At 38.4% G+C, this 141,883-nt stretch overlaps 14 protein-coding genes and 3 non-coding genes across 20 annotated transcripts; 12 read left to right on the top strand and 5 right to left on the bottom strand.

The window, feature by feature from the left end:
- The first annotated feature begins 1,535 nt into the window (after positions 1-1,535).
- On the top strand, positions 1,536-4,676 carry LOC147868863 (Got1/Sft2-like vescicle transport protein family). Of its 3 annotated transcripts, none has more exons than XM_087324143.1 (6): positions 1,550-1,776; positions 2,825-2,878; positions 3,266-3,339; positions 3,497-3,614; positions 4,129-4,187; positions 4,354-4,676. In XM_087324143.1, the coding sequence occupies exons 1-6, from the start codon at positions 1,633-1,635 to the stop codon at positions 4,430-4,432; spliced, it is 528 nt and encodes a 175-aa protein (XP_087180269.1). In that variant the 5' UTR covers positions 1,550-1,632; the 3' UTR covers positions 4,433-4,676. The 3 variants fall into 3 exon arrangements, with proteins under 3 accessions (XP_087180277.1, XP_087180269.1, XP_087180285.1); XM_087324159.1 differs by having other exon boundaries at positions 1,635-1,776; positions 3,266-3,426; positions 3,525-3,614; XM_087324151.1 differs by lacking the exon at positions 2,825-2,878 and having other exon boundaries at positions 1,536-1,776.
- A 6,784-nt stretch (positions 4,677-11,460) lies between these two features.
- LOC147868864 (uncharacterized) lies at positions 11,461-20,509 on the top strand. The gene is made up of 10 exons (XM_087324167.1): positions 11,461-11,710; positions 13,785-13,885; positions 13,981-14,082; positions 14,286-14,393; positions 14,510-15,706; positions 18,231-18,677; positions 18,772-18,876; positions 18,967-19,284; positions 19,364-19,489; positions 19,594-20,509. Exons 1-10 carry the CDS (start codon positions 11,542-11,544, stop codon positions 19,741-19,743), a joined length of 2,823 nt encoding a protein of 940 aa, XP_087180293.1. The 5' UTR covers positions 11,461-11,541; the 3' UTR covers positions 19,744-20,509.
- Positions 20,510-25,431: 4,922 nt separating this feature from the next.
- LOC147868865 (ARM repeat superfamily protein) lies at positions 25,432-31,306 on the bottom strand. The gene is made up of 8 exons (XM_087324177.1): positions 31,050-31,306; positions 30,221-30,490; positions 28,274-28,563; positions 27,697-27,825; positions 27,466-27,588; positions 27,180-27,287; positions 26,516-26,694; positions 25,432-25,953 (listed from the first exon to the last, which is right to left on the bottom strand). Exons 1-8 carry the CDS (start codon positions 31,192-31,194, stop codon positions 25,830-25,832), a joined length of 1,368 nt encoding a protein of 455 aa, XP_087180303.1. The 5' UTR covers positions 31,195-31,306; the 3' UTR covers positions 25,432-25,829.
- Positions 31,307-35,943: 4,637 nt separating this feature from the next.
- DGS1 (dgd1 suppressor 1) lies at positions 35,944-43,504 on the top strand. The gene is made up of 14 exons (XM_087324189.1): positions 35,944-36,267; positions 39,187-39,304; positions 39,807-40,010; positions 40,245-40,373; positions 40,580-40,747; positions 41,297-41,491; positions 41,591-41,691; positions 41,844-41,933; positions 42,019-42,091; positions 42,172-42,200; positions 42,288-42,411; positions 42,492-42,602; positions 42,709-42,809; positions 42,932-43,504. Exons 1-14 carry the CDS (start codon positions 36,035-36,037, stop codon positions 43,059-43,061), a joined length of 1,806 nt encoding a protein of 601 aa, XP_087180315.1. The 5' UTR covers positions 35,944-36,034; the 3' UTR covers positions 43,062-43,504.
- Positions 43,505-49,764: 6,260 nt separating this feature from the next.
- On the top strand, positions 49,765-55,725 carry LOC147868867 (glutamate decarboxylase-like). 2 transcript variants are annotated; one of them, XM_087324201.1, is made up of 8 exons: positions 49,765-49,876; positions 51,112-51,205; positions 51,534-51,738; positions 52,649-52,849; positions 53,199-53,413; positions 54,069-54,322; positions 54,511-54,563; positions 54,876-55,725. In XM_087324201.1, exons 2-8 carry the CDS (start codon positions 51,114-51,116, stop codon positions 55,476-55,478), a joined length of 1,623 nt encoding a protein of 540 aa, XP_087180327.1. In that variant the 5' UTR covers positions 49,765-49,876; positions 51,112-51,113; the 3' UTR covers positions 55,479-55,725. The 2 variants fall into 2 exon arrangements, with proteins under 2 accessions (XP_087180327.1, XP_087180335.1); XM_087324209.1 differs by lacking the exon at positions 49,765-49,876 and adding an exon at positions 50,822-50,997.
- A 1,298-nt stretch (positions 55,726-57,023) lies between these two features.
- On the top strand, positions 57,024-58,823 carry LOC147868868 (uncharacterized). The gene is made up of 2 exons (XM_087324215.1): positions 57,024-57,590; positions 58,288-58,823. Exons 1-2 carry the CDS (start codon positions 57,032-57,034, stop codon positions 58,428-58,430), a joined length of 702 nt encoding a protein of 233 aa, XP_087180341.1. The 5' UTR covers positions 57,024-57,031; the 3' UTR covers positions 58,431-58,823.
- A 2,331-nt stretch (positions 58,824-61,154) lies between these two features.
- On the bottom strand, positions 61,155-63,598 carry LOC147868869 (uncharacterized). Its single transcript, XM_087324226.1, has 3 exons — positions 63,374-63,598; positions 62,680-62,847; positions 61,155-61,733 (listed from the first exon to the last, which is right to left on the bottom strand). The coding sequence occupies exons 1-3, from the start codon at positions 63,554-63,556 to the stop codon at positions 61,641-61,643; spliced, it is 444 nt and encodes a 147-aa protein (XP_087180352.1). The 5' UTR covers positions 63,557-63,598; the 3' UTR covers positions 61,155-61,640.
- Positions 63,599-64,981: 1,383 nt separating this feature from the next.
- On the bottom strand, positions 64,982-68,791 carry LOC147868870 (uncharacterized). Its single transcript, XM_087324238.1, has 6 exons — positions 67,479-68,791; positions 66,290-66,735; positions 65,477-65,679; positions 65,285-65,351; positions 65,156-65,198; positions 64,982-65,054 (listed from the first exon to the last, which is right to left on the bottom strand). Exons 1-6 carry the CDS (start codon positions 68,755-68,757, stop codon positions 65,050-65,052), a joined length of 2,043 nt encoding a protein of 680 aa, XP_087180364.1. The 5' UTR covers positions 68,758-68,791; the 3' UTR covers positions 64,982-65,049.
- Positions 68,792-70,063: 1,272 nt separating this feature from the next.
- On the top strand, positions 70,064-73,380 carry LOC147868871 (uncharacterized). The gene is made up of 5 exons (XM_087324249.1): positions 70,064-70,653; positions 71,228-71,404; positions 72,007-72,249; positions 72,504-72,701; positions 72,783-73,380. Exons 1-5 carry the CDS (start codon positions 70,225-70,227, stop codon positions 73,020-73,022), a joined length of 1,287 nt encoding a protein of 428 aa, XP_087180375.1. The 5' UTR covers positions 70,064-70,224; the 3' UTR covers positions 73,023-73,380.
- A 5,163-nt stretch (positions 73,381-78,543) lies between these two features.
- TRNAA-AGC (transfer RNA alanine (anticodon AGC)) lies at positions 78,544-78,616 on the bottom strand. Its single transcript has one exon. It is a non-coding gene; the product is annotated as a tRNA-Ala (tRNA).
- A 1,300-nt stretch (positions 78,617-79,916) lies between these two features.
- On the top strand, positions 79,917-84,597 carry LOC147868873 (uncharacterized). The gene is made up of 7 exons (XM_087324272.1): positions 79,917-80,160; positions 82,183-82,219; positions 82,322-82,463; positions 83,087-83,269; positions 83,636-83,737; positions 84,096-84,251; positions 84,402-84,597. The coding sequence occupies exons 1-7, from the start codon at positions 80,019-80,021 to the stop codon at positions 84,561-84,563; spliced, it is 924 nt and encodes a 307-aa protein (XP_087180398.1). The 5' UTR covers positions 79,917-80,018; the 3' UTR covers positions 84,564-84,597.
- A 294-nt stretch (positions 84,598-84,891) lies between these two features.
- On the bottom strand, positions 84,892-85,843 carry LOC147868874 (histone H2A-like). The gene is made up of 2 exons (XM_087324261.1): positions 85,587-85,843; positions 84,892-85,273 (listed from the first exon to the last, which is right to left on the bottom strand). Exons 1-2 carry the CDS (start codon positions 85,779-85,781, stop codon positions 85,034-85,036), a joined length of 435 nt encoding a protein of 144 aa, XP_087180387.1. The 5' UTR covers positions 85,782-85,843; the 3' UTR covers positions 84,892-85,033.
- A 4,456-nt stretch (positions 85,844-90,299) lies between these two features.
- On the top strand, positions 90,300-92,195 carry LOC147868875 (NADH-ubiquinone oxidoreductase-like protein). Its single transcript, XM_087324285.1, has 3 exons — positions 90,300-90,504; positions 91,690-91,774; positions 91,860-92,195. The coding sequence occupies exons 1-3, from the start codon at positions 90,373-90,375 to the stop codon at positions 91,973-91,975; spliced, it is 333 nt and encodes a 110-aa protein (XP_087180411.1). The 5' UTR covers positions 90,300-90,372; the 3' UTR covers positions 91,976-92,195.
- A 1,622-nt stretch (positions 92,196-93,817) lies between these two features.
- LOC147868876 (pentatricopeptide repeat-containing protein At1g11290, chloroplastic-like) lies at positions 93,818-97,587 on the top strand. Its single transcript, XM_087324296.1, has one exon. The coding sequence runs from the start codon at positions 93,926-93,928 to the stop codon at positions 97,259-97,261; it is 3,336 nt and encodes a 1,111-aa protein (XP_087180422.1). The 5' UTR covers positions 93,818-93,925; the 3' UTR covers positions 97,262-97,587.
- Positions 97,588-98,537: 950 nt separating this feature from the next.
- On the top strand, positions 98,538-98,611 carry TRNAE-UUC (transfer RNA glutamic acid (anticodon UUC)). The gene has a single exon. It is a non-coding gene; the product is annotated as a tRNA-Glu (tRNA).
- Positions 98,612-130,220: 31,609 nt separating this feature from the next.
- Positions 130,221-133,694, top strand: LOC147868878 (uncharacterized). The gene is made up of 3 exons (XM_087324309.1): positions 130,221-130,567; positions 132,162-132,267; positions 133,224-133,694. Exons 1-3 carry the CDS (start codon positions 130,456-130,458, stop codon positions 133,300-133,302), a joined length of 297 nt encoding a protein of 98 aa, XP_087180435.1. The 5' UTR covers positions 130,221-130,455; the 3' UTR covers positions 133,303-133,694.
- Positions 133,695-135,723: 2,029 nt separating this feature from the next.
- Positions 135,724-135,796, top strand: TRNAA-AGC (transfer RNA alanine (anticodon AGC)). Its single transcript has one exon. It is a non-coding gene; the product is annotated as a tRNA-Ala (tRNA).
- The last annotated feature ends 6,087 nt before the right edge of the window (positions 135,797-141,883 follow it).

Below are 141,883 nucleotides of genomic sequence, written 5' to 3' on the forward strand. Positions count from 1 at the left end.
GAGGGAGAGAAACATGATTAAAAACATGTAATTAACATTATAAATGAAAAATTACATGGGGTTTGAGGTATGGTCTTATGGCATTTCTTTGTATTACTTTTTAAGTTTCTTAATATGAATTAGTCTTTAGTCTATTTCTCTCTCTCTAAACTTTGTACATATCTCTCTCTCTCTCTCTCTCTCTCTCTCTATAATTCTCACTCTTAATCTCACATTCACCCACCAATTGTATACCGTTCGCACTCCTTGTATTGACCTCACGGTCTAGAACTCACAATTCTTTGTGCATCTCTCTCTCTCTCTCTCTCTCTCTCTCTCTCTCTCTCTCTCTCTCTCTCTATAATTCTCACTCTTAATCTCACATTCACCCACCGATTGTATACCGTTCGCACTCCTTGTATTGACCTCACGGTCTAGAACTCACAATTCGTAGTAATGTTTACCATCACGAGTTTCCAAAGCCAAGGAAGAGCATACATAGTTGGGTATGATAGAGAGTTGGTTGTATTAAACCCAAAGTCCTTCAATTACCTTATGTTATATACCACCAAATATTACCTTAACAACAAATAGAAAACACTGTTAGTGTCCCATACCACTAAATATTACCGTATGTTATATATTGGTAGTTGAATAACATGCCTTAATAAAAGAGCGTAACCTCACCAAAACATAGTCTCAAGAGCATCTTGAGATGTGATAATGAATGGGGGTAGCTAGTCTCCTTTATTATAACCCGACACCTAAGACTCCTAGACCATCACATGTCATAGGCCTTTAGGATTTGTCCCAAGTCCTAGGATAACATATTTCTGACTTATTCTACCCTCAAACCACTACATTTAGCATTTAGAATTGGTCCTTAAAGTTATGCATATACTAGAGTGGCACACAATCGCATTTACTATTAGTGTCATGAGAACCATCCCCACTCGTGCTTTCTTTATAATCTTAAATCAACATGGGGCCAAACACCTTCACACCCTTGTATACGATATACAGTGGCTCTTGCATTTGAGGGATCAAAGTCCCTAGTGCCGAAACATCGTTCACCCAAGCCTTCTTCTACATATTTATATACATACTTTGGATATAACAAAACGCATGTGGTTTAATTGATTACGTTGTGAATGCATTATCAATACATGTGAATGTATTATGTATGGAGGGTGTGATGATCGATCCGATTGTTTCATCGCGTCGGAAGAGCATCATCTGCCGCCCATTTCCGATGCGTCCAAAGGAATGCAAATAAAAAAACCCATTGCTAAGTAAGCTACATATACATACATATAGCTAGCTATAACTAACTGAACATAAGAAATGCAAATAAAAAAACCCATTGCTAACTAAGTAAGCTACATATACATACATATAGCTAGCTATAACTAACTGAACATAAGAAATGCAAATAAAAAAGACCATTGCTAAGTAAGCTACATATACATACATATAGCTAGTTATAACTAACTAAATATTTCTTAACTAAACCAGCCCCTGAGCTTCCCCTGTTCCTACCTCTGCCCCTGCCCCTGCCTTTCCCCTGTTCCGGCTGCTTCCCTGTGGAGCTGTTGCTTCTTCTTCTTCTCCTTCTTCCTTTCTTTTTTGGCTTTGCTGTGGAGAGATCAGACAATGGATCGGATCAATGGAGCTCTCGGACAGTTTCGATCCTTGGTGGGCATGGAGAGCGTTGATGATGACACGGCCCTCGAACAGGAGCAGGATCTGAGCTTCATGGATGACCTCAATCGATCCTGCACGCTCTCTCGGACTCAGGTATTCTCTGTCCGCCTCCCCCTCCTTTCTCCGGCTGTGTTTTATCTCAGTATGTCCTCGTAGATAATTTCAATGAAATCTTAGATCTTTTTCCCACAAAGTCCCCCCCCCCCGCCCCCCCTCTCTCTCTCTCTCTCTGTCTTTCATTATCTCTTTCTTCATTCTCTTCATTCTAATATATCTTTAGTATGTCCCTCGCCAGCGAATTCCGGAATATTGTATTGCTATTAAGAGACAAATTTTATTAAGATCTACGTTTCATGAAAAATCAGAAACAGATCGGGATGGTAGTACTAGCATTATGCAAGGTCAGAAGAAAAGAATTTGCAGCTAAAAGGTTTTAACATTTCACTGAAATGATCTTATAGGTATCACCTGGAACTAAATAAATGCATCAAAGATCCAAGGTTCAATAGAAAACCCAATTAAATCAAATCTTAACTCTAGCTTATATCTTCTGGAGTTTGGTTTCTCCTTCAATGTCAATATCAAGGAATTGTTAGTAAAACATAATCAAATATTAACAGTAGCTTTCCATCATTTAGACTTTTCTCTCTCATACAAACAGAATGTTCACGGTTTTTTAGTGAAATCTAATGAAATCATCTTCTAGAGTTAGTTTTCTCATGTGATGCAAATCTTAAGGAATTCTTAGTGTGAAAGCTAATCAAATCTTAAGGCTGGTTTTCAACCTTCCTAGAGTTTTTTTTTTCATACAATGAAGATCTTAAGAAGTTCTTACTGAAATATAATCTATCCTTAAATCTAGCTTCCAATCTCCTAGAATCTATTCTCTCATACAATAGGAATCGTTTTAAGTGTTGATCCACATCAAACAAAGATTTTTCAAATCATATCCGTTATATGATGGAGAAGATTTGTTTTTGGTGTAATCCAAGTCTTAAGAAATCTGGCATTCTCTCTGTTTTTTTCTCATTATGTGTTCATCATCAGAATCTCACTGAAGTTCTCACTGGCTCCTTAACCTTACCTTATGATACGGAATTTTCTCTGTTTAGTCTCTAACATAATCTATCATTATGTGCAGAGATTACATGGCTTTGCAGCATGTCTCGTCCTTGGCTTCTTTTGCTCAATATTGGTAATTCGTTTTTCTCTTCTCATCTAAACTTGGTGTCTCTGCTATGATATTTTTCAAACAACAACCTGCATATATGAAATTTAATAATAAGGTATCCCTTCATATTGTTGACAGATTAGAGGTTCTAGTACACTTTCCATGCTATAACATTCTCCATTTGGTAATCAAACCCATGAAATTCCTTCCACCAATGATAACTGTAGGCTGATTCTCGATCCGGTTTCCTCCCATTATGATTGCTGTAGGTCAAACTAGTGAGAGCATATCTATCTTTCTCAAATATCATAATTTCATATCTCTGTTAAAGTGTAAATTATATACTGTATATGATTGCTAAATTCTACGTTTAAAGTGTTTGTGCTTACTTAAGTTTTTATGTTCTTGCAGTCGGTGCTTGTTTTTCTCCATCCGGTGAAGTTTGCGATCACATTCACAATCGGAAATCTCCTTTCTTTAGGCAGGTGTGTCAGAAACTCACATCATGTGCTCGTGGAGTGATACAAAGGATGATTGTTTTATACTTGATGTTCGAGCTTTTTGTGTGGAAGGTAATGTTATGGGCTAGCATAGATTGCAATAATTCACACAGCTTCTTTAATTTCTTGCTGTTGTGAACAGCACTTGTTTCCTGATTGGACCAATGCAGCAGTTGAAGATGATGTTTGATCCAGTGCGAGTGGTTGCAACAGTCATTTATCTCTGCAGCCTTATCTTTGCACTTTTATCTGCACTTTATGTAAGTGAAGCTCTATTGATATGTGCTTGCTGATTTAAAACGTATATCCACTTAGAAATCATTATGAGATAAGAGATGCTTGTTAAATTGTGATTTGTCATATGGTCTGATCATATGGTATGGTACATCCAACTGTTTCTCATAAAAAATGACAAAGCTAGCTTCCGCTGATCCACACTTGGACATGCATGATTTAAATGTGGTCATTACATTTACTAAAGTGGCATTCAGTCTGCATGAGATCCAAGCTCACATCATGAAGATTGATGTCTCTTTCATTATAAAACTTGCAGGGTATATTTATATTATATTAAACATTGAAATCATGTTATATTTATTAGAATTGCATGGTCAATTATAAAATTTATATCTTAGAATCTGGGAAAAAGAAAGGTCACTGAGCCAAGAACTCACTATGCAACCCATATATGTATATGACCTTTCTCCTCCTTGTTTATGTATTCAAAGCACAGATAAACTTCACATAATTTATGATTTTTGGAATATTTTGCAGTTCCGTGTATTTATTCTTACATTGTTGGCTGTCATTGTGGAGGTTCTTGCACTCATTTGGTATGCTCTTTTGGCCCTTGTATATCATATAATATATATATATATATATATATATATATATATGTTTATATATATAAACACACACAAATGCACATATATGTTTATTATGGTGTGTGCATATGTGCATGTATTCATGTTTCTGAGCCTGGACTTACATTTTCACCAGGTATTCTTTAAGCTACATTCCTTTTGCTAGAACTGCTGCAAGGAGGTGCTTTACACGTTGTATGGAAGTAGAGATTTAGCTACTCAAGAGAGATCAAAGTCTAGCTGAATTGCTAAAGCGGATTTTACTAACATTTTCATGGAAGTGCTGATTTAGAGGGTTGAATTTGTTTGTGTTTAAACTCTGATGTAGATCTAGATATATCTATTTTTTTATCCTTGAACATCTAGGTCTCTTGTAAATTTTGGATGGAAGCTAGTCAGTTTTTTAAATTGATGAAAAAGAAATGCAAAAGATTTGCGAATATGACATTTCTATCATGATGTGCATGAGAATTATTAGTCCATTGTTTAAACAAGAAACATAAACAATCAAAGGAAGTTGTCTTGTTAGACCAGCATCTGAATCCAAAACGTCCCAAAACAGTAGATCAAGTGGAAAATTCCAGAAGGTTCTCAAGTTTTTCTTTATTTCCTCAAATGCAGCCCTAAGTTTTTTTTTGTTATCTCCCGAAATGCTTTGGTCAACGCTTGAAAGAGTGCATTAAATTATACTGTTTAAGCAGTTATGTGGATGATTCATCTTTTTTTTCTTTTGTGGGGTTGATATAAGTTGTATAAGAAAATAATGAGATCTTAGGATCATTTAGGGAAATTAAAGCAATGCAACATTGTAGCCTTTTAAATGTTTAATATGGAACAAATGTGGCTATTTGTTATTTGTGTCATGATTTTTGGCCTTGAATTATCAACAAAATTAATAGTGTCTAAAGGATTGATTTTCTCTTGCTTATGATTTTTTTCTTGGTTAAAGGTTGGACCTTATTATGAAGTCATTTGAAGGCTTGGAGTTAAAAGAATGTGTTTAGTCTTGCCACAACTTGATCACATGCACTTGTACATGTGAAAGTGTGACAATGTTTCATGATGGTATGTTTTTTTATAGTTAGCAAGATTAATCACCTCGAAAAAATAGGTATTCAATTAGAATAATTGATCGATAATCTAGAGAGACTAAAATTAACAATTAGACACACTTTACACTTTTGAAAGTCTAGAGAATGGGCAAAGAATGGGCATTCAATTAGAATATTTGATTAGTAATGAAGGGAACGATATTTTTAATTACACAAATTACAATTCTGAAAGATGAATTAAGAGAGGGATAATAACAAGATTACTACGTTAGAAAAAGTTGAGCACATATAAAAGTTGGTAATTGTGTACTTAACAAAGAGTTAAAGGCAATTATGAACTCAACATCTCGCTTGCTGGGAGGACGATCACTCGCCCATCCCGGAGGAGATATAAGTACTTTTCCGCACGAGCCACGATCGGGGCCCATGCTACTACATCCTAAGTATCTAGGCAGAAAAAAGGCTTTTTCTTCATCAATACTACTATTCCGAAGAAAAGATTTACTCGCGAGAGAGGCGTTGGCTTGCTTGTTAGATCGTGAGGCGCATTTTGATATGTAGAAAACTCTAAATAGTTAAAATTTCAAATCAATCAACCGTATCAATTGGCTCCTAAAATATTGCTTTTATAAGATTGATACTCACACATATCCCCGCACATTGTCTCCAAAACCTACATCATGATCACTCGTTTCAAATCATGCACAAAATTCATTCGACTATCTTATGTTTACGTCTATCTTACATTGCATTGATTGTTAAAAATCTGTCGATGTTGGCATTGGTATGAGACCCTTGATTTTTGCACTTTCCAAACCCAATGCTTACATGCACATTGAATGGCCAATGGTGTAGGTTTAAGAAAAATATATTTGAACAATAATACCCTTCTAGGAGACTTGTGTCCTTTACATTTTTTCATTAATGATGTATGGAAGTCATTAAATAAGGGGTGGGGGAAGAGATAGGAAGATAGATGTACACATTGATATATTTTTATACATCCATGGAAGACCAATTGCGATCTATGCAATGGGGGTTAGCCCATGTTGAGGAGTGAAGGGGTGATCTATGATCATGCCCTCATGACGTTGGATAAAACAATTGACCACGTGGAATTTAACCTCCGCTTGCACCATATTGGGGCTACCCAAATATGTCAACGATTATAACCTACATTTTTTTTTTCCCATAAAAATATGCTCCATTAGTATTAATAAAAAGCCAAATGCAATATACAAATAGTACATAATATTGTTTCCTCTGCACAAATACATATTATCAAAAAAACTACATTGTTGCTAATAACACCTTTGCTAGCAGACCACATATAAACCTTGAGAAAATTCCATTGCTACGTCGAGCTATAAGACCACATATAAACCTTGAGAAGGCCTCCATTAGTATTAATAAAAAGCCAAATGCAATATACAAATAGTACATAATATTGTTTCCTCTGCACAAATACATATTATCAAAAAAACTACATTGTTGCCAATAACACCTTTGCTAGCAAAGCACATATAAACCTTGAGAAAATTCCATTGCTACGTCGAGCTATAAGACCACATATAAACCTTGAGAAGGCCTCCACTTTAGCACGAATAAGCCTCTTTATCACCTCTTTTCCATTCACCTTTGCTTGAACATGTGGGACATTGTCTAACCAGAACCATTCTCTGCCATTTAACTTCTTTGCCACTACCATTGATTTATATTCCATGGGATCATATGCTGAAAATGTACGATGTTTTGGAGACATCTCGATGAGGCAGACATAGAACACACCAAAACCCATAATGAAAGCCCATAATACCACCACCTCCTTCTTTCCCTTGAAAACAATTGGGTATTTATCACAGACTCAACTAGTTTCTCTTTGGCCTCCCATCTGCTTTTCTTCAATCTCCTACAGAAACTGGCTCAATCTCATACAGAATAAGACAGATTAAAATGGCTCAACGTCATACAAAATAACACTCAGTTTTGTGCCCATTCCTTGACCTTTGACTTTCCCATGTGATGTGTCCTTTTCTACCTGTTTGGCAGTCAAAATCCCCTCTCTCCAATCAAGTTGTTGAGGTAATATGCTGCTTCTTGGTCGTAGTCTTCTTCTAGCTCTGTAAACATCGGCTTAAACATTGCCAAAAAACCTGGTTTCTCTTCAGCATGCCGATCTTCTCAGTATTTATATATCTTTCTCTGCCTTTTTCCAATGCAAGATTCATAACCTGTCCAAACTCTTGGACCTGTAAACATCGGCTTAAACATTGCCAAAAAACTTGGTTTCTCTTCAGCCTGCCCATCTTCTCAGTCTTTATATACCTTTCTCTGCCTTTTCCAATGCAAGATTGAACCTGGTTTTGAATTGGGATTATATCTTGTTGGTAATCCTGTGTTAAGAACAAAATCAGTCCAAAAGTTTCCTCACCCACTCCTGATAATTGGCTTCAACCCTCCCCACCATCTTCACTCATCCTTAACACAACAAATATTTCTTCATTTAGTCGACATCAACCATCTCACCGATTAACATGGTTCCAATGTCCACGCATATCCTATATTAATCAACAAAAATTAGTCTAAACGTTTCCTCACCCACATTACTTGTTGCCACTCTTGTATCGAGTATTGCAATATTAATGCCACCTTTTACCATCATAGGAAGTTTGAAGTTGGTATCATTATATGTGGGATTACCATTGTAGATTCCTTGTGTTGGCTAGCTTTGTAGGCCCCATTTTGGCAAACGTTAACGTATATCACACAAATGCCAAGGATCTATTCTAAACATTTCCTCAATGGTGAGCTTGACCGATCCAACTAAGACTTGTTGAACAATTGTGCATGACCCTTGACCACAAACTAGTACTAAGTGATAGTATATGTTATACTTATCGATACGTAAATTGATTAGGAAAAGAATTAATCACTACGTGCAGTTAAACTACAGGAGAAAAAAACAAAGTAGAAAATTAATGCTCAACAATGTGAACAATAGGTCTCTGCAACACTTGTGATTTGCCTATGAAATTCGCAATGACAAACAAAAATAAAACAAATAACAATAACTCTTTCTTCCTACCATCCTTATCCTATATGTAGCTCACCAATAGTTTTGAATAGTGATTCTAAATTACAACAATGTTTCTTTTAGAATCCTTACTGGAAGTTGCTTCTTACTTTGGAGTTCTACTTAATGACCCTCTCAAGGTTGATGTGTGGGACTATATAATTGTGTGTGTTTTCTTGCCAAGATGGGTGAGACGGAGTGTCAATCACTTTGGACCTACTTATGCATAGACTAACCACTAAAGAAAACTCTAAATCTCACTCTATAACATAATCACTTATACAATACACAAGTCGGTATTGAAGTAATTCGGACACCAATCGGTATATTAATCTCTCAACGACACTACATTCTCAACTTACTGTACAAGTTCGAAATGATTGAGTGCAAACCTGTGTCTACCCCTCTCGATCGAAATCTCAAACTCGATGTCGATTCGGGAACAAAAGATTGCAAGCCAACTCAATATCGTCAACTAATCGATAGCTTAATCTACCTAACCATTACCTGACGCGACCTCAACTATTCGGTCGATCTACTTAGCCAATTTATGCAGAAACCTCGGGACATCCATCTCGATTGTGCTAAGAGGGTACTCAAGTATGTTCGTGGGACAATGGATTATGGCATCATGTATAAGTTCGACATGATCATTCAGCTCGAAGGGTACACAAATTTAGACTAGGATGACTATAAGGTTGATTGACGATCAACTTCAAGATTTGTCTTCTCTCTCGGTAGTTGCGCGATCTCTCCTGGAGCAGTAAGAAAGCAGCCGACAATCACATTGTCGAGCATAGAGGCTAAATACAGGGGTGCGGTAGTCGCCGCATGCGAGGCCGTTTGGCGGAAGCGCATATTGAAGGATATGGGTGTTCCCATCAAGGATCTGATTCTCCTATATTGCGACAACATGAGCAATATCTACCTGCTTGGAACCCCGTGTTCCACGCGCGAACTAAGCATATCGAAGTGCACTATCACTTCATTCGAGAGCGCGTTCAAGCTGGAGATGTTGATTTACAACACATCAACACAAATCTTTAGGTGGCTGACATCTTCACAAAAGCCTTGGGTATTGACAAGCTGCGGCAGTTTGCGTCGAACCTTGGTCTCTCGGTCACCGACCATCCGCGCTTGAGGGGGAACACCGAAAAACAACAGTAGTTGCCGATGCCGAACAACAATTGATCAGTCGATTGAAGTTGACCAGAGGAGTCGAAGTACGATGATAATCGAGCCGAACAAGGAGCATGCCACACCTGAACAATAAGTCATGTCGAACATGCCTTCCAAAAGCTGATTAAGCCAAATCGAACCAACTTTTCGACATTAGGAAGTTGTGTTTGAAGGGGCGTGTTGAGAATCGAACTCAACTTCCGCGATGAAATGGTTTCACACTAGCCAGAGGACATACTAGGCTAGTTTTGTAATTAGTAGAAAGCGTAGTTGCCCTAGACTAGTTGGTATTTAAACCAACCTTTTGTAACTTAGTTACTGTTGGATGTAATTCTATTTTTACTAATATAACTTTTTGTTCAAAGCTCTCTCTCTCTCTGCTTGTCTTATGCACACACACACGCGCGCACACACGCACACATAGAGTTTACTTCTACTGCACAACATCACCTACATCACTTACGATTCTTTACAGGTCTCAAGGCCCTCACTTAGACAAAGTTGAGTGTAGGATTCCTTGAAATCTCAACTAATTGTCTAAAAAGTTCACATAATAGGAACGGAAAAGTAAATGTTTATATTTGTAGTGTGTAATAAAACCATCTTCTAACCCATAAAAGTCACACGCCAAGCTATTGATGAAGTATACAAAGTTCAATCTTATTAGTGCCCTATTGGTCTACAATGAGGGTTGAGAGCTTCCATGTGCCCCAATGTATTATTTCTTCGCCATTAGAGATGGAGTTTCTTTGAGGATATATTGATGAAAAATTGGCCAATGACATTCTAGATCCCTTTATTTTTGCATCCATCTTATTTGTTAAGAAAAGAGATGATTCTCTACATTTGGTCGGGGATTGTCAAGGATTGAACAAGATTACCGTGTGAAATAGGTAGGTCTTACCATTTTACTCTTTCACCCTAGTTACACTGAACTCTCCGTACATCTCGTACGGTAACAGTGTCAGCTCATTTGGTGCAATATGCCGGAGCCAAAATATTGCACAAAGCTAGATCCTTGAGGTGGACACAACCTTTTTGTTCTCGCAAATGCATCAACTTTATTTCGATGATTATAGAGCGATAACTTATGAGATATATATGGGATGTATCCACCACAATCGATCTAGATAACATCTCCAATCAATTCAAGGGCTATGACAGCCCGAACACCGATATATGTGGTGTCTATTGAGCATCCTCGATCGAATTGTTACTGATCGATCGCCTTTTGCTAGATGCGGACACAACATATGTACTCACGAATGCATCGACATTATTTCGACGATTACGGAGCGATAGTGTCTAGGATATCCACCGTAGTCGATCTAGATGACATCATCTCCAATCAATTCAAGGGCTCTGACAGATAGCAGGAACACTGATATCCGTGGTGTCAACTAGTTGAGCATCCTCAATCGGGTTGTTACAGATCGATCGTGTTTTTCAGATGTCTACGTTTCCATACTAGGCATCGTTGGGGGGGGGGGGGGGGGGGGGAGAGGATATAGGTCACGTATTCGACACATAAGTCTTTTCATCGATCGATCAATGATGGATACGAGAGCTTGGTGTCACCATGGCAATGAGAGGCAGAGGATGGAACCGTGGTCATGTAAAATGCTACCCACCAAAAAGAAAATGAAACCCTAAAAGAGTTTGAAAGGGGCCGGTAGAGAGAGGATGCTTCCTTCCCTCGCATCTTCTCTCTAGATCATCGCCATCGCCATCGCCATCGCCATCGCCATCCATCTCCTGCTTGTTGTGGTGGTGCATCGTTTCCGTCCTGTTCTCTTCTTCACGCTCACGCCATAGACTCCTCCTCTTCCTCTTCAGAGTCGCATCTTCCTCCATGTCCTTGTGACCCTACCCGCAATTTCGTTACCCTAACATCTGTTTCGTTACACTAAAACCCTAACCCTAACATCTGCCTTTGCTTTACCCTAAGCCTGTAACTTCCGTTTCGTTACCTTAAATCCTAGCCCTAGCCCTAGCCCTAGCCCTAGCCCTAACTCGAACAATGGTGGCCTTGAAGAACCAGTACATTAGGCCAAATCGCGCAGATTCTGACTGGCGTGCCATGAAAGCTTCTCCATCGAAGTCTGCGACGAGGAATATTAATAGCTTTGCAGGATTTATCTTTGTCTGCACGGATTCAACCATCAAAGATCTGAGTCGCATGATATTCGGTTCGTATTTCGTCTTCTTCTTTCATACATTGATATTTAACGACATCTCCGAGAATCAGATCACACAGAAATAGTTTCTTTCTCTCAGAGAGAGAGAGAGAGAATATTCAGTTAGTCTTCTATTTTCTTCTCGCACATTAATTTAAAAAATAATAATCCGAGAATCAGATCAGACATTTATGGCATCTCTATCTAAGAGAGATGATATTCGGTAGGTTTTTCTCCTTCTGCTTCTTTTTCTCGCAGATGATTCTTAAAATTCATCTGTGACAATCAGATCAGACAGTTATGACGAATAGCTATGTGATATTTCATTCGCGCTTCATTCATCTCACATACCCATTCTCGAAAACTTTCTCTGAAAATTTAATCAGGCGGTTATCGGGTCACTATCTTCCTTCCATCTCCTCATTTCACACATCTACATTGGAGCTTATCATATTAGACAGCTATGACGTTTCTCTCGCAGGGTTTTTGCTAGTTCGATCAATATTTCTTAGTTAAGAATTCAAACTTTTTTTCTCATCTAGTAGATTGATGTTTAAACAAGCTCAGGAAATCAGAAAGTTACGGGTCTTTCGTTGAACAGCCCAAGCTTAAAAGGTCATTGTAAACGTTATCAGCATCACATACAGAGCTTACATCTATGTTGGATTATCCAAATTTTTGTCATGGAAACCACACATTTCTACATGACAAAAATATGATTGTTTGCAGGGAATACACGTGGAATATTTGCTGAATGCTCATCTGAGGATGACTATTTACTATGTAGTCGGGCCATCATCTAAAAGACTAATCACAGGGTAACAAGACAGGGTTCTATGTTACCTGCCAATATGAACCATCTAACCAAACATAGGCTACAATTATTGTCAAATTTCCAACGGTTTCCATGTATAGAGAAAACCTGTGTAGTAACCCCGAGGTATAGCCAATTTGATCAGATTCTAAAATGGCTAAGGTTGGGTTCCTGCTCAAGAAAGGTTTAAAATGCCTGTATGCATGAGTGCAATTGTCAACATGCCTAATTGCTTAGGGTTGAGACCCAGTGACTCAAGATACAGGGTTTGAATAATGAAACAACTACAATGGGTATTGGAAAGGATAAAGATAAGTAGTGTTAGCATCAATTTAGCCTTTATTGTGGTGTACCATGTTAACATAGGTCATGTTCAAAAGGGATGATCGAGTTGATAGACTACATTGAAATAAACATTGCAACCTTAAGCACAAGATTCATGTAGATCTAGCATGTTGGCATTTTCGCTGTTCAAAGATATTAATACATCGTTTCTGGCTTGTGTCTTCACATTTCTGTCCTTTTTCTATTTTCTGTAATAGTATATATAGTGCAAAAACTCTTTGCCGTCCCTACTACAATATTGAGGATCTTATATGGCAAGAAAAACTCTCTTAGGTGCTATAAGACTAGTTGGCATAATGGTAACTCCTCTAAGGACAGGTGCTGATATGGCTCTTTTCTTAAAATTGCCAAAACAATTTTCCTTTCAATGTACTCCATAGGGATCATGAAACAATAACATATTTCAAATATTCTAATTGGATCAAAAACCTCAATACCTAAGATGGTCAAATAGTACTTTATAATATTGTGATGATTAAAGCTCTGGCATCCTTGGCATAAACCCACTGAAAGGGTGATAATTTTCCTAGTTAACAATGTCCAAAGTTGTGACATGTATGGAATCTGTGACTGGAACTATTCTCAATAGTGTATAGAAAAACTGTGTCCAATCTGAAATGTGTCAGCATTTTAACATGTCCAAAAAAGCAACCTGCCCACCATTTTCTGGCAAAGAAGAACTTACTCACAGAACAAAAATCGAGATTGCTGCATCCATCAGTTGACACCACCAGTGTATACATCATATCTCAAACATGACTCATTTCTATCTCTCTTCCCCACATCCATTGAATCTTAATTTTTGGGATATTTTTATGCTTAAATTTAGTGTTTAGATTCTGTTTTTTCACCGCAGTTATCGTATATTGCATTATTCTGTGAGATTGATTTGATCTTTCTTCAAATTTACTTTTATCGTGTTTTCAGGTTTGCCTGCTGCCTATGCAGATGTGGTGCAAGCAATACGAAGAGGAATGCCATTGTTTCTGTTCAACCACTCTGAGCGACTGTTGTATGGTGTTTTTGAGGTTTGATCATTCTTCATCATTTCCTTAGCTTGGTTGTTGTGGCTAATTGCTAGTAGAATTTGAGCTCATTTGCAAACCAATGGTGCTTCAATCAGGCTACTAGTGATGGGGGATTTAACTTGGATCCTTATGCATGGGAGAACACAGATTCAAAGTTGGGAAGGCATTCAAAACCAGTCTCAAAATATCCTGCTCAGGTGAGTGTTAACAAGTTAAGTTCAGAAGTTAGCGTTGATGTACCATCATTGTCATAAAATTTCAATATGGTTTTATCATCATGATGCCATGCTCTTGTGTGAAATTGGTGACTTCATAATGTCATGGAAAATATGGTGCTTAAGAATTTGCATATTTGAATGAATTTTGTATATTGTATGCTGAAGATCAGTTTCTTATATAGGTGAGGATACGTGTTCGAGATGAGAGACCAGCACTCGATGAAGATTCTTTCCGGTCTATCCTTGATTACGACCATCAAAGATTTAAATTTGAATTGAATACACACCAGGTGCTGTAATGTTTCATTCAAGCTGATGATGTCTGTTTTTCAAACAGCTGGCTTTCATATTTGGAAAAGTTCGACACATGTTTCCAAACTTATCACACATGATTCTAATAATGTAGGTGCAACAATTGCTTCAGTTATTTGACGCTTCTGATATGTCAGAAAGGGAGTTAGAGAGAAACATTGGCTGTGGGAACTGCACAGCTGTTCGGTCTAGGAATCAAGATTTACCAAGATCAGCATATAAGTCAGATTCAGACTGCTACAGTGATTGTTCAAGCAAGGATGTAAATTCTGGCGAAGATGAATGGAATGATGAACCTGTAAATGATCAAACGTGCTACGAACGGAAAGATGATGGAGGTGTACTTAGTAAACGACTAAATCAGATAATTATAGATGAAGCTGAACTTAATGGTGGCAGCCTCCAAGTAACCAATTCATCAGATGAAAATCAAGAAATGTGCTATCATAAGGGACAATGGAAAGGACCTTCACATCCTTCTCAGAATATGGTTTATGACAATCCTATGTTGCGGCTTCATGAAAGTGATCCTGCTGTTAACAGCAACAGTTACTTGCAAACTAGCATAGACACAATAAATGAGCGGACGGTACCATCTCAACTTCAGTTTTCTACAGAGAATATTTTTCTCGTACCTCAACAAACAGCTCAAGGTCAAAATCATGATACTGCAACATTTTTGGCACAGACCCATAAAGTGAAATGGAACGACCAAAAGTATTCGAGGGATTCATCCGCACATTTTAGAAAACAAGGATTTGGTCCATACATGATCCCAAGGTCGAAAAATCATGATGCAATGACACAACATATGGTGACTGGTAATGAACAAGCTCGACATATGCAGTCACAAATTCTCCCAATGCAGATGACTTCTATCTGTACACAAAGGCTTCCTCACATGCAGGACCCTAATAACATTCAGATTCCATTGCCACATGGTTTTATGCCTCAAAGTGCTGAAGGTTTAATCCTCATGCAACCTCAATCAAGTTCCACATTGGATGAATCTGTCCAGGGATTCAGAGTACCAAATGATGTACAAATTCCTCCAGAAGAATTTCAACATCTTTTGCAGACTGGTCGCATTGTGTACATGCCTTCTGTCATACCTAGACCACCCCCTTGTCCACCTCCTGAAACTCGTGGTTTCGTTGAGGATTTACACTATGAGATTCTGAACTTTGCAAGATGGACAAGGCCTTCTTCAGAAATTCAAAGTCATGTTGAGGCGGCTATTGATTGTGTTAGGGCAGGGGTCAGAGCTTTGTGGCCTAAAGCAGATGTAGAGGTCAGTATTAATAGTATGCATTCTTGTAGATGTTTACTGGTTTCTTGATAGAGATGTTGATGTATGAATAGTGATGGATGAAGTTAGAGGAATGACATGTTATTGAATCCGTCATATGGATGAACTACTTGATGCAAATACATGCTCTTTGTCTGATTTAGTGTAGACTATAAGTTTAAACATCCTGCTCTTATTAAAAAAATTACTTAAACTGTCAGCTCATACTATTCTCTAAGGTGCAGTCTCCTCTTTATTTATCAATTTAAACTCTTTTCTTTTTTCTTTTTTAGGTATTTGTGGTTAATAATGAAATTCTTTTTATATTCCCGATACATTATTTTGAAAATTTACTTTATCAACTGACAATTTCACCTTTTTCTTCTCATCCAATCAATCTGTTATACAGACAACCTGTTTTTTTCTTGCATTCTTAATTTGCAAGCCTAGAATATTGTAATCTAATAATGGCGCCATGTGCTGGGCACAGTGGCAGAATGTGAGGAAAACCAAGGAAAAAGCTAGAGCATGGATACATATGATTTTGGCCCTGAAATTAGAGTTTTTTGCAGCAGGGCAGTAACCATGGAAATCATGACCGAAATATATAAACTAAGTAGTAGTCAGAGATGCAGCAAAGTGTGCAAATTTAAGAAGGGAAATATGTGACAAGGCAGCAAGAGCATCATAGATAAAGAAGATCATAGTGTAATTTGTATAGTGGGCTCTACAAAAGTTATAATATTGTGGGAAGATTAGCATTGATGTAGAAAGAAGCATGGTGCTGGAAAGGAAATAGTAAGCCATGTTTTTTCTTTGGTAGAGAAACAAAAAACTGTAAATTGTTATTGACTTCTGTCCTTAGGAATTTGGATTAGCTATTTTTGGTTATAAAAGAAGTTTGGAGGCTGACTGTAATATAAGAGTTGATGTAAGATACGACAAACTGTTAGAGAGCCATCTAAATAAGAGAACAAGAGTATCTCAATCATTGGTATGTAGATCTATGAGCAAGGTATTTCTGTGTATGTCAACCAAAGTTCATAGCATGGATCTGTTGGGTTCGGTGACTGTAGGTAGTTTTCTATCTTGATGGTTCTCTATAAGTTTTATATTCAGATGTTCTTGTTTGAAATAAAAAGCAAGTTTTGTAAACACGTGTGTCTTCTATCCTTTGAACGACAGAGTTGTGTTGTTTCTTCTTTGTGTAGTGCATTGTAGTATTTGAGAACAGCAATGAGGTTCATGCATCAAGTTGAGGTTGCCATTCATTAAAGAATTCACTGGAGACCAGGTTTGTAGTTAGTTTTAAGGTTCATAGTTGCACCGAAATTGAAACTGGAAGCAGAAATACAAATTTGGAATTTTATGACTGTTAATGATGACTTTTCAAACTCCCCTGGGGTTTCTTTGATTTGTTACTGAGCTCGTGAGAACATAACCTCGTACTCAAGCTCTTCTTGCTCACAACTCAATCTTTCTTGTCACCACAATGCTATAAATGCAGGCTTACGGACGAGGTTATTATTATGTTCAACATTTTTGTTAATGACATTTTCTATAGCTTTGAATGTAGTTCTGGTAGTCAAAGTCAATGCCACAGAGTGATTTCATTAGAAGGAAACGCTGGAAGCAGCCGCTGCTACTGCACTAACTAATATGGCATGTAATAAGTCCTGAGTGTGACAAACAAGTGAGTAAGATCCAGGAGGTTCCTGCTATTTGCTAGCGCTGGATGTATCCTATGGGGAACAGGTTTCCAACACAAATAACTTCTCTGAGAACTATGGTTGATGAATGTCCACCTGGAGGATACTAGCATCTTATTGTATTGTGTTGTGTCATGGTTCAGCAATTAATGGATAGTATAAAGAGATTATATGTTGTGGAGATCAAGAAAATATTTCAATGTAAGTTGTTGCATAGTCCTTACAAAGGACTTTGAAGAAGGAGACCGAAAAGTACTTATTAAATTCTGCAGAGGTTATTAAGGAAGAATGTGGCCATTAATGCCTGTCAAAATGGAAAATCATGGTTGCTGAAAAGAAACCCATTTTTGACAGATTAAAAGTAATTAAGTTATGATTATATTAGGTTAGCGTTGTTCTAAGCTATAAATGAAGTCTTAGCACTCACTGTTGAGAATTTCACTAAAGTGGATTGGCTTCTAAAGCACTCAACTCTGTTCTGTTGGACCTCTACATTTTCACTTGGGGGGTAAAGTATTAAAATTCTATTTTTATTATTTTAGGTTAATTTTGTTCTAACTTGCAAATGAGGACTTAGTGCTGATTGTTGAGAAGCTCACCAGAGTGCATTGGCGTCTAAAGCACTGAACTTTGTTATGTTGGACACCTAAGTTTATATTCAATGTTTTTTCAGTAATAAAGTTTGAGTTTTTTATTCTTTGAGCTACATAAATATTTCATGTGTTCCGTTTGAGGGTATTTCTGGTTTTTGAGGCAACCACCCCAGAGTTATTCAACTGTATATATCTTGTCCTAACAAAAGGTTATCATCCTCACAGGTATTTGGTTCATTTGCAACAGGCGTATGCCTACAGCATAGTGATGTTGATTTAGCAGTTATCAATGCTCCTAGAGTACAATCTTCAGAAAAGCAGACTATTATGCAAGCATCTGCATCGCTAATTCGTCAACTTGCAACAGCTTTAAGGGCATATGAATGGTGTGAAAGCATCAATCCCTTGGATACAGCATCAATGCCTGTTCTGAAATGTCTGTGTAGACCTTTTGCACCCACAGAAAATGCACAGCGTGTGGCACCCATTGCTGTGGATATAACAATTGGAGGTATGATAAATAGTTATTACAGTTGGAGTTCTGTGCCTCAAATTCCAAATACTACAGATCAAGCACCACGGCCAGGGAAGTTCAGCAGTCGACATACAGGAGGTGCAGCTCGTGAATATGTGCTTCACAAAATAAGAGAACTTCCTGCACTGGCTCCACTTGTATGTCATCATTTGCATCCCCTTTTGCATTAGAAACTCGTTGGTGATGCCAATTCTTTTAGTGTCTAAACGTTTTGGCTGATATTTTGAATAGGTTCTGCTGTTGAAGTCTTATTTACACCACAAAGGTCTGAGCAATGTCTACTCTGGTGGCTTGGGATCTTTTTCTTTGACTCTTCTTGTGGCCTTCTATTTGGAGGTAATTCTGAGGGTTCTCTTATGAACCTGTGCTATTTTGCTTTGTTTTGTTTTGCATTTGTCACTGATTGCTCTATTTCTATAATGACAGCGAATCCCAGTGCCTAGGGATTGTCTATCAGATGCAGGAAGCAGTGATTTGGGCACATCACTATTTACATCATCTCCTTTATCATCGTCATCAGAATTTTCTGATGACTCTGATACACCAAGTACGAGTCGGAGTTCTGGTTCAAGTGGGTCGAGTAATAGTTTAGGTAAGCAACATGTTAGAAGAGCAGCCGATGCCATCGAGCGAGTATTGTTGCTTTGGGGTGGGGGTGGTTCTCCATGTCTAGGGAACTTACTTCTTGGTTTCCTGCACACTTTTGGCTTTCGTGATCTCTCACGTGAGAAAATCATTCTCAAGGTGAGTAAACACTATCTACTATTGGATTGCTCATGATATTTAATTTTGTCCTGATGTTTTCTTTGGTTTCTTATTGAAGGGCATTGATGGAAGCCCAGGTGGCATATTCGAACGCGAGGATCGGCATATTGCTCTCTGGATTGATGATCCTCTGCGGCCAGGAGTAAATATTGGAGCTGGGTCCTATGGTATGGTACATGTGCAGGTACATTTAATTCCATTTTATGAGTGCTTAGGCATATATTGGGTGCGGATGATAATGTAAAATACCTACCTTTCTCATCATGCTCACTTGGATTATTTTCACAGAATGCATTCAAAGAGATGATACATGCCTTAACTAAACGCCCTGCGTATGTACCACCTCTTCAATGTGTAGACAAGCATTGCCAGGATTTGGCTTCAATTGCACAACTACCTTGCCTAAGACGATTGACAATTGAAGTTGATAAGTATTAAAAATGTCATCCCAGAGGTTATGTCCATGGATTCAACTCGTATATCTTCTATCAAGGAGGATATTTGCTATATATGACTCCATGTGGAAGATTGTCCGAATGCCTATGACAATTATTTAGTGCAAAGAAGCAACTTTCGTATTCGTACTTACTGCATAAATAATCACAGATAATTCAGCGGGTACGTTGCAGATAGCATCAACAGCTATCTTTACATACTAGGCCTTTTCTCAAGAGTACAGAAATGAAATATATCATTTCAAACCAAGAGCTTCGGCAAGGTTTGTTTGAGTGCTGATATGAAGGAATGGTCATAGCATGAATAGCAACCAACATGATGCAGAAAGATAGGTATATCTGGAGCATTTGCTTTGAGAGTGCTGCTTATTCTGAATGAATTCTATTCTGAGAAGAAAGTTGAAATAGCAACAAAAATAGAAGTTTGACATTATGAGCTTTATGAGGAGACATTCTATAATGTCCTTAAGGTTTGGGCATTTTGTTAGCTGGATGATGATGAAAAAAGAAGACAATGAAGAAAATAAAAAGATGGTATGAAGAAAAGAAATTAATGAAAAAAAAGACTACAGTAAGTGGATGTACTTTTTGTGGTTGTCATGATTTTTATTACCTTTGGTGGTTTATATCTTCAGACTCAAGCAGATTCATGTTTGTCCACCTATATGTAAGGTGATGGATTTTTATTTTTTTCTTGTAGAATTCTCTATGAGACTATTTTTTAATATAATTGTTAAATAGTTGTAGGAGTTTGTTGTAATTGTTTTACTTGATATTGACAGAAATACTATGAAACTTTCTCCCTTAATTGTTATTTCAAACTTTAATTTGCTTTTCATTAATGTTTCATATGTGCATTAGGTGCATCCACGACTAGTATCATATGGAATGTTATTTGATATTTTGTCCCAATTATGTATATGCTTTCAAGATGAAATTTGTGTGTATACTTATTCTGGAAGTGCTTTTTTTCTTCTCTATTTGAAACTTTGCAACAATTAAAAACCTTGCAAGAATTGTTAAGTCATTTCCAAGGTTTTGATCTCAGCTTAGTGTGAATTAACAAGTTCCCTTGAAACAGAGTATTAAACACGATTTAATGTGCCTTATTAAACAGGACACACGCTATTGCTTAGGAATCTTACCCAAAGTAATCAAATATCCTAAAGTACGAAGTGTTTTCAAATCTAGTAACAAATCAGCCCAAAGAAAGAAAGATAGAGTTTGTTTTTGCCCTAGAAGTGGTTGAAATTGTGATATCTATGATCCTCAGACAAGAGATAAAAAATATGTTTAGGGTTTAGGGTTTCTCACCTTAGTACTTGTATTCTCTTCTCTCTTCATCTCTTTTCCTCACACCATCTGCATTGTTGTGTTAAGTTGCTCGCAATCCTTATATTCATTTACAATATTCCTACAAGATTGTACACATTTTTTTTCTTCCAAAATGAAGCTACTTTCCCATTAGTTAGGAAGGATTATTACAAAGAGACTGTACACAGAGGCTTAAACATAGATCGGGTAATCTCCCTCTGATCAAGTTCAAGAAAATGAGACTAGTTACATCGCCTTTCGAACCGACTACTTAATGTAAGTAAGTACCTACAACTAAAACAGTGCCCTACAGTGATGGCTAGTACGAGACAACTCTTGGGGTCGACAGCGAAGGGAGGCTGGTAAGTGAGACGGAAACAACCAGCGTGGGGGTTGGTAGTTCCACCTCGGGCCACTTCCTCCTTGTGTCACCATAGGCGTGTTCCGCCATTTTTGCCAAAAGCACAAACGGGCAGTACCCACGTCTGAGGAATGGCTGCAAACCTAGTCCAATTGCCCTCATAGGCAGCTAATAAACGCAAACCATGTCCATGATCACTTCCTCCGGGGGCCGCACCAGATCCTGGAAGACCTTTAGGCAACACGCTTTCCATACATACCACAGGGTGAAGCTTGCAATCAACGTCCAAATGTCCAGGAACCTAGGGGATGCGGACTACAAGCCTCTCTCAAATCGAATCTTGGCGATTTTGCCTCTCATGCATACGTAACACCAACTATCCGCATTGAAGGCCTCCGTCCACCCATCAACAGAGTGATCAAGCCATGCCGCAACATTCCACGATGTTGTTCCTTCCACTTCACATGCCGCAAGGAGGCGAGTCACTCTATCCCATACCTTTTGAGCGTGAAGGCAATCCCACAGACAATGCCTCAGAGTCTCAATAGGTGAATGGCAAAGTGGGCAGCCTAACGAGCCGTCACGTTTACATAGCCATTCGCCAACGGGAACCACATTATGACCGATTTGCCACCAAAAAAACTTTATCTTTTCCAGCAAGTGGAAACACTAGAGACCCTTCCAAAAGGTAATGAGCACCTCATCAGGGATGCCCAATGTACGCCAGCCATTGCATAAGGGGCCGTCTAGCTACAGTTGAAAAGTCCGACCCAGTTTAGTGTTGTACTCGAAGAAATGGCGAAATCTGCCATCATGTTTCCACCTGAAATCCCATGGGTCCCATTCTAGTTCAACAAGGGGATGACAACCATATACCCATAACTTCCAATGGGGTTCCACCTTAGAAACATCCGGGTCTGTCTTCCAGATGTTACCAACCTGTGCCACCACGCGGATTGGGTGCCAAGAGCCCCTACTCTGACTCTCCCCAAAAATCCTATCTCTTCCCGATCCGCTCACGCCCTTCAATGCCTTAACGCTTCCAGCCTCATCAAAGAGACCGAACCAAGCATCTTCTCTCACCTCCCCCCATCAAAACCCTATCAACTGCCTCAGCTATCAATCTCCGCATTTTCATGGCTCCCTTGAGGAGAGGGAATGGGACCTCCTGGGCTCCTCCTAAAGCCACCGTGCGTCTCCAATCATCTAAAGAGTGAAGCCTTGTTTGCGCCAGCTTTCCCCATGCTAGGCCCTTAAGCTGGCCTAACATCATGTCATCACTTGTTCGCACCTGAGGGTTCCAAAATAATGGTTGTCTAGACCACTCGATTAGTGTCTCTGGCGTGTGCTTGACCAAATAATGTCGTACGTGACACCATGCCGGAAGTTCGTGATCGTCTCCTCCGGAAGACAAGCCATCTTGGGTGGGACTTTGCTCGTGCAACACCAATTCCAAGAGTCAGGCCAAGGCCTACCATACTTGGGAGTCCCTGCCTGCAACCTATTGCGAAGTAGAACCTTCCAATACCCCTTACCTGGCAGGAGGCATCAAACCACCATTTTGGCTAGCAATGCTCGGCTTTGCATTAAGGCTATGAGGCCAAGCCCCCCTTTGGCCCGCGGTTGTGTTAACCAATGCCATGACACTATGGTGGTAGCCATCGGGTTGTCCTTACCTGACCATATAAAGCCCCTGATGGCAGCCTTAATCGCGCGCAAGCCTGAAGGGTCCATAATCCAGCACGAGACTGAGTGCCACATGGTGGCGAGCATCACTTGGTTCGCAATAGGAACCCTACCAACGAAGGATGGTTTAGACCTGCTCCATTGTTTCAACTTCTTGCTTAGTTTGGCTTGCACAAGTGACAATTGCGCTCCCTTGGGGATTTCCCTGCCCATTGTAAATCCGAGGTACTTGAATGTCGTCCCATCATGGACCCATGCAAAATCAGCATGGGGATGCTACCTTGGCTTCTCTTGTTCGTTGAACCAGAGGCCTTGGGTTTTATCCCAATTGATCTTTACACCGGTAGCCTGACAAAAGTCTTCAACAAGATCTTCAGGTCGCTGCAAATTTGCATCATCGCCCTGCAAGAAAAGGACCGTATCGTCGGCATATTTAGATAACAGAAGATCCTCAGTCACATTGGGGATGGGCAATCCCCTCAGTCTGCTTCTTGGTGCTTGTAAGTAGGACGAGAAAGCCTCGGTTACAAATAGATAGAGATATGGGGCTAGGGGACAACCTTGCCTCACTGAGCGATGTAGTTGGAAGGCGGGGCCCCTTGCACTAGATACCAACACGCTATTGGTAGCAGTCCAATAGAGTGCAGAAGTGCAATTCCTCTATTGCGGGGGAAGGCCCATAGCTCTCATCACTCTTTCCAAAAGGGCCATAACACACTGTCGTAGGCCTTCTCAAAGTCTCACATCAGAATAGCCGAGCTCGATGCAGTGCGATCTGCCAATGCCATAACTTCCCAAAGAAGCAGCACATTATCAAAGATACACCTACCCCTGATAAACCCTGTTTGATTCTCATGTATGATGTCCGGTAGGAAGCTTGTTATCCGCCTAGCCAAGACTTTTGCGACTATCTTGTATATCGTGTTAAGGATCGTGATTGGACGCCATTAGCGCAGCTCGAGGCTTCGCCCTGCCGCTTTAGGGATGAGATAGATCATCCCCTCCGCCAAGCCAGTTGGCATCGCTCCTGAGGACCAAATCTCCTGAATCCCGGCTTCCATTGACGGGATAACTGTTTCCCAATGAATCTCAAAAAAAACTTGTGAGAGACCATCAAGGCCAGGGCATGCTCCTCTCCGCAAATCCCTAAGTGACTCCGAGAGTTCTAATTGAGAGATGGGGCTATCGAGCACAACTTCCATGTCATGGGTGACCTTCGGGTGAATGCAAGCCATCACTCTCTCAGCCAGCTCTGTGTTTTGCCACATATGCATAGGTGCGAGCAGGTTGCGATAGCATTGTGTTGCCATATGCAGAATCTCATCCTTGTCCTCCGTTATTGAGCCGTCTGGTTTGCACAGCCCTTGTATATGTCCACCACCACCCATGGGTGCCCTGGAGTGAAAGAAATGACGGTTGACCTTGTCATCTGTTCTAGCCCATCATGTTGCAGCCCTTCAAAATAGCATCCGGGACTAGTTAACCACTTCATCGTGGCATCTTGAGACATTTTAAGACTCTCTTAATGAGGATTTTCTTCAGATCCACTAACTACCAAGGCATAATATAAAACAATATTCAATTATATGGAACACCCATGGTATTTTACCATGTTCTTTGCTTGAGCATTACTCTATCTTTTTACTTAATCTATTGTATTGTGGTGTCCCTTTGGTGCATGTGCATGCCTTCATGTTGTGTGTGCATGTGTTCCTTTGTGCCCCCTTTTAGCACACCCTTTTTAGCATGCATGCCTTCATGTTGTGGTATACATGTGTTCCTTTGAGCCACCCTTTTTAGGACACATGTAGCTAGCTGCTAAGCTAAGCCAACCCAAATGGGTACCTTTGTATCTACTATTGACTATAAATTGAACAAGACGTAAGAACCTAAGCAAGCTAGTTTTGATTCCCTTTATGTGCATTTCACAATATTACTTATCGTTAGTTTGACTTGTAATAGTTGCAATTTGATTTGGTGCGCTAAATTTGTACATGACAAAATAGAGATGCACAATGTTGATGCAACACATCCAAATTCATACCTTTGTATTGCATTGCATGGTAACTTAGCATGTACTTTATGGCCTATTATTACTTGTTCAAGTGGGAAAATGACCTACCCCATTTTGCATGACATTATTTTCAATGTGAATATAATCCTTGAGCCTGATCAGTAATTGGGCTTGATAGATTTTAAACATTTCCCTCGAGGCTAAATAAAAAAACTGCAAAACAAGTCCTGATTGAAAGTATAGAGTGAAACAAGTTTGAACACCCACTCCTTGTGGTCAACTTGATTAAAAGATAGAAAGAAAATGAAAAAAATGTTGGATTGCCACCTTGTTAAACTTTAGACAAAAAGGATAGAGACTACTCTATCCACCTTGTGGCCACGTTGGTGAAGTCAGCTTGGTTATGTTCTTAAAAAGTAGAGGATGAAATAATTTGTATAGCCATCTTCCTTGTGGTCAGGTTGGTTATATACTTAAAAAGTAGAAGATAGAAACGAAGTGTATAACCATCTTCCTTGGTTATACTAAAACCTAAAGTAGCAGATGAAACAAGTAGTACCATATGAATGGCCAGCCATCTTTGGTTAAATTTGAAAAGTTGGAATTGAAACAGGTAATATAACTAACCTTTGTTAGAGATGAATAAGAAGAAGAAAATAAAATGAACCAAAAGATGTAAATATGGATGTTTAGGCTAACTGTTATAATCATCAAAGCCTAGATCTCTCAAAGCTGCAGCAGCTGCCTCACTGCAGCCAGAATGATTAGCTTTTGCACGCCTAATAAGGGGTACCAATCCCTTCTCTAAAATCGCAGACCTGCAAACAGAAAATTCCATCTTTCATCACTACTTATACTTTCATTTCATTGTATTTCTAAGAGGAAGAAAAAGTATTCACTGAAGGATGCTTCTAATTCCTCACATATTGGAGAAGTATATCTACTGAAATGTTTCTAGAAAGAATTCCTGGAAGTTAGATGTGTTAACAATTTTCCATAAAGGTAAAAGGAATACTATACAAGTGCTAAAAGTGAAGCATATTTTATCAATTTTACACTAAAAAGAATACTGTTTAACTGTCGCTCAGAAATAGAAGCATATTTTTAGAATCTTTCAAGAAAGATTACTAACGTAGCCTAATAGAAATCATGTTGTAATTTTCCCTAGAAAGAATACAAGAAGCCTTGTTCAAATTAAACGAAATTATTTATCATTTTCTCTTCGATCTATTTATTTATTTTGATTTATTGTTCTCAAAGACGACACGACACATAAGATGTAATATCTTGTTTGGACTTATAGGCCATTTTGTTAATAATTCTTTCTTTCTTTCTCTCTGTTTCTTCAACCCATCTAGTAATAGTTGTGTTGATTCTCACCTGCAATCTTGGCTTCTAACAGCCAGATTTCTCAGCATTTTACAAGCTTGTCTCTGCATATTTACAGCTGATGGATGAGTCTCCATTGCCTCTGCGACCACATCAAGGACACCTGATTTCACTGCCTTAAATGCATTAACGGGAGAACGTAGTGATAGCACTGTGATTACTGAGAAGCACTGCAAAATAAAATTAAAGTTTCTTGTGGTCAAGTAACATCTTTGGATTGGAAAACAATGACTTGTTTAAGTAAATCATAGCCTTTTCTAGTGGAAGATATAGACTGCTTAGTTCAACAATAACTTTCTATATGGTTAAGAATCATTTTCTTTAGTTAGATCATAGTTTCCCATGGTTAGGCATCACCTTTGGATTGCACAACATTGCTTATTTAACTAAAACAGGCATCCACCAGTGTTTGGAACAAAAAGGTGGATCAATTCATGGAAATGAAAGTAGAATTATTGAAACATGCCAACGGCAACAAAATCCTGATCCCTATGAAACTGCTGATATTTCCCTCTGACAAGTTTTTGATACAGCTTACAGTGTTTTCCTCACTGAATTCCAATACCTTTGTGGTATTTAATTTCCTACTATTCCATGAATAGAGGGGAAATCTTCGTCTATAATAAAGAAAATTTTATCAAATACAGGCACGCACCTCCTGTAACACAGGTGGATCCTCCGAGAAGACAAACATGACATTGATCAACTTTTCTAAACCACCTTCATTTACTATTGTGTCTTTATTATCATCACTCCCTGCCAACTGAAGCAGACAAATATCACTTGGTTGTAACTTATAAGCAGTGCAAAGGCAGGCACTGGAAATATTTATAAAGGGAAAACAATTAAACTGAAATATAAAATAAATCTACTTAATTCCTGTTACTTTTGAGGTAAGAAAGAGGGCATGCACTTACACATTTTCCAATAAATTGTTGTACCTGTGATAAAAAAGAACACGCGCTCCTAGCCAGAGATTTGTTCTCTGTATTTGCAGATTCAACCAAAGCTCCCAGAACAAATTCAATACCATGTTGTTCAGCTATTGTTTTGCAAATGGCATCCTATATCTCACATCCAAGAACATTTGAATTAATTGACCAAGCCTGATTCTATGATGTAGACTCATGTTTAAAAAACAAAAACCAAAGTTCTGCATATTTTACACATACATTGACTGCAAGGCTCTTGAGAGCTATACAAATAGATGCAACTGCTGAAGATGATGTTTGATACTGGCTGCTTAAAAGAAATGCTTCCACCATACCATTCTCGGAAAATGTTCTAGCATTTGGAAAAGCCTAAAAGAACAATATATACTTCATTTTAGTATACAGTAGATCCAAACACATACACTCACCTCAAAATGTACTACTGGAAGTGAAAATTTCGACTTTTTTTAGTGAAAAATACATTTCTAGAGTTTATGAACATCTGAGATCCCATTCAATTAGTAAAGATTCTAAAAAAATCCAAAATGCCTGAAGTTTTCTTTATTTTCGCAAATGCCATTAATTAACCCCCAAAAGTGACTTAGATGTGTTATTTGAGCACTTATATGGTCAATGGATCCTCTTTTTTGAATTGTAAGTGCTATTTTAGTGATTATATTGTCAATTCAATCCCTTCTCCTCTCTTTCCAGGGGAGACCTAGTGCATTACTGGAAAATAAACGAAAAGCCAGAGACATTTTGAGGAACTAAAGAATAACTCAGGAGTATTACAGAGCTTGTAATGTCATCTGAAAACCTTTGAGACAACAAGTCGATTATCATCTGCTGTTACCAACGATCGAAATGCATTACAGATAGCGACAACCATGCTCTCAATTTTGGCATTCTCTTTCAAAAGTTTTGGAAGTTCTGCTGCTACATTGCAATCCATAAACTGCTCTTTAGCAAGTTCATCTTCAGTAGAGGCAGTTGTTAGCACATCACATGCGTGCGTTTTGACCTCGACAGAATTCTCCTTATCTGTTAGTATCAGCATCAGCATCTCGCAACCACCATGTCTTCTGAATTTGTCCCTGTTTTCAGGGTCTAAAATCAAAAAATTCATACTCAACATAAATAAAGCATATTCATTACGAGATTGTTTAAATGGCTTTGAATATATATAATAAATAATATATAATAGAAATATGAACAAGCCAATTGAAGTATAATCTTTAATTTAATTACAAGAAATCACCAAAATACCATGATGCCAAAAAATTTCAAGAACCAATATCTAGTCAACAGTCAAGAAATCAAACCCACTTATCACCACCATAGTCTCATCATGAACAACAAGAATAAAAAAGTATGATCCTAAACAGAGCATTCTAAAATAAGATAATATTTATGAATTTTACATTGCAGATTTTTCATTGGTAAGACTTTTCTATCGGCATTCTTACCTAGGCTTTTATTATTTATTTATTGTATTCTTTAGATTAGCTGCCATCATGATATTTTGGTATATGGTACATATTTTGATGAATCTATTCTTTCCCTACAAATCTACACATATCATGCATAGTGACCATGCGGTGAGATAGCTTTTTATCCTAATTCAAGTAATTCTTGAGTAATGAGTGCAACGGCAAGAGTCCAATTGTATTTTATTCGTATTTATATATGGGCTACACAGTAGTTGCCATTCATTCTGTATTTCTGATGTACAATAATGATATATGATTAGAGAGAAAAACTTTGAATACAACAAGTAATACACAATCCTCGTAAATGAGTTTATCCATCACTTTCTAGCATCTTCTGTTGAGCAACTAAGAAGCCACAATATATTGCTTCAGGTAACATACACAAGTAAATACTTAGGAATCAGAACCCTAAACCTATCACTCATACAATCCTCATGAATGCGTTTATCCATCACTTTCTAACATTCTCTCTTAGGGGACTTACAAGCTACAACATATTGCTTCAGGTAACATACATAAATAAATACTTAGGAATCAGAAAGTTAAATCCTATCATTCATACAGTCCTCGTGAATGAGTTTATCCATAACTTTCTAGCACCGTCTCTTAGGTGACTAACACACTACAACATATTGCTTAAGGTAACATACACAAATAAATACTTACTTAGGAATCAGGATGCTAAACCTATCACACATACAATCCTCGTCGATGAATTTATCCATCACTCTATAGCACCCTCTCTTAGGTGACTAACAAGAGACAATATATTGCTTCAAGGTACCATACACAAATAAATACTTACTTAGGAATCAGAATGCTAAACCTGTTACTCATACAATCCTCGTTAATAAATTTATCCATCACTTTCTAGTATCCTCTCTTCAGTGACTTATATCACAAGTAAATACTTAGGAATCAGAATGCTAAACATATTACTCATACGCTCTCAGAAAGAGAGCCTCTTTTAGCCACGTACAACATGACAACAAAGCAATTTTTTTTGAAAATCTCTATCTTTTTCCTAGCTGGAAGCTTTCAGGGTGCTTTCACTTTATTTGGATTTTGTCAATGCATATGTTTATAAAAGTGGGAGAAGGTAAATGCGCAAACCTTCATTGTGAAAGTTCTCCTATAACAATTTGATTCTATGTTGATAAATAAAATCCTTCTGTGTTGCGCGTATGTATGGAAGTTCTATAAAGAGTTATTGAAGATCAAATAATCCCTTGTTTCAGCATGACCATAAACAAAAATAGTTCCATGAAACTGACCTTTGAGGAGAATTTTTAACGTCTTCAAGCCCACAGTGATGCCATGAATACAATGGTTGAGAAAAGTAACAGAAGTGATAGTTACTTCTACCCCTCCATATCTCCCTGCCAAACCTGGTGCTTCAGAGCCCTCCTCTTGGCATAACCCATATAGCTTTTCTAAAGATGCAGTGGACTGATCTTTCGTCATAGCACATTCCAACTCCTTGATTGCCTTGACAATGGGATGGCTACCAATATCCTCACTTCTGGTTCCATTTGTAATGATGCCTGAAGTCACAAGAAAAATTTTGGTAAGAAGCGAAAATTTTGGTAAGAAGCGAAAGAATGATCACAAAAGCTAACAAAAAAACATGGAGAGGAACAAATGAGCAGAGAAATATAAAAATGAGGTTTGAATATTTCTGATGTTTGAGAACTTCATGAAATTTTCAAGATATTTGATTTGTAGAATAAGAGCTTACATGGAACCTGCTAATATAAAGACAGACGTATAATGCGATGCAATAGGAAGAAAGAAGAAAGAAAACGTGGATATGAACAAATCCTACAGAGTTAACGTTATTTTATCCCAGAACGAAGTGTTTGCAGGGATCCTATTAGAAGAAAAAGAAGAATTTTGACAATGCCAAAGAAAAGAAAGAGGTTCAAAAGACAATAAAGAAACATGGATATATTATACACAGAACAAAAGACAAGGATATAAACAATTCGGCGACGCGATGTATTAGATGACGCTAACATGCCCGATTGGTCAAAATCACTTCCTCAAATGATGATGATAGGGTTCAGTACTCCATCCCAACCAATATCGAGAAGGAACGGTTACCTCTCAGATCTACTCCTTGGAGCTTGAATGTGTTGATGGCGTCGTCAAGAGCTTCTTCGAGGGGCATGTCGAAATCATCCATGTTCTCCTTCACCAAGCTGTCGAAGGCCTCCTGAGAGATTTGAACCTTCGTTCTGCTGGCCATGGCGGATCTCCCACAGACACTCTAGAGACAGACAGACAGAGAAAGACAGAGATTCTACACGCTGGCATGCGCAGAGATGCCGCCGTACGTAGAGAATGTATTCGAATACGAATACGAATACGAATATATGTAATGGGAGGTACACGAGAGAGAGAGAGAGAGAAGAAAGAAAGAAAGAAAGGTGTATTAACGTCTTCTAAGGCCAAATTTGGCCCATGAGACAATTGGTTTACAACAATAGAGTATTTATCCAGTCATCATAACTAAAAATAAACTTAAGTAAAAAAAAATAGAACTTAAACTAAAAGAGTTCTAGTAGTGTACAATATGTAGTATACTCGAAAGTGACTATACACTAAGCCTAATTTTATTTCCACCCAAGCCTCTCGAAAAGAAGTGGGGGGTCAAAGGGTCTTGATGTGGGTTCCAATGTAGAGAGTGCCCTAGCCATGGCTTCTAGGCGGTGTAGCTCACGTTCCCTTATTTTCAATATTGTGTCCACATCACGTTGAGTTGTTTTGAAACCCGGCACCCGAGGACGTCTGGTTCTTCTCTGGTTTTCTGCCTCATCAATGGAAAGGCCGAGTGGTGCAAGTGTGTCGTCATTCGTTGTCTCCTCAGGTTCCTGAAAAACTGCATTTGTTACATGTTCGTGATCATTAGCAGCATTATTGTCAACATTTTGTAATTTATTCTCTCTGTGTTGTTTTAGTTCTAGAATGTATTTGCCTAATTTCTTTATATCTAGAGTATCTAATAGTTTGGGGAGGGTGGGAGACGGACCAAGTATGTCTTGGTATTTTGCCCTTATCTCGGCATAGGTTGGACACTTGCAAGTAAAGTGGTACTCATCCTCTATCTCTATGTGACATAACCTACATATCCTTTCCTCCCTAGGGACTCCACTAGTACGGCCATTTTCAATCTCAAGTTGGTGAGATGATATTCTAAGTTGTCCAATGGCAACCCTTAGTGTATGTGGTAAGAATACATCTAGATATTTTGGCCGTGTGATAAAACCTAACTCAGAGAAGTGCATGAAGTGTTTCTTATAGTACGACATTTTAGATGGGAGTGGCTCTAGTGGGGTGATCCATTTACACCGAGTGTAAATTTGGAAAGATTTTGCAAAAATATAAACACATATGGCAATTTGATTGAGGGAATGCAAGGCAATAATTTTAGAGGGTACGGACCAATGTCATCTTTCATGGATTCTGTAAAAGAAAATGAATACTTTTGCGACTTTCATTACTACACAAAATGTTGGTAATAGGGTGACAAGTATTAGGAAGATGATATCATGACATCCTCTCAAATAAAATGATAATGTGTTTGGCACTCGATTCGTAATTACATGCCATGCTCCAATGAAGAAAAAGGAGAAGAAGAGCTTGGATCTTGTCAATTGTTTGATTCGAATAAAATGATAATGTGTTTGGCACTCGATTTGTAATTACATGCCATGCTGCAATGAAGAAAAAGGAGAAGAAGAGCTTGGATCTTGTTGATTGTTTGATTCGATTCACTAGTAAAAAAGAGAGGAAAAAGAAAGGTTTGTGAACAAATCGGAGAACAAGGTCATGTGTCTACATAACAAGTGCCATTCTATTAAGTGTGTTTTATAGAGGTCAATATCCCCCCAAAAAAATACATAGTCTCACGACAAAATTACATCAAGCCAAATTGAAACAATGTTCCAAATATTCAAAAAACAACAAAATCTTCAACAAAAATCATATTTCTAAGTCTCTTTCTATTTCGTACAAAAACCATGTAAGGTCATTTGTCCACTTTTAGCTATACGCTTAGAAACTATGGCAAAATTTGCCTCTTGAATAATTCTACGAGCACCCAATAAAGCTGATTTTAGTTGCTTTGTTTATTCAGAACTCAAATAATTTGTTTTCATGATCGAATTGAGCACGAGTTCACTATCAACAATATGTTGCAATAGTTCATGAATAATCACATATTCTTCCTTGAAGCATCCGTGCATCTCAACAAACTCATAATCTGAATTGTTTTCATCATATGCAAGTGGTTCATTGGTGTTGGAAGCTTGTGCTATAGCTTCATCAATCTCTTCAAGGATATTTTGATTAAGTTATTTTTATTTATCTAGATTGAAACATTCCTTGATTTCATCTCAAATTTCTTCTACATTATGTGCATTTCCAAGCAAATTGCAATTACATAACATAAGCAACAAGATCATCAATGCATTGATCTTCCATTTCAACAACTTCAACATCATTAATACAAAATGATGGAATAATATATGCCTTTTATATAATAATTAAAAAGTTTCTCCTGCTTGATTTCATTCCAAGCAATAACATATAAGCTTGGCAACATCTAACAAATGTGTCAACTTTCCCAAAGTTGAACCAATAGAACCTCTTTGCGTATGTTTAGCTACGTCCTCCAAATGAATCTTAGCATAATCAAGACTACCATGATATGACAAAATTTCTCTTATCAAATGATATGTGTACCGTTTTTTCAAAGTTGCAATGATTCTTGTATCCATTGATTGCTTCCATGATGTGACATTTGCCGAGAAAAAAAAACACTTTGCTAGCATCACATTCAATTGCTTTGGCATGGCAGGAGCATTATCAAGAATTCGAAGCACTTTGCAATTAGTTCAAGAACGAATAAGAGGTACAAACACTTGATCAAACCACTTATTAAAGCTAGGGATACAAACACTTGTTTCATTCATATCGTACACACAACTAGGATCATACTCATTGGCTATAACATAGCCTCTCCAAAGAAGCCAACAACTCAGGGGTCATTTCAATCAATTGCACCACATTCACCATACAAACTAACAATATTCAAACATTGGCGATGACAAAATTTCCTAAACCAACCCCAAGCTGCGTTGAAGTAATCATAAAAAAATATTAATTTGTGAAGCCAATCGTCGAGCCTCTCCATAATAATTGATGGCGGCAATGTAATCGATAGTTGACGAGATGCATCAATCCAAGCATACAAAGTGTTCTTATAAATCAGGGTATTTTCCCTTTGATCCTCTAAAAGTTGTTTTTCTTGTATTTAGATCTTTTTGTTGGACACACACTCATACCTCATCCTTCTTCTTGATCAAACTTCTTATTGCATATTCACTTAACATCATCATAATTGTCTACTTATGTTGTGAAGAGAAGGAGCTGATGATGGTTGTTCCACTAACTCCAAAAATTGTAACCTTTGTTCATCATTCAAACGAGGTCCAACACGTCACTTATGGGTTGAATTCATCTCTATACTAATGCTAATAACTAAAGGAAGCTTTTTGACATGATCAAAACTTCAAACTCCATTAAAAAATAATAATCGTAAAAGTGTATTAAATCTTCTCTAATTTTAGATTTTAGATTATAAAAGTGAATTAATGTATGGTATTTGCCTCTTGATCTTCTCCAATATACTAGGAAAGAAATCCCTCACAAATAAGTGCAATCCAATTAGATACACGTGCAAAATGCACAATATGTAGTTATTGTATATACACGTCAAATCGGCCATGATCATAGTTCCTTAATATGTATGTCAAGTGCACGATACATTTGTGCATCTAATCAACATATTAACATTTATATAAACTGAATTTAGTATACGTACTCCGATTCAACCATAAAAAACTCATTGGTGTCATATTTAAGATCTAGTTGTTTCTCCATGCATGGTTTAGTAATAAAAAACATAGCACAATGTTAGAGGCCATTCTTTCAAGGTTCCTTATATATGTCAAGTGCACAACACATTTGTGCATTTAATCGACATATCAACATTTACATAAACTGAATTAAACATATGGATTCAATCTCAGCCATAAAAAACCCATTGGCATAACCTTTAAGATTTTTCTCTATGCATGGTTTAGTGATAAAAAACATAGCACAATGTTAGAGATCATTCTTTCATAGTTCCTTAATGTGTCAAGTGCACAACACATATGTGCATCTAATTGAGATATTAACATTTACCTAAACATAATTCAACATATGAACCGGAAGAATGCATGGTTTAGCAATCAAAACCTGCTTTTGGGCATGTACACAAAACATCAGCATACCCAGAGAAGAATGTAGGAGCAATGTACATGTAGCATGGTGAACGACAATGTGAGAGTGATTATAGTAGCAATGAGGGTTTGATCATCTGCTCTTGGTGCCATGCTTTCTCAAAATGTGCAAAGAAAGGAAACTTGGAATGATTTTTTTTGTTGTCGTTGTAAAAAAACCCTAAGTGTGCAACTACTTACTTAAGTGCGCACTTTTTCCTCGAGATCAAAGTGTGCATTGAACTGAATGATTACTATAGTTGCCTTGGGCAGAGGTTCTTACGAATGCACGTGCGAGTGAGATTGATCGATCGGTCATCCGTCCAATAGCGAAGGAAACCCTAGTAGCTAAATCATTGCCACAACCGAGCTTATTAAGAATGCGTGAATGCATGAGATCAATCAGTGTGCACCGATAGGGTTGGGCGGGTCCCATAGCCGAGAAACCCTAGTAGCGACTAAATCATTACCGTATGCGAGCTAAAGAATGGGTGATAATCGTGTGTGAACCGCTAGGGTTGGGCGAGTCGTGTGGCCGAGGAAACCCTAGAGTAGTAATCTAGAATCATTTCCACATTTGAGCCAGACTGGTGAGGAACATTGAGTATGTGTATATAGATAGTACAGTATTTAATTAGGTAAGGCAGCAGATTGCAAAAAGCTTCCATTGCTCACGAAGGGGATTTCTTCTTCTTCTTCTTCTTCTTCTTCTTCTTTCATACCTCTTTTGAGAGAAGAGTCAGAGATTAATACATAGGCATGGACTCTCTTCTTCGCAGGGCGGAGGAGACGGCCAAACAGTGGAGCCATGAAGTTTGGATATCTGTCTCCCACGGGACCAGAAGAATCTATGGCCTCGCAGGATCTCTACACCAGGGCTTCATCCTCTCTCTCACGCACAGTGGCTCAAGGAAGAGGATTCGATCTCGGAAACTCCACGTGCTTCCGTTTCCCTTCCCAACACAATTGCCGCCGCCGTCGCCTTCGTCAGTGTATGTGATTCAAAACTTTACTAGAGAGGGAGACGAACTGATATATATGAATGGCTTCGAAAATGCCATGATGACCTATGAGACCGAAATAAATTACATTAAGGGGAGATTCTAACGAAATAGAAGGAGAAAAGAAACTCTTTTGTATGTAAATAGAAAGAGCTTGGATATTTTTAGCTCAGCTGGTAAGTTTTATCCAACAGGAACAAGAAGAACATGCATTCGACCCCTATATTCTGCAGCGGCATCTAGTAAAGTAGTGCATATAGTGTGATTTGAACATGGGTGGATGGCTTATAACTAGTCCTAGATAGATAGACCTATGAGACCAAAAATATTACATTTCCCGTAATACATGAGGAAGTGAATGGCAACTCTCAATATTCAAGAAAGTTACTAGTGAGTGTTGCAATCAAGAGTGCACATTGTGGTTGTGAGAGGAATTCGTGCAAGGATTGGGTTTGGTTAGAGAGAGAGAGATAGAGAGAGAGAGATAGAGAGAGATAGAGATTTTATTATCATCTTCGGAGGTCAAATATGGCCTATGAGACCCAAAATATAACATTTTTATGTAATACATGTAAAAACGAGTAGCAACTCCCGATGTTCAAGAAATCTACTAATGAATGTCGCAATTGAGACTGCTCATTGTAATTGTGAGAGAAATTTGTGTAAGGATCAGGTTTGGTCAAAGATGTGTGGAAAGCATAGTCAAATGTGATAAAAGGTACAACATTGTATCAAACTATGATTTTGAGTCGTTTGAACTTGTTTCGTACAAAGTGTGCTAGTCAACTACTCTCATTACTTCTGCTCCAAATGTTCAAGAAATCTACTAATGAATGTTGCAATTGAGAGTGCTCATTGTAATTGTGAGAGAAATTCGTGTAAGGATCGGGTTTGGTCAAAGATGTGTGGAAAGCATAGTCAAATGTGATAAAAGGTACAACATTGTATCAAACTATGATTTTGAGTCGCTTGAACTTGTTTCGTACAAAGTGTGCTAGTCAACTACTCTCATTACTTCTGCTCCAACACCTTTCCTCACATGCAATGAGTGTAAGCTAAGTTGTATGGAAGCAATGGTATGAATGGAATATGATGTGATAAGCTCATGTATTGACGTGTGTGGTTTCCCAATTTAATGAATAATATGGTTTTATTGTTAGATGCAATATATACAATATAATCTATGAAATGCCACACTTTTCTATTCAATTGGAAACACAAAATTTAGCTTTAATATGTCTTTTGTATCTTTTTTGCTTGGTTTCCATGTGATTCAGGAGAGAGAATAGAAATCTCATCTAAATTGGAAGAGGGATAATAAGTTAGCTCCTAGAAGAACTAATTTTGTTTTTCTTATTGTGGCATTTATGTAATGATTGGTGGGATGCGATGATTTTACTTTTTGCTTATTTCTTTTAGAGTGCCATATGCAAAGGGGAAAATGATGCGTAGGTATTTCATTTGCTTTACATAATGTAGTTTCAGATCATGATGTCTTCAATTTTAATGAGTCACACCTGTTTCTCGGAGCAACAATAAGAAGGGGTGGTCATGATGATCCCCATCTGCTGTAGAAACATCATTCATACTTTCTGTCATCCCATTTAGATTTAGATATGTTGCATTCCCAAACATCTAGTCTTTATAGATTTTCAAAGGAATTGGATTAGTAAAGTGCAAACATTTGTCTGCCATGCTGTAAGTTGCTTCACATTGTATTCAGATTTGAAACATCTTATAGCTGTTGGTACATTCATTCCTATTTATCCACTTTCATGGGTTCTCCTTGTAGGTGAAGGAAGGGCTACTACCTGGCTGTTTGGTTTTAATTGTAATTATTTTGGTTTGCATACATCCATTGAAAGTCTTGTTGTTTAAAAGATTTCGTCAATGGCATAGAGGAGACATTGGGGGTGGAAACTTCCTAAAGTAAGAGAATTGAATTGTTGGTATCCTGATTAGATGTGCCCTGCATTTTGTTCATCATCTTCTGCTACTTGTATGATGATCTCCACTAGTTAATCGATACATAGTCTGAACATATTGGTGAGAAGGGGGATCTTGGTTCCATTCTGAGTTTTCTAGGAAATTGACATGAGAAACTCCACTTGTTTTCTAGTATGCAGGATACACGCTCATCCACTGCTTTAATACCATATGTTCAATTGTTTTTTTTGGTTTGTTGTTCTCAATGACAAGAAAACATTGTAAGATGTAACCTCTTGTTTGGTCTTATAAGCCATTTTAGCCTCTTAAAAGATGTTAAATAGCTTCCTTTCTTCCTTTCTGAGTATTCCATTTTTAAGCCTATCCAAGTTCATTTTATAATGTAAACCTTGTAGAATTATGTTACGATTCCTAAGTGTATTTCTTTGGAAGTCCTAGCCAAGAATCAAACGATTAATTCCAGATAAAAATGAAACGAGGCAAATGCTTCATAAGATTTACAAGGCTTGCCCATGAGGAGCACATAAAATTGTAGTGAAATTCTATGAATAAAAAGAAGAAGAAAAGATTATCTTTTTGCATTAAATCTACAATAAGCACATTGTTTACACACTTTTAAAGATATTACTCTTATTTCTATATATTTTTTTCATTGTTACAGTATTTTAATTTTAAAAAATGGGAAGAAAAGAAATGCTTCATATTTCACTCTTTGGAAAGGCCAAAAATAGAGTAAAAGAAGTGCACGGAGTAGAATGTTGTATTTATGTTTGGTCCTTGTTGAACTATGTCCCTTCAAGTAGGAAACATTCTTTCATTTTTGTTTGTAGTTTTTCACTGGCATGAGATGGAATCCTATATCCGTACTTATATAGGGTGCCCTTTGTACTATGTCATGAACTTTATATAAGGTGGAATATTAAATGATTTCAATACACTTACGGTCATTTCAAATAAATGCAGAGATACCAATGGATCTGTCAATATGGTTGTAGATGTCTTTGAAGAAGTCTCAAACAGGTTGATTTGCAGAGTTCATGATGCTCATAAAAACCTAAAGTTTTGGAAGGCTCGTGGTGAGGTTAGGTTCTTTTATTTGTGTCCTTTCCTAAAATGACATTCTCATCAGAAAAACAAATGTCATAATGTAACACGCCACACAGGTCTAATTTGTAGTTTTAATTCCACCTAATTCTCTATATCTTGTAGTTATCAATACTATTATTATTATTATTATTATTATTATTATTATTGTGATGGAAATAAAGCTTGTATTCTCATAAGGGAAGATGAATGCCCTCCTAACATTATCAGTGATATGTGGGAAAGCTCACTTGTAGTATTCCCTGTGGATGCCAAGTTGCTACCTGTCATTTTGAGGTCATTTTTCTTGTAATCGCTAGTAGTTACTATACGTGGGTAGTCAGCATTGGTTATTTTGGTAGGAAATCTATTTGTTGCCTTCTGGGTTTCTTTTGTATTCTGTATATGTTTATATAGGTGCCTTGATAGGATACAATGACATGCATTAAACATGTTGACAGCATTTTCTTGTTTACAAGCTTTTCTTACATGGATCACAGGGAACTAAAATGCACAAAGTCCGATTCATGATTTTGGAGAGAGGCCCTTTGGCCTTTATCCAAGGGGTTTCTAAGCTAGTGCGAGATAGCATATGGGAAAGCTCTACAACACATGGATCAGTGATTACTGCTGTGTCTGAAATTTCCAAGAGAATGATGTTATTATCTGATTTGCAACATCGTCTTGCTGTGGCTCTTGGAGAGGTGAGTCAGGAATGCCTGATTCAATGAGTGAATTAATATTGTCTGGATTTTGTCAGCATGAGGCTTTTAAATGAACTTAATGATGGAAGTTAAGAATTTTAGAATGCGCTTCAATTTTCCTGGGTTTTGAAAGTTGCCATCCCCCAAATTTATTTTTCTTAACTTTTGGTGAAGATCAATTGAAGCATTTCTTGTAATATTTAAGTTATAAACGTGTAGATGATTATCTTGCAGGTCTACAGAGAAGCAGATAGATTTGGTGATAGATTAGTTAAAGGTATATCGCTGGAAATGGTTTCTGAGGCATTGATATCTATACATAATGCAATTGTAACCCTTCAAGGGACATATGATCTTAATCAGGTAAATGACCTGACTTAGATAGTATCCAATTTGCAGCCTGAAGGAACTCGTGGCATTTTGTGTTAGGAATAGTATGGCCACACTTTTTTTAGGATTATTTTCATATGCGCATTTGAGTAAAATATTATAAAAACAATATATTTCAGGAAAATGCATTCTGTTTTGAGGAATTGTTGAATCTTGATTATCATGATGCTATTTGACAGAGTAATCACAGTCTGGAAATGGATATTGCGGCGAACATTACTTTACAGTTTAAAGATCTACCTGAGGAAATTTTAGAGAAGAAAGTCTGGACTGACACAGACGTTTATGCCTGTGTTGTTCTGATACGAGAAAACCTGGAGCGGCTAGATGATTGTTTAACTATACTTGTGAGAACTTTTTATGTCTATCCTTTTCAGTAGAGATTGTCTTTATTAATAAATCACAATACACCAATCCATGTCATGCTAGTGCACTGCCAATTCCTAAGAATATAATGTGTATGTATATTGGCATGGCATATGTAATTCATGAACTTGCATGCAAATGAATTCTATTTGTTATATGATAAATATCCGGATTGGAATTGATAAGATCTCCATGTCATTGTGATAGTTTGTTAGACTTGGTCTCACAGAATTTCCAGTATCCTTTCTTCACAGTATGTATCCTAGTTCAGGCTTGTCCTCATCTTGACGTAGGCTGCACAAGAGGAAGACTTTGTAGAGTCTCAAAAGAAACTTCAGGCATCTTCTTTGATAAAGGTTCTATGAAAGGGCACTAAAAACCATCTCAGTGGTTGGACTTATTGAACTGGAGAACTCACATTGTCTGCAATATTTAGTTTCTCTTAAAATTCTGATGTAATGTATTGTATGCAGAACCCATGATGGAAAATTTGCATCCTTTTTAATATTGTAATATCTGGTTTCTTTTAGTTGCAAAATTACTGCAAACCGAGAAAAGCAGTACGGCGTTGGTTGCAGTACACTGGAGGAGCTGTAGGTCTTGCATTGGCATCAGGATGGGTTATACGGCATAGTCGTTTGATGGGTAGCCATGATATTGACAATTGGTTGAAACAGGGAAGTGAAGCAATCATGGCTTTTTCTATAGAGCACATTGAAAAGCCGGTATGTTGAACATTTGAAGGATTAATGGATACCTTTATGGTTTAGGAAATAATGACATTGATTTACATGTGTTGATATTGTTTTTCTTTTGAAAGTCAGTTAATGTCTATAAGGGATGATCTATTTGAGACATTCAGAAGAAGACATCATGGAGCTGCAGAGCTGGAAGATGTGCAACTAACAGCTGAGTCTCTTCAAAGGTTCAATTCAACACCAGTCTTAAAATAACTGACAGGCAGTATTTTTAAACGTTAAGCTGGCATTACAAGCCTTTTGCTTGTAGATACCTGAATTAGTGATGATATTCTTTGGACCTGCTGAACACGATATATGTAATGATGTGTTATAATAGGATGTTGAGAGCACTTACAGAACAACTGAAAGGAAGGGAAATTGCTAATATTTCATCAGAACAAGAAATGATGGAAATAGTTATGACCAGGTGTGGATTTGCCCAATTCTTATAACAAACTCATTGATATTTATACAATTTATGTCATGTTTACATGCTATGATGTTTGCTCCAGGTATGAGCAAGAGATAACACATCCATTGCAGAATTTGCTTGGTGGCGAGCTTTTTCGGGCGATTCTTATACAGGTTTATGCTCTACATAAATATTTTGGAAGGATAATGTCAGCAATAATGAAGCATAAATAAATTCATATTTCTGGTTTCAGGTTCAGAAGCTAAAGCTTGATATTGAGACGTAAGTCCATTTACTGGTTGCTTTCTGTGAAAAAATATGCTTTGTTTTCTTCTGCAAAATTATAACATTTTGATTTTTTAAAATCAGAGCTATGCTGGAGTTGAACCAAATTCTTCGTGCAAATGAGATTAACTTTGCAATATTGGCAGCACTACCAGCCTTTTTATTTGCTGTGATACTAATTTGGCTTTTGCGAATCTCACTGCGACAGGTATAAATATGTTGTGAAAACTCTAAAGAAAGCTAGCTTGGATCATCTTTCCTATTTAATGGAAGGACAATTGGAAACAGAGCAAAGGAGCTGAAGGTAGAGGTAGAGCTTCTCGTGTACGTAGGAGAATGCTGCTTGCTGAAGTTGAAAGAATGATAATCTCATACCAAATATTAAAAGATGAGGGTCAGGTATTGGATTTTTATGATTCTGAAGGATCCTTAGTTTAGTATCTTTCTTATGCCAAAAATTTTCAATTATATTGGACTTCAATGTTTTCTTTAATATGACATAAAGGAGCAAAAGATGCAATGGCAATACGGCATGAGTGTATATTTCCTGAATCAGTTCTACAGGGCAGTGGAAAAACTTGCAATTTCTTCTGGTGAATGGTCAAGGTATAATTTAAGACCCAGTTAGTTACACACACATGAACATTATGAACAAGGCATTTGTTTGTGATCTTTGTTAAGTCGCTCATCGAGACATGGATATATATTTCTTTCTTCTGTTATGGCAGTTTGCAGAGGGACATCCTTGATCTTGCAAAACCTGAGGTTTCTCTTCCACATAAACTTACAATTACTGCTCGCATGGAGAGAATCTATGAATGCATTATCCCAGTCCAACCATCATCCCGATTGCTCTAAATACAGCTTATCTAATGTATAGACTTGGTTAAAAAGTCATGGAAATAGCAAACGATTGCTCTGAATATACTTCAGAACCTTTTTAATCGGTTCCCCATGAGGAGGAAATCCTCAGTTTTGACTACATATATACAGCAGCTATATCATCCAAAAGCACTTGCAAATCACCTCAAGGGGCATCAAAAAGCAGAGTAAGAAAATGCAACGCCTTGATTGCCTACACGGATAAATCTCTCCTATTTCCAGTTTTGATTAAACAAATGGGGATTAAATAAATAGATTCACTTGGCTTTCATAAACAAGATGGCATTATATTCTTCTTGCCTTCTCCTTCAGAAAGGTTGCCATTATGTTTGAGCAGAATTCTAACTTCCTGTCCTCGGGCACTCAAACATCTATGTAATTGTGGAGCCAAATAAATTTGTTTCCCCTGATTTTTGCTTCTTGAGGCTCCAACTAGTTATAGTATGATTTTTTTTCTGGTTTTGACTTCTGAAGTATTTCTATATTTGTTGGATTATTTTAATTTCATGTTTCTGTTGGTTCTCTGCAATAGCTCTTATGTTTGGTCATATTCTTTGAAAAGCTAAATGAGATCAGTGTCCCTCTCCACTACAATTGTTTTCTGGAATGTTTAAAATATCTGATTCAATGGTGTCTAGATAGAGCATTTCATTTGCACAAATTATTCGCATGTTGGGCCGTGTCCATGTTATCAGAAATCTATTGCATGTGTGCCTAAGAAACTAATCGTTAAATTCTATTTTGTATCCATTAATCAACTTTCACATCACAATGGATGTTATTATATTTTTCCGGCTGGCAATTCTTTGCCACATAATTGATCACTTTCTGAAATGTTTTTTTCTTTCTTAAGTTGCTGCTACCCAAAATAACAAGTGGAACTTCTAATTTGTATTTTATTTGTACTTTATTTCCTTCCAAGATATGAACTGTGCTTTAATTAATGACAAGGCAAAGTAAATGTCTCTTTATAAAAGAAAGAATTGAGAAATAAATGCATGGGATCATTGCATGGATGCTTGAAAACATGAAAATGAAATTAATCCAAGGTTTATATGAGCAATATAAATCATCATGCTCTCACGTTTGCATCAAATGTATGTTTTCTCTGCCTTTGGCAAAATCCTTCATTGTGGCTCCAATTACTGTAGCTTGTTGACAAATTTTTATTGTGGAAATTTGGGCACTTATTCATGGTTGCCTTCAAGACAAATACTAAGGCACATGATTACACCATATGTAGATCTTGCAACATGGTTTGAGCTTCAATTGATATGATATACTTTGACATGTTGTTTTGTTTTTTTGGTAACACTTCTATTACCAGTGGGAAGCCTAAAAGTGAGAGGAACAACCGCAAAGAATAAAGAGAAATATACAAGTGTCGATTAGACATGAAAGAGCTTAAAAGGACTCAAAGTAAAGAGCAAATTTGCAGTGTTATGTCTCTAAGTTGCAGACAATCAAATAGAGATTGTTTGAGGGATTGCTTAAAGAAGTTAACTTCATGTAGTTGGTTGTGATCAAAGACCTTAGTATTGTGGGATGTCCAAATGGTCCAGAGTGCCCAAAATCTTGTCCATTGGAGAAAAAAGGCATTGCTTGATAGGTCACACAGAATTTATCCAAATAACCAAAAGTGTTTCCCAAACCTTCAGCCAAGAAATTTGTGACAAAGAGATGCACTTAATCTTTGTACAAATGTTGTAGTGAATGAACAAGTCCATAATAAGTGTGGGATTGTTTCCAATTGTCCACCACATCTTGCACAATGCGGCGAGGCTATTGATCTCTTTTGAAGATTTGACCTAGTTGGGAGCACACCCAATAGGCATCTCCATAGGAATACTCGTTGCTTAAGTGGAAGCCCAGAGCTCTATAAGCTTAGAAGCCGAGTTTTCCACCAGGACTATGTTTTGTGTATGTGCCACAATGCATTTGCATATTCGTGAAACCACGGGTTAGGTTGCAACAACATATACACTAAATGTGTTGTAAACTTATTCATTGTAATAACAATGTTTTCTTTTTGTAACATCCAGTCTTGAATCCTGTGATCTCCATCTAGAGGTGGCACAAGTACTAAAGAAAGTACCAACTCTATGACTTGATTCCAGATAACGCGATGATGTGACCCAAGACTATAACAACATGTCATGTCATGTCATTGAAGCCTAATAGGCCTTGGTCATTTACCCCATTTACAATTGATTTCAGCCCCTTCTTTGCTAAAAAATAAGCTTTCCTTTGAAGCTACATGTTACATTTACCAAGAGGCGATACTCCAAGAAATTGCACATCCCTCCTTCATTGCAATCTAATGATAATCACAAGATGTCAATCACTCAGATATGGTCTAGTTACAACTTCTCAAATGACTGTCTACTTAACAATATGGTTCATGCCATACTCGATACAAAGACTCTATTCACAAAAATAATTGCAACATCAGTTAATCGTTGCAACTCAAAAATTGCCAACCTACGTTATGCTTTTGTAGCAGTACAACAACTGTTGGAAAGGTATCTAACTTCATCTATGCTACGCTGTGACTTGCAATAAGTGAAAAGCGATTTAAAAGATAAACAGGAGGAATGCTCAATGTTCTTCTACTACCGTAATGTTGCTCGTCGGTCACAAAGGTAGGATCGGGTCAACAAAGAATTTTTTAACCAGTTTAAACGGAAAAATAAACCTCTTTTTATTACCTCTTTGAAGCGGCTTAATTGGATCCTATACATAAGATGAATCTGAGATGCGAGATATAGTCTCGGATTATTACCATAAGTTGTTGTCTGCGGAATCTTTTTCGACAGATAGTCTTTACAAGAGACAAGTTGTTCTTACAACTGTTCAACAAAAGGTTACAGATGTAATGGCATCTCATTTATTGCAACCATTCACACCACATGAGGTTTTTTCTACAGCTAAATCCTTAGGAAAGGATGACTGTCCGGGAAAAGATGGAATAGGAATTGGCTTCTATTTGCATTATTGGGATTTTCTGGGTCCCCTACTTACTAGAGCGGTTAATTTAATATTTTGGACGGAAGGAATCATATATATGATCCCTAAGTCGGATGCCCAGTGTGATGAAGTCGCCAAGTGGAGGCCAATAACATTGCTTAATGATGTGTACAAGATTGTGGCAAAAACCATTGCTCTCAGACTGAGATCGGTGTTGCCGTCTATTATTCATGACACACAATCTAGTTTTTTGCAAGATAGAAGCATTTTTTATAACATCTTTCTGTTTTGGGAAATGGTTGCTTTAGCTCAACAAAATAAACAACAACTTGTAGTATTTTTGCTTGACTTTGAGAAGGCTTATGATAAAGTGGATTGGGACTTTCTTGAGGTAGTGCTGTCAAGATTAGGCTTTCTTGCTGCATGGATAAAAGGTGTCTCTACCCTATATAGGCATGCTTCTAGTTCCGTCTTGTTTGCTGGAGGATATGGGCCATTATTTCCTATCTCTAGGCCAGTTCGGCAAGGATGCCCTCTCGCCCCGTTTCTTTTCATCTTGTTTGGGGAAGCCCTGTCCTCCTACTTAAGATCGTCTTCGGTATGTATAAGAGGTATATCATGTAACCTTTTACACAACCTATTGTATTGGATGCTGAATTTGCAGATGACACGACCTAGTGCTACAAGTGCATCACTTAATTGGAACAAGTCAGCTGGACTTTGGGTAGGCGAAGAAACTCGCCCTGCATGGTATCCCGGTCCTTTCCGATGGCTTCATCATGGTGAACCCGTTCGTTATTTGGATGTATGGTTGGAATAGATTTGCGGCTAGAAGCAATGTTATTGTCACTACTATTATCAATAAAACGTAAACTAATACATTGGGATGCCCAACAATTGTCCTTTGCAGGTCGGCTTGTAGTAGCCAACTCTGTATTGCTGGCTTCAATGTGGTTTATAGCATCCGTTTGGCTATTTTCTAGATATGCAATAACGAAAGTGCAAAGTTTGATCCGGAATTTCCATGAGGGGGGGAAAACAAGGATCTCCAACAGTAGCCAAAGTTGCTTGGAAGGTGTTAATCCAACCTAAAAGCAATGGAGGTTTGGGTTTGATAGACCCAGTCAAGAGCCCTATTGCTGCCAGGATCATAATCTTGGAAAGGGATATTTCTAAATCAGTTATCAACTTCCTTGGACCCTTTCTTGATTAGTAGTGATGCAAGGTAGAATGCAACAATTTTTTTATTTTTTTTACCTTTTACAAAGTTCTCGCTTTGGTCTTAGGATTATCGTATATCATTGTACATGAAAATTGTAAGCTTTTGGGCACATAAGCTTAAGTTGTAGCATTCACATGTTTTTCTTAATACTAACGAAGAAAATCTTTGAAGGAAAAAAGAAGAAGCTTTCCTAGGCTCTTGTTGACCTAGTGACCGTGGGAATATAGCACTCCAATGTAAGCTTTCCTAGGAATTTTATGTCGTGCAATACTTCCTTCTAGTGATTTAGAAGCTTTGAGCTAAATGGACATCTTTTGATGTGCCCGTCAAGCTTTCCAAACACTACATCCCAATGGTTAGTATCCCATGGCCCAAATGACTTGGTTTTAAAATTAACAAATGTATATGATATCATTCTAGCCCAAGGCAATGTTTGTTCAACAAATTTTGGCAGTAAAGTAGGTTTTCTAGCCAACATATGCAATTGCAAATTATGAATATGTCGCCCTCCACATAATTGTGGAGTGCATATATTCTTTAGTGATAAGAGTCGTACACCTCTACGTGACTGGTTAGAGCACCAAAAGTTGCTTATGATTTTTGAGTTAATCTTTTATATCATGTGTTTCTTTGCCAATCAATCATAATGAAGTAAATATTGCATGTAAGGCATGAATATAGATTGCACTATCCTCAATCTGACATGGAGCGACCATGTTGCAATCTTCCAATAGCTTAGCTTTTGACATGGTTTGCAACATGAATGTAGAATGTTATGAGCTTCAATTGATATGATATACTTTGACGTTTAGTACATTCCAATCGAGGAGTTTGAATACAAAATTTGGTTTATGAACATGTACATGGATGTGCCATGCCCTCACATAGTTCCACAAAAAGTGAACCATATTAGAGATCCTAATATCCCGCCAATAATAAGTTAAGATGACACAAATCATCAAGGACCATTCAAACGAAGTTTTGAGCATTTGCTTGAATATTATGCTCCCCATGGACATTTAGATTTAAGTTATTCCAAAGCATTCCCTTGGGTTTTACTTCACCCAATGAAAGTTTTCAAGAACGTGTGTTGTATGTGGAACCATATAGAGTTATAACAAATTTAGAGGTATCTTGAATATATACTGAGGGAAGTTTCTATAGAAACATTATTGCAATGCTTGATACAATGGGCACATTGTGTGATAAGCATTTTTAAAAAGTGTCAAGTAAGAATAATACTATAGTGACATGGGAAAGGTGGGTGAAGTTAAAGAGAGTTACTTATATTTTAACTAGACTCTTCTTATTTTTAAGTGCAACACATTCATCCTAAAGAATATAAAAATGACCAGAGTTTTGTATTTGTATCAACCTTTTCCATTTCTCTCTACTATTGTTCTCTATTAACAACGAGAATAGTTGAAATGCAATGAAACTTAATCCAAGGCAAAATTGGAATAGAAGGCAATTTATAGATTTAAAGGGCCAAAATGATATGTTTTAATTTTTTGTCACTCCAACAATGCGGGGGTAGAATTAAGGCGAAAATCGATATTAGTTGTAACTTGTATTAATACTCTTGTGTCATGAAAGTTCTACATTTGGATATCTTTACCGGAGTATAGTAAGATGTAGATGTAAGTTGGTCAGTAGAACTTTGCAATTTGAAGTGATTGGTCAATGAAATGTCTCCTTAGTTTGTTTTAATTATTTAATAACACATTGGTATTTGAAACATTCGCTTGATACAACAATTTTGTTAGTAAATATTTTTTGTGATGTTGTCTGCCAATCTTTACGAATTCTGCAAAATCATTTCATTCCATGGTATGAAATTACAAAACCAAGTTTTACCTAAAGAATCGCATAAGTATGTGATTATTTGTGCAATACCAAAACGTAATGTGTACATTCAATATTTATTAAGGTGCATATGCTATTAGGAAAACAACTTCATGGTTTTTTACCAATGCCAGGTTGGAGCATTCAGAAGTCCACATAATTTAACTAAAGAATGTTGAAAGAATAAATGTAGAGATATCTCTTGTTATGAAATCCTTAGATGTATTATATTGGTTGATTCTTGATAATAATAAAAACAAGCCATGTAAAACTGCAAGGCAAACCATATAAAACTAAGAGAACAATTGTATGCACAAGTGTTAAGAAAACGAAATCTTCAAACAAAACACATATAAGTGAATAAACCAACATTTTAGCAAATATACACAAAATATTTATGAACAATTTGTGAGCAAATATCACTTGGTTGATGTATATGCGAATAACTATTTCAAAAAATTTAGTTGTACAATGAGGATATCAATTGAACTTTGTATTTTGAATGGGAAGATGAGGTAAGGGGAGTTGTTGCTTGTTCTCATTATTGAAATTCAACCAAGAATAATCTTGAATTTTATCCCAAGCAACCCAAAAGATGCCAAGAGTTGCTTATAAAGGCCAATGTAAGGCGTAGTTCTTTTGCCAACTCCTATATATGTACTTTGAAATATAGTAGTACCACTTGACAAACTCCTAACATTCGAGTGACCACAAAGACTAACAACTTGTTGATCTTAGTTTTATTCAACCAAAGCAGGTAATTTTGATTGATTTTAATTCAATTTGAAATAACATACATACACACACAAACATGTATATTAATATCCATTAGTGTTATAAAAGTTTTGTGAATGATTGTATAAGGATGCAACGAACAATGGGCTAAAATGTGCATTCATTTTAATTCATATTTAGCCATAGGCTTTCACGGTTTCTAATCTCATATATTCTTATTAGACACCAATATAACCTTTAATAATAATAACAAGCATGAACACGTACTCACTAAGTATCCCATAGGACCATGGAAAGACTTGCACAAGTTTTCTTAATGATTGTGTACGCATACGAACTATTGGGTTAGGAGCTCTTTGTCTTGTATCCTTTGGATGTTATTAATTAAAGAAGCAAGTATGCACATGTCTACGTGCTTCTTTGAACACACAGACTCAGACACACTAATTTTCCTTTATTGTAATTAGCTTACCCTAGTGATAAGTTATGAGACTACTAGGCCTACACCTTGGGTTTGAGAATCCTCAAATTCCTCACCTCTATATTACTAAAGATACATATCCTCTTAATTTACTAAATGCCACCTTGGGCCAAATTTGGCCTTAGAAGACGTTAATATATCTTTCTTTCTTTCTCTCTCTCTCTCATTGCAATGGTATCTTCCATGGACATTATCCCATACATTTTCATGATCGCCTCCAACCCCAAGGGGTTGTCTAGTAATCACTCCGGAGTTCGCGGCTAAAATGCATGAAGAAGTGCACGCGTACATTTGTAGATGGTAACGAACAAGTTTCGAAGCAAACTATATATATACATACATACATATATATATATAGATACATATATATACATACATATATGATATATATATATATGTGTGTGTGTGTGTGTATGTATATGTATACATATGTATATATGTATTAGGTGCTAAAGTGAAGAACTCAGGGCTAGATTTAGGTACAAATACCAATGTTAGAGAGACAAATACCAATGTTAGAGACAATAATTCAAAGGCTTCTCAAGATTCCTGTGAACCTTCAAAGAAAAAAATGCACATTTGGGTGGAACATACGTGTTATATATATAGCTTACAAACTTATGTGCATTCTTGAGCCTTCTTGACCCATTAGTAATGAAGAGGTGCTCTGATCTCTCTCTCTCTCTCTCTCTCTCTACCGCCTCCTAATAGATAGATGTATTAGTATATGTTTATATGAATGGCTTTGATTTGGTGTTTGGGTCATTTCTATATAGCTATGGTGTTGAGCCAACTTGTGGATCCCCTCCCAACAACAAATGCTGTGGAGCCCATGTTCGCCTCCAGATATCTTCAGAAATCCGTGCCCAAGTAAGTAAATGAATGATTTCCTTAAAATTTAATTGACTTTACTTAAGTACAACATAAAAAATCTCTGATTCATTTCCAGATGTTTTTTTTTTTTTTTTTTTTTTTTTTTTTTTCTATTTGAATGAGGCTAACAAATAAGAAAAACAAAAACCATTTAAAACCGAAAGCATGATAATGAATTTAAGTAAGCAAAATGTTAATATTGAAATGGATGGGCAACTACACATATATACGTAAAAATAATAAATCAACCAATCAATATGTGTGACGATTATGGGTTTCTTGTTTTTTTGAGTTTAAATTTCTTGTTGTGTTGGTGTTTCTAAAGGTTTTCTTTGCCTGAGAGGGAGATGTCAAGGGAGGCTGCTTATCAGGTTGTACATGATGAGCTCTTGTTCGATGGCAACCCCAGGCTCAACCTTGCCTCCTTCGTCACCACATGGATGGAGCCAGAGTGTGAGAAGCTCATCACTGAATCTTTAAACAAGAACTACATTGACTTTGATGAATACCCAGCAACCGTAGCTATACAGGTATGTAATCTATATTGCTATATCTCATACTTATGTGGAGTAATAGATGCGTGTATATGTAAAATGTATGATATGTAATCGATATTGATTGATCTCACACATTATGCAGATTAATGGATGCGTATATGTGTATAAATGTATGGTATGTATGTAGTGTGAGAAATGTGATACAATTTTTTTCTTTCCATCATGAACTCTTGTTGGTGATGCATAACATAGCTAGCTAGTAGGTTTATGTTGCTCATATACATGCAATGATACATTTAGAGAGACAGGAATCGACCTATAATTGGCTGTAGTAGGTCTATTTCCAGACCATTGCTATATAGACTGTGATTGACCAAATCTCAATTCCACTGTTAACAGGCACCCTATCTCTGGGCTAATTGACTGCTTAATGTATGATAACATCCATGCTCACGAAATTTTAGTTGGGGCTTCCGGTTTTTGGAGAAGATAGAAAAACTGGGTCTGTAGTTTCAGATGACTCCAGTTGAATAGAATTTAATTTTGTCAAAACTCTATTTCATTGATCCTATCACGTAAAATGTGGTGGAAGATAGTCAGAACCATAATGCATGATGCCTCACATGTAAAAAGTTCATGTTTGTGTATAATACTCCTAATGCGTTACCTCATCGACAAAGCTCAATAATGTTAGGTCATAATCCACCAGTCTTAGGAATAATCACAGCATGAAAAAGTCTACAACGTTTTGTGAAGTGTGAGCACTATAACCTTAAAATCTTTTCACCTGATGTTACGATGATGACCATCTGATTACTGATGTGATGAGTGACCATCTGATTACTGATGTGATGAGTGACCATATGGTCACTCTTATGATGAAATGGTCATATGATAGATGAGCTTTGGAAGATATGTCCCAACTCTTTTAATGCATATGCAGGATAGATGTGTAAACATGATTGCTCGTCTTTTTCACGCGCCGTTGAAGGATAATGAACCAGCTATTGGCACATCTACCATTGGTTCATCTGAAGCCATCATGTTGGCTGGGCTTGCAATGAAGAGGAAATGGCAAGAGAGAAGAAAGCAAGAAGGAAAAACATATGACAAACCCAACATGATTGCTGGAGCTAATGTTCAGGTATGTTCTTTATATATACATATATCCATCATGAACTTTGAACTTTCCAAATATCTTGAAAGTTTACTGGGCTTCATTCAAAATGTTTATGCAATGCATTATTTGGGTATGTAAGATCTAATGCTACGAGCAGATAGTGTTCTTTCTATCCTAATTTAAGCTAATACATATATGTGTGTGTGTGTGTGTGTATCTGTCATAAGTAAATTGATACATAAATTGGTTATATAAGGCAGAAGCGCTATGCATGGATAGTGTTCTCCTCTAGATTGAGTTTTCAATGCATGTATATAGGTAGACGAATAACACATGTATGTGGTTATTTGTATAAACTCTTTTTATTTTTAAGGTATGCTGGGAAAAGTTTGCAAGATACTTTGAAGTTGAGCTGAAGGAAGTGAAACTACGAGAAGGACAGTTTGTGATGGACCCTTTCAAGGCAGTGGAACTTGTAGATGAGAACACGATACTGGTGTGTGCGATTCTTGGATCAACTTATAATGGGGAATTTGAAGATGTGAAGCTATTGAATGACTTGCTACTCAAAAAGAACAAAAAGACTGGGTAAGTTTGAAACACAAATGGATCATGTACTGGTAAGCTAATTTAAATGGCAATATATGTGCAATGCACAAGTGAGACATTGTCGCTTATTCCAATATCTTGTATTAACATTATCCATTGAAAGAGAGAAGGTGAGAAAATTTAGAAATAAGCTGCCTTAGAAAACAGATGTAGGTTAATTGTTAAGGCTGTTCGGTGGAGATCAGAATGTCACTTCTTAACTCCCTCCATAGGGACATCTAATAAATTAGTCAAAATTAGCAAAATTTGATCCTGGGTGTATGGGTTTTGAAAAACATGGCTAACCCGCGAGGGTACCACCCTAGTACAAGAAGAACGAAGTAGCCAAGATCTATAAATATCATATAATCTCTATAAAAGAGAGTTTGATAGGAGAAGAAATGTTAATTACCTTATTGTTTTCTCTAGCTTGAAAGCTTTACATCTTATTTTTAAACTAGGCTTATAAATTGCCTTTCAAGTTACATTGTCATTCAAAGACAGAAAGGAAATGTGATTGAAGTATTAAGATATGCAAGAAAAGGCCCAAAGTGACCTATGAGACCCAAAAAGTTACAACTATCATGCGATACATGATATAAATGTGAAATGATAATAAAAGGAAGCTAAAGAAACTGGTGGTTTTTGGTAACAGATGGAATACACCTATACATGTCGATGCAGCTAGTGGTGGATTTATTGCTCCTTTCATATATCCATCTTTGGAGTGGGACTTCCGACTACCTCTTGTGAGGAGTATAAATGTGAGTGGTCACAAGTATGGGCTCGTGTATGCGGGGGTTGGTTGGGCTATTTGGCGTTCGAAAGATGATCTTCCAGAGGATCTGGTCTTCCATATCAACTATCTTGGCTCAGATCAACCCTCCTTCACACTCAATTTTACGAAGGGTATGATTGTTTCACTCAATCTCCGTGTAACCTGATGAATTTTTATCTATTGATATGAGAACTCCTAATGTACTAGTTTTATCACAATGTGCAAGGATTCTCATCAGACCACATGTAAATATTAAAGTATGTAACCTTTTCTTTTACAAGCGTGTGTGGCTTAATGAGAAATTTGACTTTTGTTTTAGGTGCAAGCAATGTGATTGCTCAATATTATCAATTTCTTCGCCTTGGATTTGAGGTTTGTTGTTTTATGGGTTTTGCAAGATTGGGTCATAGGATTGTATCAAAGTGTTTGGATCGAGGAAAACAATGTGGGTAATTTATCGGAAAATGACTGTTTCTCAAGAATTTTAGAAACTCTGTATACTTCTATTACCAATGGTCTTGAGAGATACATTAAACACATAATAAAATAAGGAATTAATTAATATTTGCCAAAAAAATTGGAAATTTGAAAGATTAACCCAAATTTCTTTTCTTCTAGGGTTTCAGGTCCTAAACATTTGCCTAAATGTTTTTAATTAGTAACCATGTTTGGATATACATGTAGGGATACAAGGCCATTATAAAGAGTTGCCAAGAGAATGCACTTTATTTAGCCGAGAGGCTTAGGCAAACATGGAAATTCCGGATCTTATCCAAGCCAATTGGAGCACCAGTGGTGACGTTCTCCTTGGTGAAGAAACCAGGGTTATTGATGATGACTGAACATGAGTTGGCCAATAAACTAAGGCAATTTGGATGGATTGTGCCGGCATACACGATGGCCCCTGATTTAGAACATGTCAGTGTTCTAAGGGTGGTGGTGAGAGAGGACTTTACCAGGGCGCAAGCTGAGAAGTTAGTCAATGACATAGAGTTAGTAATGGAACAAATTAATATAGCCAACAATGTGCCCAAAATGACAAATTCTATGAGTCTAGGGGATGATCAATTGCCTCAAATGTCATCAGTTGAACAAGAAGGTTATGCCAGTGAAGGACAAACCCTTAGAACAATGGATAATCGTGGGAAAAGGGCACGTGTGATTGAGCAACTCCAAAAGTTGAGGCCCCGGGGTCTGGTTGTGAAGGAACCATCTACTTCTACCCCACAAGCAAAGCATTATATCCATAAACATGCGCGCCTTCGGAAGACTAGAAGTATATGTTAATACCCTTACATCCCTCAAACGTTTGGCTCACTCAAACACTCTGTCACTCACAGAACAAAAAACAATTCATTCACTTTGTTTTACATCTCCTTCTCCTCAATTGATTCATTCCCAACTGCTATGTTTAATAACACCATGTTTACCACCCAAGTGTGTTCCCCCCTCTTAACTCCATATATTTGTGCTCTCTATACCAAGGTTGTATTCATACTCCACCATGGAGAAAACATCACATTTTACATTTTCCGAGGGAAGTTCATCTTTTGTCACCATAGCCTTTCATGACAAATTAACAATAAAAAGAGTGCTTAATCAATACACTTTTGTCACAATAGCCATTCACAGCAAATTAACAATAAAAAGAGTGCTTAATCAAGACACTTTTGTCACCATAGCCTTTCACAACAAATTAACAATAAAAAGAGTGCTTAATCAATACATGTCATTCAATTGTGTAATGTTTTCACAATACCCATGGGAGATGTTATTAGTTTATTTGAACCATTATTGCATCTTTGGATTGTTATTGTATATTAGGCTTCATGAGTTCAAATATGACATTCACATATTTCCCTAATTTCTCTCTATGTTATTATGTACACTCTCAATTGCAACAACATGCACTACATATAAGTGAAAATGTTTCACTACGATCCTTTAGGTTATATTTGATCTTCAATGAGTTCTCTCTCGCAAAAGATTGAAGTACCGAAAGTACAAAGGCACATAACCTTCAAGTTGGATCATTGGGTATAACACGAGAAACGTTTTATGCTGGAGAGTTGGGTGTATCAATGATCATGCATGATTGCCTATTGAGAGGGTTTATTGCAAAGTAAGACAAAGAATGGGTTACTATTTCATGTATAGAGTGCAATGTGAGAGATACGGCCTTTATATAATCATCTACTTTGTGATCAATCATCGACAAAATATGAAAGTGAAGGTTGTTGACACACAGACAAGGCAAACGAAAGAAAGAATCAATGTTTTCATTGCTCCGGATAAAAAAGAAGTTCCTAAAACTACTACATACAGAGTTTCTATTTATTATGCTAGAAGAGAGCTCTCTTGGAAACGAAAGCTCCATAAGACCCTCAAGTTTTTTTTCTCTATTTTACCTGAATGCCCTTTGATCGACCCCTTGCCAGAAAGACCCAGATGATTGTTCTTGGCATATTACGTTAAAGTCATGTTCGTCTAGTATAACATTCGTTTTCCTACGTTGAAAAACGAATGCGAATGTTATTCAAACATTCGTGTGTTTATTTTTTCCCATTTTTAAAATGTTTTTTTTCCCATTTTTTAGGCTTATTTACCTCATAATAAATAGTTAATCCAAAAGTATGGTATTTACCATTCTTCTAGGGTGTTTACCATACTCGAAAATGAGAATGCACGTATGGTACGTATGGTTTATACTATGGTTCTTGGTCTTCCTTGCTGGGGAAAAGAGTAGGGGCATGTCTGTTGAAATAAAGGAAAGCATTGGGGGGGTATTTGCAGGAATTTTAGTAAACTCTGTGTGTGTGTCTGTGAGACTCTGTGGATGGATGCCACAGAGAAAGAGAGAGAGAGAGAGAGAGAGAGAGAGAGATGCTAATCAAGAAATCAAAGAGACAATGAGCATCATTTACTCCCCTTCCTCCTGCTATGGATTCAGCCATGGATTTCTTCACAGCACTCTCCTCTCTACTATAAAACCTCTCAAGCTCTGCAGAAGAGCTCTACCACAAATTTCTTCTTTTTCTTCTTCTTCTTCTAGTAGCAAGAAGGAAGAAGATCCAGAAGAAAAAGAGAAGGAAACGAGCAGGAAGAATTCGAGCTCTTCTTCTCTCGAACTAGAGAGAGGTGGGATCGTCAAAGGCTTTGGAACTAATCTCTCTACACCCAAATCATCGTCTTCCAAAGACAAAGGAAAACAGGTAGGCTCTACTTTAAAGGAGAAACAGTTTAGCACTAACACTACCTCACGAAGACCATCCCCTGTGAAACCTCTTGTGGCCCCGAGTCTTAACCCTGAAGCTCAGCAAATTGAGAATGCGTCTGTCCTCGCCCTTGCCTCCATTGGCCTTCTAATCTTCATTGAAGGCCTTGCGTTGGCAGCCTCAGGTATCCATGGAACCTTAGCTCAAATTCATTTTAGTTAATTGGAAGATCGATAAGTACATTAACATGCTTGGTTGGGTATGGTGTGGAGCTGAATCTCTGACCAAGTGTGGTATATAAAAGGTTATCTACCCTATTTGTGGTATATAAAAGGTTGGACTCTGGATGCCAATAATGGCCATCTAATTTGGATGGATATTCTCTGGACATAAATTTGATGGTTAATTCACATTTGAAGGCCTGCTTACCCTATATCTATCTATCTATATATACCCATGGTTGATTGGTTTATGAAAGGCTAACTACCCAATTATGCACTCCAGTTGAACAGTCCTTGGAGCACTCTGCATGATTGGTCAATTCTGATGGCCATAATTACGAAAGGATAATCTAGATTCTATGCATTCTGGACGGATGTAGTCTTTACAAAGACTGAGGTTTGATTGGTATATAAAGAACTACCCACTCTATTGTGCACAGTCCATGGTCATCCACGATCATGGATGGTGTTTATGCTCTCATACAGATAGACCTAAGATCAATGAGTATATAAAAGTGCTACCTGCCCTATTATACATTTTTGGCAGTCGTCCATAGCATGATCTAAGCATAAATTTTCAGTACTTGTTGAAAGCATTAATATATGTATATGATTATATTTTTGCTTATAACATATTTGCATATAAAATTGGATTTCTAGGTCTTTTGCCTGAAGAATGGGATGCAGTAATTACCAAGTTTGTGTATCCATCCTTTACACCCACTGTTGGGCTATTTCTCGCTGGGGCTGTATTCTATGGTGTGTACAAAATTCTACAAGGTAATGATTCAGAAAACAACTAAAGTTTTCGTTCACTCTTTATTGATGTTTCGACTTCCTCTCATTGCTGTGTTCGAGATTGAGATGGAGACCTTGTAAAATGAAGTGTTTGCCATATAGGTTTTGTAAATTTATAAAGACTCAGAAATTTTCAATGGTGGTTTTCTAAACTACTTTCCAATGAAGCTGCATGTGATCCCCCATGTCGATATGTCTCTTTTCTGCTCAAATGAGTTTTGAATTTGTAGATCAAAGCTGCATCACTGTGATGACTCTGAATAGGCCTGAAAAACTTGAAAAAGAAGTTGATGGCAATGATTGTTGTATATGTAGCAACAATCTACCATAACTGTCATGTAAAAATCAAAACTGCTCCTCCATATTAATCAAAGTGATCAAAGGCTGATCTTGTTTCAGTGTTATTGACATTAAATTGTTGTATCTAATCTTGATTAAATATCTGATCATATTAATTTGCATCATACATTGAGGTATTGATATTATAAATTGTGAACATATGAAAAATGCTAGGAACCATCATCCTTTTCATAGTTGAGTTTGGCACTTACAAGTCTAGTTGGATGTAACTTCATGGACAAGACGCTCAATTCTAGAATCTAACCCATGGAATCAAAGTGAAATATTTTCTCGCGGTGTTTTTTTTCTTGTTTACCTTGACAAGTGACTCTCAATGTTGAAAGATTTTATTCATAAATGTTTGCAAATTGAGTTTTCTTGTTTACCTTGACAAGTGACTCTCAATGTTGAAAGATTTTATTCATCAATGTTTGCAAATTGAGAGTGCATAATGCGGCAATGTGACAATCTGAGTAAAGCAATTTGAATGTGAATGAAGGAAGGTCTCATACTATCTTTTGCTTGTAAGGGTATCTTGTTGTAATAAGATGAGAGCATGGCTGTGGAAGCCTTAATGTTTTTATATTTGCGAAACACCTTGAACTGTGGGCATTGTTATAATTGACACATAAATTGCTATCACAGCATGCATATTCAGGCCTGATGAATTTGGAAAGTAGGCGGATTGATATATATAGTGGCACATCAAATCAGTCGAAATCTATATGTTTATAAATAAACATATACGCTGGGACATTTTATATGTTTATTTAAATAACCATTAACTTCAAATATACATTCCATTGTCGTCTAGTCCGGTTAGGATACCTGGCTTTCACCCAGGCGACCCGGGTTCAAATCCCGGCAATGGAATTTTTTGTTTTTCTTAAAAGTGTTTTCGTTCTTTTATTTTTTTAGTGTTGATTGCTTCTTTGTAGATGTGTCATTTACTCCCAATGATGTTGTGTTACACAACATTTTTGAGTTATATTATTACGGTGGGAAAGTCACTCATGAACATGCTCACTAACAAGACGTACTAGTGTTGCCAAGTGGTGACCTAATCTTGACATCCTAGTAGTGACAAGCGTGAAGGTACGTTCGTCTTTAGGAGTTTTAAGTAACAATGGTCCATGTATTTTAACTACCCTCACAGACAAAACCTATCTCCTGATAAAGAATATCTTTGCTATTTATGACAAAGAAAGAGAGAAGAAAATGATCACTATTCCCACTACAACCTTGAATTTCACCCCAACTACTACCAAATTTGCTTTTTGGTGTTTGTTCTAAATACTATCCTTTTTATGCATCCTCCTAGATAATTTTATCATAGTTGTTAAAAGAAGTCATATTTCATAATGATGCACATACATATACATCCAAACTTACAATGAAATATGTAACTCACATTTAGTACTTCAAGTTGTCGGTATGGAAAATTATACAACAATATAAAGAAGTGTAATTCTGCTTGTTCACTTTGAGTCAATGGATCAATTCATTCTCTAAATGAAATATGTACACTTGTTTATGTGCTCATGTAATGAAAATTTTAATCATCCATCTAGATCGATAATTATACAACATTTCTTAGTGCATTGCCTAAAATAAGATCCACTCTTGGAGTTAGAAGGGATTCAATGGAATGATTGTTTTGACAAGGAAAACCCAACATATTTCACATATCTACCAATGGTGCATTTTGATCATATTTGTTACTTACATGATCCTTCCTTTACTTGTCTTCATGTTACATCTGCCAAACTCATACAAATTTGATAATATGGGTGTTCTAAAACTCCATTAATGTCTCAATGGAAGTTTTCTCATATATTCTTCAAATTTCAAAGTACCAAAGTTGGAACACACTGAAAATTTCAATCAGCAATAACTTGAACACAACCTCGTCACCAAACACACAATAAAGTCAAACCTAATGCATTGAATCTATATAAATATACAGTTGATTTGTAAGGGCATCTCATAGTTATCAGCATAACCTTATGGATATCCAAGTAGACCCATGATGCACACATACAAAAGAGAGATAGATAGAGTATTAATTTTAATCCCTGAGGGAGACTGAATACAAGCTATGGGACAGGGACAAGCCCATGGTGAGGATCAAACTTGTGAGTTCTCTTGGTTTTATGATTAGAATATGTGACTTGAACCAAAACCATTGAAACGACACAATCGAGTTGATATGCCATAAAGTTGAGCGACATGCTGAGATTAGCAGGGTAAATATTAGAGTCCATAACTTAGATGATGATATCTAGAAGTATTCCGAGTAGATAACCTCAAGAGTTTCTCAGAGAAGAGTCAGGTGGGAAACAAATCAGAGAGAGAGATACATTAACATCGATGATATTGAGCAAGGCATGTCTTAACATACGATTCTTTAAAATATCTCAAAACCCAGCAACTGTAGCTTACAAGAAAGTATAGTTTCAAACATCTTGCATGCTCAAGGGCATAATTACAAGTTCTAATCTGGAATAGCTTGCCAGATGGTCATTTGTTTGAAACACCCCAGGTTACCCAGCCTTTATATATAGTTCTTTAGAATGTATTACAGACAAATTCTTCAGTTCCACCATGAAGAAGAGTGTATATATATTATAAGAACTTTGATCGCTTTGACTGAACATGGGTAAACTGGTTACTACAATGTTAACTAGCTTCCAAAGCATAGAGAGCTCAATCTTGCCAAGATACATTTACAATATGCACAAGCCAGTGTATAGACCATTGTTTGAGCTCTAAAATTGATGCGCAATGAATGTGTTGTAATCACAACCCAATAATCATCAGCATGCTAATATACAATATCAAATGGGATATTATTCAGCTTGAAACAATATGGAGTGTCAGCTTGGTCCATGTGAATGTGTCAATCGTGCTAGTAAGAGCTCTTGCTCATGCTTCACAACTTGCAAGGACTCATATTCCACTTTGAGATTCTGTGAAAGCAATAATCAAAACAAAAAAGTCAAAAAAAGAAATCAGATCAATACAAAGAAATTGGATCTTTTTTCTTAAAACAAGGATACAAATGAGTCAAAACACATTAAATATTCATAATGGTCATTGCATTAGCATCTTTTTGAAAGCATTGATAAATGGTTATATCGTTCTTATATAGGTAGAGAATGGAAACGGAAAAGGTAGAGCCAATCGGTTTAGGCCTTAAGGACGTTGAGAACATTAATAGAATCATGAATGAATGACAGTATCAAAGCTTTTTTAAGCATTATGAATATATGTACAACCTAAATCCCACTTAGGAGAATGTAATCCACACCATTGACACTAGTATATAGACACACATAAATTGGGAGAAGTCAAGAAAAAACATTTTATTAACGTGCAAAAAAACATATCCTTCACATAGAAAAAGAATATGTCTAAGCATCAGGATACACATCACTACACAAGCATTTATCTATTTACAACTCCAGATGTGTTATCATATCACTTCATAGTAATAATAAGAAGGATTAACAAACTAGATATATATATGAGGTCATCGTAACAGTAACATGACATCCAAGTTCATACCAACATACATGCTTTTACATATTGTAAGCTATGCAAAATATCTCCACCAGTTCAAAAAGCACATGCATTTAAATACAGAAACTAAATTTAGGGTACAGAAACAGCAAATTTGATCCAGCTATAGATCAAGTTTTGGTAATTTTCTTTGAAACCAAAGCAAACTTCCAAACATCAAGCATAAACGCACCAATCTGGTTTCCTTGTGTTTAGAAGGTAAAATTTTTAATTTCAAAATTTCAAAAAAAAGTATTACAGAAAGCTCAATTGTATTTCTTTCATTTGTGAAAATATTGAGATTAAAAAAATTTCTATTTTATTAGCTTGGAAAGTTGGAATTTGAAATAATACCTCGAGTTTTTCTCGCATCCGTTCAAATTCTGACCTTTGATCAGCAACTTTATATGGCCTAGATGCGATCTCCATAGAGACAGAGCATCTCGCTTCAATGGCTTTCTGTTTCTCTGCCTCCACTTTCTGAGCTTCCTCAACAACACTATCCACAACTTGCTTTGAAGCCTTAGGAGAGAGAGAGAGAGAGAGAGAGAGAGAGAGAGAGAGAGAGAAGGAAACAGCAAAAGAGAAAAAACATAAACATGTTAACCATATAACACGTGTTTCAACAACATAAAGAGTTTCTTTAAAACCCATGTTCATCTACAGATGATTGACATACATGGGGTTACCCATTTGGATGTACAAAGAAGGCATACATAAGTTAACCATGGAAAATGAATTAAACCTATCTTTTATTACATATGATTTGCATGCATAAGGCTATCCATTTGGAATTCATAAATATGGTCACAATAGCAAGATGGGGTCCAACAACATAAACTGTTGTTTTACACGCGACTTACATACAGAGAAAGGTGTGAAATATGTAAATACATCCATTTGAAGAGGAAAACAGAGCAACATTTAATTCCACAAAAAACAAGATCTTACGCCAGAGACGAATGACAATACAGGGTGTTCATTTAGAGAAATGATTAAACTTACAGGCATGAACCAAACACACGAAGGGCAGAGAAATTTCAGGTACCTGATGGAAATGGGTGATCTTGGAGCGAAACGAAGCAGCGCATTGAGAGATTTCGCGCAGCCTGATGGATCGAGAGGGATGGAGAAGGCGAATTCTTCCTGAATCATCAAGGACCAGAGGAGGCGGAGCAACTCTCAGCGTTTCGGTTTCGGTTTCGGCTTCGGCTTCTTTTGGTTCTACCATACCGGTCCCATTCCTTCACTTCCCCTTCTCTTCTCTTTGGGAGCAGAGATGAGAGAGAGAGAGAGAGAGAGAGAGAGAGAGAATAACTAACTAAACCTTTTTTCCACACCCTAACGTTCATCATATTTACAATTCTAGTCCCCCAAAACCTCCCATGTTCTTCTGTTTCTTTGTTTTCTTCTCAATACTATACGATCAAATTTTCACTACCACTATGTCCAATGCATCATATCTGTATGTATACACACATACATTACATGCATACCAACACATACATACATTGTTTTCTTCTCAATACTATACGATCAAATTTTCACTACCACTATGTCCAATGCATCATATATGTATGTATACACACATACATTACATGCATACCAACACATACATACATTACATACATACATTACATGTTTACTGATACATACATACATACATACATGATACATATATTATGTATGTACCAGTACATATATACATTACATGCATACCAATACATACATATATTACATGCATACCAACACATACATATGTACCAATACATACATACATTACATGCACACCAATACATACATACATACACATCTACAAACATATGTATGTATGTAAATACAATAAAGTCTAGCCAAAGCCACACTAAACCTGTTTTTATAACCATGTCTCCTTTAGTATAAAACAACATTTTCTTTCACCATAATAGATCTATGCTTCATCACTTCGCTTTTGCTTTCATTTATCCGGTTAATCCACTTCCAAAAAGAACTGAACCTCAACCTTGGACTGATTAAACCTTAATAACGATTATTTTTGCTCATATGCTATGCTAGAATAATGACACAACAGAAAAAAACATTACTTGATCCGGAAAAAATGTAAGTGCAATGCTGATCGTTCGTGGCACTTGCACTGATGTTACTGCATAGACGTAATGCTCAACAGCATTACAAAAGCAGCTCAGGTCGATACTCAAAATTCGCATATCACATCAAGGAAGTGTATATATTCTTTCTTTGCTTATTCACCAAATGGCCACATGTCTTTTGTTTCTGACACATTTCCACCATAAATAATGCAAACAAACCAAAGTTTTTCACTTTTACACTTCAGTTCCCTATGATTGTGAACTCTTGAAAGTTAAATATGGCGTCTATTACTTCAGAGATGAACAATATTAATGACCTTTCGAGAGATGGTGTTTACTCCCAAATTTCACAACTGACAAAGGAGAATTTTATGGGAGAGATGATCATCCACCAATTTCAATATCAACCATTATATCCAAAGTTCAATACAGCATATATTTCTTCAGAAATGTACATGTAATACATTGAAAGTTTGTAGCATGACCATAATGTTATCAAGCAGATGAACAATGTTAATGACAATTTTGGTAGATGGTTTTTACTACCAAATTTTAGAACTGATGACACTACCAACTTTTACAACTGATAAAGGAGATTTTTATAGGAGAGATGAACATCCACCCATTATCAATATCAACCTAACCAACAAAGAGAGACAACAGTATCAATTGCACATATTCAAAGAAAACCCCATTTATCTTGTCAATTTTAATACGCAAAAACATAATCTTGTTGATACCTTCCCGTTTTTCAATATTCCTCCACTTATCCTTCAGATCAACCTGTGTGGTACTATTCAAATGTTAGTTCTCCATTAACCAAAAAACTTGAAAAAGATGCAACAGATCAAACAACGGTTTTCTTGCACCTCTGTCCGATTTTCAAATATTGAACTATGCTTTCGAAGAATATGTTTCCAATGTCCTTTACCATACCTGTCATAATAATTCCAAAACCATCATCATCAATTGAACCATTTTCATTACAAAAATAGTCATTAAACAATATACAGATACTATGTCAGCAAACAGATGACACATCAAATGTTCATAGTTAATACCTTTCCACTTCGTTTCTGAGAACATTCTCCTCTTCTTGAGTCCATCTTCTAAACTTCCTCCGATGTGGCACATTTTTTGATAACACATCCTTCATCATTCTAGTACCCTGTCTTTGGCGAAGTATTGGAAGCTGCACTCGTCTCGAACAAGATGGCGAATCGTCCTTCAGTGGACTGTTACTTATGTCATCACTTGCACTCCACTGAAAAGTTCAATCTGATACAATTTAATAATTCTGCTTTTTCCATGTTTCTAATACACTATTAGATTAATGATTTGCATTACCAGAAATGGATTGCTGATAATACAAGCATCGAATTATTATATTAGTCCCTTAATAAAATCAATATTTAAATTGTACGAATGGCAAGTTTGATGGTAAGAATAAAAGACATGAACCTTATAATGTCAGAGGAATATTTAAAAATTGTAAGAAAGACGACTTCAGTAATAAGGTGAAAACAAATTTCACCCTTGTAAATAAGCCTAATAGATTACAACAATGGACACCTTGAATCACAATCCAAAACAATGTTCTAAGTTGATATGACCACTTTAAAAGTTTTAAAATCATCTTGGACATCCCACAAGATTTCCGAAAATTCATTACTAATTCTGATTTCATGGTTTTAATGCCAACATGCTAGTGCCCAGATTTCCTTTTTCATTTATTCAAGAATATAGAAGGAACCCCAGAACAACCCCTCAGAAACTTACTGAAGTGGCCACGCAGCATTATTTCTAATAATTGATCAAACAATTTATAAGTTCTTTTTAGGCAGAAAGAAGAAAATTCACAATTTCATACCAACCTCGATCTTTTGAGCAGTAGGGTTGCGATCCATGATGCTCCTATTCTGTTTCTTGCCAAATGCTTGTGCACTTCCTCGCATCTTTATAGGAGAGATTGTGTTCACATCTTTCATATGTCTCTCAGAGGGTCTTGCTTGTTGACCTTGATTATCATCCTTCACATGCAATATCCCCTTTGAATTATCTAATTCATTTAATGTTACTTTTCTAGATTTTGCAGCTTCCTCGGCAATCCTGAGAGCCTCTGGAAGAGGATCCTTTACAACTGCATTAAGGCTTGCCTGGCATTCCATAAGTGCTGATTGTGCTTTCTGAATCTCGGGGCTATCCAAAATATTTCTACAAATAGGAACAGTGTCTCTTGCATGATCTGCATTGGACAAAAATGCACCAATTTTCCGCCTTTTCCTCCTAATAGTGATAGTAGCACTTGGATCTGGCAATTCTGGAAAGAAGATACCGTTTGATCAATGCATACGGACAAATCAAAAGTTTGTAAATTTAAGTATGTTTCTGACTTGCAGTTGTGGAATCGTAATTGCCACTGGATTGGAAATGAGGAGAACTAGAAATGGGAGAAAATGTTCCCAATCTTCAGAAGTTGGAATTACTCAGAAATACTGAACATTCTTTCTACACATACATAGAAAGGGCCAGTGAAACTTCTCTCCATTTCCTGTGGAGCGTTTCCAGCGTGGCTGAGTAAAACATGGGCACATGTTCTCCTGTCCCTTTCTTTTCCTCTACATGCACATCCAGATTTTCTCCAACATACAATACTCTAAAACATGTCCAGATGTATTTGACCTAGGTAGATGAAAGAGAGAAAGGGAGAGAGAGAGGGAGAGAGAGAGAGAGAGAGAGAGAGAGAGAGAATTCTATTACCACTACAGGAAACCAAACTCAACCAATAGAACCAAATGAGTGCAATGTTGACGTTCATTCTACTTTAGGTTATGCTATCGGTATCCATGAATGAGTTAACTTTTCATAGATAGAAACCCAAGAAAAGAAAGAAAATCATACCTCTACCTAGAAGAGAATTGATACCCCCTTTATTTTTAACTTATCACAGAGACAAACCCAAGAAATGAAACCAAATCACTATCAACGAAAACAACACGACCCACTTCATTTTCTCATGCAAAATAAACTATTAATTATGAATTGAAATCTAAACATTCTTACCGGTCCATGGAGGAGGACTTGGACGGACAGGTTCATCTGCATCTTCTTCTTCATTTGGCATCCAATCTGTTGTGGGTAATACAGCTTTTTCGGTCTCTTTTACTAGCTTTCCATATGATCCATTTACCAGAAGAGTCTCATTTAAAGATTTTCTGATAGATGGTTTAACGCTTGAAGTCCTAACCTCCATTTCCTCAACCAATTGTGCATCCACTAACTTTGAGCTTAGCAAAAAACTTTCTATTGTATTCTCCTTTAGGCTTATTGGTATGTGCCGTTTACCCCGCAATGGAGGAGATGATCCTTCCATATCCTCATATCCATCCTTTTCTTCTGTAACCACATTCTTTGCAGAGGATGCTCCTTCAACATGGCTCTTTGTTAAGTTTTTTTCTCTCAATACACTATCTACATCCTTTGTAGCCTGTGTGTCTGAGGAATCATCATCTACAGATGGTTCTTTCCTTGCTATAGGAGAAACAGACAATGAGAAGCCTTCAGGCAAATATAGTCCTTTCTTCACACTCTCTGCAACTTGCTCCAGAAAAACCGAGCCTAAACTTTTCCAAGCTTCAGAAAGGAATCCTTGGACCATATTTTTCACTTTTCCTCTATTGAATCCCTTCAGAAAATCATGCCGATGATCCGGATGCTCTTTGATGTCCTGTAGATCTTGCATTAACTGACGATACCTATCTTGGATGCGTTCTTCTTCTTTCTTCTTCTTCTTCGTGATCTTCTTCTTCATATTTTCATCACCAATCCATAAATTATCCACAAAATCACAGAATTTCGGCCAATTCTCGGTTTCTTCACGCAAATGCTGAACAGTGCATTCAGCCCTAACTGCAAGCAGAAGCTGAGAGAAAGTGAACGATTTCTTACCTGTTTTCCTTCCATTATTTTCCTGAAACGCGTGAAATCGACGAGGAAAAGCACGGTGAGACAACAAATCAGCAGCAGCAGCAGAAGAAGAAGAAGATGGCGATGATGATGATGATGATGGCGAAAGCTCTGATAATATCTCGACCGTGCGTTCGGAGAATCGATCATCTTCCACAACGTCCAGATACAGGAATTTGAGGAGGAGGAGTCTCTTGAGGGAGAGACTGTGGGGGGGGATAGGGTAGGATTCAAGCAGGGCTCTGATGAGAAGTTGGTTGGAGCAGTGCTTTAGAATGTATTCCCAGACCCATTCTCGGCACATAGATTGTAGAGGCGAGTGTTCTTGGCAGGAAGGAAGCTTCGCCATGGCCATGTACGCTGTTCGCAGGCTCATATCTCATATCCAAGGAAAGGAAGGAATTGCAGAACAGAGGAATTTCACACAGAAGGGAAGAGGGGCATTCGGGGAAATAGGAAAATATACTGAGGGGCATTTGGGGAAATAAAATAAACCAAACCCTTTTGTCTTTTTTCTCTAAATCCTTTGTTATAACTTATACATAATTGCTCTCTTACAGTAAGTCAAGTCAAGTCAAGTCAAGTAATGTATGAGTCAAGTCAAGTCAAAGCATATATCCTCCATCTATGTTGCTTTTGAGAGGAGAGAAAAGTCACCGTCTTGCTCAATGTAAGTGGCGTATGCTCTCTTTTTTTTAAGTTCTGTGTCAGTTCCCACTCATACAATCAGTACACACATACATATAGCTCTTTCACCATCGGGGCCATGTATGCTTTGCTTGCCTCACATAAATGTATCATTTTGTTAAGTCTTGTATCTATCTCAATGCCACTCATCACAAATACATACGTGTGCATGTCGTGTCTGGGACTTCTTTCCGAGAAGGAAGCAAGCTTTGTGCCATTTTTGGCCATATGTGTTGAGACTCGGAGAGCTAAACAACCAAGTAGAAGCATAGACGTGTTAGGTATGGATCGACACAACCATGCTTTTTTCGGTTCTTGCAATTTCATGAGTATATAGTTAGTTGTAAACATATTGATATATATAGATAGATAGATATTGCGCTTAGATGCCCCTCCTACATTGATGCCCCTATATAAATAAAAGTGTTTGATCGTGCCTCCCCTACTTTCATTTATGCAAGTAAAACTCGACGTGTTTTTCAGTAGAAGTAGCTACTCGAATTAATACGGCATGACAATACGAAGAAAAAAAAAAACTCTCGATGTAGTGCATCAAAACATAGTACGTAAAATTCGTGTTCGTCTAGCGTAACATTCGTTTTCCTACGTTATTCAAACATTCGTGTGTTTATTTTTTCCCATTTTTTAAATGTTTTTTTTCCATTTTTAAAGGCTTATTATTTACCTCATAATAAATAGTTACTCCAAAAGTATGGTATTTATCATTCTTTGAGGGTGTTTTTTCTTACGCGAATGGTTGAAACATTCGCGAATTTCACAATCCAAAAGAAGACCTCATTTCTCATACTCCAATTTCACAAGAGACTAATTTTAGAAAACTGGGTTTCTAAAATTTGAGAACTACCCTCCATTTCAAATTCTTAACAAAATTTGGAATTTCCCCTGCTTCTCATCATCATCATCATCATCGTCGTCGTCTTCTTCTTCTTCTTCTTCTTCTTCTTCTTCCTTCTTCTTCTCCGCTTTTTCTTTAAATGAAATCCTAGCAAAAGACAGAAAGAAAGAAGCAATTTTTGTGTCTAAGCAAGAACAAAACCCTAATTCACACAGATAGCCCACAGTCGTCCACTGCAGAAAAATGCAGAAAGCCTAACCTTCACAGGTGGAAAAAACCCCAACCCAGCATACTGTCATCATGTCTTCACAAGGATCACCTAGATCTGCACAATATACGAAACAAGAAGAAAAAGAAGGAAAACGCCCTGAAGAAGTAGAAAAGCAAAGAGAAGAGGAAGAAGAGAAAGAAAGGAAAAAACAGGAACAAGAAGAAGGTAAAGAAGAAGAAGAGAAGAGGCTATGGAAACATCCATGGGATCCTCATACACCTTATTTCAGCTGGTTCCTTCCCGACTGTTTGAGACCATTTCCTTCTTTTGAAGGATGGTTTGCTCGTGTGTCGGATTTTGAACAAGGTATAAGCATCGCCACCATCATGGCCACAAACTATGTCACATCTGAGACCTTTGCTGCTGTCCTCTTCTCCTTTAACTCCTCACATCATCAGGATTCTTCTACTCATGGATTTGAACCTCATCGAACTCACTTGTTTTGTGAACTATCTATGGTATATCCCTTCCCCTTCCGCTCAATCCTCTTGTTCTTTAGTGTTTTGTTACCAATTTCCATTTTTCTGTTTTAGCTTTATGCATACTACGCCTTTTTTTCTGTATATATATTGACACTATTGCTTGTGTCGTGCATTGAACAATGATGGTTTCTGTAGCTTTGCATTCACTCGGATTTGTGGATAAGTTCATCAGTATCATACACTATTGATATCAAACTCTTGTATCATGTATTAGCTGATGGTTGCAAAATTCAGTCTCGTAGATTAATCATTATTCAATACATGACACTTATATCATATATAAGATCATGGTTGTAACTTGAATCCCACAGGTCATTTTGACTTTTTTATTAGAATTAATACTACACTTGATGTGTCAGAGGATGTTGGTAACTTTGGTCTCAAACAAACAGATTTGGAACTTGGTTTGATGTTAATATTGCATTTCATCTCTCTCATTATCTCAGATAAGGAAGAGTTAAGATGTGAAGGTAATGATCTCCTCATTGCCCACTTAAGTAGGGTTCTGACACCTTGTTTGGTGTTTCTTTTGTACTCTGATTCTGTGCAGGATTCTCATTTTGAACACATCCGGCCATCTCCACATACATCTACTACATCTCGTCACGAATCTGCTGGATTCAAATGGCATTCAGCTAATCTCGGCACTATCATTTCTCGACCACATGAAACTATCATGGATCTGAATGTTCAAGGATTCCGGTTCAAGTCACACATGTTTAATGAGGTATTCACTATTTACCTTGTGTATGTATGACTAAACTGGCTTCCACTGTTGGGGTGTGTGTGTGTGTCTGTGCACATGTATTCCAGGTCCACCTAGGATTATGACTTTCGATATACAAGCTAATTTTGTGTGTAATGAATTGGATTGACATTTATGTACATGCCCACATATGGTATGCGTAAAGTCATGCCTGGAATATGAATTGGCTCTACAAAAGTCAATTGAATGTGTGAGGACGCACTAGCGATTTGGTTTCAATTTGTTGTGCACATCCCCACATATGATACCCAGTATGGTAGGCCCACATATGATATCCATAAGGCTATGCTGTAGACTATGGAAGATTGACTCTACAAGTTATCATGTGTCTGAGTTTAGCAATGAATGGGGTTCACATAATAAGGATTCTTAAGGTTACTCCTAGGTGATGAATTGGTTCAACAAGTTGTCGTAGACATGATGCACCTACATATCCATAAAGTTATGGCAATGGCTATGTTGGCTCTACAAGTGATTGTACAATGTATAAAAGAATTGGATCATATCCAATATGAATTGATGTTTTCCAATACTCAATACAATATATTGGGATTCACTATCAGGTTCCGTGGGACAGTCATGATTTGAGAAAGGGACCTGAAGGTTGGGCCGAAAAAATAAAATATATGCCCACTCGTTGGCATATTCGTAGCTTAGGATCTGAGTCTACATATGAGCTCTCACATGATCAAAAAGGGTTTCATATCAAAGGAAGTGGGTTGGCTCATCAAGAGAAGAATTGGGGACAGGCTTTCCCATCCGGACATGTATGGCTCCAGGCAGTCAGCCCAGATAATAAATTTCAGGTATGCAAATACTGGTCTCTGAAACTGAGTTTCAAACTCTTTGGATCAAGTTCATTCAAAGGGAAACCAACAAAAAATCCCTCGGTTTTTGTTGATATTTACCAGAACATCCTTCACTTTCCAAAGAATTACCAGACTGGTATTTTTGGGAAACCGGAGGTTATTTTGATAGATATCTGACAAGTTATGGGTGTTTTGGTGTTTTTTCCTTCATTCATTTGACCCTCGTGATGTGCTTTTAATTTTGAACGCAGATAGTGGGCTCAGTTGCGTACTTCAACATAGGATGTGGTCTCACCACGCCTTATGTCTATTCAATGGGTTATCGATCCCCGAATGTCAATCTTGATCTAAGGTCTATTGATCCAGGAGTAATTATTAGAGATGTTGTGACTTCAGCTGAAGAGGGGAAGTTCTCGGTGAGGATAATTGGACCTTCCCACACTCTTCAGGTAATCCTTTCATGTCCTCTTATAATGTCTCCTTTGGCAATGCTCATTTAAGCAAGCTCCTTTTTTTCTCCTATTTTCTAGATAAAATGTAGTGCTCCACCCAGCAGTTTTTCGGATTTGATATTATGTCCAGTCGGAAAGCTCTCATGGAAACCAGCTTGCTCCGAGTCTTATTTTGCTAGGATGGAGATCAATGTCTTTAAGCATAAGCTTTGGGGTCGCATTGGTAAATCTGTGCTAATAGAAACTCAAGTATTTGAGTTTGGGGCCTTGGAGTTTGGGGAAGAATTGCTCATGCAAAAACACTTTCATGAAGACTGATGGATTTCCCGGAAAATCGATGTAAAATTGGAAAGAGAGAAGAATTGGATTGGTCAACAAGATGGTTTCCATGAAGGCTAATGGATTTCCTAGGAATCAATAAGGAAATTGTACATACGAACCCCAACTCTTTGGTGAAGGTAAATAAAACAATATCAAACTCACTATCATTGAAGAAAGCACATCATTAAGTTGGGTTTTTGCATTTTCATAATCTCAGTCCCAGCTCAAGAAGGACTAGGCCGTATTGATATTGGGTTCTTCATATGCTTGAAATTGAACTAAAACTATATTTGTTATATTTTGTATAATTTCATGGTTACCTTATGCATTGAGATTAAAAAACTTCTTTGTGTAATATTTGAAGTGATTCTATCTATTATAGAACCATTCTGTCTAAAATTCAAGCAGGGTCTTGGCAGTTCAAAATTAAAAATGTTGTGAAGACCATATTGAAGAAGAAGTGATGATTATATTTCCTGGACCTGTAATAAATGTGCATAGTTATATTTATGACATAAAAATTGTTCATAGAAATGATAAAAGGTGAAAGCAAATCCTAATCTTAATTAAATCAATCAATCATGTCTGCATTTCCAAATAAGGAACTCCACATGGGAGCATATGATATGCAGATGGAGAAGGCAAGATGTATCATTAAGTGAAAATGTGCACGTTTTATAGTCTTCCTTTGTCATGGAATTTAGATCTTACAAAGCCACACAAAGTTTGAGAAGGTTTCCTGTTATTTTTAATTTTCAAGAAGTAACAGCAGAAAAATCTATACATTGCAATGGTAGAGATAGATACAGATGGTTAAGAATAATGACCAAAGCAAGAGTTTGAAACCATTGAAGGTCAAGAAATAACCTTTAAATGAATGGATCCAGGAATTGAAAGTTCAATGGCACCAGCCACAATGATTCAATTGATGAATGATAAAGTAGGTATATCAATCTAGTGTATCTAGTCAAGAAACACTTGAGCTGGCGGCTAGTTCTCTTGGATCTTTTGAAGTATTGTTACATTGTTTGTTGTTTTCACTTTGTAAGCTTTGTTAGTCATCCTGCAATCCCAAGTAGTACTTGATCAAGCTGCCAATATAGCTATAATTCTTAAAGATGCTAAAAGGATTAATATCATGGCACAAAATGAACACTTATCATAACTCTTGGATCTTTTGAAAGTATTATCATGTAGGTTTTCATTTTGTAAGCTCCGTTTCTCATCTTGCAATCGCAAGTAGCATGCGATCTTCCTTGAATTGCTATTAGTGAGTTGCCAACATTGATATAAATCTTGAAGATACTAAAAAGATTAATACCATGACACAACGAACACTTGCTGTAATAAAAAACACTTGACTAATTAGTTTTCATTATACGAGCACTTGAAAAAACAAACTAAGTTCAATGTTGTAAAAGTTGGAAGTAATCCTCCTATAAAAGAAATGTTCTCTCAACCTCGCCATAGGATTTAGTTATACCTATGAGAATGTCATTAAGAAAATTGGAATTGCAAGTTTGGTGAAACATGAAGATAAGTTTTTACTCACAATTTTAAACTTTGTACTTCGGCCTTGTCTAAACATTGCAATGCATATAATAAACATGACAAGAGTTGATGTCATAAACAAAAAGTTGCTTTTCTAACTTACCAATTTCTACAAATTAATCATATCGTGGGAATAAATAAAATAAAAATGAAGCATTTTTTGCCTCAATGGTAGAAGCTTTTATTTGCATGCCAAACGTTTCTCTTTCAGACATCAATTTAACCATTTCTGTGTGACATGAGAATAAAATTGAACTCTTGCTTAATGATTGACCTCTTGTTATCATGTTATACTCTTATTTGTTGTATGGAATTACGGTGATGAACATTCACAAAAAATACTATCAATACACCATTGTACTATACTTCTATCATACCTCTAAACAAGTGTGGAAGATAGTCAATTCCATTGCCGGGATTTGAACCCAGGTCACTTGTGTGAAAGCCAAGTATCCTAACTCGACTAGACAACAATGGAAGTGGTTTACATTCTATCTCTAATCTTCTATGCTTATTCCTTGGCTAAACTTGATGAAATCTTCTCCCCATAATATGTTGTCTTTATTATTATTGTTTAGTTTATGATCTTATATGGCCTTTTAAGATATTGTTTCTTTGGATCTCCTTTAAGCTATTACGTTGATGAATAATCATCTCACTTAAACATAACTATGGTTCTTCATTTCATTTTTCGAGGGCTCAATGCCATGTCTATCCATCCACATCCCATTTTTTGTTTCAAGTGTGAACAATATAAAATTTGGAGTTGTTTGTCAATTGTGTCCCATAATTTACCAGATACAATCTATTACAAGTGGAACCAATAGGGCATCCACCTCCTAATAGGATTTGGGTTGGGAAGATCGTGATAAATGATATAAATATGTTCTATTATTGTCTTCAAATGTGAAACATGACCCATGGGGTGAAAAATGAAACATCCATACATAATGTGTGACTAAAGTTGTGTCTCTCGATGGTCATGAATTTTATCAATAAACATTATCGTCGAGATCTACCATTGAAATTGTCTAAGCCATGTGTGTAGAGCGTCTACCGAACTAACAATGTGTGGAAAGCAAAGTCTAATGTGATTAATGAAACATTTTATGTCAAAGTGTGATACACAAAGTCCTAAACTTATTTAAGACAAAATATGCATAGGCAACCAGTCTCCTTACATGTCCCAACACCCCATCTCACATTCAAGAGAATCAGAGCTAAAGCATGTTGAAGCAATATTGCATATAGTGGATAAAGGAATGGGTTGTTGTAACATGTCTCAATGAGACTGCAGGTTCCCCCCATTTAGAGAAGAAGATGGTTTTGTACTTTTGTTCAACATATGTAATGACCTCCACACCTTTCCCAAGGTATGATACAATGGCATTGCAAAAAATCTTGTAACTTCTCGTTTACAAAGGAATCTATTAACACATCATGAAGCAAATGTGTAGCATCCTATTTTCCAAACCATGTCTCCATACCTTGTATCCATCTAGAGCTCAAATTTTTGCTTTTATGTGCCTCTTGAATATATTTACTTGCTTCTAATGTAATCATACGAAGTTGATGTTTGGGTTTTTTCTTTGACCTTAATAATGTACTACATGACCTTTTCAATAATTAACGTCACTACATTATGGCTTGACAATTAGTGTGTTCTTAGCAAAGGAGTTAAAATTGATCAAATGGCAAACACCCAAGTGTAGGAAAAGATACTAACTCTCTACCAATAGACGTGTTCACATCTTCACGGCTATTGCATCGGGTACCAATAGAGTTTCACAATCACCAAGGACGTATGAGTACAACAATAGGCATGTGGGTTTTTAAATTGAAATTTAGTTCGGCAATTTTTGCAACTAAGCATTGCAAGCGCCTTACCCTAAAGAAGTTCCATTTCGTCACCAAGTATCGCAACACTTTAGAGGGTTTACCTTGACATAAGATATAATACCACGAAAGATCCTAGAGCACCATCAATCATGGGTTACATTTCAACTTAGGCCTACACGTAAATACCATGATCTATCTATCATCTATCACAACAACATTTAGCCATTCGTGAATATCCTATGACATTTATAAAATTTTCAACATATATGACGTTTGAGTGTTGTGGTTCCTACGAGAGAGAGTTTGTATTGAAAAAGGAAGAAGAAAAAACAAATAGAAAACATAGTCACAATGTAGAACAAATAAAAAGGACAAAAAACCAAGGTACACTTGTTTCCATTGCCGGGATTTGAACCCGGGTCGCCTGGGTGAAAGCCAGGTATCCTAACCGGACTAGACGACAATGGAATATGTAACTTTTTCATTAAAAATCTGTATACTTGTTATATTTTAAAGCTATCATTTAAATATTTGTCATATAGTACATATATGAGAACTCAAGGATGAGAAATTGAACCCATGTTGTGTTTATGTCCTCTATGAAACTTTCCAGGTTTACAATGATTCCCATTATTAGCATTTAACGTTACCAGATTGACTTTCACCTTATTATAGACCTCAACTTGACCAAGTTTGCATAGGCAATTGATGCAAAACAAGCAAGCATACTTTTTGGATTTCTTAGATGTAAAAACATATATTCCATAATTTTCCCAAATAGACATGGGCAAATTACTCCAAAGTGAACTCCATTTTATGGCTTAACCATGTTTCAAGTTACTCAAGATAGATATATACCTATATTAGGATTTAATCATCAAAATCTTGAAGAGAAATTACAAGAAAATAGCTCATCCTTGGTGTCGCTTCCCATCATGATTACCAAGATCATGATGGAAAAAAAAACATTGACAATCAATGTACAATTTGTTGTTATTTTCCCTTTCTTAGTACAGAAAAGTTTTATAAGGAAATGATTGAAGCTCCACACATCTATCTTAATGCATGATACGTTGGTACAAGGAGACGTATATATTCTCCTTGACCATGTAAAGAATTGCATGGGTGAAGACACAAAATTATTTATGTAAATAAAATTGATCAAAATACATCCTCGTTGCTAGTTGAGATTTTGGCTAATGTTTGTGAATATAAAATCTTCATGAGAATATAGTTTTATGTACACATACATTAGTTTTAACGAAATCAAGTTTCGGTAGCAATATCTTAAGAGAAGGTTTCCATGAATTGTTTCTCCTTTAAACATACATATTTTACTTGATTCTTTGGCAAGTACTTGTGAGAGTAGCAAAAGATTTTTATGGAGGGACTCAAACACATGTTTTATGTGTTAAATATTGTACAACATACATGGTAGTCTTTTATTGTAATCGTTTTTATGTGATCCATTCAAGTCCATTCGTTGGAATGTGAGAAAATTATTCAGAAATAATCATCATTCATGAGATTTATTGCTCATAACAATTTCACATACTTTTTCTTATTATACATATAAACACTATATGCGTATTTGTTGATTTTCATCTCTACATTCATACATATATGTTCTAGTCCAGCTCCATGTAATCAAAATATAATCCATTGATACTCATTCGAATCCATTCACATATGGTGTCGATGTTTGGAAACAATTTCTATAAATACTCGATGACTCATCAGGCTAAGAGCTCTCCATCATAAAAAAATTGATATTGATATGTAGAATCTATTTAATTGAATATATGATATGAGAGATGGATACATTATTGATAGGTTGATTGATTCCATTCACATGGTTCGAAATAAATGTCAGAACAAACCATGGTTCTAGTAAATTTGATGAAATCAATGGGGAGAGGGTAGACAACAACAAGATGAAAAGAGTAGGGTTAGTTAGGCCCAATATCATTGGAAACTATGAAGTTGGAAATTATGAGAATTCATGGTATACATATATACTTGACTTTCTTAGTTTATCTATTTAGAATATAATCTAACTGTGTACAACATTCCAAAAGAGGATAAAAAGCACGGGAACAAAGACCTAGAAAAAAAAGCATAAGGAGACTGGAGATGCGGGGTATCGATCCCCGTACCTCTCGCATGCTAAGCGAGCGCTCTACCATCTGAGCTACATCCCCGTTTAGATGTGAAGGCAAACACAATTTTATGTAAAACAATAACGAGAGAATTCCCTTTGCACAATAAAAGGGTAGATTTTAGAACAAAAACTAGAAGGAAAACCATAGGGGATATGTACCGATATCAAGATAGGTTGCATATAATATATATAAAAACTCGAATGATCTTTGTAGCATCCTCTCACATAATTGCCAAGTTACATCCATTCAAGTTTTGATTCATTGCCACATGTTTCATTACCTTTCAAGTCGGCTTCTTCACAATCTATCATTTGGTCCCTTTGAGGAGGCAGGTTAGGCCTACAAAACTTGGACTTTCTTTAGTGTTGAAAGAGAATTATCGCTTAGTTTCTTTTGCGGTGAGTTGTTTCACCATTTAACTTGCATGGTATCAGATGTTTATCAAGGGATAACATGCAAAGTACTTATTGGGTATATCAAACGTTTTGTCATTATTATCAATACATGTAGATGGAAATTCTGTTGATATCCCATTACTCTCATACTAGTTTTGTAGAGACTTTTTTGTAATATTGGTTAGCAATCATCTAAACAATGTCTTGTATTGTGGTTTTCATCCCAATATTCCACAGAGATTGAAAGTGGGAGAATGAGGAGGAGAAAGGACCAGAAACATATGTTCTAGGAATAGGTCAATGCGTTCTGGCTTCACTTGCCCAACCATGTGAATTTCATTGACGCAAGTTACACCATGTGTGTGTGGGATTGGAGCGGGGGACAACAATGAAGAGAATGACAATGGGACCGAGGAGGGCCACATCACGATGGTATTGTAGGTCTCTCTTATGTGCCGTTTTTTCCCATCATCTCAGTTTGCTAGGGATTCTTCTACCCATCTCTTGCGTTCTAGACTTCGCAAGGGACATACGATCTCTAACCCGCATCTCATCTCATGTTCTTTATTCCTATACAGTGGGTTGGGTTAGTGCGAGGTCCTTTTACTATGCCATGTGGCCGTACTCCATTAAGTGGCTCTGGCATGATATATGATGGACTTACTCAGATCAAGTGGCTCTCTGAAATCGGGGCATTGTCTATCCGCCCCATGATATGTCCACCCGCCATCGTGTTCTATCTACATGGGGATGGGAGGGGGGGGGAGGGAACACATCATCATCATCATCAATCATTTCATTTCACTCATGAAATGGAATGCTATGATTTCCTTAAGTATTAGTATATTATTTTTGTATGTATGTAATGCATTATGTATATATATATGTACATACATAATACATATATGTAATGCGAATTACTATTCATTTGTTCGTGTCTTTGTGTAGCCGTCTTTGTAGATTCGAAGGAGAGGAAGGAGAAGCAGAAGCAGAAGGAGAAGGAGAAGAAGACATTGTTAGAACAAGCAGAGAAGAGAGAGAAGGATATGGCTTTTGCTTCTTGTCGTGCTCTCTGTAGCCTCAATAGCAATGGCTCCATCAACCTGTCATCGTCTTCTTCTTCTTCTTCTTCTTCTCTCGCCTTCCCAAATTCCAGACCTCAGAATCAGCTCATCCTCATGCGCCATGGTAAATTCCCTGCTTGTGATTCTTTCTTTGCTTGAATTTCTCATGGGTGGATCTTTTAGCGTTCATATTTGTGTGTTCTCTCTGAAAAAGTAATCCTTCTCAGCCTAGTCCACAGCTCCCGTAAATATTCATGAATCCTTGTCTTTTTCATGTATATGTGTGTCATGAAAATTTCATTATTTTGTCAGGATGATTTTTTTCTTTCATTGCCTTTTGTTATACTGATGGATCTAAATTCTCTTTACGGTATGAAAATGATTTTCAGTTCCAAAATTATTGTCTCCTTGCTTTTGAGCTTGGCACTTTGTTTTCATTGCTGTTGCTATGAATGAAGCTCATGATTTTCAGCCTGTAAATTTTCCCTTTTTTCATGATTTTTTTAATACAGATGGATCTCAAGTCTCTATGCAGTAAGAAAACGATTTTCAGTTCTAAAATTATTTTTACCTTACTTTTGAACATGGCATGTTGTCTTCGTTGCTGTTGCTAAGAATGTTTTCAGCCTGAAAATTTTCATTTGTTAATTTTTTTTGAAATACTGATGGATCTCAAGTCGCTATGGGGTATGAAAAAGATTTTCAGTTCCAAAATTACTCTTTTCTTGTTTTTGAATGTGGCACTTCGTCCTCATTGCTGTTGCTATGAATGAAGCTTATGATTTTCAGCCTGAAAATTTTCATTTGTTCAGGATATAATCTTCTTTTTTATGGCTGTGTGCTTAGAGATGTAATCCTCAGGGATCTCTCGTCTTCATGTCTGTGTGAGTTATGGAAATAATTCTTTAATTTCTTGTTGTGAGTCTTATGGATATTATCCTCCCTATGAAAGTTGATTTTTGCCTTGAAATCATTCTGTATTTCTAATGGATCCCTGGTCTTCATGTCAGTTTGTGTGCGATGAGCATTGATAATGACAATTCATTTCTTGTTGTTATGGATCTTTCAGCATGTGCATGCTATGAAATCATAGATCTTCATTTTCAACTTATCCATGGATTGTGTATATCTGAGGATTCTATGGAAAATATTTTTCTGTCATCTCTTGTATTGTTTCATGCAACATGCTTCTCCTTATTAATTTATACTTCCAATTTTTGTTCTTCTGATGGGCCTTAAGGTTTTCCCATGGAGTGTTTCTATCTACCCTTCTGTATTCTATGGAAAATATTTTCTTTCTCATTCCATTCATAACTGGTGCTTGTTCTAATAGTTCTTCAATCTATTCCGTCTGTTTGCTATGAAAACAATCTTCTTCTTGAAACCAGAGGGAAGAAGAGATTTTGAAGGAGACAAAAGTGAACGAATCAAAGGCTGGTAGTTTAGCTAGATTTCTAACATTTCTCTGGCAAGGATGACACCATACACTGAAAATCTGGTGGTATTAGTTGCTGTGATAATACCAGACACTGATCAGATTCCATAATCTAGAGGTAAAAGATATTCAGAGGAAACCAAAATAAATGTGCCGTTGTTCAGTTTTGTCCTTTCCTGTTCTTCGAGCGTGCCTCTAGCGTAGAGCAGAAACCTTATGGCCTGGTTCGTTGAAATATGGAATCCCAGAACTGGAGAACTCCACACACCTCTGAGGTTGCACTCAGAAGAGCCAACTGTATGGTGATATTTTGAATTGTATCATGACAATGATGACACAATACACTATTAGAATGCTCAGAATCAAGGTAAAAGTTTCAATGGAGACCAAAATTAATGTTCGAAGCTTGCATATATGCAGATCGAATGTTTCTTTAGACTCTTCTATCCAGATTTTGTATGTTTTAATACTATGAAATACACATAAAATTAAGGGTAAAGCAATAATAATCCTTGACATTTCTGCATAGTTATCAGAATGCCCCTCAGCTTTTAAGACTTGCCAGAATATCCGTGACTTTCTAAAATTGAGCAGTGTCCTGATATATTTGTCCCTAATTTAAAACGATAGATTCTATGAGCATGCACATTTTGTTGTAGCTGGCTGATAACTCGCTGACTGAAAAAATTCCTTTTGCAATGTGCATTGCAGGGGAAAGCATGTGGAATGACCTCAAGCTTTTCACGGGGTATAACACTCACATAAAATTCCCTTCGAAATCTCTATAATCCTGTGGTGAAAGAGGAATTGTATTTGCCAATTTTATGCTCTGAAAGAACGTTTTTCTCAGGGATGTCGATATTCCTCTTACAGAAAAAGGAATTATGGAAGCGCTTGCTGCTGGAAAAGCTGTAAGTGAGATTGATTTTGATATTATCTTCACAAGCAGACTTGTCAGATCAAAGCAAACTGCTCTCATCGCAATGACACAGGTATCCTTTATTGATGATTCGTGTTTATATGAAAATAAGTACAGTTGTATTTTGAGAAAATAAACATCTGCTTACCATCTGAAATTTTTGCATTGGCTCACTTTCTAAGAGGCCTACATTCGAAAAGTTTTTAAAAGCGCTGAATTGAGTGTTAGGATTGTAAAAGAGTTGTTTACTTCACTTTATGATGTTAAGATAAAATTGTTCGAATTCTGTTTTTTCACTTTGCAATCAATTGTTCAATTTTTCTGAATATATTTGAATTTTCACTATTACTTTGAGTTAAAATTGTGCTTTCTTATGCTACTTTCTCTAATGATCCAGAAGTTCCCTTGTCAGTTTTAATATAGCTATTGCAACACTTCACTTCTATAGATTTCCAAAGGTTAATTAATTCATACAAGATAAATTTTAAGTATTGTGTCACTCTATGTTATATAAAAGTTTCTGAAAGGTTAATTACTTGAACTAGTTGTGTTTAGAAATTGTGTATTGTACTTTAATTCTTCCATCTCCCTTTATAGGTTTATAATGCTTAATTAATTCGTCCAGTTACATTTTACAAACAAGGATTAGAGATAGTTGCATGTAATGTGTTGTAAAATATTGTTTTTTGGAAACAGAACAGATATAAACGGGTACCTGTTCTTGTAAGGGGAGGTTTTCATGGCTCAGGAAAAGCTGGTGATGCAAATCGATTAAAGCTTAGGGATGCTGCAGCTAATGCATTAGAACATGCCTCTTGCCTTATGGTACCTGTATATGCAGATCCTGCTCTCAATGAGCGTTGTTATGGTGACCTCCAGGTAGTATTGGTTTCTCAAACTGCTTTAGCTCAAAAGATTATACAGAAATTAGTGTTATTTTAGATTTATGGATTTTATCTGAATTGCATAATCCACAAATTTGTTGTATTATGTTTCCAATCAATGTGTGTCAAAATCATGAGAAAGTTACCCTGAGAAGAAAAAAATTGCACTCTTATGTTGTAGGATTAGTGCTATTTTGACATTTGAAAGTACAGTATGTTAGTTTTTTATGCTTATCGGTGTAAAACTATCAATCACCCTAAGATGTGCACAGATTTGTGTTATTGAAGACTGATTTTGAAATCTGTTATATAGACTCCACAGGAAAGATATTTCTTATTCTTCTTGTTGTAGGATATGTAGGGTTTAAGCAAAGAGGCAGCAGCAAAGGAATTTGGAGCTGACCAAGTTAAATTGTGGCGAAGAAGTTATGACACGCGACCACCGTCCGGAGAGAGTTTGCAGGTGCATTTTCATCATTGACATTATGGATTAGTTATGCTTCTTTGTCACGTCAAATATTATAGTGTAAATTGTGAATTACTCATTCTACATGCAATGTTCAGTAACGTTGGTTGTGCACATCTTTACAATTACTTAATTTTAAAATGGGAAACATAACGAAATACCACAGCTGTCTGTGGTCAAACCTCTCTTGAGCGAATTACGTGTTTAGAAATTTATTTCAGTAAACCATCCCCTTATTCTCTATTGGGGGTTTAACCAGATGCATTGGGAGAAATAATGAAAACTTATGGGCTTCTATTTGTTCGCTTTTGTCGAGTTAAAATTTGCAAATCAACACGCTCTGATGTTTGCGTAGGATACTGCAGAACGGACAACAAAGTTTTTTAGATCAACCATAATTCCAAGATTGGATGAAGGTCGGAATGTCCTAGTAGTTGCCCATGGCAACGTATTAAGGTGCATAATCGCCCATGTAGCTGGTTTGACAGAACCAGAAATGTTGCAGCTTCAGGTAATGTATAAAATATTACTATGCCTGTGTGTGTTATTCACATTATTTTTTCTTGCTTTTTTTCCCTTCCCTAGGAGAGAGAGAGAGAGAGAGAGAGAGAGAGAGAGAGAGAGAGAGAGAGAGTTCATCAATGGTTTTATTTACTCACAGGTAGTAACAGGATTGCCATATGCATATGCCTTTGATGGAAGTGTGTTTGCCGAGTTTTGTGTTCTTCCACCCACTGATCCTTCAAGTAATGCTCCTAGGGAAGCATTATCTCGTGGAATTACATCCACTACAAAGTGGAGTGAGATAGATTCCCTCATTTGAGGAAATTAAATTCTAATTCCATTGTCGAATGACTCATGTTTACACCATATATATTCATGAACCTTGCAAAATTTTTGAGCCATAATTTTAAGACTGTTCTACAGAGTTCAATTTCCTATTAATTACTACAATGGTTTTCTCTAGCAGAAAAACAGGGTTTTTAAGCCTGGTTTGTTGTAACAGAAAATATGCCATATCATCTGTGAAGTTTATTACAATTAACATGTATAACATAAACATAGAAAGCACATCAATACACCCACACGTGAATGGCAGACAATCCCACCATTGACACAAAGTAAACCATAACTTCACACTGAATATGGGAGGAGCAAAAAGTTAAGATTGCTGTCATTGATCCAAAGGAACGGTAAATTTACAGTCTACAATGAGTTGAGAGCTGAAGCTGATAAAAGCTTATATATTCGCATTTCAGCTAATATAAAATAACGTTAGTGGTCAATGGGTCCTCATTTTGCCTCTTTGGCTGGTGACTTGACTGCCTTCTCCTTCTTCTCGTTTGTTTTCTCTGCAGTCTTCTTTGGCAAAAGAACTTGATGAATGTTAGGCAAGACTCCACCATGCGATATGGTAACCCCAGCCAAGAGCTTCCCTAGCTCTTCATCGTTTCTAATGGCCAATTGAATATGGCGTGGAATTATTCTGTTTTTCTTATTGTCACGTGCAGCATTTCCCGCTAGTTCAAGAACCTGAAATACAAATAGGATTCACGATTAAGAATTGGTGCCATAATCCACAAATTGTCGTTATAAAGAACCAAAAAGAAAATTTGATCCTAACCCTAACCAATCACAAGATTGACCAAGAACGCTAACCTACCCCAAACTAAACAAGAGGAGAAATATACTAAAACCGATCCAGAAGGGGGGTAGGAAACCCGCAGGAAATTGAATTTGAGATTTCCTACAATATAGGAATCAAGAAATATCCCGAAAGGCTAACCCCCAAGAAACAAATCAAGATTCTTAACAAAGAACCATTAGCTCTATCATTAGTGTTTACCTCTGCAGCGAGGTATTCAAGAACAGCAGCGAGGTAGACAGGGGCACCGGAGCCAATACGCTGAGCATAACGACCTTTCTTGAGGTATCGAGCAAGACGACCAACAGGGAACTGAAGGCCTGATCTAACAGTCTTGGAGACGGCCTTCTTCTTTGCCTTCCCGCGGCCTCCTTTGCTTGAGGTCTTGGACTCCATGGCGATGGCGATGGCGATGGCGATACAACAGAGACAGACAGAGAGACGATGGCGCAGAGAAGATTAGCAGAGAAGAAGAATCGCATTACATTTGCTGTCTTGGACTTCTGGAATATATACTCTTCCCCCGTGTGTCCACGTCATCGATCCGAGGCCTAAGTGTTTCGATCAACTGCCAGCCGTCGATCTTCACCTCTCCATCGAACGGCCTGCGATCATTCTTCTGTTCCAACGATTTCCGAGCCATAGGCTCGGTGCAAAAGACTCACTCACGCCCACGACACACTCTCTCGTCTCCTTCCGCCTCCCACAATAATAATATATCCTTCGGTTAGAAGCCTCATCGGGTTTAATGAAATTGTGTGAAAATTTTCACTAGTTAATGTTTCTGCTCTGCAAGCCCTTCCCTTGCAATGCAATGTCTGAAGCTTTCTCGGTTCCTCGGGTGTATGAAAAAGAGTGGAAATTTGAAACTATGCTTGCTACTCTTTGCCTACAAACCTTCCAATCAAAAACGATTTTAGCCACTTGATTCGTTATTTTCTTTCTTTTTTAGAACTTAGAAGCCATTTTATACCTTGTAAAATTGATTGAGATTACTAGGTCGATTAACTTGATTTATTATACTTCTTTCTTGTTTGCTTATATATGTTCTTGCTAACACATCAACCTTGGTTTTCGAGTGATTGTAAAATTGATTGAGATTACTAGGTCGATTAACTTGATGTATTATACTTTATTCGTGTTTGCTTATAAATGTTCTTGCTAACACATCGACCTTGGTTTTCAAGTGATTGTCAATCTCAACTTTGACCAAATATATAAAAGGTATGCAAAAACATTAAGCATCTTCCGGTAATTTATGTTCTTAATTTTTCAATAGCAACAAAGTTCTAAACTCATAAAAGCAAATACACATCTTCACAAATGTGCTGAATTGAGTTGGTTCGAATTCTAAATGGTGCATGTCTCCCCTTTCTCCAAAATCAATCACTAGTGTTAGCAATTAATGTTTTTGTGCACATTGAGGAGGGTTAAGTGAAAGGTCATGCATGTGTAGCTTATTTAGAGATATAACACAACCATTGTCATGAATATTGCGGAATATGAAGCTAGCCACAACTGGTCAACATGTGCCAATGAGAGATCCAAAGATCAAGACAACAATACACAAGAAAAGAAAGTACAGAGACACAAGATCCTTTTTTACGTGGAAAACCCTAAAAGGGAAAAACCACGGGAGTTCACATACTCCAAGTAATCAATATAGTAGGAGGAATATACAACAAGAAACTCAAAGGAAACAACCTTAAGTTCTTCTTCGTCCACAAAAGTTACAAGAGTTACAACAAGGCTACGAAGTAGTCATTGGGGGTACGCAAGTTAGTCTCTTACTCTATGCAAACGACATAATTTCGTTCTCGTAGTTTGAACACAACTTACAAAAGCACCTTAATGCCCTAGATGACTTTTGCACACAAAGAGGATTGATAGTGAATCTAGCGAAAACTAAAGTCCTTATCTTTCATACATCGTCTCGAGTTAGGATTAAATGTCACCTAATCCTCTCTCATAAACTAGTTGAGGTAGTTGGATCATATGTATATTTGGGAATCACTTTTAGTGCTCTCTCAGGTAATTTCTTGATGACCCAAGCAGCCAAAGATAGGCGAACGAGAGGGTATGCATCCCTCTCACTCTTAGAGAGACCATGTCACCATGCATACTTTCAGAGAACCACGAACTAAGGGATGGGCTCTTCGACTCATTAGTGACCCCTTCTCTCATGTATGCATTAGTAGTTTGGGCTCCAGGTCTACCATCTTTCATGTGAACACAATTATAGAGACCTTTGGTGACGATGTTATCACGTCAACTTCGAAGCAAATTGATAGTACCACATGGCATTATTAGAGCAGAGTTCAGTTTGCCCCCGATGTTAGTAGAAGCACTTTTCCAACTTGGAATTTTTATTCATAGGATACATATCCAACCACAAGATAGGATATCTCGTCAAGTTTTTGAGGCATCCTAATCCCTATATGCGTCCGGAGATATTAGCTCTTGGTATAGCATTGTAGTGAGTTGGTTACTTGCAAATGGCATAGACATTAATAACCTACCTCCCCTTAAGTACAACCATGGGATTGATAAAACTTTAATCTCTGGTGAGGACCATAATAAAGTAATACGCCAAGAAATATGGCAAATTTACACTCGATATAAATGGATCACCCCACGAGAGCCACTCCCATCTAAAATGTTGTGCTATAAGGAACACTTCATGTACTTCTCTAAGTTAGGTTTTATTACACGACCAAAATATCTAGATACATTATTATCAAATGCACTAAGGTTTGCCATTGGACAACTTAGGATATCATCTCACCAACTTGAGATTGAGAATGGTCATACCAATGGAGTCCCTAGAGAGGAAAGGATATGTAGATTATGTCACATAGAGATAGAGGATGAGTATCACTTTACATGCAAGTGTCCAACTTACGCTGAGATAAGGGGAAATACCAAGACATACTAGGTTCCTCTCCCACCCTCTCCAAACTGTTAGATACCCTGGATATAAAGGGACTAGGTAGGTATATCTTAGAGCTAAAACCACATAGAGAGAATAGCTACAAAATGTTAACCATAATTGTTCTAACATTCACCAACATGTAAATAATGAAACTTTTCAGGAACAAGGGGAGATGATGAATGTGGACACACCTGCACCACTCGGCCTTTTCCTTGTTGAAGTTGAAAAGCAAAGAACAACCAAACGCCCATCGGATGTCGGGCTTCAAAGCAACTCGACATGAAGTAGAAACAATTAAGAAGATAAGGGAACGTGAGTTGCGCCGCCTAGAAGCTATGGTTGGAGTGCCTTTTACATTAGGACCATGGGCCACATCCACATCAAAACCCTTTGACCTCCAGCTTCTTTTCAAGAGATTTGGATGGAAACAAAACTAGGCCTAGTATAAGCTCATTTCCTTTCTAGAACATGTCTTTTTACTAGAACTCTTTAGCTTAAGTCTTATTTTATTTAATTTTTACTTTCGATGAATGGGTAAATACCCCATTTTTGTTGTAAACCAATTGTCTCATGGGCCAATTTTGGTCTTAGAAGACATTGATATATATTTCTTTCTTTCTCCTACATGCAAGTTACACTCTCTGATGCTACTAGTTACAACAACTGCATTATGCCATAATGATTTGCCCTAGATGTATTTATACTAATACATACTATGGGCTATTTACAAATATGACCTATCTAAGCGTACCGAAACATATTTACAAATATGTCCTCTTTCAGATACATCTCTGGATCCAACCGGATGGCTTCCAACCAATACGGCTCCGGATCCAACCGATCCGGCCCTTGTTGATCTTCATCCGGCTCTGACATTCTTCAGACTCCAATCCGGCTCGTGCTCTTCCCATCCGGTGGGACATGTTTCCTAACAATCACGACAATTCATTCAATACCCTAAAAGTGGCATTATTATCTATAAAGTAGTGCCATTATTAAGTCTAGTTGAACTTTCTCAATGATGCCCAGTTCGATTTTAGGTCAATGGGCAAGCTAGCAGTACTCGTGATAACTATTGGTTCTACATCGACACATTCATTGTGGAAACTTTCTCCTCTATTACAACTAATCTATTTGGGGTCACCAAATTTTTTTATGAGCGATTGATTTCTAGCATCACAAAGCCTCTTTCTCGAGTTCTCTTATAGCGGTGGCTTAGCCATAAACTATGGAGAGATTCCCTTACAATCCACCATTAGTTGCTTTTATCCTTGAGGAACACCATGCATTTAGATATCCGTTTTTGCATGCCATTAACCAACTTTCTTTGAGGTGTGATTGTGCTAGTAGTGGTGCAGATATTTTGTGCATTTCTTGCGACATTTTCAAGAGCTAAATATTCATGTTGCCTAAAAACCAATTGCGTATTGATTTATGCTTGCAATTGCCCCACTTTTGCCAGCATTCACAGGCAATTATAGTAATTCTCACTTCCTATTTCTAATATCGTGATTGTTGTAACTTGTAACCATGCTCACAATCATCGAGAAGGGTGAAACTAGTGTCTAAGATATTTACTTGTTCAAGTGATTCAAAAGTATCACTAACAACTTCACTTACTCGTGCCATCATTGCTATCGAATATCCATGCCTTGCATTTTGCATACCATTTATCTCACAAGGGTATGTCGTGTTAGAGTAACTATTTTGGGTTTAGTGGGAAACTGAGCATACAAGTTTTGGTATAAAGTCCATGGTTTTCAAGTTTCAGTGGTTCAACCATCCAACATGCTTAAATGTATAGGTAGTTGCATCTTCACTACAATCATTTCAAGAAACAACAAAAATAAACACAAGCTTATTGTTATTATTAGTGGAATGTGACAGGGGCATTTGGAAGAATTATCAGAATATGGGCAGGGGTATATCTCCCCTAATATCGTAAAACTGGACGAGAAGAAGGCCCTCGCTCCCCCCTTCTTTCCTTCCTTCCTTCTACAGACATACAGAAGAAGAAAAAGAAGAAGAAGAAGAAGAAGAAGAAGAAGTAAAGCCATGGCTCATGCTCTGCGTAACGTCCTCTCCACCTGTTTGCGAACCACTTCCTCCGCTTCTTCTCCTCTTCAGATCCGCCGATCAAGCTCCTCCGCTGTGGCTGTAGGGACTCACACTCTCAAATGGATGCAGGTATGATTGAATTTTTGAGATAGCGTATTTCATATTTTATCTGTTAGATATTCAAAACAAGCATCAAGAACCCTGTGGAAACGCTCCAGAACTGGTTTAGAAATAGTTTTGAGTTTTTAAATAGCAAAATCTACCTATATTGTAAATTATGTGCGTCCACATACACTCTTTTCCCTCTCCAAAAGGAACCTTGGAATCATTTCATGGCTAAATACTTTTCATGACATCATTTATGAACAAATATTTATCTTTGGTCATATTCATTAAAATGATCTATAGAATCCTTAGAAAGCCTTAGAAATGGTTTGGATTTTCAAAAGAAAAGGCTTGTTAAGATGCATATTATGTCTATTTTTTTTTTAATTCGTTGAAATTATGTCAAAAAGCTTTGGAAACTTTAGGTATGGTCTAGATGTGTTGATGATTTGAATGAAAAAACTTCCGAAGATGTATACTACATGAAATTATTGTATATTCGTCGTTTTTTTCTTTGAATTCGTTTAATTAAAATCTTGTGAAGTCTTAGAAGGCTGAAAAATGGTTTAGGAATGCTGGAGAACATGGATAAAGAATCTTTTGAAGATGTTGATTATATACACCATATACATTTTTTACAATCTCCAGAAGCCTTGAAAGCCTTAGAAATTGTTGAGGATTTGAATAAAATATTCTAAAAATGTAGACTACGTGTTAGGACTGGCTTGCTATATTCAAATCTTTGTTATGGAAATTCTGAATGTAATCTCTATGTTTCATTGCTTTGTGGGCTGGCCCAAAGCTTTGTGCGCGTAGGAAATGATATCTTCTTCTCATTAATAAAAAATACTAATGTGGCAAACTTAAGGGTCCTGTCATGCCATGTTTGACAGATTTATTCCGCTATAGCTATGTGTTCATATCTACCTTTGTCAATCTCGAACTGAGATTTGAATAGTTCTTGAGATGCCCCATCATCATGATCCCATTTGGTTAGATTACATCACAGAGCAGAAGGGGAAATGGTTATAGGAAGCAATGAGAGGATTTTACAATTGTTTCATGTATGCTTACTTCTTACCTGTCAGCTATGATTAGTTTAATTGACAGATATTAGAAGCTAATAATATATATTCTGGTAGCACTTTTTCCAGATGATCTAACTGATGCAAGCGATTTCTTATGGTCTTTGTATTTGCTACGAAGCAGAATCTGGAGAAGAAATCTCCAATGGAATACATCAATGAGGTTCCACCAATTGTTTGTGAAGAACGCATTGTTGCATGCATTGGAAGTATGTATTCACTCTTTGTGACCTTCGCCATTTCTTTTGCAAAAATAAATAATAAAGTTCTCTGGATTGCGTTTACTTTTTGCAGGTGACAACCCGGCATTAGGTCACCCTGTGGAGTATATCTGTATAAAATCCGATGAACCTAGTGTCTGCAAATACTGTGGGCTCCGGTATATTCTATCTGCTAATGGTGGTCATTAACTGACTCAAGGTTCAAGGATGGTTATCATAACAAAATAAATGGATAATTTATGAGAGAAGCATATACAGCTCATTTGGAAGTTTCTTCAACTGATATAGAAGGATTTCTTTTAGAAGATCCAGTTTTAATGTATTGAAGTCCTTTATATACATTTGTGATGGTTAATTTGTTCAGATGTACTCTTTTGCCTTGTAATAAGAACATTTATTCTCGATCTCATCATATGATGGAACTATACTTCCTATGAAGCAAGTATTGCATCATGGCAATCACCAACTAGTGCATAATTGAGAGCTTCTTGTAGTTAACTCGGCAACACCAACAAAGTTGGCGTGTCTCTTACTCGACTCTGAACAGTGTTTTGTATTTTTGGATGTCTAATTGATTGACTTTTTGGGGTATCCACGCACCTTGTTCATTACTGCTGAACAAAAGATGAAGGCTAATTACTGTCACTAAAGTGCTGCTAGCATCCATTCCATATCCTAGATCAAGAAGAAGAAGCTGGCATCAACTATATTTTCAGCGACCTTTGATTAGCTTGTCTCCCAGCAAAATCTTACAAGGTTTCATCAATGGATTGTTGTTATCCTTCTTTTTTATGTCTCATTGTTCCGATTGTCCCTCAAATATGGCACCTCTTAATTTTTGGGCTCTCCTTTCACTCGGGTATTGCAACATCAGGCTGGATATTTTGAAAAAGCCATGTCTTTAACCTTCTTTTACTTGACAAATGTATCATGATACTATCACTTGGCAAGTTTCTCGGAGACATCAATGCATGCTAGGTAGTTAATTCAATTCAAAGTCCATCTGATCCGATCCGTTTCTCGTATTTTTTGTCGGTTTGCTTTGAACCAACTTAAGCCTTGTGTTGAACCTTCATTCCTATATCAAGTAGTTGGCATGTTATGTATAATAATGGATTGTCCATTACACGGTGTCAACATTGTATCTATTTATTGCACATAAGGATTTACCAACCACAAGAAGCACCCATAAAGTAATAAAATTGTTGTTCTTGTCTATTTAAGGGTTATCATCCATAAATATATGAGAGTATTCATGACTTGTCGCATATATTTCATGATCAAACTTGAAAACACCATGCTAGGCTTTGTGTAGATGATGATCTTTGTATTGGACCTTGACTAATTCATCTATTTTGCAAAGGCAATGCATCGTCTTGCAAGTTGGTGCATCATAAATCTTCCTACTCACTCAGCTTTGACAAACTTGGTCTCGGAGTTGGAACATATTTTCTTTTACCCTGGTACCACCCTCCATAAGCAAATGTCTTCAATCTTTTGTTCATGTGATTCTCAACATCTAATCCTCAAACCCATGTAATTGTACGTCTTGCAAAGGTAATGAATCACCTTGGAAGTTGATACATTATAAATCTTCCTACTCGCTCAACCGTGAAAAACTTATATTTTGCAAAGCTAATGAATCATCTTGCAAGCTGATACATCACAAATCTTCCTACTGACTCAACCATGGCAAACTTGGTATTGTAGTCGGAACATGTTTTCTTTTGTTTTTAGCTTGGTACCACTCTCCATAGGCAAACACCTTCAATCTTCTATTCATGTGATTCTCAACGTTGAAGCGTCCAACGCATCATCTTCAATCTTCTTATGGGATGATTCTTAACTATTGCTTACTTTGAGTGACTATGTTTCAGCTCAGCATGATTAATTGACCATTAATGAGAGGTAGAATTGATATGTTTACAGTTTAATATAAAAGGGTGTTCACATCAAAAGGGTAGTTTTGCTATTATCTTTAATTGTAGGGGTATTCTTGGTATTTCGTTTTATATTAACTCTGCCCTTCATCTTCTTCTTTCTGTCCCCTCTGTCACTGTGAGGAGCTGATTCCTCACAGCAAGACCTCTTCTTTCTGATTCAAATGCTCATTCTTCTTCTTCTTCTTCTTCTTCATCCATGGAATCTCCTCTCTCTCTCATAGGAGTACCTTTCTCTATTTCTCTTGCTACCCTTCATAGCGATACACTAACATCTTCTCTTTCTTCTTCTTCTTCTTCTTCTTCTTCTTCTTCTCACCAGAGTTATTCACATCTGCTCTCTTCCGCTGCACCTCAAACGCATAAACCTCAAACAAAAACAATAGAATATTCCTCTTCTTTAAGGAATATTCCCCCAAGCAACGTGAATAAAGAAAACAGGGTATACCAGTTTCAAACATGCAATCTCTTAGATGACACAACAAACCTTAGATCATCGTCCTCATCATTACCATCCTCCTCCTCTTCCTCATCGTCATCAACAGCAGCAGAAGAAGATGTCTACAAATTCATAACAAATAGCTATGCATTTATTTCTTCTTTAAAGAAATGCAATAATTCATCGAACATAGAGATGGGTAGAAGAATCCATGCTCAAATAGTTGAGAATGGATTGGAAAATACGAGAGATTCTTCATATATTGGAAACACGTTGATCAGTATGTATTCTAGATGCGGGAGCATTGACAATGCAAATCTTGTGTTTGAAAAGCTTCTAATTCGCGATGTGATGTCATGGAGTAATATCATTTCCGCTAATGTTTTTCATGGAAAAGAACATGTGGGTCTTTCTTTATTCCATAACATTATGAGAAGAGAAGAAAATCAAAAGAAATTGATAGAACCCAACAATGTCTTATACATTTTGGCGTTAAAAGCTTGTATATCTCTAGGTGATTTGCATGAAGGTGAGCTAATACATGTTTATGTAATGGAAAATGGTATGGAATCAGATCTCTCTGTGGGAAATAGCCTGATTAATATGTACTCGAAACAGAGTAAATTGGATAGAGCAATTTTGATTCTCTCTAGAATGCCGACACGAGATGTGATTACATGGAATTCCGTCATTCTCGGTTATATACATGTGGGCCATTGTCACAAAGCGATTCAAGCTTTTCATATTATGCAAGAAAATGATGGATTGCAGCCTGATTCTGTATCTTATTTAAGCATTTTGAAAGCATTTTCCAGCACAAGAGACTTAGAACAAGGGATGTATTACCATTGTCATATAATCAACAATGGGTTTGATTCCAATTTATTGGTTGATAGTACTCTCATTGATATGTATATGAAATGTGGGAACCTAAGAGATGCACACTTTTTGTTCAATAAAGTGTCGAAACGAGACCGTGTCTTGTGGGGTGCCTTGATTGCTGGCTATACTGAACATGAAGATACTGATACTGCTTTTCAGCTTTTTCAACAAATGCAAGAGGAAGGTGTAGATCCAAGCCCATATACGTTTATATGCCTTTTGAAAGGTTGTAAGAATATAGAGGATTTGGATGAGGGTAGGATACTGCATGCCTATATATTGGAACTCGGGTTTGAGGCGGATATCCATGTTTCAAATTCAGTGATTAGTATGTACATCAAATGTGAGTGTCTTCAAGATTCTCACAATGTTTTTGATAGAATGTTGAGGCGTGATGTCGTCACGTGGACTGAACTTATTGGGGGCTATGCACAATTTGGGTATTCTAAACCGTCCCTTGAATTATACATGAAAATGAGACAAGAGAATATAGAACCAAATCATATTACTTTTTCTTTCATGTTGAAGACCGTTGGCAAGTCTGGGTCTATAGAAGAAGGATTACTCATCCACTCACACATAATTGAAAGTGGATGTGAATCAGTTCCATCAGTAAGTAACTCTCTTATCAGCATGTATGCAAGATGTGTAGGTGTGGTAGATGCTTGTAGGATGTTTCAAAGGATCACAGATCCAGATGTGGTTTCATGGACAATCATGATTGATTCTTATAACGAACGTGCACTTTATAAAGAGGCCCTTATGTGGTTTGAGGATATGAGACAGAATGGTGTAAATGCGGATAAGGCTGTGTTTATCTCTATTTTGCAAACATGTTCAGGGGGTTTATTGTCCTTACAACATGTGAAAGAGATTCACAATCTTATTATCGCTAGTGGATTAGAGTTAGATGGTATTGTGGGTAATGTGTTGATCAATATGTATGCGAAACGAGGGGAGTTTGATGATGCACAATCGGTTCTCAATCGATTACCGAAGAGAGAGATATCAGCATTTAATGCATTTATAAGAGGATACACACAGCATGGCTACTATCAAGAAGCACTTATGTTCTTCGAGAAGTTGCAACAAGAAGAGAGTGTAGAACCAAACCATACCACCTTTGTCTGCATTCTCAAGGCGTGTGCCAACATGGTTGCATTGAGTAAAGGAAACCAAATTTATGCCAAGATTTTAGAGAAGGGTTTTGAACTCGATTCATTTTCCGGAAGCGCCCTCATTGATTTATATATGTCTTGTGGTCAAATGGAACGTGCATGTATAGTCTTTAATAGTTTACCAAATCATCACCATGTTGCACCATGGAATTCTTTACTTGCTGGATATGCTCGGCATAATGAATATCTCCTTGGCATTCAATGTTTTGAAGCATTCAAGACTATGGGATTGAAGCCAAATGATGTGACATATCTTTGTCTTCTTTCAGTTTGTAGTCATGCAGGTTTGGTTGAACAAGGTTGTCTTGTCTTCAAATCCATGAGAGAGGAAATATGTTATAGTAAAAAAGATTTTTTGCTTGAATACCATAATTCTATGGTTGGTCTTCTAGGACACCATCCTGAGTATTTAAAGGAAGCTGAAGATTTGCTTGAAACTCTTCCATTTCCTGCTAATGTTGTAGGATGGACATCATTGCTCACCGCATGTAGAAAGCACAATAATGTAAATATTGGGAAGAGGTGCTTCAAATGGGTCATTGCATCGGAGAAAAGTGGGACTGTAGGATATGCCTTAATGTCTAGTGTTTATGCTAACAATGGTCTGTGGAATGATTCGGAGAGACTTACAAAAGTCCGAAGGGATACCAATACATGGAAGAAGCCAGCAATAGCTTATATCGAAGTCGATAATAAGGTGCACGAATTTTGTGTTGGAGATGAAAATCATTCTCGTATTGATGAGATTACTGCAAAGCTTAGGTGGTTAGATTCACAACAGTTAATGAAGGAGAGTAGAAGCAACATGAATAATGTATGCCAACATCACTCTGAGAAGCTGGCTATCGCATTTGGGCTTATTAGTATGGCTCAGGGAACGACTATTCGGGTTGCAAAAAACCTGCGAGTCTGTGATGACTGTCATAACACTGCAAGGTCAATATCGAAGATAGAGATGCGAGAGATTATCATACAAGACTCCTATCATGTCCACCGGTTCAAAGATGGCTCATGCTCTTGTAACGGATCCAAGTGAATGGGATATGATTTACGTACCACATTGAATGGGATAGATATGTGTACCATATCGAAGGGAACCAACTACTAGATGGTTTGAACAATCTTCCACCCTAGTAATGGTTCAATACTGAAATATTGCTGAACTCCATCCACAGTTGTCACCTCTAAACATGCATCTGCTGCTCTTGTCACAAATCCTCCAAAATGGTCAAATGGTATCTGATATGTGCCGCATTAGAGGGAACCAACTACTACATCGTTCAAGTAGTCGTGCTGTCCAATAATGAATTGAACTCCATCCACGGTTGTCACCTTGAAATCTATACTAGTTGTTGAAGGACCTTCAAGGGACTATTCAAGCACAATCATGATGCATGTTATAATTATATTGATGCACTTTTGAACATATCATTCATGAGGGCATGTATAGTGATATGTCATTCTAGGTTTTAGGATACATTTGGCACAAGTCTCAACTGATAGATCTTGGGTATACATACATTACAAGATGTTTGGAAAACAAAGGCACAAAAGTACCTTCAGGATTTCAAATTTTTCTATAATATCGCTATGTAGTACAAATGGGTACTACACAATTATAGAAAACTTGAAAGTGTCACACATATATATTGCCCACCAAATTAGGGGATGTTTTTAGAGTATAATCAATCCGACATGCTTTTAGACTTTCCCATATATAGATGGAAAACTTTGTGTTGAGATTATTATAACAAGCTGAAAAGCCTATCTACCTCTATATGGTATATGATTGGTTTGAAGTGTGCCTTGAAATTCAGGCAATCGCTGATGATATTATTAGTAAATATGTTCTTCCTCACATAAAAACATTCTATTGAATTGAGGAAATTACATTGACTTTGTCTTCAGTTCACATACCCACTAGTTTGGTCATGACTTCGTACTATCGTTTGATTGTTACATAAGCTTTTGCTTCATTTGAATATACAGTTGTGTAAGTCAAATTTGGAATTGTGATGGTTCAAATGATGATTTTGCATGTCTCCTATGCATATCTCACACGAGGATTCAAAAAACCCCATGTGTTTCACTTGGTTTTTTGGCATAATTATGCTTACCCTAATTATACCTTTTCATGCAACTAGGCATTCTTCACCTTGGAATCATATTGGTTATTCGGCAATTAAAATAGTAATTGTACCTAAATCTATTATTCTAATAGCGCCGCCATCACTATAGTTATCAGAATCAAGGTGTAGGTGTAGGTCAGTATATAGTTATAAATTTAAAAAACATCACTTCTATTGTGTCGGTCCGTTGTCGTCTAGTCCGGTTAGGATACCTGGCTTTCACCCAGGCGACCCGGGTTCAAATCCCGGCAACGGAATTCTTTATGAGTTATGTTTTATGTGTCATTAAAATTGTATTTATATAATAAACGTTTTTATGTATTTAGAACTCCTCCACAAATTACAAAAACAAGAGGTGTTTCCGTATCCACCGATATACCATATCAGCAATAGGGGTGTGAGGATCAAAGTTTCGGTGAATGATGGGGGCAAACTCGTAAAATTTTTAACTTACCAATTGATTTAAATGGTTATGCAACTCACAATTATGTATGACATTCACAAATAAAAACATGTCCTCAATGCTCATGCGTCAAGATCATGCATTCATTAGTAAGTATGTCAAGTTCATGTCATTCTGAATTGGGCCAAGATGATTTTGGTTGAACATGCTTGTATGAACTAGATCTTCATTTACTTGTAAATTGTAATAATCAAAACATAGAACTCCCATGCTTATTTGTGTTGACATGTGATAGGGGATATAAACAAACAATCATGTATAATATTTGCCAAACTTGAATTCTCAGATCATCTTCTTGAAATCGAAAATATTTATTTGTGGAACGGAATTCTGTACAATAACAAGTGCTTGCAAACCATTTTTTTCTAATGTAGTGTCCACATAAATTGTGAGACAATTACGCACTTTAGTTTTCCAAGGAATTACATCCACATTTTGCCTCTCATTACTCAACAAACCCTTTTATTGTATAAGAGCAAATAAGCAAATCTCTTAATCTTATTTTCTTCTACGCCCACCTAACTATTGAGCTTAAATATGGGGGGAGTAAACTATTGAGCTTAAATATGGGGGAGTATAAAATAGCAAGCTCTATCATGACATAATGACATGAAATACTTAGTTAGTGAGAATTGAACCTACAACCTCACATCAACAAGATGACATACTCAACCATTTTAATATGAGCATACATTTAATAGTTTAATATTCTATACTATATTATATATTACATTTTAGAATCAAAATATTCTAGTCGTTAGTATATTCTAGAAATATTGTACGGTATATTCTAGACAAATATATTTTAGACATATTCCTCGAGTATATTCTAAAGATATTCAACCTTAGAATGTATCAAAATGGTTGAGCATGTCATCTTATTGTTGTGAGGGTGTAGGTTCAATCCTCACCAACTATGTATTTCATGTCACTATGTCATGACAAGCTCAACCCATAGTTGTTAAAAAATCGTGTATTCTACTGTTAGAACGTTTTAGACTGAAGTGTTCTACACGTATTATGCAATATTGATGAGTGTGTCGTGCATAATCCATGGTCAATTGAACGTTCAATACATTCCTATCTCCAATGAAAGTGTATTGGGTTGGGTGTATCAACTTTGACAAATTCTTTTATAATCTATTTGCCAAAGCCTTTGTAAATATTTTAACAACCCTCTTGTTAAAAAAATCGAGTGTCATTACTGAAATGGTTGGTGTGATAACCATCCAATCTAATTTAATAAGACCAACCTTGCACGCTTGAGGCCTACAACCAAAACCCTAACAAGATTGAAACGTTAAAGTAAGCGCCTTTTTAAAATGTTGGAATATCACTTAAAAATTTTATTTATCGAGCCATCTCAACTAGGACTCTTACCACTGGGAAGATGCCTTCAAATTGTATCCATTTCATGCTCTATGAAATCTACATCCAACTCATGACTAAGGAGGTCATGCACAATACGTCCATCCACATCATAAATTCATGAACACATATTACAATTATTGTAGCTGAATCCACAATGAACTCATCCCCTTACTTCACATATGCCACATTATATCAAGTATAGGTAGGATGTAATGCTTATAATAACAAAATGAGATTAACAATGATTTTCTATAAGTCCATCCTTGAGTTGTTGCATCTTAGCTAACGATAATTTTAATATTGCAATTGAGAAAGTATGACTTGCAATTAACTCTTGATATCCAAAAACTCCTCACCTAATGTCGTATGCATTATATCTATATAGAACTTTTGAGAATTGTCCTCTTACTTCACATATGCCACATTATATCAAGTATAGGTAGGATGTAATGCTTATAATAACAAAATGAGATTAACAATGATTTTCTATAAGTCCATCCTTGAGTTGTTGCATCTTAGCTAACGATAATTTTAATATTGCAATTGAGAAAGTATGACTTGCAATTAACTCTTGATATCCAAAAACTCCTCACCTAATGCCGTATGCATTATATCTATATAGAACTTTTGAGAATTGTCTAAAAAAATATCATTTCATCATTGGACATTAGTTAGCCAATATATATAATGAAACTTCTTAATGTTTCGTAAAGTTGTATCCCATGCCTTTTCTCCCTTGTTATCCACTTATGAAAAGTCCACGTAGAGTTTCTCCTCGAGAAATTCAAAATGTAATTGGAGCAAAAGAGAAGAGTTAAAGCGTAATGGAGGCTTTCCAAGTAAGGATTTTTTATATATATATTGAATGATTTCACCTCGAAACAAATAGGAAGCCACATCTCATAGAGATATCATACAAAGTGATACTAGTAAAAATGAAATATCATCATGCATTATATACATTCTCTCTACCCGATTTCATATTTGTCTATGTTGTGTAGCTTGGATCTGTCTTCTTTCTTATTGTAATTAGCTTAGCTAGTGGTAAGTTATTACACTACTAATGTTATGTCTTGGGTTCAAAACCTAATTTCCTCACCTTGATATAACTCCATAAATATTTCTTACTTCACTAGATGCCACCATGGAATGTAGGGGTTGAACACATGACCTCTTGGACTCCTTTGGGCAACCGTACCAATAGAATTTTCTCTCTCTCTCTCTCTCTCTCTCAACCCAAACCATACCTTTGAGACTGAACGACCTAAGGGGCTAACTGCCTACCTACAGAGACTGCACTTCCCAACTTTCTTTGGGAAAGGGACTGCCAAGAATCTGGTAAAAGAGTTCGAATGGTTCGGGGAACAATAGAAAGACACTTTGGTTGCCATTGGACAACCTAAAGACTTAAACAAGGTTTATTTATATAGATATGGCAAAGTGAAGATACTCTGTAGTTTGATACGAAGCAATCGTACACCGCCGCATAGAGTGGTAGAGAAAGGCTCGTAGAATAGGAAACGCAAAGCGTTTTCTCGAAAAAACAATAGCAAGTGAAAATCACCTTCAAGTTAAGGTACGCTAAGAAAAAAAGACAAGTTTAACAAGTAGCAGAATTGGAAAGTTGAGAAAAACGGACACCTGCTACGGTAATGAACGACAAGGACTTTCGAGGACTAAAACATGCTTTTGTAGTACAAGAACTTGCAGGATAAAAAAGGAAAGATAGGTTTAGATCCAAAGATTCAACCAATTTAAGGCTACAATTACGAATTTAATAACGCGACATATTTGGTGAACCCGACGTGAAGGGCGGCAAGGGAGGATGGAGTTGGAGGAAAACGACTTCGCACAACTTTTCGTCGAAGCGGTGAGGGAGTTTGGATGAGCAACAGCAAGACGACAGACGGCGCAACAAGTGGTTGAGCGAGTGGTCGAAAGAGTCGGTCGTTTCAACGGGGACAAAGTCCCATTCTACTTGGAAGCCTACAACGCGGAAATGGAGGAGCGAGACGCAGACGAGGCGTTGAGGCTGGAGTTCTTTTGTCGGGTCGTCGTCATCCGTATGCACTCGGAAGTGAAAGAGCTCTGGGAAGCTCATAGTTCGTGGGAGGCCTTCGAAGAGGCACTCCTACATGCATATGGAGGACGTCGGAAGAGCCGGGGACGACGCGGCTTCAACCAGTGGGTTGCATCGGTGAAGACCCACCGGGGCGCAACAAAGGCGTTCCGAGAGTTCGAGCGACGACTTGCTCAGCTCTCAGAGCGGGAACAAGGTTTGGTGGGGGCGGACAAAGTCCTATTGTTCGTTAAGTCGATCGATCGAGCGGGACAGGAGGCCATCGGGATTGAGCTCGAAGACGAGGACGGAGTGAATGGCCTTACCGAGGACTGGTCGAAGGTCGGAAGGATATGCCAACGGCTAGATCACGAGCAAGCCGAGAAGGTTAAGAGGAAGGCGTGCGACGACGTGCCATCACAACGGGAAGAGGTCGAATGGCAAAGAGAGTCGGCAAGGCTCGGCTTCGGGGCCAGGATTGCGGAGGCGTACGCAACTCGCGAGGCAATGCTCGAGGAAGAGGAAAGATCGAGGCCGCAAGCCGACATCGAGGAAACGCGCTTGCCTCACGAGATGGCAGGAGATCGGTACGACGGTGCCACGGGAGAGGGTGCGGAACAAAACACCCTCTCGACTTGCGAAGATAGAACGGCCGAGGACGAGGCCGAAATACCGATCGCAGAATCGGAGCGTTGGGACCGGCGGTTTCGGGCACGTCAACCCGGAACTCTGGACATTGGAGAAGCAAGCCAAGGTGGGGCTTGCGCGATGGGTAAGGAGATGACCACCGACCATGAAGAGTTGGTGGCTACGAACAAGAATGTGAATCGAACGCCGATTCTTCGCGTCTTCCCACACTTGCTCCCAAGACGATGGCAGTCGGGCCCGAGTGCCCACGTGAGTCCCAAGAGGAGGAAGACAGCGGTGAGAGACCGAGAATCACCGGCGAGACGATACGGGGAAGGAACAGACAAGAGCCCTCAGAACCAATTCTGGAGAACTCGGCAATCGGGCCCTTACGCTCACGTGAGACCGAGGAGATGGATGATGGCGTCGAGGAGTCTTGGCACGATACCAATGGGAGGTGGCTCGCGAGATGGTCAACGAAGAGACCAAGAAACGACTAGACCGGGGACCGAACCGCGCTACAATCCGATTCGGTTGGAGCGCGATCCGGTTGTGGATTGTTCGACCGAGGCCAGAATCGGCATGAAGGTGCCAATACGGGAGAGGGTGCGGAACGAGCCGCCCTCTTTTAAATGGGGAGAAAGACCGACCGGGAGAAGGTCGGGAATCAGAAGAAAGGTGATCAAGGGTTCGGAACGAGTCCGGCAAGGTCGACGTCAAAGCCGAAACTCCGGACATTCGAGAATCAAGCCCAAGCGGGGTTTGATCGATCATAGAGCGAATGTTATCGACCGGCACCACTAAAAGGGTCGGTGGCCTTGGGTGAATCAGCGGGAGTCGTTACGAAATCGGTGTCCCCACATCTTGACCGGAGACTTCGGTAGTTCGGCCGGCGTGGCAACGTGAGACCGAAAGAGATGGAAGATGGAGGCGGGAGGCAGGAGCACAACGAGGAGAGCGGCGATGAGTTCGGGAGAAGTACAAAGGATGAAGAGAAGAACGAAGACTGGTCCTACGGAGATCCTCACACCGATCCGGCTGTCGGCCTGAGTGCCGGCATGAGTCCTATAGGAAAGGACAGTGGCGACAGGAGAACGGAACCCGACAATCTAGAGAATGACAGTCGGACCCGAACGAGAACCGGGCGGGGCATACTTCCAGATAACCGATCCGGAAGGGAGGAAGAGGCAGGCTTACAAAGAGGTCGGGAACACGGTACGACGGTACCACGGGAGAGGGTGTGGAGCGAGCCACCCTCTCGACTTACGGAGACATACGACCCAGGATAAGGGTCGGAAATACGACAAGCCCGAGAAGGATCCTCCACATTGGTTCTAGAAACTCTGGCAGTCGGCCTGAGAGCCGGCGTGAGACCTAGAGTGACGTACGGTGGCGGCGAGGGGATGAAGGCAATGAAGGCAGAAGGGGAGGTGCCACGAAGATCCTCACATCGATCCGGCGGTCGGCCCGAGTACCGGTGTGAGTCCTATAGGAAGGGACGGTGGCGGTAGGTGAACGTGATCGGACGACGACGGTAGATGGTCGGTCTACGGAGATCCTCACACCGATCCGGCGGTCGGCCCGAGTGCTGGTGTGAGTCCTATAGGAGAGATCGGTGGCGGCAGGCGAACATGACCAGCCGAAGAGGCCGACGTGGAGGTCAGGAAGACGGCAAGCGGTGCTGCAACGACCTTACACACACCGGTTCTAGACACTCCGACAACTGGCAACGAGGTCCGGCGTGAAACCTAGAGGGAAGAACGGTGGCGGCGGCAAGGCGGGCAACCGAAGACCGAGACAACAAGTCCCACGGAGATCCTCACACCGATTCGGCGGACGGCCCGAGTGCCGGCGTGAGTCCTATAGGAAAGGATGGTGGCGGCAGGTGAACGTGATCGGATGACGAAAAGCAGAGCGAAAGAAGGTATGAGGCCGGCGAGGCAGCCACGAACCGAATACGGGCGCAACCGGCAGGGCTAGAAAGACAAAGATCGGATGCACTTGGTACACGAGTCAGTGACCCAACGAAACGGAGGCCCGAGAACGATCCTTCACACATGCTCGGAGACCCCGATTGTTCGGCCTACGTGGCAACGTGAGCCCAAGGGTAATGGAAGGTGGCAGCAAGGGGACAAAGGCGGCGACAACAGAGTCACCGACCAACCAAGGCGTTACGAGAAAGAAGGAGGTTGTGCGGGCTAGGACACGGCAAGGGTGATCCTCCGGTGAGTTGCCGGGGACACCCAGTTAAGGAGCGGTGTGCCGAGCCGAAAAAGGGGCACACCCGAAAGCGGAACAGAAGACATGTGTGTGGCCATCGAGGGCCAAAGCAAGCAGGGGTATGGGATAGTGCTCGGTACAGACAGTTCTGGACAAGGAGGGCGGAAGACGGCACACGGCGGTGCCAGGAACGAAAACACGTGTGCGCGTAGACGGGCTACGCGGGATGGAGACCGGAAACAAGATCGAGGTTCGAAGGAGTATCCTCCACACCCGCTTCGAAGATCTCGGCAGCTCAGAAGGAGTGGCAACGACTGGCATAGCGTACCAGATCCGAGACAACAAGTTGGTGGGGGCGAGGGGACGACGGCAAGCGAAAGGCTTCAACCCGGCGACAGTGGCGCAAGACGAAAGAGGGGCCAAGCAGGCTACTACGGGTATTCCTCAGACGCAGAGGACACCCACAGGCGAAGGGAACGCGGTGGTGTCGGGACTTTGCACGCACCGACTCTGGAGGCTTCGGCATCCGGCCCGAGAGCCCGTGTGAGACCAAGTGTGACAGATAGTAGCGGCGACAAAGATGGCGACCAAGACAGCGTGGCAACGTACTGAGGCCAAGCAGGCCGTTATAGGCGCTCCTCAAGCGGAGGACCCCGGACTTACGGCGGATAGCGGAGCGTGCATTCAGCCAAGTGAAGGGCCAACAACGGAGTACGCATGCTACGGGGTCGCGGCGAACGACCTATTGACGGGTCGAATGGGCCTACGGAGAGGCAAGCGCACGAGGCTGAGCCGGACCCAGGCGACTTGGATAGCGACAATGACCGGCTCGGAACGGATGCCGATCCGGAAGACGAAGGATAAGCGTGGGCCGGTCTTCTCCGACAAAGAGTCTATTTTGGCACATACCGGTGGATGCGCGGTTAGGTGGGGGCGGATGTCGTGGAGAAAACCGTCCCTAGGCGGAATCGGAGAATATCGGGAGAATCGGCAGTGTGCACCATGTGCACTTACCCTTGTTAAAATGTGTGAATAATAGGAGTCAAGTCGGGACAGAGAATTCCATGTGAGCAAGGATTTATCCCACATTGTAACGCATCCCTCTCCTTGTTCTATAAAAGGAAGGGAGCGCCCTTTGTGAAAGGGGTTGCCCATTTTTGAGTCATAAGGGTATACCATGTTGTGCTTTCTTTTCTAGGGTTAGCTACATTCTTTCTTTTCTTCTTCTTCTTCTTCTTTTTTTTCCCCTCTTCTCCTTCTCGAGGAGTCAGGTGGAGCTAAGGCGGCAAAGCTGTTAGGTTAACTTCTCTTCTTTTGTGTGTAGCCAGCTTGGGGTCGTGGTTGTATCTTTCCCCTTCGGAGGTTTGCTTCTACTCAGTCCTGTGCAAGACCCCGCTCAACGCGACAACCCGTGAGCTCCCCGACCAGCGGCTAGACAGCCGACTGCGGCTGTAACCTACCTTGATCCGGCTCAAAGCCAAGGTTGTATTATTTCCCTTGTAATATACATATTTGCGTCTGTTTGTGCATATCTATTAGAGATCTAGGTACTAAAGTAAGCTTAAGATAAGGATAAACAAATGATAGATAGAAAGGAGAAAGAGAAAGAAGGTTGCTGATCCACCCGACCACCCCCGAGCGAAGGGATCGAGACAGACTCGAGCCTCGATCGGCGTCCCATACCACCGTCGTGGCGTCGAGTCGTACCTGGTGCTGGCGCGCTCGCTACAAGAGTTGACCCACCACAAGAGCAGAGTCTCGATGTAGTCCAAAGATGATCAAATGAGGGTAGCTAGGCCTCTTTTTTATAGCGATACTCAAGGCCCCCAGGCAAGTTCACACTTGGCCTAATGGGTTGTCTCAATCCCGAGGATTTAAAAGTAATCCTCCCCTTCTTTACACTCTCGTTTAACCCTCACACTTATCCACGTGTATAGAATACTACGGTAAATTCTCACCACGGGATATTAAATGTTCATGCCCGTAACAATATCGGTGTATTTGGTGAAGTCGGAAGCACAACCCTTGCTTCGTGTGCATAAGAGTCGGTGTCGCACGCACGCTCTCCTTCTCCTTTCTCTCTCTCTCTCTCGCGTTCGGGTGCCTCCGGAACGCGTCCGAAGTCGGTTTCTCGGCACCCCTCTCTCCCTAGTCTGAGACCCCCGTGGTCCCGCCCTTCTACACGCACGTGCATAATAACGCGACAACGATAAAAAAAAATTAAAAATTGCAAAGAAAAAACACATTACCTTCTTAAATGCCTAGTCTTCAAAAAAATTCTCAATGAGGTGTTACATCAAAACGAGCATTCCTTGTCCTCTTCTTCCCAATATATGGGCCCTAATTCGATGAGGGCCACCAACAAAGACATGATTACAATATTTACATTTTATCAAATGCGTTCCTTTTGCATTCTTTACTTGAATTAGAACATGTTCCCACTCCAAGCCTTTTTGTCTACCCATTAGTTCCTAAATTAATGTAAAACGTAAATATCAAAATCTATTTATTGTAATTTTTGTGCGTATAAATTTTGTACTACATAGCTTAGTATGTGTGTATAGACATTACACGAATTACTTCAAAATGATAGAAATTATAGACAAATTAAAGCAATTACAAGCTTTGTAGAATAATTACAAAATTATAGAATAATTTCATTACAGAACTTTAAACCTTATTATTAACCCTAAATATACTTGAATCTCGTTGGTATGCAGATCGTTCGAGGCTAGGTGGGAGAGGAGAGGAGAGCATAACGTTACGTTGATGTGCAGAGGAAAAGGGGAAAAGGGGGGAAAAAGAGGGAAAAAACAAAAAAAACAAAAAAAAAACACACGAATATTTGAATATCATTTGTGTTTGTTTTCCAACGTAGGAAAACGAATGATATGGCAGACGAACACGAATTTTACATCCTATGCTTGATCCTCTATAGAACTATATTCTCTAATTTGTCACCCGTTACTCTTCTTGGATTAATGCTACCTAATCACTTTTTTTCCTCTTGTAATAAAAAAATTGTAAATATAATTCTTTACCTCTCTTTTATAGTCAAGATACACATTTTCCCTTTCCCCAAAGTAAGTTCTGCTCTACCCTCTCTTTCAGACACACATATGCATGAATCCAAACCGATCACTCTTTGCCAATTTGATCGATTCTAGCACTTCGTTTTGGTCTCTTTGGTTGCTTCAAAAGGCCAACTATAAGACACCTCACTTTTATTACATTTTGCAAATCTTACAAGTGAGCCAATGTAGGATTCAAAAACTTACGATGCTCATGTTATAAAAAAGAATCTCTTCCCAAATGTGCTAGCAATCTATATATTGTTTATATACCCGACACGTCCTACTTGAAGTCAACATGACAAGAGTTATGTGTCAATATTTCCTTCTATTAATAATTAGAAGATTAACTAAGAGTTAATTAGTATCTAATTATGCGAGTATTTAATCACGTGTGTGATTATGTGATATGTGTGTGTGTGTCAGAGAGAGAGAGAAAGAGATAGAGGAAGTTACACTTATGAACAATAAGATAAATGGGGGATGATTAACAAGAGCGTAGTTAGATAACCTTTCTCTATATTAATAAGCATCAAAATACAACGATACCTACAATGTGGTATATATACATCTAATGTGCAAGGGTACACATGAGTGAGGAGAATATAGGTACAAGGATGTAAGTCCTATATTCAATGACCTTGGTAGGGGAGGATCTAGAATGTATCCCACTCAAGTACAAAATCCTATTTTAAGGCTTTAAGATTAACACTTCTAACTAGATTCTAATTATGTTATTGGACATTATCATACTAGTTGAAATTACCTTTGTATGATAAGATGAATATCTTTTCAATTGTGTTTTACCCATACAAAAATACTCCATTGGTATTAACATAAAAATGGCCCAAGGCAATATACAAAATAGTCCACCATTACAAAGAAAATTGCAACATAATTAAGTAGAAAAGTATTGAATGCTCGTGTAGCTTCAGCAGTCTCAACAACATCGGGTTCAAAAAAAACCCTTCTTTTTACAAACTGAATATGGATTTTTGAGCTTTATCAAAGTAGTCTATGCCACCTATATTGCTCAGCAACTCTTCTATTATGATGTAATTTGATAGCGTCATATGTCACATAATGCCTGTCCCTGCAATTTGAATACAACTTTGCCGATGAGTTCCAATGTTTGTTGTCAAAAAAAGTATGTTGCTGCTGGCAACATGTAGAGCCTGGAACCAAGTGATAAAGATTTTCACAGTTTTCTTCCCCATCATCTACAACAAAGAAAAGAGGAAAACACTCTCCAAATCTGAAAATTAATAAACACATAAACAATCTCCCTTTCACTCCCTAGAAATCCTTCATCCTCCATTAAAATCATCCATATCTTCCACAAATTTAGACGAAGTATATATATATATATATATATATATATACATTCTTCCCCTTTTCCATCTATAAGGACAGCTTCCCCAAGCAAACTTGTCCTTATAACATCAACCATGTCGACATCGGATATCACCCAAAGGATGTACCTATGACAACAAAATGATATGGTAACATCATCACCTCCAGAAACAATGCTTCCGCCTCCACACCATCTTCACTCAAGCTTATCACAAAAAATTCTTCATTCACTCCACATCAACCATCTCGCCGAATATTGCCAAGTTCCTGTATAAATAACAACAAAAGGAATCTAAACTATTTCCTTCTACCCTCATGATCTGCTTCGACCATCAGCCATCATAGTATGAAACTTAAAGTCTTCTTCATTCCATCCACGTAACAAAGAAAAGAGGAAAACACTCTCCAAATCTGAAAAATTAATAACCAAATAAGCAACTTTCTGTAAAAGAATATGTGTGCGTAAACACAAAGTACACAGTTCGGAAATAAGACAGTTCGGTAAACGCAGAAAACACAGAGATGGAGATGGAGATGGAGAGACACAGAGAGAGAGCTGACAACTCGGTTATATTTCAAAATAATGACGCTCTGTACATTCTTCGTGCTCAGTGAGCACCTTTTATACAAGCCCTGACTATCCGGCTGACATAAGTACTGACAGTACTTAACTGCTCATAAATGAGCCTACTACACTAACTCCCAAAATTATTCCTTACGAGGAATACCATACTAACGGCCTTTTGGTTTACACACCGATACGGCCACGTTATGCGTACTGTTTTACGCACCCAATCTACGCAATGGGTTACGCACCGTATTACGCACTCAATGTTGAGCTTGTCACTCAACACTCCTCCTCAAGCTCAACTTGAGGTTTCGTCTTCTCTTCCGGATGTACGCTCCAGTTCCTTCTTGCTTCACGCCTCGCTCGCGCTCCTCGACTCGTTCAATTTCGCGCGCTTTGACCCTTCCAGTCGGCTTGTCTGCTCGTTCGGCCCTTCTCAGCTCCCTTGCTGTCACGGTGTTGGCACATCCTTCGTTGCCCCCTTTTTTTTCTTGGCCCTCAGTCGATTCGTAATAACCGAACCGAACATTTCGATTAAATCGGTCCCTTCCGATTCAATTCCACTTGCATCCGAATTGGTTGTCTCCAATTCGTCTTCAGTCTTTCGGCCTTTGACAATGTCAGACCAGGTCTTAGTCTTGGCCTTACCTCCCCCTAATTCGGCTGTCCTCGACTCTTCCCTACAATTACAACCCTTGCTCTCTTCTTCAGCTTCTTCAGCCGGTTTGAAATCGAATTCTTCGTCTGATTCCTCATCACGGTTACTTCCGTCGTGATGAACACCTCCGCTCCTTTCACGCTCTTGTTCCTGTTCTTCCTTTCTCCCCCTCAAGTTCAGCATGTCAAGGTGACGCAACCCTAGCTCACCTGAGAAAGCATGACATATTCTCAATTGGACCGTGAAGTCGAAACAAGGAGTGCGGACGGTAGGCAATCGGTGGGTGCAATATGTAAGACGTATAGTTATAGAGAAAAGGTTTAGGGTTTAGGAATTAGGAATTAGGGTTTGAGTTTTGGTTTTGGTTTAGGTTTAGGGTTTAAGAATTAGGGTTTAGTGTTTGTTTCGGGCTTAGGGTTTAGAGGACAAAAGGGTTTACGATTAAGTGCAAGAGGGGATAAAGTGAAAAGAAAACACCAAGAATAATTTGAGCACACCCAAATTATTTGACAAACTTGGTGTAAGTGAGGCATAATAAGAGATAGAGGAAGGAGAGAGAGAGAGAGAGAGAGAGAGAGAGAGAGAGAGAGAGAGAGAGAGAGAAAGAGAAAGAGACGAGGGATTAATCCCTTACATTAAAACTAGAAATAAGTTAAAACATAACCATAAGCTAAATAGTCTAGATGAGAGAGAGGGAGAGGTTAAGAAGGAGACTAATTTTCATTAAGGAAAAGGAAAAATTACAATACAATGAGTAATGGTCATGAGCAACCTGCTGATCCGTTGGAACATACGATAGTTTGACTTCACCTGAAAGGACCTGCTCGCGAACAAAATGGTAATGCACCTCAATGTGCTTGGTCTGGGCGTGGAATACAGGGTTTTTCGCAAGGTGGATATTGTTGAGGTTGTCACAATAGATAATCGTCGGATCAGACACCTCTACATGCAGATCCTGTAATAGTCGTTTCAGCCAAATGACTTCGCACGTAGCAATAGTCACCCCTCGATATTCGGCCTCCATGCTCGACAGTGCCACTATCGGCTGCTTTTTGCTGCTCCACGCGATCGCCGCACTTCCTAATGAGAAGGCGTATCCGGATGTGGATCTACGATCACTAGCGGTTCCGACCCAATCGGCATTCATGTAGCCAACCAACTGTTTGGCTAGGCCTGCCCAATACAACAACGTCATGTCTTTCGTGCCGGTGACATATCGCAATATCCTTTGCACGTACTAAAAGTGTTCGGTCGTAAGCTACGACATAAATTGATTGATTAAGTTGATCGGGTAGGTGAGATCCGGCCGAGTAATCGTCAAATAGATGAGGCTTCCGACAATTTGTCGAAACCATGTCGGGTCGCATGCCTTTCCTAAATCTCGGCGAAGCTTTACGTTTCTATCTAGAGTGGTCGAGATGGGCTTACAATTTGCCATCCCGAACTTGAAGAGCATATTTAGCACGTTGTCATGAAGATTTTCGGCAATAGTATGAAACTTGTGAGGAATATACAAAATCGAGTATGAATCATATAAAACAATAATAGTGAAAATACTATTTTAAATAAGTTTAATATCTTAGTACAAAAAGATGGAGGTCTTCAAGAGCTTTCGAATGCACTTTACTACATAAGAAACAGACATCTAAGTCTCAAGTTATGTGGGTAGGAAATTTGTAAAGGAAAAGAGAAAGATAAAACTATGAGTTATCCCACATAGACAAGACAAATAAGGATCTCTCCATATATAAGGCAGAGCAAAAGCTATTACCTTTGTATCTATGTGTGAAGCATAGACAGTTTAAGGTGACTTGAACTAAGCTAATTGGATGAGTGGGTGTGGCCAAGCTACTCGTAAAGGTGTGGCCAAGCTACTCGTAAAGGTTTTGGCCAACCAAAATCGATGGCAACCGGTGACGAACGGTGTTTTAAAAATATTTGGTCCAAAAGCGTAATAGTATTTTGTGCTTTAAAAAGGATGTAAACAAGACTTCAACCTTGCACTTCCAAGATAAGAGGCATTAAACTTACCACTAAGCTATGTCATTTCCTTAGAAATATTTTTCCTATTATTTTACTTTTCATTCGGGTATAATGAATACATGGCGCAACATTACTCATACATGACACGAGTGGCGGAAGTGCGTGAGTTGGAGAGCTACGTAGAAGCGACGAAAGACGCGAACTGGCGTGCCGCGATGGAGGAAGAGATGCGCGCTTTGACTGATAATGAGATTTGGGACCTAGTTGACGCATTGAAGGGTGTAAAGCTGATCGGATGTCGGTGGGTGTATAAAGTGAAATACAATACCGATGGCTCAATCAATCGATACAAGGCCCGCTTAGTGGCAAAAGGCTACACGCAGAAGCATGGCGTGGACTATGACAAGACCTTCGCGCTTGTCGCAAAGATGACTACCATGCGTGTTCTACTAGTCGTAGCTGCGACAAAGGGGTGGCACTTACATCGTGCATACCCACATGTGCCGAGTGAAGTCGTCGATGAAGGTTACAAAGTAACGGCTTCCACCGAGACTCACGTTCTGTGCCGGTCCCCACACATCCGAATGGATCAAATCCAGCGGACTTCGACTACGATTACGCTCATTCGGGAATGGAAGTTGGTGTTGTTTTCCCATCTGACAAGCTTCGCAGAATTGGCCATTACGGCCCCGAAATTTCGGCAAGCCGAAGACAATGTTCTTCGTCTGCATCTCACGAAGCCGTGGGAAATTTACATGGCCGAACCGCTTGTGCCACAGGTCGATATCCGATTTGACCTTTTGTCCTTTTGCGTACAACACGGTGCCAACTTGATTAGTGTCCAGGATAAACATCCTCCCTTCACGGCACCCTTGCGCGATTACTTTGCCTTCCTCTTCTATGAAGCAGCTGAGATGCGTGAATCGAACCTGCATTCCCTGGTCGACGATCTGACTGACCGACACCAGGTTCTTCGTTATTGTCAGGACATGCAACACGTTCATCAGTTTCCCTTTCTGCCCGACGTGGCTAAGGGAAACTTCGCCGACATGTTCGATGGTATGCAGAGTGTCGTCTCCCGTTTCGACCACTCCTTGCGATTCTGGTTTCTCCAAGTACGAGAACCATTCCTCATGACTCGTCATATGATTTGATGCTCCGGAATCAACATACCACACCTCACTTGATTTCGAGGTGTTCACGGCCATAGAATTGGCCTTATGCTTCATTACGAAGGTTGGGCCCGATTTGTTTCTGGCTCGTTCAAAGCCTTCTGCGTAGTGCGATCTTTAACACCTCTCTACGTCTCTTCGGCTCCATCCGACTTTATCCAAATCGGCTCGCTTTTTCCAGCACTCGCTCTCCTTGTGTCCTTTCTTGCCACAGTACCAGCATTCCAACACGGCCTTCTCTTGCCGGCTTCCGGCGTTGCCATGACTCCCCCTGCTTGTGGAGGGTCTGAAACTGTTGTCAACATTTCGATTATGTCGTTTGTTCTGCTCTTGTCGGCCGCCTCCATTGCGCGCAGGTCCGCCTTGTCCACCACGACCACGAGGCCTATCTTCCTCCGTGTATAACATCTTGCCGTCGGCGTGCGTACTCATCGAAGTACTCGTGTGATTTTCCTCCACGAGCAACATTGGCTGAAGCTCGAAGAACGAAGGCGTATTCTCCCTCGTACAGACCGTCGTTTAGAAGGCTCCGAACCTGGACGCTAGCCCACCAAGGCAAACCTGCACCATTTCATCTTCCTCAACGTTCACATTGACGGAGATGAGAGAATCACAAATTTCCTTGATTCGGGACGTGTAATCAGCCATAGACATATCTTTCTGCCGGACATTGTTGAGCTCTTGCCTGAGCTACAACTTCTTGGTCGTTGTGCTTGCGGCGAAAATCTTTTTGAGATTCACCCACACGTCCTTTGGCGTCTTAACATCCCGAATATAGCTCAATAGTTGGTCGCTCACACAGGATGCAAAGTAGTAGAGAACTCTGCTTGCCACTTGTTCCCAAGCCGGAAAATCTCTATGTGTCGAATCGGGTGTGTTGGGATTACGATCCCTTCGGATGGGATGGTCGGATGTCGGAGATGAATGCCGACGAGCCCGGTTTCGGTTTCGGATCCGGATGTTGAAGACCCCGGCTTCGGTGCCGGATGACGAATGTACCCGGAGAGCGATCCGGATGCAGGGACATATCCGTGAATATGTTCGCTATGGGCCCCTGAGGCTATAGTTGTAAATAGCCCCAAAGTCATATATGTATAAATATGACTTAGGGCAAACAGCTTTCTTGTTGCTAATCATTTTTCTGATTTTCCACTCAAGAGGAGTGAAGAGGGAGCAGCCGTGAGAGAGAGAGAGAGAGATAGAGCGTGAGAGAGGAAGAGGACTACGCCTCTGTGTATTTCCGCCGCCTGTGGCGAGGACAGCGAGCTCAAGGTCGTCGCCTTGCAGCTCGCCATTGTGTACTTCTCTTTGTATAGTGTTGGTTTGGAGTCTCGTACTCCCGTGGTTTTTCCCATCTAGGGTTTTCCACGTTAATCCCTGTGTATACGTGTGTTTCTCTCTGTGGTTCCTATTTTCTGCTGCATTGATTCGCGATTACTCGGTTGTGGCCGAGTGGTGAAGGTCAATCGAAGCATCGATTCCCAACAAACTGGTATCAGAGCGGGTTGATGCAGAAAATGGAAGGCGGCGGCAGCGGGCAGCCGGGGATGATGGTGCTGACTGCGCAGAATTACGCCGACTGGAAGATCAAGATGGAGGATCTTCTGATTGTTCGGGACCTGTACGAACCGATTGACAGGTCGGAAATACCGAAAGGGGTACTTGAGTCGGAATGGAGGCTTCTGAACCGGAAAGCCGTTGCAACCATTCGGCAATACGTCGACGTGAGCGTTCTACAACATGTGGCGAACGACACCAACGCATATGAGATGTGGCGGAAGCTGTCGGGCCTCTATGAGAGGAAGAATGCGTTGAACCGAACCTCCCTGATGAGGAAGATAGTGAATCTCAAGTACCGGGACGGCGAGAGTATGGTGGAACACGTAAGCACGTTCATGGGATTCGTGAATCAGCTTGCGGCGATCAAGTTCCCGTTGGAGGATGCAATGCAAGCCATCATCCTGATGTGTACATTGCCGGAAAGCTGGGAGAACTTGGTGGTGACTCTCAGCACCTCCTGCACAGAGGATAACTTGTCCTTGCAAACGGTAAAGACAAGTATTTTGAACGAAGAAGCGCGTCGGAGAGATAAAGAACCGGCCTCCGACCCGAAGGCGCTGCTTACCGAATCGGATCGGGGAAGACAATGGAACCGGAGTCCGCAAAGACGGGAGAAGTCGGGGACCCGGTCGCAGTCAAGAGGAAGGCCCACATGCTTCCACTGTGGGAAGCCGGGGCACTTCCGAAAGAATTGTCGGCATTACCGAAAAGACAACGGAGCCGACGACACCGATTCGAAGAAGTCACCGGAGAGAAACGGTGCATACCGGGGAGCCACGGACCGGAGAGGTTCGGATCGGCGAGGGCAGGACCGGAAAGGAACGACGGCACTCGCGGCAAGTGAGGAAGAAATCATGCTCATCACCGAAGAAGGTGAACTAAACATTGCCGGCGATGAGACGACCTGGGTGGTCGATTCCGGAGCATCGTTCCACTTGACCCCGGAGAGAAGATACTTCTCATCCTACACAGCCGGTGAGCATGGTTGTGTTCGGATGGGAAATGAAGGTACGTGCCGGATTGCCGGCATAGGAGACGTGTGGTTGACAACCCCGACCGGATGCAAAATGCTGTTGAAGGATGTCCGACACGTTCCGGAGGTTCGATTGAACCTGATTTCGGCCGGGAGGCTAGACGATGAAGGCTATACAGGTAGCATCCGGAACGGCGTAATGAAGTTCAGCAAGGGGAGCCTGATAGTGGCTCGGGCCCGGAAGATCAACACACTGTACCTGATGAATGCCCGGTTATGTCCGAAAGAGCTAAATGTGGCAGCCGACACTGCCGGTGAGCTGTGGCACAAAAGACTGTGCCACATGAGTGAGAAGGGGATGAAGAGGCTTGCAGAAGACAACCTTATTCCAGTGAAGCATGTGCACCTGGAGAAGTGCACCGATTGCCTGGCCGGTAAGCAGAACCGAACCTCCTTCCACTCAAGGCCACCGACGAGACGTAGCGCACCATTGGAGTTGGTGCACACCGATGTGTGTCAGGTAGAAACGAAGTCACATGGCGGAGCCCAGTACTTCGTAACTTTCATAGATGATCATAGCCGAAGACTGTGGACGGCACCGATGAAGACAAAGGACCAAGTGTTGTGCGTCTTCAAAGAACTCCACGCGAGAGTGGAAAGGGAATCCGGCAAGAAGCTGAAAGCGATACGAGCGGATAACGGAGGGGAATACCGGGGGCAGTTCCAGGAGTACTGTCGCTCGAAGGGAATCCGACTCGAGTTTACTGTGCCGAAGACGCCGGAACTGAACGGGCTGGCCGAGAGGATGAACCGGACCATAATGGAGAGGGTCCGGAGTATGCTGGCGCATGCGAAATTACCCAAGGGATTTTGGGTTGAGGCAATGTCGACGGCGACATATGTGATAAACAGATCACCCTCAGTACCTTTGGACGGAGACACGCCGCAGAGAGTGTGGACCGGTAGGGAAGTATCCTACCGGCATCTGAAGGTGTTCGGGTGTCTCGCATACGTGCATGTGGCAAAGGACCGGAGAGGAAAGCTAGATCCAAAGACCCGGCCATGCATATTCCTCGGTTACGGCGACGACGAGTTCGGCTACCGAGTATGGGACCCGGTTGACAAGAAGATATTCCGGAGTCGCGATATCATCTTCATGGAGAACAAGACACTCGCCGACTGGGAGTCGGAGAAGAAGATGAAGAGCTCCAAGTCGACCGGTGAGGATCAACTCTACGAGGAGCAGTCCCGACCGGCAAGGGACCGGTTAGCACTCGAGGATCCGGCCGAAGACGGTGAAGAAACAGAACCGGCCGAAGAAGATGAAAATGATACCGGAACCGGCCCCGATCCCGAAATGGATTCGGATGAAGAAGAAGAATCGGAAGAACCGGTTACCGAAGCTCCCGAACGGAGATATCCTCTAAGAGAGAGGAGGGCCCCCTGGAGATTTCCGGATCCAGAGCACGTGCTGCTAACCGACGAGGGGGAGCCGGAGAGCTTTGAAGAAGCAAAGCACGACACCCAGAGCCGCAGGTGGTTGAGTGCCATGCAGGACGAGATGGATTCCCTGCATGAGAACCACACATATGAACTTGTGGAGTTGCCGAAAGGAAAGCGGGCACTTCGAAACAAGTGGGTGTTCAAGCTGAAACCGGGAGATGCCGGAAACCCCCCGAGATACAAAGCCAGGATCGTGGTGAAGGGGTTTCAGCAGAAGAAGGGCGTCGACTTCGACGAGATATTTGCCCCGGTAGTGAAGATGACCTCCATCCGGACGGTGCTGAGCATAGCGGCAAGCATGGACCTCGAGGTAGAACAGATGGACGTGAAGACGGCATTCCTTCACGGTGACCTCGATGAAGAGATCTACATGCAGCAACCGGAAGGATTCGAGAAGAAAGGGAAGGAGCACCTGGTATGCCGGTTGAAGAAGAGCCTTTACGGACTGAAGCAGGCTCCCCGGCAATGGTATCGGAAATTCGACTCCTTCATGACCGACGAAGGGTACCTCAAAACGCAGTCCGACCACTGCGTGTTTGTGAAGAAGTTCGAAGGAGGAGACTTCCTAATACTCCTCCTGTACGTGGACGACATGTTGATCGTCGGACGGGACCAGGTCAAGATACGGATGCTGAAGAAGGCTCTTCACCAAACCTTCTCAATGAAGGACTTGGGTCCGGCGAGGCAAATACTAGGGATGCACATCATCCGGGACCGGAAGAAGAAGCAGTTGTGGCTGTCACAGGAGAAGTACGTGACGAAGGTGCTTCACCGGTTCAACATGTCGGAAGCAAGACCGGTCGGATCGACCCTCCCGACAAACTGCAAGCTGTCCAACAAACAAAGTCCCAAGACAAAGGCTGAAAAGGAGGATATGATGAAAGTGCCATATGCCTCAGCCGTCGGGAGCTTGATGTACGCCATGGTGTGTACGAGACCGGACATCGGATATGCAGTCGGAGTGGTGAGCCGGTACATGAGCAATCCCGGCAAAGAGCATTGGAACGCGGCCAAGTGGATACTCCGATACCTGAAGGGCACGGCAAACGTGTGCCTCCGATTCGGCTCCGGTAAGCCCGAACTCGACGGCTTTACCGATTCGGATATGTCGGCTGATGCAGATACCAGCCGGTCCACATCAGGGTATGTGATGACGTATGCAGGGGGAGCTGTTTCATGGCAGTCGAGGCTGCAGAAGACGGTTGCGTTGTCAACCACGGAGGCGGAGTACATGGCGGCTGTTGAAGCCGGCAAGGAAGTAATATGGATGAAGGACTTCATTAGAGAGCTCGGTATCCGGCAGGAGGAGTACCGACTCTACTGTGACAGTCAGAGTGCAATCCACCTTGCGAAGAACGCGGCCTATCACTCCCGGACGAAGCACATCCAGCGAAGATATCACTGGATCCGGGAAAGGATAGAAGACAAGGAGTTCGTGCTGACAAAGATCCACACGGACGAGAACGGGTCGGATATGCTGACCAAGGTCCTCACACCCGACAAGCTGGAAGCATGCCGGAAGAGGATCGGATTGGAAAGACATCCCATGCCGAAGTGAAGGGGGAGTTTGTTGGGATTACGATCCCTTCGGATGGGATGGTCGGATGTCGGAGATGAATGCCGACGAGCCCGGTTTCGGTTTCGGATCCGGATGTTGAAGACCCCGGCTTCGGTGCCGGATGACGAATGTACCCGGAGAGCGATCCGGATGCAGGGACATATCCGTGAATATGTTCGCTATGGGCCCCTGAGGCTATAGTTGTAAATAGCCCCAAAGTCATATATGTATAAATATGACTTAGGGCAAACAACTTTCTTGTTGCTAATCATTTTTCTGATTTTCCACTCAAGAGGAGTGAAGAGGGAGCAGCCGTGAGAGAGAGAGAGAGAGATAGAGCGTGAGAGAGGAAGAGGACTACGCCTCTGTGTATTTCCGCCGCCTGTGGCGAGGACAGCGAGCTCAAGGTCGTCGCCTTGCAGCTCGCCATTGTGTACTTCTCTTTGTATAGTGTTGGTTTGGAGTCTCGTACTCCCGTGGTTTTTCCCATCTAGGGTTTTCCACGTTAATCCCTGTGTATACGTGTGTTTCTCTCTGTGGTTCCTATTTTCTGCTGCATTGATTCGCGATTACTCGGTTGTGGCCGAGTGGTGAAGGTCAATCGAAGCGTCGATTCCCAACAGGGTGCTACATCATTAGCTCCTTCGACATAACTCCAGTAGTTGTGACCGAGCAGGTATTGGTGCATCTTGTATGACCAAGATGCGTAGTTGCTCCTGTCGAGCTTTTCAGTCGGTAGGGAGCTTCCCATACGTCTGTCCATATTGCCGTCTTTTTCTTTTCCGAACAAAAACGAAGAACAACTTCAACTCTGTTTTGTTGCAAGCTTTTCCTGTCAGCTGCAGAGGACTTCAACCCTCGCGCACTTATACCATGTAAAAGAATACGTGTGCGGAAGCATGTGCGTAAACATAGAGTACACAGTTCGGAAATAAGACTTCGGTAAATGTAGAAAACATAGAGATGGAGATGGAGATAGAGAGACAGAGAGAGACCAAACAACTCAGTTATATTTCAAAATAATGACGCTTTGTACATTCTTCGTGCTCAATGAGCACCTTTTATACAAGCCCTGACTATCGAACTGACACAAGTACTAACAGTACTTGACTGCTCATAAATGAGCCTACTACACTAACTCCCAAAATTATTCCTTACAAGGAATACCATACTAACGGCCTTTTGGTTTACACACCGATACAGCCACGTTATGTGTATTGTTTTTACGCACCCAGTCTACGCATTGGGTTACGCACCGTATTACGCAACCAATGTTGAGCTTGTCACTCAACAGTTCCCTTTCATTCCCTAGAAATGCTTCATCCTCCATTAAAATCGTCATCTCATCCACAAATTTAGACAAAGTATATATATATACATCCCCCCCCCCCCCCCCCCCCCTTTTCATCTATAAGGACGGTTTTACCACGCAAAGTTGTCCTTATAACATTAGCCATGTCGATGACGGAAATCTCCCAAACGATGTACCTATGACAACAAAATGACATAGTAACCGCATCACCTCAAGAAAAAATGCTTTTACCCCCACACCATCTTCACTCATCCTTATCACTAAAAATTCTTCATTCAGTCCACATCAACCATTTCGCCGAATATCGCCAAGTTCCTGTCTAAATAACAACAAAATTAATCTAGAGTAATTCCTCCTCCCCTCATGATCTGCTTCGGCCCCCACACCATCATCAGTCATTGTAGTGAGAAACCTAAAGTCTTTTATTCAAACCACATCAACATGTCAATGTCGTCGACCATCTTGCCATCTCGTCGATGCCCGCCAACATCCTTCTCATGATATCAACTTCAGCCCCTACAACATCATCTGTCATCCTTACAAAAAACAGAAAATGATTTCCTCTAATCCACATAAATCATCTCGCCATCGCTGATTATCACCAGTATATCAACTTCCTTCTCAAACACAAAAAATTCAAAATTTATGTTCTTATGTGAAGGAAATGTATTTCATCCCAACTTAATTACGAAGACCAATGTCACCAAACTCTCTTAATAAGAAATTGGGCACATTATTTTGAAAGTTTAATCTCAATTGTTACTGCACAATAGGAAACATATTTTAAGCTCATTAGCATGTCAAAACTTCACGTTCTTATAACTTCTCAATCTAGTGCCAATCTTTAGACAAGAAACTTGCTACTTAGGAATACAAACCACAACTTGAAAAGATTTCCCATGGATAGTTTCCAAATAAAAACGCTCCAACAAAGGGACCATAGATAGTTACATTCCCAACATGACGACATGCATAAAAAGGTTTGGGGTTTAATGTATAAAAAGAAGGGAAGTTACTCCAATGTAGTAAAAACTCTCTATGTGAATTTAATGCTCACATATATCATTATAATTTATATGTATGTGCTCACCCTTCATGATGGGCATTTGAGTATGACATTTACATTCTCATGGTTGTCAACAAGTCATAATATTTCTCGTCAATTACCTTATATGCTAAATGATATTCTTCCACCAACTTGTGTGACCAAGCTCAAATATCTTAAATATCTTCATATTTGAGCGATGATGCTATGATGTTACCACAACACTAACTTGTGTGATCAAGCTCAAAGAAGAGTTAGGGATCTTTGAGGGCGAAGTCTCAAGGAAGTAGTGAGGTGTGATTGGACATGTTTTGCATTTTTACCCTGTATTGGGACCAACATTGGGGTTAATAATTGCAATGAAATATTCAAATTTTGACATTTTAGAATTCATGTTTATGCCTCTAGTAATCTATCCTCCATTATCACATACTTCATAGCATCACCTAAGGGCTCCAAAAGATCTTTTACTCCCATCTCTTAAACCGTTTCATAATGTCAAGCACCCAACAAGATGAGACAGTTTGTTTGTTTTGATTTATTTGTTTTGGTACCTTCCATCCTATGTTCCAAGCTTGTTTTGGCACTCTATCATTAGACATGTTCTTGAGTTTTGTAATATACTTGTGTACACTTTGTATTGGATGGATGGAAGAGCATCAATGTCTTGTTGTTGTGAATGTGTAAGTTACAAAGTCATTATTGTAGTACATTATTATTATGATGCATTCATGTAGATGTAGAATTGGGTTAGGCTACAAAAGATTGTGGAGATGAGTTATCTAAAATTCTCAATCACACGCATTGTCATGGTAAGAGAGACAAAACATAGATTGTTGTGGGGGGTAGGGATTCCTTGTACCGTGTACATGTTTAATCATATGGATTGTTAGGGAAATGACTTCGTTTGTTTGTCATATTAGCTTTATTTAGATCCCTAAACTCCATTTATTCTAACAAATGAATAGTAATAAGTTTGTGTATGTATTATCAAGGACAAACAAAATTGTGGATTCTACTATTGCTGAAATTTTGAATATAACAAATGAAACAATTATGGAGTAACATGGCATCTTTCGGTTTAAATGGTGAAAGATGTTTAAGTGCATGTATATGAGTTAATAAAGCAGCAACTCACACATTTGTATGCAATATATCTGAATTATAGGAGATATTGGCATAGAAAATACACCCTAAAGTTTAAACTATAATCTATTGCCTTGAAAATGTCATCATTCTTATTCAATAGATTTACAACATCGTATTGGTTCACATTTCATTAATTGCTTGTTTTTTTTCAAGCTTGATGGTTGATCCCCATTTATGCATTTTCTCCACAACATTGTTGTCTGCCAATTGCTTCTTTGTGAAGAATTCTTGATGCCATAAAGTGTATTTTGTAACGATATTATATCAATATTAAAATTCAAGCCCTTGGTTTAATGACAAATCATATCCTAAGAAAATGGGGGATAACTATTACAATAAAGAGGGGTGATGGCATGCCTACGATGATTTATTACACAAAAAATACTAACTGCAATTATTGTTGTCCTACACGTTGAAGTTGTACCTCCCTAGTGTCGACCATAAGCTTGAAATGTACAAAGTGAGGATAAGGCTGAATATGTTCGTGGTTATCGGTCCTTTGCATAATAAATAATTATCCGTCTTACTGCTTTTGGAATTGAAACTATATCCAATGATATTTATCTAGTTGTATATGTTTTAGACACTTCAAATCATTGAAGATCACATGATGGGTCAAAAAGTTCAAATACCCCAATATGAAGCCATATATGTACCTGCTTTGCTCAAACAAAGAGCATAAAGGTGCAACCACTAGAATTAATAAATTCAAACTTTCTATGGTGAAAGAATAATGACAACCAAACATGGTCATGCACTCATATTTATGAATTCAACAATAGAATATGTAATGGCCAATCAAACCTACATAAACTATTTTTGTTTCACATTCCATCAAAAGTCACAACCATTCACAATGAACAAAATCCTCCTAATTGACACCCATGAGTTTTTTTGATGCCTTGCTATATGTCACGTTTTATGAGAGATCAACATGCTCGTTGTTACGCGGTGACGAAGGGTATTGAGATGTAATCTTGGTATCCAAAAATAGACACAAGACTACTTAACCTTCATGCAATAGGTTAATTAGCCAGACATGAGGGTTTGCACTTGTACTCTAGGGGATTTGTAGTAGATTCGTAGTTGCCAAAACTATGGATTACCATAACCTCTTGCTATAATGAATATTACATTTATACTCATGATATAGCTAATATTTGGACATGAGGTGCAATTGTGTGGTCATTGAAATCTATGGTGTTGGAGAGGTGGACAATGGATTTGAGTATTAGTCAGGAGCCAACATCAAATCATGTGTATTCAGTTGTAGTCATGCATAGACAAAATGCACACACAACATGTGCCCCATTTGTGTCACGTCAACCTCCATAATCTTTAACTAGTTTTAATATATGCATCGATAAATTTGGTCTTGGAAAAATGTAGTTCGTCAGTCAAAATCAATGAATTTAGGAGGTGATGAACACGATCATGCATTTGCAACTTTTTGTGTGAAAAGGGACTATCGAGGATGAGGAATACTTGTATTCTTGGATGTCTCGAACGGGACTTAAAAGAGATATTTTATTGTTCCATTGTTGGTAAACTTCAAATGTAATGGACATTGTTTGATTATGTCACAAAGTAACATGATGTGTCTCCATGTCCACAATCTGAAATATGCAACTTCTTGTTTTGTCTCTCTTACACTCGATCAACAGCTTTTGTCGGAGTGGTGTTGATTATTTGTATGATTATGAAACCATATAATTTTCGACATTCAACTCTACAAGGTCAGCCAACAATGGGCACTTTATTTTGTTGGGAATCCTTTTTCTTTGCTAGACTCAAATTATTGGAAAATATTGTGTTCCTATGATGATATAACCTATAATAAATGTGAAAAGGATATAATTCAAGCTCATTCAAAGAGGGAGATTCTATCATTAATGAGATATATATCTCTAAATGCATGTTAATAATTTCTATTGGTATCATGTCTGGCCTCTCTATTAATAGGGTGTGCATAGGATATGACTTTGAGAACAAACAAACTATTGGTACAAATATAACCAAACAATGCAAGACATGGAACAACTAAAAAACACATAAGATAATGCCTTGTTTTCGGTTTAAATGTTGAAAGATGTTGAGGTCGAACCACCTTTTTAACAAATTTTACTATTATCATGGGGTCTACATATGTTTTTATAGTTTAATCACATGTTTGTTGCTTTTAAAGTGACATTATTTATACAATTGTCCATAGTGAAATCATTGTTTGCCCAAGGTGAACCATGAGACCTTTTTTGTAATCGATATTTAACTTCCAATCACATTCTTCGATATCAAGATGCCAACCAACAAAGCGGTATTGTTAAAGCTATAAAACGTCATTAGTGAGTCTTTCCATGAGTATTTAAATTCAAGGACTTACATTGTTTAAAAGCAAATCGTGTAGTGATAATGAATGACGCGGGCAATGGATAATGATATCATACTTGTTATGATTATTGTACAAAATACAATAAGTACAACTATTGCTATTTGAAAAAGCTTTTTTTTGACGCCTAGCTCAAAATAAATTAAGACGGGGATAAGGTATTCCGTGTAATTCATTTGGCATAATAAAAATAGTCATCATGCCCCACAATGATTTTTACATTTTTTGGAGCTTCACATACCACGGTGAATGCATATGCCTCGTTCTCAACACCAAAATCCTTCCAAACGATCGTATAATTGGTTAATGAAGAAAAATGAGCCCAAAAATCGATGTCAAAACCATATACATGTTTGCTCGAGTCATGGGACAACCAGAAGTCTTAAAAGAAATTTGAACTTCCTATGTAGTATGCACTCATATATATTGGGGATGATCTCCAGATGATTTATGCAATATAGAAACTAGATTAGATTTAAGTTTATGAATAGTTGTGAACACCAAAGAAGACATTATGTGTTAATAAATAAAATGGAAGTGTTGCGTTTATACGTTTGTCCTCATTTAAGCGACTTTGGAAACAACCCCCACGCACAAATTTATTGCGTATAGATTCACACAGGTTGGAAAGCTAAAATTGTAACACAAACATGCATACACTTCATAATGTAGTAGTAAAGAAGGAAAATGAGAGAATGGGTGTTTAACAAAGACAATGATGACAATTAAAGCATGATAGTGGTGCATTGGGCTATGAGAAAGGAATCACACTTGCAATCTAATGCAAAAGCAATGTATTTGATTTTTCACATGACACCGAGATTCACAAATTCATTGGCAATGGACAAAGTGTGCCACAAGCAAAATGAAGCCAATGCAATGTTGGGTGTGATTAGGTGCATTGTGTTGATACGATGCACTTTGATCAATGGTGAATTCTCAAATGAGTTACTCTCGTACAATTGACTAAAAGGTTCAATATAGCATATGGGTACTCACTCGCAATGGCCATTTAGATAATTTGAGGAGAATCCAAAATACAATCAAGTTTGTTGTTCACTTGATTTGTGATTTAACTTTTTCCATGAACAATCTATAACACACACTCTCGATACATACATACATACATTATATACATATGTTAGGAAGTGTGAAAATATAGGAAAGTGGGCTCATAACTTTAACATTTGGTTTTGTATTATACATGGTCAAGTTGCAAACAACAAAATTTATAAACCTATTTCAATAGCTAAGATCCATTAAATAGGTATATTATATTATCATAGGAGCCAGGAAAATATAACAAGGTGGGCCTTTTCACCTTAGTTTGAATTACATGATTGCATTGACATGGCCCATTTGCCAATAGTAAAGCTCTAAATCTATTCGGATAATTAGGAAATCAATGGCATCCAAGCAATTTGACGCCATCCAAGTCTCATGGATCACTATATAAGTACTTGTCATATGCGTCATGACCCACACTCTTGAACAACCATTACAATGACATCAATACCAAGAATGGAAGCATACATGTGAGGGAAAATATGGCAATGTACAAAAGGATAATACTATGGACAAGATAATATAAGGTTTTCTAGTCATGTGGAAAGGCATAAAATATTGTAAAAACCTAAAAAACTATTTTTGTACGTTTTGCATGCCTTTTTTACTTGAAATCTAGGCTAGACTCTGGAGCTTTGTTGCTAATCTCTTTCACTCTCTCCTAATGAATGAATCACCTAAATGCTTACATCTTCTTAATAAATAAGCATTTGGGCGTGACTTGTACTTAACATGATATTTATTGGTAAAAATATGGTGATTTTTTTTGGAACTAGTTAAATAAAATGTTCATTAAGTATAGTTCTTTTAATTCAAGTGGTAGTACGGTGATTGTTTTTGTGATTTTGTATTTTTAATTAGTTAATTAAAATATTCGTCAAGTCATTCCTTTATTTAAATGGAAGTATGATAATTCTTTTTGTCATTTTGATTAGTTAATTATAATGTTTGTTAAGTCTCATTCCGTTAATTCAATGGAGGTATGGTGATTCTTGATGTGAATTCGTCACATAAATCTTATAGTTAATTAGTTCATTAGAATGTTCTTAAAGTCTCATTCCTTCAATTGCCTCCCACATGACAAACTATGATAGATGCCAACCCGAACTCTACCAAGAGAGAGAGAGAGAGAGAGAGAGTGTGTGTGTGTGTTAGGAGCAATCCTATATACGATTACAAATGACACAAATTGTGCTCCAAGCAAAAAAGTGTCCAGGATTCCACCATTAGACTCCCCGTGTTGAGGTCCACTTCATTTGCCATGAAGCCATCCTACATTGACTTCACTATAGAGATCAACATACTATTTGTTCATTTGGAAGCAAGTGGTGTGCACCGAGAGTCTTAAGCTTTACCCCAATATATTACTGCTTACAAGTAGCATAAGGCGTAAATATACATGAACAATGCGGTAAGCTGTTTCGGCGGATGAATACGTTTTGGAGATGCTTGATGTCCTTGGAACAATCGGCATTGTTACTTACAATCTTTTGTCTTTCCAAGGTCACACACTTATGAGATGTGCTACCATGCTTTTAGAGTTTGGTTGATAGACAACATCGGGGAATTAGTTTTTGAACTTCACGGCATATGAAGTTGTCTTAATTATAGTGAGTAATGATCAAATGTGCACATCCAAGGGATCAAATTTTCGCCAAGGGAGGGAAGGAGGAAATAAGTTTCTCATCGATAATGATGTTGAGCAACAAGAGAAACTCTTGAACCTCCATGATGCTAGAAGTAAGGTTTGGCCATAGATGGAGAATGGTATTGAATGAATTATTGTGTGGAATGAGAACGAGTACAACCTTTCTACATTGATAACACATGTGGTTGTGGTTGTCACAACCAAATGCACGATGAAGTCAATTTGAAAGAGATCACTTTGTGGAACGATTAGAATAAAGGCTTGTGCCTCGAGGACTAGCAAAGTAGCAATTTAGACAAAAAATTGAGCATACGTCATTGAAAATAAATGGTCACAAACTTGAGGCAATTTACCAAAATAAAGGTTATTAAACTCAATCAAATAAAGAGGATGTAACCCAACTTGTGGGATCAATTACACATTCGGGATACTTTAAGCATTACAATAAACTCAAGCATAAGAAATATATGAAAACTAACTCCTATGTTGGGTAATGTTTTCCTTGCACGACAACCCACCAACACAACAAAGTATTTTCCAGATATGACGAACAAAAGATGTATCTTCTTCCAATCCATTATGATGTTTAAGGCCTCATGGCAAACTCAAATGTCATCACGAGGAAGATACTAGTGTTAATTGGTATGTGGACTTAAATCAAGGTCCACAAGATATTTGGCTCATAAAGGAACAAAGATATCTTGATCAAGGTGGGCAAAGATGAAGAAGATATAGTGCCACCAATTTACAATTAGAAATGATGCCTAGACAATCTACTATTGGAACAAAACAAGGAAACCAAATTGGTTGTAGAAAACAAATTATGGATGGATGGGGTGTTTTGGCCATAGTGAGCCATAAGTGCTGGCCACAACTATATAGGAGGATAAAGGAAGAGATGAAAGGAGTAACATATGATATGATGTTATTAATGGAAATTTCGAAGGAGCAGAAACTCACCACAATGAGTGAAGTTTTGATGGATTCTGAAATGAAGGTTGCCTTGATGTGATTTGACACAACTCACAACGGATAACCAAAGTTGGGACTAATTTGTGGGTTGACCATCATATGTGAAGTTGATATATACAACATGTATAGGACTCGAAGACCAAGCACCAAGCATTGTTGGAGACCTATGAAGAATGGTTAGTAGCTAGTTGAGGGCAAACACTCAAAATGAAGAGGTCGAAGTAGGAGGGGGAACTTAGATAATTAAGATCCAACACCCACCCCCATCCATTAGATTTGTTTGTTGACACAAAATTAGCAAGGGAGGGACGCTACATATACATATAAGGTTGTGAGAGGATCACCAAATGAGAGAGAGAGAGAGAGAGAGAGAGAGAGAGACATTGATGGTGCTAGAGTTTTACCCTAGTACCTACTACCCACCCCATCATATCATGTGGTGTTTGGGGACCATGAGAAATGGGTTCATGTGTGATGGAATTCGTGGGGTACCACAACAACTCTCTAGGCTGAAAGGAAAGTTGATTTGGCAATTTTTTGCAACTATGTTGAATGGGGACATTGTCCGAAGATGAGGTAGATTTACACAATCTAGTATTACAACACCTGAGAGGGTTTACATTGCCATATAGCTACTGATGAAAAATAGTGAGATAGATAGACATCAAGGGTTGGATTATCATCTTGTTTTAATAACAAAGACAGATTTTGAGAGGGAGAGAGAGAGAGAGAGAGCACCGAAAGAGGAGTTGTGATTGGATGGATCATGTGTAGAAAAAAAAATTGAAAAGAGGAAAAAAAAAGGGGCCATCTCTCTTGGGTTTGAATGGGACAAAAAAACAAATAAAAAGAAAAGAAACAGGTAATTATTATTAATCCTATAAATAATAAAAAGAGGGGAAGGATATGTTCGTCCTCATCTCTTCCCAATTCTCTCTGTGTCTCTTTTGTGTGTGTTTGTAATTCTGGTGTGTTCTTTATTTCTCTTTTGTTTCAGAATATATATATATTTTTGGACGTGCGCGTTCACATTTGGGCGTTCACACTTTGTCCGTTTGCCCACACTCCTCCTTTTCTTCTACACACAAAATTGCCTCCGCGTTCGCTTTCGCTTCAGTCCTTTCTTTCTTTCACCTTCTTTCCTTCCTTTCTTCCTCTGCTACTCATTCTGTCACTGTGATCTCCTTCTGCCATCATCATCATCATCATCACCGTCATCGTCGTCATCATCTTCATCATCATCATCTTCTTCTTCTTCTTCTTCATCATCAATCCTCCTCCTCCTTGTCGTTTCTTCTCCTTTCTCGTTCTTTCTGTGCCTTTTCTCTAACCCCTCCCTTGGTTGAAGTCGAAAGGAAGGTATCCCATCGCCGTCGCTCATAGCAATGAGCAAAGAGGAGACCGTCAAGCTCGTCAGTGCCGAAGGATTCGAGTTCATCATCCACCGCAAGGCCGCGATCCTCTCTGATACTCTCAGAAACATGCTCACTTCGCCTGGTAAATTACCATTTCTTTCTTTCTTTTTTAATGTGTGTGTGAGTGTGTTGTTTTCTGTATTTACTAACCCGTCCTATTTCCACTCGATTTACTGCATTTTCATCTAAACGCGTTCAGACCTCAGTTTTCCATTTCTTTCTACCTCCATTCTGAAAGCTTTCGGTTTTTCTTCTTCCTCAAGGTTCCGTCTATCCTAATATTCAGTAACATTCCTTTAATTATGCTTTCAAGTCGTTGCATTTTCATCCAAACGCCTCGAAATTCAGTCTCCGTTTCTTTCTTTTCCCATGTGCTCTTCTTTCTCCATTTTTATCCAATGGCCGAGCTATTTCCTTATTACTTTGAGACGCTTCCATCTCAGTGCTTCTGAAGTGCCTTCTTTTTTCTTACTGTGAAGAATTAGATATTGCAATCTTTTTCATTTTTTGTCGAAAAGCTCTGGAAATATGACATTTTTTGATGTATTAGTGTTTTCAAGTTGAACTTCAATCTTGTTTCTGTTTTATTCTTTGCTTGCATTCTGCCGTTTTATTTTTAGTTTTAGTGAACGTAGGATCATACATCGATTCAAATTATCGTCATTCATTTCCAATTTTTTCATCTTTAACTTGCCTTTTATATTCCTTTCTGTTTTAGAAATGCTTTCAATATTCACAGTCCCGTTGATTGTATTACGTTTCGTTTGATCCATTTTGATCGTTTTGCTCCCTCATTTTCTGTTTGTAATACATCGACATTTTCTGTGCCATTTTATTGAAACAAATCTGAAATGTGGCCTTTCTTTATAATTATAATGCTGGTTGTTTTGAATAAAAATGTTTTATGTTCGACCTAGCGCTCTCTGTTATTGTTGTGATTCAACTGATTTTAACGAATAGCTTTGTGCACATTTGAGTCTGCTGTTTGATCTTTACCGAGTCAGTTTTTGCTCCTCACATTGTGATTATATTATGCTTAGTTTCCGAATCTTCTGCTTTTCCATCCAAATGTTTCGGGATGATAGCTTTTATCCAAAGTGTTAGGGTTCCTGATATTTTCCTGAACTTTACTTTGCCTTATTTCTATCTGTTTTCTCGTATTAGAATTTGATCCATACCCGTTAAGCAGAATTCTTTCCTGTTTTTTCTGAATAAATATGGCTTATTTGATAATTTACTAAAAATGCTACAGATCTGACTCTCTAACTGAAAGTTTTGACTTATCTGGCGACTTTGGTCATTATTTTCTCCTTTCCCTTTCTCTAGAACTTCATTTTCTTTTGCTTTTCTCCCAGAACAGTTTGAATCCATGGAGATTCTGAAAGCCTATCTTGTTTTGTATTCCATGCAAATTTGTTTGATCTTTTTTTCTAAGCGATATTTTTTCATTATCTTTACCATGTGAATTTATTCTATTTTCTGTCACTTTAAATATGTTGTTGTTTTCCTTCCCATGTATTTACAATTTGACGCTATCGTTTTTCATTTTCTTTTTAATCTTCGTTTTGAGTTCTTTCCTTTGGATAGTTGATTTCATTCTCTTTTCCATGTAAAGCGATGCCATGGTGGCCTTTTTTCTCATGTTGTTGAATAGTTCCTTCTTGTTATTATCTCAGGGAGTATAAAAGAAACAGCGCCTGGAGAGCTGAAGCTCCCTGAGATAAGCACACCTGTCTTGGAGAAGATATGCGAGTATTTTTACTGGTCTCTGCAGTTCTCAAAGTGAGGATCTGATTCTTTGTTCCAGCATAAGTTCTGATTTTTATGATACAGAGAAGTTTGTCTAGGATTATTAATTTTATTAGGTGTTAAAACATAACATTGTTAGCTAGTTGTAGTTGCACTGCATTCACACAATGTTGATGTGAGGAAGCGATATTATATTCATTTTAAGAAAAATGAGCCTAGAGCATTATTGATAACACTATAGATAGAGGAGAGGCAGGTGCGTGTACGTCAAACACTATTGGTTGAGTAATTGGTGAAGGAGAGGTTGTGATAGATGCGAATTAACCATGTAGCTACTGAAGGAGAAAGTAAAGAGAGGGAGACAGCATATTTGTATCCCCTTAAAGACTGAAGAGAGTGGTATGTTTTAGCGTCCTCGTTGGAGGTAACACATAATCGAGAGAGCGAGCGATCTTGAACAGAAAAAATGAAAAAGAGAAGGGAGACGATTAAAACCTATGGGACCAAAAGGAACATTTTCTCGTTGAGAGAGTGAATATATAATATACAATATATAATATAATAGTGTATAATATATAATATATATGCATGTCTCTTCTCTCTGTACAGATAAAAAGAGAGATATCAAGGTTACATGTGAGAGGAACCTTTTACATATAGAAAGAGAGTTCCAAAATTCGTTGCTAGTCGTGGTGTTTTTTTCTTTCTTAAAAAACTATTATTTACGAAATAAAAGGGAGAGAAGTCAAAGGGAACACTTTCCTGCAGAGAGACAAACCAATAGGAACAGAAGGCTTTCCTTCGTGGAAGTCCATAGTGAGGGAAAGCCTAAAACTGAAATGAATGTGACATGTAGAAGGAAAAGAAACATTTTCACCCACGCAAACGTATCTATGTATAGATATTTTGTATGTGTGTGTGAGAGGAGAGAGAGAGAGAGTCCACATCCTTCACATAAAAAAGAAAGTTTCTATCCTCTTTTTTTGCAGTGGAATTGATACCGAATTTAATTTTGACCCCGAGCTCACTTCTGAGCTGATGAGGGCAGCGAGCTACTTGCATACATAAATAACAACTCCATGCTTTCCTTTTTTGTCGAGATAAAAACTTTGAAAAGAAGTTTTTAACTATAATTATCTTTACATGTACATGCTAGATGTCTTGACCTAAGGGTGCGCTTGTTAGTTCTAATAGCCTATGTTAGGATAATCTTGTATTTCTTGGAGGTGTCTCTGGTGGTGGTTGAGTGGTAAAACCATTGTAGTCTATAATCTTTTGAGTGGATAGAAGACCATTGGTTTACTCTGTAATTGCCAACGAGAACCTATGTAATGCGTAAGAAGTCTTTAACCCTAATTATCTTTACATGTACATGTTACACGTATTGCCCATTTGCAGCATATATCGTTGTGTATCTACTATATTGAAGATATCATCAATGGGAGTGTTGCAGTTTTTGATGGATGAATTGATATTGTTGCTTTGAATTCATGAAATTGAAAGTGTGCTCGTGGATATGTTCACAAGCTGTCAAGTGGGATTCTCAAAGTTAATCAATGCCCCAAACCTAAAACAGCCTGCCTTGATCTTTGTTCTTCCACGCTATCACTTATTTTGCTGGTACTCCAAATGATTATGGCATGATGTGCTTTGATAATTTGATTTGTCTTGCAATAGTAAGACTATGAAGGGGGGAAATCGGAGTATTCTTGTGGGCTTTGGTGTCTAAGTTTGGATGCACACATTGTCTGATTAGGAATAATAGTGTGTTGCATGGTTTAGTGCAGGTGATCATATAATCAAGGATTGATAGTTGAATTGTTTCCTTATGTTCTTGGTTGAATTGCAGTTTTGACTCCAGACCATGGACATTAGAGGTCTTGCCATGAATGCATTTACTATTCATAAAGAGTAGCAAGGTTCCACTTTCAAATTTAACCTTCCTAGTTTTCCCAAGTCTCTTTAGTTTTCTTTAAATCTGTTGAAGGAGTATGATAACTCTCATCTCTTCGTGGTGAAACATAATTATATTAACTGCATATGAGCAACAATGGAATGTCGCCACTACATGGGTAGTGGGCTTTGTTGCAGTGCCCAAAAGGCAAGTATACGATGCCAAGGAGATGAACTTTGCTAACTTTGTTTATATGTTCTTGAAAAGGTCTAGAAGAATATGTTTGTATACTAATCATCGTTTGAATTGTAAATGAAAAAAATTCATGATGTCATGTTGATTTGTTACTATCACTCTTTGTGGTGCTAGTCTAGCAATGGGTGATGAATTTTCGCTCTTGATCCCAATCGCAATTTATATGACAGTACAAGTATGATAGGTTCAATGATGTTCTACTATAGTAGGTCATTGCAATTCTTAAATTGTGTTAGACTTCTAGAATGGATATTTGGTATGATCCTTCTTTGAGCTTAAATTTAGGATATAAAATGAAGGTAATAATATTGCAATTTTAATGACATTTCCACAAACATGTAATTTTCCATTAGTCTTGTAACGTGTTAAAATGGTTTGCGATATTATACTTCTCCCTTATTGAACTACATTCGTTAGGAATGTCTTGTATCATTGAGGATTTCTACATAACATGAGAGAGTAATATAAAGAACTTGCAATATAATCTCCTCCTAGTGAGCTACAGGAATGATGAGACACCATCTTTTCATGCATATTAGTCATTAGTCACCTTTATTTGGAGAACCTCTTGCAAGAATAGATTATGAGTATATATCCTCAAGTACTTGGTTTATCTTTGGTAGGTCACAGTTGTGGCATCTTTATCCTCTTAATTTATATGTATAATGTTAGGATTTAAACTTGGAATATTTTGCATACCAATATCTTGGATATGCATGTAGTTGAACTACTTTTACCATGAGCAAAGTCCAACAAATGTACTTTGCAAGAAAGGTGAGAGCAAATGTCATCAAGTGATTCGCCAATCGAGGTTGATTTAGAATCCATTGTATAGGTGATCCTTGGAGTTTCGAAGTTCAAGGTAACTCCTACGTTTAAAACTTGAGTGATATAAATAAATTAACTCAACCCCAAACACATTTGGGGCAAATGTATACGAATGAGACAATGATTTTGATTAGGGAATGATGTGCCTTGCACCAACTAATGTTATAAAGAAGGTAAAATTTTTCCCAAACAGTAAAACAACCTTATCTAAAGTAATGATTTTTAATCTCCTTTAACGGGTTGAAACCAAAGGTATTTGTGGAGTAAGTTTTAACACTTCGAGGTGAAAGTACTCTAAAGTAGCTCATTTTTCTTTCTTCTCTCGCCCTATTTCTTTTGAGCAATGCGATTAATTACTTTCCATTATTTGAATGATGTACTTATCCTTTTTGGTTTTAACTTTTAACAAACTTCTACTTGGATTTTAGTCATGCTATTAAAATGATGTTTATTAATCAATTCATTCTATTTTTAATATATTTTTGGAAATATTGATAAGCGGTTAACAAAATGGGGATGTAGCTCAGATGGTAGAGCGCTCGCTTAGCATGCGAGAGGTACGGGGATCGATACCCCGCATCTCCAAATCCTTTTTACTCTTGATTTCTAGTTCTCTTTTTTCTTTTTCATTTTTACAAGCTATTCTTTACTTATATTCCTTTCCTTTCCTTTTCGAAAATGAAAAACCTTCAACAATCCACAAAACCTTCTATACTAGCATTCTTCAGCCTTTACTTCGATGGAATTGCTCCAACTGCCTCACCACACAAGTAGAGCAATTTGAGCATATGTCGAGGTTATAATGAAATACTCTTTGTCTTCCTTAGCGTGGGGGTGAGGAACCACTAACTCATGCAAAAAAACATGGCCGAGCTCACTCTCTGGCCATTTAAAACACCACCTCTCATTTAACATAAAAACCACACAAAAACCCTCGACTATTGTACACATATTCGAAAGATTAGCTGCCCTTTTCTTCTCTAACACAGCATTCAATTTCCGTAGTTACAAGCAATCGAGCATTCACCAACATAAAAGCAAAGAAATAAGGTGGGTGTGTGTGTGTGCATGTAAAAATGGTGGTAGATTCACTGAAATCATGAGTGGTACTGGCAACACAAGTAAATTAATACGGGCGTCGGGGAACACATGTAAGTATTTGTACATGGACATCATGGTGGATCACCTCAGATCATAAATGCAAGCTAATCCGCTGAGCAAGGCATTAAGGTGAATGCAGTAGTAGTAGTAGTGGGAGTAACTTGAAAGTGCATCTCCACTAGTGCCAAACTTGTAGTGTACGTACTTCATTGTAAGTGATAGTAGTAATACCCTAAAACTTCTTTTAATACCCCTACTAAAAGAGTCACACATTTCACCTGTCCTTTTTTTGCCTACAGGGATCCCACAAAATATATGTATATGTATATGTACTACATACATACTTTTTACAACCCTTTTAGATTCATGAACCATTTCCCCACAGGATCTGCAGACATCATCCAATTTGCTGGAGTTTTATGTATTAACTAAACTAACTAGGTTAAGCTCGGAAAATTTAAGGCATATTTCCCTTGTGTGGTATCTAGAGTCTGTATTTGTTGTTACATTAGGTTAGGAGAGACAAAAAATGAGTTGGTGTTGTATGTCTTGTGTGGCCTCATACTTGAATCAAAAAACAAGTAAAAAACACTCAGATTCGAGCATAATGCAAAAGAACATAAAAAAATAATAACCTATGCCAAGCCTCCATGCCACTCACTCTGTTTCGATTGTGGCAAAAATGGTAACAACTACTGACTGTTGTTTTGGACTGTACATTATTACAATTACACCCAAGGAAGAAGAGGACATGTATGATTATTTTGTATTGTATGCTGTGAGATAACCAATGTTGGCCAGAGGACATGTATGATTATTTTGTATTGTATGCTGTGAGATAACCAATGTTGGCCATTACAATTCTACAATTGGGGGGTTAAAATAAATAAATACACAACCTCATGCTACTTCACATACAGACTAAATGCAAATGGACATGACATTGTTTTAAAAACATTGATTCTAAAAATTGTTGGTGATTTTGACATAAATATGGAGTACTAAAAATTTGTAGTATAGGGTCAACTTGATAAAGAACCTTATGAAGATGAACCCACATTTTGCAATGGTAAACGTTGTATCAAGAAGGAGCAATTCATGGAAGCTAAGGTAGATGATGAATAGGATTACTATGTCATCAGCGAATGCCACTCAACTTAAACATCACGTTCGACAACAAGATCCTTTGCGCTAGAGGTAGCACATTCATCATGTATGCTTCCTGTAAGATATATATATGTATATCTGTGCATGCATTATATGTCTTCGCATGTTAGCACGACAATGATAATAATTAAATGCCACACATAATGGCAATTGAAAGAGAATAATCGAATACTCCCATGTCTGAGTATTTGGAGAAGAAGATGGGTAGGTAATCAGTTACTGAATTTGAGGATAAATAGTTAGAGTTGTTGTTGAATGAGGCATATAAATCTTCATAAGCACAGATAGCCTGATCTGGGATTTACAAGATAAAATGTTCTTAGTGTGGGAGGACAAAACCTGTTATGGTATAACACATGTCAAATCAGAGCCGTCAATCGTTTATAATCGATCACAAGCTTAGCTCAGTAATGCTTGACAAAGCCATGTGCATGCAGTGGTATAGTGGCAAACGCATGTGCTTTGAAACAGTTAAGGTTGTTGTTTCTAATGTCAAGTGCAATAGGTTTGATCTAATCAGATGTATAAACATGGTGTAGTAGTATGGGTTTTATCTAATCAGATGTATAAACATGGCGTAGTAGTAGAGAACTGGCTTTGTGGTTTAGTGTTTTCCGGGATTTGCCAATTTCCTGGATTCTTGCTTCTCCGCCTACATTCTTGGCATCCATAAATTAGGTAGCCAATCCATAATATGGAAATTTTAGAGCGGCAATAGTTTCTGGAAGGATATCATCACACACCCATAGTCCATAATGATCATCAAAACCCGGATTGCTTCCATTCACCTCCTGTACTCAACTGACAACAAGATCAGTAATATACTCAAGTTCTTTCTTACATTGTTTCCGCGACAAAAGGTCTGTCCCTGATCCTGTAGGCTGTCGAGTAAAATTAGACGTTTTGTCCATCATATGAGCAACAATTATAGGTGATTCTAGGCTCTAGTGTATTGGCTTAAGTTTTGAGATGGGGTTCTTCGTCAGGCTTATGATTCTCCTATGGATGTTGCATGATGTTGCAACATCCATAGGAGAATGATGCTTCTTTGTCAGAGTGTATTCAACCTCTCTCCCATTGGATCCATTATCACAAGATATACTTTCACATCTTGGTTCAACTTTGAGATGTTGCATGATGCTTCTTTGTCAGAGTGTATTCAACCTCTCTCCCATTGGATCCATTATCACAATATATACTTTCACATCTTGGTTCAACTTTGTCTTCTTGATGGATACAATCAAACTATGATGATCATTAACACATGTTAATAATGTTGGTATGTTTCGCGATGGGGTTCTTCGTCATTTGAATGTATTTGAGATGTTGCATGATGCTTCTTTGTCAGAGTGTATTCAACCTCTCTCCCATTGGATCCATTATCACAATATATACTTTCACATCTTGTTTCAACTTTGTCTTCTTGATGGATACAATCAAACTATGATGATCATTAACACATGTTAATAATGTTGGTATGTTTCGCGATGGGGTTCTTCGTTAGGCTTATGATTCTCCAATGGATGAAAGTTCTGGAGTGGCTAAGTTGCTTGAACTCATCAGTTGGAAATATTGGTGACTTGGACCTTAGTTTCTTTGTCAATTAGATGAATGTTTGTTGTGTGTTGCTGCTGAGTACAAGCTGCCTTTTCGGGTTTTTCGACCGTCATCTATCACAATTAGACCTTGGCAGAGTGTTCTAACACCAACTGACCTTATCTCAGAAAGACATGTACAGTAGGTGGGAGCAGATTGATGCGTTGTATTTTGTAGGAAATATGAGTGGATAGCATAGATGAGTGCTTCACAAGAGTATAATGAAGCAACCATATAGTATACAGACCTCTCATATGTGATTACAATGGGGCTCTCTGTTAAGAAGAGAGCTATGCTTCATGTATGTTCTCAAAGGTGAGCACTAACTAAGAGCATTTAGTAAATGGCCGCAACCTGCACCCAAAGGTTCTTAACCTAAATGGTTACCCAACAACAATCATGATGAAGGTACACCTCTTCCTGTTTCTCATATGTGTGAGATTCTTGATGCTTGTTCACAACCAACACTCCTAAGTGCTTTACCAAACTCTATCATAAGTGTGAGGTTCTTACTCATCAGATTTTAAATCAAAATCCACTTCATCTTTTATACACCAAACTGTTATCACATGTTTTCTAGACTCCTACATCATCTGGTTACCCGAAGCTCTGCATCATCCATCCATTGTGGACTCCCGCATCATATGATCGCTAGCAATCTCGTGAATCGGAGAGCGACTCCAAAGACCAGTGGTATTTAGGTGCTTGGAACACTGGATCTGTTCAAGACAATGCCAAAATACTAGTAGGAGTTGAATTGTTTTGCTTGAAATGGTGGGGTTATGTAATATTGATATAGTCAGCAGATGAAAGCCTTCATGATTTGCATCATAGGCGCCTTAGCAATGCTTTCATTTGGAGTTAGTTGTCAGACACAATGGCAAGTTCAATTCTCATGTGGAGGGAGTGCTTGAGCTTTAAAAGGCTCCATCCATTGCCAACATCATAAAAGTAAGGGGGCAAAAAAAGGTTGGATCTGCACTCACCTTGGTAGGATAAGCCACACAGTTTTGTGTTGGAATGTCAGGATTTTGAAGAATGAGAAACACCATGGGAGTACCAGAATAAATCAACATCAGGTTGCGCTCTGATTTTTTGGGTAAAATCTAAAAAAAAACTTTTGCCAAGGAGGAGAGGGTGTCTCATGGAAATCGAATTATTCCAGATGATCATTTTATATGACATTTTGGTGGGGTTGTTTAGGTTTCCACATTGATTATGCCTTTTGCCTCTTGGAAATGTCACTTCCATGGTCATCAATCATCATGACCATGGCCATGATCTTCACCACCACCATCATCATCATTATCATCATCATCCAGATGATCATTTATATGATGACATTTGGTTGGTTATGGAGCTTCCATTTATCCTGCCATTTTGCAATTTGGGAGAATCATCACCTCCATACATACTTTGATTACTTTAGTTTGGTATGCACACTTAACTTTCATTGTTATGGCCTATGATAAGCCACTAGTTACACCCTTGTCGGACCAACTAGAGTCTAGATGGAACCCTAATAAGGGCGATGTATCTCCCCATTCTTTGTATGGTAGCTCGGTGAATACTTGCTTCGTGATTCTTCGTGATTTCGGTGCAATGCTCGGTTGAGGGACCCATTCCATGTTCCCTCCGACATGCTTCTTGCCATCGTTACAACTCTTTCTTTTTGTTGGTGCATGTGATTCCTTTGAGTCGGTGTGTGTCGAACTAATGACTTGGTGAAGGACATTCGTCAGTGTGTGACAATACCACACGCCTTCAAGAAAGAGGAACGACAAGGTTTCGGGAGCAAGTCTCGGTTCCTTGAAAGAGCTTCTTCGGCGTAGAGCATAAAAAGGATCAATTGCTCATTTATTTTTGGTGTAGTACGTGGAAACTTGCAACTCTCCAAAGATGAGGGGATGTGTTCGTTAAAATGTAGTTGCTTGGTTGCAATAAGCCTATGCAATATATGTCTCTCTTGGTCATGAATTAACCATAGTGTCTATGGGGCCAACAAGCAGGTCAACCATCATTGATGTTGTAGGCATATAGACAATCGTAGCCTTTTCTACATGTATTTCTTCTTCACTTTCCATATTTTCAGTGATAAGTTTATCATTAAGTTGTTGGCTAGCTTCTTGTTGATCAATCTATTAGTATTTTTGTGTGGATGGGTCCTAGGCGCCCAAATGTTGTTATTTTTAATACAATGTGAAAAGTGGTCACACTTAGATGTATTTACACATCTATACTCATTTTTGAAAGTGAGATCAAGGGAAAAAATGGGCATTTTTTCTGTTGTAGAAAGAAAAACATATTTTGGAGAGCTTATACTCTCCTTCTCGATCTGTTCCATCAACGCTCTTGTGTACATGATTGAACGCTGACATTTCAGACATCATTGTCACCAACCATGTGCTATGAGTCTTTGGTGGTTATTTTTGTGTCTTGTTAGTTAGGTGGGTTTGGTTGCTAAGAGAAATTTGACATTCCTTTTTCATAGTACTCTAACTTGTTTCGAGTAGAACATTTGTGTACAAGTTTTTATGTTGATATAAATTCTCAACTAGGTCTCGTGGTTTTTTACCTCCTTGAGGGTTTTCCACGTTAAAAATTTGTGGTGTATCATGCATAGCTTTTGCTTTGCATCTTGCTGTTTTCTTTAAATAATTTTGCACAACATAATCTTTGTCTCATATAAGTGATAAAGTGATATCGAGATTCTGATCATCATCATCTTGGTAATGATGTCTTCCAATACTCGTGTATTCCTTGTTGTTATGATGAGGGGATCGACGTCCATCATTGTTGTAAAATACT

Source organism: Azolla caroliniana, unplaced genomic scaffold (assembly GCF_043228905.1).
Source record: "Azolla caroliniana isolate FFs.n. ecotype wild unplaced genomic scaffold, voAzoCaro1.0.p SCAF_1, whole genome shotgun sequence".
In the NCBI taxonomy this organism is placed as follows: domain Eukaryota; kingdom Viridiplantae; phylum Streptophyta; class Polypodiopsida; order Salviniales; family Salviniaceae; genus Azolla; species Azolla caroliniana.

What these genes read in the sequence shown, in the direction of transcription:
- DGS1 (XM_087324189.1), top strand. Translation starts at nt 36,035, where the DNA reads ATGGACTCTCTTCTTCGCAGGGCGGAGGAGACGGCCAAACAGTGGAGC. An exon ending in CTAAAGCTTGATATTGAGAC is followed by an intron (nt 42,201 to 42,287) that starts GTAAGTCCATTT and finishes TTTTAAAATCAG; the next exon opens with AGCTATGCTGGAGTTGAACC. An exon ending in TCTTCTGGTGAATGGTCAAG is followed by an intron (nt 42,810 to 42,931) that starts GTATAATTTAAG and finishes CTGTTATGGCAG; the next exon opens with TTTGCAGAGGGACATCCTTG.
- LOC147868876 (XM_087324296.1), top strand. Translation starts at nt 93,926, where the DNA reads ATGGAATCTCCTCTCTCTCTCATAGGAGTACCTTTCTCTATTTCTCTT.
- LOC147868869 (XM_087324226.1), bottom strand. Translation starts at nt 63,556, where the DNA reads ATGGTAGAACCAAAAGAAGCCGAAGCCGAAACCGAAACCGAAACGCTG. An exon ending in AGATCACCCATTTCCATCAG is followed by an intron (nt 62,848 to 63,373) that starts GTACCTGAAATT and finishes CTCTCTCCTAAG; the next exon opens with GCTTCAAAGCAAGTTGTGGA. An exon ending in GGATGCGAGAAAAACTCGAG is followed by an intron (nt 61,734 to 62,679) that starts GTATTATTTCAA and finishes TTGCTTTCACAG; the next exon opens with AATCTCAAAGTGGAATATGA.
- LOC147868871 (XM_087324249.1), top strand. Translation starts at nt 70,225, where the DNA reads ATGTCTTCACAAGGATCACCTAGATCTGCACAATATACGAAACAAGAA. An exon ending in GCCCAGATAATAAATTTCAG is followed by an intron (nt 72,250 to 72,503) that starts GTATGCAAATAC and finishes TTTTGAACGCAG; the next exon opens with ATAGTGGGCTCAGTTGCGTA. An exon ending in GACCTTCCCACACTCTTCAG is followed by an intron (nt 72,702 to 72,782) that starts GTAATCCTTTCA and finishes CCTATTTTCTAG; the next exon opens with ATAAAATGTAGTGCTCCACC.
- LOC147868864 (XM_087324167.1), top strand. Translation starts at nt 11,542, where the DNA reads ATGGTGGCCTTGAAGAACCAGTACATTAGGCCAAATCGCGCAGATTCT. An exon ending in TCTGAGTCGCATGATATTCG is followed by an intron (nt 11,711 to 13,784) that starts GTTCGTATTTCG and finishes TCGTGTTTTCAG; the next exon opens with GTTTGCCTGCTGCCTATGCA. An exon ending in TTGTGGCCTTCTATTTGGAG is followed by an intron (nt 18,877 to 18,966) that starts GTAATTCTGAGG and finishes CTATAATGACAG; the next exon opens with CGAATCCCAGTGCCTAGGGA.
- LOC147868870 (XM_087324238.1), bottom strand. Translation starts at nt 68,757, where the DNA reads ATGAGCCTGCGAACAGCGTACATGGCCATGGCGAAGCTTCCTTCCTGC. An exon ending in CTACTGCTCAAAAGATCGAG is followed by an intron (nt 65,680 to 66,289) that starts GTTGGTATGAAA and finishes TGAACTTTTCAG; the next exon opens with TGGAGTGCAAGTGATGACAT. An exon ending in TATTTGAAAATCGGACAGAG is followed by an intron (nt 65,199 to 65,284) that starts GTGCAAGAAAAC and finishes AGTACCACACAG; the next exon opens with GTTGATCTGAAGGATAAGTG.
- LOC147868867 (XM_087324201.1), top strand. Translation starts at nt 51,114, where the DNA reads ATGGTGTTGAGCCAACTTGTGGATCCCCTCCCAACAACAAATGCTGTG. An exon ending in CTTCAGAAATCCGTGCCCAA is followed by an intron (nt 51,206 to 51,533) that starts GTAAGTAAATGA and finishes GTGTTTCTAAAG; the next exon opens with GTTTTCTTTGCCTGAGAGGG. An exon ending in CAGCAACCGTAGCTATACAG is followed by an intron (nt 51,739 to 52,648) that starts GTATGTAATCTA and finishes ATGCATATGCAG; the next exon opens with GATAGATGTGTAAACATGAT.
- LOC147868873 (XM_087324272.1), top strand. Translation starts at nt 80,019, where the DNA reads ATGGCTTTTGCTTCTTGTCGTGCTCTCTGTAGCCTCAATAGCAATGGC. An exon ending in GTTGTTATGGTGACCTCCAG is followed by an intron (nt 83,270 to 83,635) that starts GTAGTATTGGTT and finishes TAGGATATGTAG; the next exon opens with GGTTTAAGCAAAGAGGCAGC. An exon ending in CAGAAATGTTGCAGCTTCAG is followed by an intron (nt 84,252 to 84,401) that starts GTAATGTATAAA and finishes ATTTACTCACAG; the next exon opens with GTAGTAACAGGATTGCCATA.
- LOC147868878 (XM_087324309.1), top strand. Translation starts at nt 130,456, where the DNA reads ATGAGCAAAGAGGAGACCGTCAAGCTCGTCAGTGCCGAAGGATTCGAG. An exon ending in AAACATGCTCACTTCGCCTG is followed by an intron (nt 130,568 to 132,161) that starts GTAAATTACCAT and finishes TTATTATCTCAG; the next exon opens with GGAGTATAAAAGAAACAGCG. An exon ending in TGGTCTCTGCAGTTCTCAAA is followed by an intron (nt 132,268 to 133,223) that starts GTGAGGATCTGA and finishes CTTTTTTTGCAG; the next exon opens with TGGAATTGATACCGAATTTA.
- LOC147868875 (XM_087324285.1), top strand. Translation starts at nt 90,373, where the DNA reads ATGGCTCATGCTCTGCGTAACGTCCTCTCCACCTGTTTGCGAACCACT. An exon ending in ACACTCTCAAATGGATGCAG is followed by an intron (nt 90,505 to 91,689) that starts GTATGATTGAAT and finishes GCTACGAAGCAG; the next exon opens with AATCTGGAGAAGAAATCTCC. An exon ending in CATTGTTGCATGCATTGGAA is followed by an intron (nt 91,775 to 91,859) that starts GTATGTATTCAC and finishes TACTTTTTGCAG; the next exon opens with GTGACAACCCGGCATTAGGT.
- LOC147868868 (XM_087324215.1), top strand. Translation starts at nt 57,032, where the DNA reads ATGCCACAGAGAAAGAGAGAGAGAGAGAGAGAGAGAGAGAGAGATGCT. An exon ending in CCTTGCGTTGGCAGCCTCAG is followed by an intron (nt 57,591 to 58,287) that starts GTATCCATGGAA and finishes TTGGATTTCTAG; the next exon opens with GTCTTTTGCCTGAAGAATGG.
- LOC147868865 (XM_087324177.1), bottom strand. Translation starts at nt 31,194, where the DNA reads ATGGCCAGCAGAACGAAGGTTCAAATCTCTCAGGAGGCCTTCGACAGC. An exon ending in GTTAAAAATTCTCCTCAAAG is followed by an intron (nt 28,564 to 30,220) that starts GTCAGTTTCATG and finishes TTTTGATTTTAG; the next exon opens with ACCCTGAAAACAGGGACAAA. An exon ending in GTTAGAAGCCAAGATTGCAG is followed by an intron (nt 25,954 to 26,515) that starts GTGAGAATCAAC and finishes TTCTGTTTGCAG; the next exon opens with GTCTGCGATTTTAGAGAAGG.
- LOC147868874 (XM_087324261.1), bottom strand. Translation starts at nt 85,781, where the DNA reads ATGGAGTCCAAGACCTCAAGCAAAGGAGGCCGCGGGAAGGCAAAGAAG. An exon ending in TTGAATACCTCGCTGCAGAG is followed by an intron (nt 85,274 to 85,586) that starts GTAAACACTAAT and finishes TTTGTATTTCAG; the next exon opens with GTTCTTGAACTAGCGGGAAA.
- LOC147868863 (XM_087324143.1), top strand. Translation starts at nt 1,633, where the DNA reads ATGGATCGGATCAATGGAGCTCTCGGACAGTTTCGATCCTTGGTGGGC. An exon ending in CACTTTTATCTGCACTTTAT is followed by an intron (nt 3,615 to 4,128) that starts GTAAGTGAAGCT and finishes AATATTTTGCAG; the next exon opens with TTCCGTGTATTTATTCTTAC. An exon ending in GAGGTTCTTGCACTCATTTG is followed by an intron (nt 4,188 to 4,353) that starts GTATGCTCTTTT and finishes CATTTTCACCAG; the next exon opens with GTATTCTTTAAGCTACATTC.